At 48.6% G+C, this 101,817-nt stretch overlaps 3 protein-coding genes across 11 annotated transcripts; 1 reads left to right on the top strand and 2 right to left on the bottom strand.

Moving 5' to 3' along the window:
• Positions 1–3,584: 3,584 nt before the first annotated feature.
• LOC125739572 (uncharacterized) lies at positions 3,585–8,736 on the bottom strand. 4 transcript variants are annotated; one of them, XM_049009830.1, is made up of 5 exons: positions 8,570–8,736; positions 7,713–7,854; positions 5,460–5,540; positions 4,589–4,765; positions 3,585–4,465 (listed from the first exon to the last, which is right to left on the bottom strand). In XM_049009830.1, the coding sequence occupies exons 2-5, from the start codon at positions 7,831–7,833 to the stop codon at positions 4,332–4,334; spliced, it is 513 nt and encodes a 170-aa protein (XP_048865787.1). In that variant the 5' UTR covers positions 7,834–7,854; positions 8,570–8,736; the 3' UTR covers positions 3,585–4,331. The 4 variants fall into 4 exon arrangements, with proteins under 4 accessions (XP_048865787.1, XP_048865785.1, XP_048865786.1 ...); XM_049009828.1 differs by having other exon boundaries at positions 7,713–7,838; XM_049009829.1 differs by having other exon boundaries at positions 7,713–7,835.
• A 2,557-nt stretch (positions 8,737–11,293) lies between these two features.
• Positions 11,294–25,301, bottom strand: znf277 (zinc finger protein 277). Of its 4 annotated transcripts, none has more exons than XM_049007365.1 (14): positions 25,206–25,301; positions 23,095–23,302; positions 21,561–21,649; positions 20,330–20,412; positions 16,601–16,692; positions 16,030–16,140; positions 15,191–15,254; positions 14,865–14,938; positions 14,604–14,736; positions 13,611–13,678; positions 13,435–13,531; positions 13,183–13,225; positions 12,864–13,038; positions 11,294–12,764 (listed from the first exon to the last, which is right to left on the bottom strand). In XM_049007365.1, the coding sequence occupies exons 1-14, from the start codon at positions 25,237–25,239 to the stop codon at positions 12,560–12,562; spliced, it is 1,476 nt and encodes a 491-aa protein (XP_048863322.1). In that variant the 5' UTR covers positions 25,240–25,301; the 3' UTR covers positions 11,294–12,559. The 4 variants fall into 4 exon arrangements, with proteins under 4 accessions (XP_048863322.1, XP_048863323.1, XP_048863325.1 ...); XM_049007366.1 differs by having other exon boundaries at positions 23,095–23,299; positions 25,206–25,261; XM_049007368.1 differs by lacking the exons at positions 14,865–14,938; positions 15,191–15,254 and having other exon boundaries at positions 25,206–25,300.
• A 92-nt stretch (positions 25,302–25,393) lies between these two features.
• On the top strand, positions 25,394–96,937 carry LOC125738439 (dedicator of cytokinesis protein 4-like). 3 transcript variants are annotated; one of them, XM_049007362.1, is made up of 54 exons: positions 25,394–25,592; positions 49,214–49,297; positions 51,094–51,134; positions 52,321–52,376; positions 52,530–52,626; positions 53,113–53,261; positions 53,487–53,571; positions 55,071–55,222; positions 59,708–59,789; positions 60,266–60,326; positions 60,426–60,558; positions 60,775–60,863; positions 62,777–62,902; positions 63,777–63,901; positions 64,372–64,534; positions 65,091–65,197; positions 66,549–66,702; positions 67,396–67,493; positions 68,778–68,861; positions 68,964–69,064; positions 70,055–70,136; positions 70,278–70,448; positions 72,076–72,268; positions 74,001–74,128; positions 74,936–75,070; positions 75,269–75,367; positions 75,916–76,010; positions 76,530–76,605; positions 76,720–76,820; positions 77,018–77,076; positions 77,526–77,674; positions 78,728–78,813; positions 81,030–81,056; positions 81,486–81,581; positions 81,674–81,734; positions 82,196–82,289; positions 82,749–82,897; positions 83,680–83,766; positions 83,883–83,987; positions 84,939–85,080; positions 86,064–86,230; positions 86,530–86,616; positions 87,027–87,203; positions 89,003–89,086; positions 89,298–89,417; positions 89,681–89,802; positions 90,334–90,454; positions 90,708–90,789; positions 91,258–91,335; positions 91,425–91,534; positions 91,702–91,774; positions 92,732–92,851; positions 93,836–93,897; positions 94,790–96,937. In XM_049007362.1, the coding sequence occupies exons 1-54, from the start codon at positions 25,556–25,558 to the stop codon at positions 95,231–95,233; spliced, it is 6,006 nt and encodes a 2,001-aa protein (XP_048863319.1). In that variant the 5' UTR covers positions 25,394–25,555; the 3' UTR covers positions 95,234–96,937. The 3 variants fall into 3 exon arrangements, with proteins under 3 accessions (XP_048863319.1, XP_048863320.1, XP_048863321.1); XM_049007363.1 differs by lacking the exon at positions 81,030–81,056; XM_049007364.1 differs by lacking the exon at positions 92,732–92,851.
• Positions 96,938–101,817: the final 4,880 nt, after the last annotated feature.

Raw genomic sequence — 101,817 nt, 5'->3', positions numbered from 1 at the left:
TCTTGCACGTTTTAACAGTAATGTTTGACACCTTATCTGTTTACACATTTTAATAGTAAATTGGGATCACTGAGGGACTTTTAAAGAGGCTTACGAAAACTACATTTAGATTTTTTTTTATCATCTATAGTTAATCTGCAGTCTGTATTATATGATGGTCTGTGCTCTTACACACACTCATGATTTAAGCCTGGATAGTTTCATTTTTCAGCGTTTGTGAGGCATTTAATTAGAATTATTTCCATAATGCTGTTTATGATGATGAATTATTCATGAAAGCACACACAGTGTATTGTATTGGACTCTGAATGTAATTAAGCCAAATTTACAACTCAAGTGTTGGCAATTCAGTTAATTCTTTAATTTTAATTGTGCATGTAGAAAAGGCATGATATGTATTCTTTAGTACATACTGTCAGGCATTGTTGGGTGTAATTCATTTTGAGCCGTGCACCTCTGAACACTGGTTTGATGGGCAAATGTTTATTAAGGTCTTTATTCATGATCTTACAGTTCACTCCTCGGTTTGCCAGAGAGGGATCTCAGTGAGCACAATGTGATGTGTTTTCCCAGTGAGTCACCATGACAGATTCGGCCGACACAGCCATGAAAGGAAAACGAGCTGAAGATGCGTGACTGAAATGAAGCAGACGAGAAAAACAGTGGCCATCGCATACGGTACCCTGTTCGGCCTCATTGCATACGGTACCTTGTTCGGCCTCATCGCATACGGTACCCTGTTCGGCCTCATTGCATACGGTACCTCGTTCAGCCTCATCGCATTTGGTACCTTGTTCGGCCTCATTGCATACGGTTCTCTGTTCGGCCACATCGCATTTGGTACCGTGTTCGACCTCATCGAATACGGTACCCTGCATGAGTGCATGAGTATAAGTAAAATAAAAACATTTTGAATTCGCATAGTTTATTTTATGTCTAGAAAGGGTTCAGCAAGTTACTCATTGGCTCTCTGCGAGCTACTAGTAGCTGCTAGCTGCTTGTGGGTGGCGCGTTGGCGACCATTGGTCTAGTAGGCCTGCTTTCCTCCCACAGTCCAACGGCAGCCAGTCAGGCGGAGTGCTAGCTCAGAATTGTCCGTTGTGTGCGGACTTGGATGGTTAGTGCCCTGCCTAGGGTGCACGTCCGTCTCATGGCCCGTATTCCAGGCCCCTGCTCGGCCCTCTACTAGATAAGTGGCTGGGAGATGGATGGATAGATGCAGTCGCCCCACCCCCCCGCCTTTCCTATCCCAGCCTCAGGTGTTTCTGTATAAATAGCATGTGCTCTTCACCAGGTTCGTGCGCCGCTTTGTGAGGCCCTGTGAGGAAAGCAAAAATCGGGTGCACGACCCTATTCCGTTCGGCCGGCAACAAGGATAATATACCACTTGTGCTTTTCATCGTGTCCTCTGTGATGTCATATGCATCTGGAGGGGGGTGGGGGTGTGGGGGTGTGGGGGGGGGGTGGGACGTTGTTCCAAAGATGTATATGGGGGAATGTTCATTCACTGTCAGGAACCAATATTCATAAATGATCAATCAAAATGACAACAACAACAATAATATTAAAATAATAAAGAGGAAAACATTATAAATGTCAGAGATCGATAATCTTATTTCTTTTATATGTACAAAGCCTAGCTTTGATAAATACGTAAATTTTAATTAGCATCTTCATTGGAATGAAGATGTTCTCTAAAATCATTTCCCATCACGGCCTGCAGCTAACAGGCTGCTTCCAGTCACTGTATGTAGCTACACCTTAATCCGCCAACATCACAAACTTGCTAAAAGAAGCGGGTTATTTCCCTTTTAAATAATCTAATTTCTGTTGAACTTTCACCACTGAACATTATTATTAATAATAATATAATTGGGAAATACCCAGTGCCTGTTGGTTACTATTCACTTATATGTAATGCAAACATAGACTTTTGCTTAGAAGTCAAAATAAGGTGAAATAAAAACTTTCATGGAAAAGATTAAATTAAAACTACTGTTATTAATAGACTTTTAAATTAATTTATTGCAGTAATATGAACATTTTTTAAGAAATGCAATATAACAGTCTATGCACCAATAATTTGATCAGTTTTATTTAAATTGAAATGAAATGCACCGATCTGTTATCTTTTTGCTGGATACTATTATAGCCTAAAGATGGTCGGTACTGCAAAGATGCGAATGTATTTCCAGACAATAATAAAATATGGCACCTCGATTCAGTTCATAAGCGGGGCATAATCTGAGGCAACCGATAATGACAGAGATGATGAACGAATCACCTTGTCCCAAAATCCAAATTTCAGTGATGACATTCTGCCATCTGCTGGCCATGTGCAAAAATACAGCCACTAAATTTAAGAAACGTGCCTTAGACGAGGCGTATTCCTCTTGCGTTATGCTACACATTCCTTACTGTTGTAAGCTAATATTAGCGCAAAGACAATGCACACAGCTCATAGCAGGCCATGTACTACATTCTAACACTCTAGTGCAGCAAATCAGCTAATATACTGTAAGGTCAATGTACTCACTGTATCGCTGACCATATGACCACGAGAATTGCTTAGTCCAGCGATTAATTGATCCAACCTGCACATCATGCCCCCTCTGCTCTAAGACTCGGGAGGCTGTGTCCAAATTCAGGAGCTGTATCCTTCTAAGACTGCATTGGAATCGGCTGCCTTCCAGCGGGGGGATAAGGTCATCCCGTTCCGAAGGCTCCTTCAATTGCAACCTAAAAATGTATTATTCTTTTGCCGAGATCCTAAGATTCATTGCACGTACCTTTCGAAGGACGCAGCCTACGAAGGCTGCATAGAACTCGTCCTTCAAAGGAAGCAGCCCCCGAATTCAGACGCAGCCGGCATGTTTCTCAATACCAAGGACGCAAAGATCGTACCTGCCATCCTGGCAAAAGCAGTCTTGCTAACTTGCCTTCCAAGAACAAACTTGGGGCGCAATGAATCATGGGATTGGTGTCGTTTGGCAGGGATGCAACCGATGTATCCTTGATATTTGGGGCGAACAAGAACAACGTCGGGGATGTTTACCATCCTCTGTAATTCTGTTCTTAGTATTGGAACTGTATTGGTGGGGGTATTGGTCTTCGGCAACCTGTAATCTGTGAGACACTCATTAGAGGGTGGACCAATGTATTATTTACAGTTTTCTTGGGCTTGATCAAGGGTCTTATCTTAAGACCCACATCAGACTAGTATTTTTTCTGTCCTGCAGTCCTGATCTAGGCCTCAGGTGTGTTGGTGTTATTTTAGGTCTTGAAAATCCTGGCTTAAACTCTGCTACGACAGTGATCTCTTCAGTTAGAAATATGAATTTTTGCTTTGGGTACAACTAGATATAGACGTCAGAGGTCTGATTTTACATATTTCTTTAATTATTAAAATACGATTTACAGTTTAAGGCAAGATTCACCTGTTCATATCATTGGCTGTTTATATCCATGGGCTGGCAGTGGGTTACTTAGGTCACCCCAGCGACACAACGGCAGGTTAACACAACCCTCCTGACTCACTCTGTATGTAGACCCCACACATTTAATGAAACACACAAAATATACAGTCACTCTTCAACAAAATAATGTTTATTTCATTTACGCATGTAGTTTTCTAGAAATATACTTCAGATTTTCCACAGCAGTCACAGAGCAGTGTGTGAGACTGGGAGATGTGCGTGAGACTGGGAGATGTGCGTGAGACTGGGAGGTGTGCGTGAGATTGGGAGGTGTGTGTGAGACTGGGAGATGTTGTGAGACTAAGAGATGTGAGACTAGGAGGTGTGTGTGAGACTAGGAGATGTTGTGAGACTGGGAGATGTGCGTGAGACTGGGAGGTGTGTGTGAGACTGGGAGATGTTTGTGAGACTGGGAGGTGTGTGTGAGACTGGGAGGTGTGTGTGAGACTGGGAGGTGTGTGTGTGAGACTGGGATGGTCATACTGCCATACACACTCCTTTCCCCATCGTAAGGCGATGCAGTGCGTACTAAGCAACGTATGTAGCTCTACTGAGTCCTGCCCCCTGAAATTTATTTTTCAATACATCTATTTCATTCCTTTTTTTTGTTTAAACTTCGGTCGTATGTGCGAGTCCTCGTAAGTCATATTTCCTGTAAGTCTCTACTTACAATAAAATATAGTGTATCCTCAACAACCTGACTATCCTCCATATACTGGGCCATTTACTGTGCTGAATAAGCAGAACTCCAATCGCTGTCCTGTGCTGAAATCACCCTCATCTGGTAGAGCATCCGCTCTGTGAAACGGCCACAGGGCGCCACCTGCTCCACCCGGGGGCGCCCCACCTTTTCTGTCATTTGGCGGTACCCTCTGAGATGGAGATATCCAGGTTCTTCTCCAGCAGGGCCTTCCAGCGCCTGAGCTCCTCCAGATGTCTCTCCTCCACACCGTCTCCCCTGAGCTCTCCCAGCACCGCCGAGTTTCGCGCTGTCAATCACGCAAGTGTAGTAAGAGTTTCCTGGCATGGTCTGGAAAACTTTGGATTTCATGAACTAAAAGCAAGTGAGTTAGTTACTGAGCAGATGGCAGGAGAGAAGGTGGTGCAGTTACCTATTAAGTAAATCGCACAGAAAGACAGGAGAAGACCGGTCAGCAACATGGCGGCGAGGAGGAGCCAGGCTCCGCGGACCGGGGCCTGGTGGACACGCCGCAAAGACGTGCGCTCCTCATCCCGACTCCCCACCAGGGAGTCCGGTCTCAGGCGATGCAGGAGAGAGGCCAGGATTCCTACAGATCATGGGTCAGGATTGTTATAGGGCTCAGCCCCTTTCTGTGAAAAATTCTCTGGGTTTTTGTTTTCTAAAGTTTACTTTAATTTACGTAGTTTTCTAGGTGTGCTAGAAAAACCTGTCATGTAATGTAGGTGCATGGATGGATGGACAGTTTATTTGTTGTAGTTTGTTACATTATATTTATGTTTGTCTTCCAGCATACATGCTCCCCAGTCCAACATTAATTTAGCTTCTCCTAGTTTACACTTATAATATCTGCGTTATTGTAACCCCGCGTGGTACTGAAACACCATTTACACAGGCATCTTGCCCCAGGCATCCTGGTGTTGGGGGTGGTCGCTCCATCAACCAGGGGGTGTGGTCTCCGTGAGGGCGGGACTTTGATGTTACAGTCAAACTAGGTCAATGGCTCTGGTGCTATGACCTGAATCCACAGTTTGCTTTTAAATCTTTAAAGAAGCATATAGATGACCTGCTTCTGAACACTTTATTTATATAACGCTGCATGTGGAAGTTGGGAACTGGATGCTGTTCTTTAAACATTCATGTCAAAAGGCTGAAGGTTGCGCTGAGGGTCTGAGTTGCATGTTCTGCAGGGGATACCCTCACTGCGCTGACGAGCTGAGTCTGCAGGAGCTGTCAGCTGGATTTCAGAGGACAGGGGAGGGGGTAGGGCCCTGCACACTCACCTTGATTGGGGGAGCCCAGGCCATCACTCACTGCTTCCTCTAGCCTTTGGGGGGGCCCTTTTGGGGAAATCGGGGGTGGAGCTGAGACAGAAGAGGAGAACGATGTCAACCTGGTGCTCATAAGAATCTCAAGCCATATGAAAGCTGTTTATATGGGCAGCAGGAGTCGACGCTGATGTCAGCTAATCATTGGATGGATGGATGGATGGATGGATGGATGGATGGATGGATAGTACCTCTGAAATAAACAGTATTGCATAGTGGGTTGTACAGTAAATGTGAGTGTTCTGTGAATGTGCCAGTGAGCATCAGGTCCATTCAGATATTTGGTCGCCCCCTCCCCCCCCCCCCACCATATGGCGAGTCATTGTAGAGTCTAATGGTCGAAGGTAGGAATGACCTTATGAAGTGTGTGTAGCTGAAAATGCTCCTTTGTTTAATCAAGATGCACAAATCAACCTGGCGGCCATGAGGGGGTCAAGAAAGGCTGGTTGTAAGGCGTCACAGCTGAGCCGCCACTCTCTCTGCTCAGTGTCATACTTTCGTGCCGTCCAGATTGTAAATGGTTCAGATAAACACTAACGGCGCCCTGCCATAGCCGCCTGCTGTCACGTGAGCCACGTGTCACGCGTGTTAATGGCTGCCAAGGGTGACCTGGCTGTCACACCTCCTCCGGGCGTCACACATAGACCGGCTGCCACACATGAGCCATGCCTGGGCGAAAATTCCCTTGACGACCCCACCCTGGGTGCGACGGGCACGCACGTGGACGACTACGTTTCAGGTCCTTAAAGAAACCACTTGGTTGCTATGGTAATGACTGAGCCATTGAGTGGTGGAGATTAGAATCCCTGTCGGTATTTATTTACGTTCGGTGCTGTCAGTGGTCGTCCAGGGCTGTGAGGCTGTTACAATGGGCTGTTACCCTCCGGAATCCACCCCCCAATAAAGTGATATTTCTGCTGCAGACTCAGCACAGATCATCTATTTTTAATCATGCCGGGACATGTGATGGGTCAGGGAGGCTCTTCGCAGAAATAGGGCGTGAGGTGTTGTGTCTTATTTCAAGGTGATTTTTCAGTCAATAAGCAAATGCCACGTCTGCACACACTGATGTCATCATGTGGTCAGTTTAAACATGGTCCCTGTCACATCTATGTCACATATACTGTGGAGCAGATCAAAGCATCTGGCATTTTTATAGCTTCTGACAGATTCTGTAGACCTTTGACAATCTGCTCGGGGGGGGGGGGGGGGTTCATTGTACATGGGCCTGTTATCGTCACCTCCTGTACGTCGACTTGAGCTGTAGCCCTTAACAAACCTGCATGAAAAAACATGCAAAGTGTGTCAGCTCTCAAATGCCACAGTCGCGTGCTGTGCAGACAGTCGCAGTGAAGCGCTCCAAATATTAGCAAGAGGGCTTAGGATGGCTCATTAAAACGTGTGAAGGTAACATTCTGAAGAGCAGTAAGTGTTTGATTAAGCTGCTGAGTACTTAAGACGTTTCTGTGGAAGAATTTTAATTAAACTAGACATGCTGCTACTTATGCTACTGCTGTGTGCGTTAATATTTTCAAGTCTTCCGTAACAAATACAAAACACGGGGAGAGCTTTCGTCTCTCGAATCATCAGATTTGTATATTTGTTGTTGTATTTCTTGCATACTTAAAATTATTGTCTAGTCATAAAGCAAAACAGCAAAAGCTTCGTTAATGTCATCCATCGTTACGCGGTTTTGCTGGATTTGACGCACACGGTTCAGACCGTCGTAACCTACGTAAGATGTGTTATTCCGTCGAAGCCAGCAGGTTCCCGTGAAAACCGCTGTGTTTATCCATCGATGCCTGCTGGCTCACTTGCAGATTTATCCTGTCTGGCGTCCCTGTCGTGAGAGCGGCTCAAGAAACGTGTGGGAGGACCGAGTCGGGGGATGTGCCAGGCAGGTCGTCGGGCGTGTGCTTGCTCGTCGATGCCCAGGGAATTCAAGCCACGTTTGGGAGGTCCATCTTTTTTTCGGTATTCACATACAGTATGTTAAGTCACATGACTTTGGTTGGTCAATCTGTTTGCCTGCATTTTCTGGGAACAGCTTGGGCTGGGAGATAACATCTGGGCGTTGGTGTATTTTTTTCTCGTTTTTCTGTACTGTTAATTTTTTTTAATATTGTCCAGAAGGTAGATCAGACAGTCCCAGCTGTAGGGCCTTTTGAAATGACCTTAACGTGTTGCGGCTTGATCAGGAAGCCTTACCCCATAACAAATCCCTTGGGTCTGTGCAGATAGTCATCTTGTGCAGGTTGTTTAGTGACTCGGCTGAGTAGAGCTTTCCTTCCTGGTCAGGACTCCCCAGGTCCAGCGGTATCTCACTCATTACTGCTGGAAGCCGAAGGGGCTTTAAACACAGGTCAATGCCGACAAAATCACAAGAAACCACAAGAAAATCAGAGGCGGAAAGTTCAGGTCCAGAAAGTCCAGACCAAGATTTTGTTTCAACCAACCAGTTGAATATAAACAGTCACAGAGTGACTCAATTGGTTGGTTGAAACAAAATCCTGGTCTGGATTTGTACTTTCAGATCTGAGTGAGCATGGGCTCAGCAGAATAGAGCTTTTCTCTCTCTAACCCCTGCCCGGGTCTTTGTCTCCTGTAAGTCAGTTGTGAAGACCAGTTCATCCATCTTAAAACGAAGACAGAGTTATTATCTGCTGCTGGAATTCACAGCTTAAAAACTGACCCAAGACCAGCTGTGGTTTCCGATGCAATGTGTTTGGCTCAGAATGACAATGTTCCGTGACGGGCAGACTAGCACTGGACACAAAGAGCCGGCGGACTGGCAGACAGCCTTGTTTGGAAGGTACAAAATGGACAATGAAGACTCAAACCTGTAATTCACTTGTGAGTCACAGGTAGGATGCCCTGGTTACTTAACATTTAACACAACCTGCTTCTTTGGAAATATCTGGCCAGGAAGAATAACCTGAAAAGCTTCTTCTAGTCATTTATATACATAATATATCCTGCATTATCGTAAAATATGGGTGAAATCTATGCTTTTGATGCTGTCTGGTAAAGTCGGTGACTGGTATCAGATTTTCCATACTACTTACCTACGTTCTGTGTGAACGTTCCTCCTGTCCCTCCATGGGCTGCTGATGATGGTGCACAAAGGTTCACAAGTCTTCTACGTTCAAGGTCAATTAACCACGAAAGCATGGCGTGTTGAACAGAGCGGACACCGCGGCGCAACAGTGCCTTGGTGCTGTGATCCCCTTAACTCCCCTATATTTGGACTAAGACAGGGACCGGATCGGGTTTCTGCAAGCCACGCTAGGGATCAGGGGGCTGTCCTCAGTTGCAATGTTGGCATCCCCAGGTTTTAGTGATGCAGAATGTCACCTGAGGGTCTATTTTAGACAAGAAGCTCGTTTGTGTGACACGGATTTCTTCACTTATGTCACATGACGCATGTCCACCAATGTCAGCGGCCATGAATGACGGTGTGGGGAAATGCATGCATGGAAAAGTGGGGAAGGAATGCAGGACATAATAAACAAAGCCATTTGTGTTTGGTGTCAGTGTGACATTCCTGGATACGGAGATCTTTTAGACTGACTGCAAGCAAGGCAAAATCAGGAGGAGGTTAGGGATTGGTTGTCTCCAGCGGGAGCTGCTGCCAATGTCAGACGTTTTACACCCCGTGCCCAGAATCTAGCGAAGCTTCAGCAGTGGTTTAAAGCTCAGCAGATAGGTGCTTTTGTCTGAGGAACTGAGACAACATCAACATTAAATAAAAACTAATGAAGGAAAAATTAACTCTATGGATTTTAAAAGAATTTCCTGTGAACTTTTTAACCTTTTTTTAATTCTGTAAATGACCCTTATCTCAGTGACATTCACGGTCATTGTGGTACTATCAGGGATACAAAGATGCACTAATGACACATCCAACACTAACACTCCAATAACAGCATCACTTCAATAACACTAACACTCCGATAACACTAACTCTTCAATAACAGAGGATGCTTCACAGTAGTTCAACACTCTGGTATGATACCTGGGCCTCATAATCTTTATTGCTACGAGGCAGTGGTGTACTACCCATTTTTATGGTCACGGGTTCAAATTGAGTAAGGAGTGCTGTACCATGATCTCAAGCTTGCTCTCACCTGTATATTGATCTAGTGAAGAACAAGATAGGAGGAGTAAAGTACCTTTATTCTATTCTATTCTATTCTATTCTATTCTATTCTATTCTAAATAATGAAACTTCATTTCTTCTGTGCTGGCACAACTGAGATTACTGAGCCTTAAAATGAGAGGATATTTTAAAAATCACCACTAGCTTATGCTTCACTCAGTCTTCCATTACAGCTGGCTTTGCAGTTCGTAAAAAAAAATTAACTTTTCCATTCCTGTTCATGTATTACATGGAGCTTAATGACTATGCTATTAAGTCTAAAATATGCAACGTGTGTCTAAGCATGCCACAGTGACATCGGCACATACGATTCAGTCATACGTGTTTCCTGCAGCAGACTGCAGAGAATTCCTGAAAATGGCACCCGAGTCAGTCACTGAAACCACTGAAGTCATTAGACAGTCCCAAGGCTGCATCATTTGAGGCACTCTCAGCATTTTGGAGCATCTTCTGAGAGGCGCTCAGGTGACGAGGAGTGGGTTGGGCTCGTTACTGCAGCAACCTTAAGAACTCCTGAATGAACTAATTATACAATCGATGATGGCACCGTCTTTCTGTACTATTGATGCCAATTGGTCCTTTGATTAAATGTACAGTGCTTCAAGTTTGAAAAGTGGTCAAGGACTCTTACAGTCCCAGAACACTGTAATCGTCTTCCACAGTCACACATTACAACTGTATATTACCTTACCTATTGCTTAGTCAAAAGATATGGGACTTAACTTTATTTTTTCATGTTTTTGAACACTTTTACCCAGACAAATCCAGATTAGAAATGCTGATTACGATGCAACCCACCTCGTTCTCACACATAGACTAATCACAAACCCACCCTGTTTACACACATGCACTAATCACAATCAAGCCCACCCCATTCTCACACACATAATAATCACAAACACACACTGTCCGCTCACATACACTAATCACAATCAAACCCACTCCATTCGCACACATAGACAAATCACAATCAAACCCACTGCTCTGTCACATACACTAATCACAATCAAACCCATCCAACTCACACACATTGGCTAATCACAATCAACCCACCCCCCTTCTCACACAATAACTAATCACAATCAAACCCACCCCATTCTCGCGCAGACTAATCACAATCACGCTCACCCCATTGAAACACATTCCATTCCCTGACATGGACACTAACAACATTGAAACTCATCCCCATTCTTTATGAATACATGAACACTTATGTCTAAGTATACCTTTTGTATTGTCTTAAACATTTATAAAGACCAACCAAAAATATAATATAAAAAACAATGAATGAAATCCATTTTCCCTGCCGCCACTACACACAATCAGGGGGGTCTGACTCATCCCAGATTCGATAAAAGTTTACGTTAAGAATCGTGTCTCCATTCATCCAAGAACAGCATGATTAATACTAGGCATTTCAAGTTACTGGCTAAAATATATGCACAGCTAGCGTGGGCTGGAATTGCCTGGCAGTGGTGCAGTAAGCAGCAGGAAAAGTTTAGTGATCATGCTGTTTAATGTCTCAGTAAATTCAGTAGCTTGTTTGAGGAACTTCTTGAAGGTCGGGTAAAGGCATTGGTATCGCAGCAAAGATAGAGAGCATCAGAACGGCAATTGCTGCAATAAGGAGTATTGCTGGTAAACTGTTTATTGAGTGGGACATTATACAGCACTGCGCAAAAGTCTTCAGCAGTCAATGGAAAACAATGATCTTTATGTTGGCATTAAACTATAACTAGGAAATGTGTTAGCGTAGCCATTCTAACACCTCTAATAAAGTCTCCTAACGTCAGCATTTGCAGCAAGCATCCAAATACAAATGTATTTTTTGACTTGACCACTAGCCCACCTTGTATAGCTAATGAATATCGCTGTTTATTCAGTATGGAGTCACAGAGAGGGGGGAGCTTAACCAAAGAACATAGGAGCACGAAGATGGAATGCCAATGCACTACAGGGTATGATATTATATACATCCACAGATTTATGGGCATTAAAGGCAGGAGCCTTTGCCAGAGGAAGATACCTTATAGGAAAGACTGCTAAAAACAGATCCTTTAGAAGCATCATCTGACTCTCAGATTCGCCAGGGACAACGGGCGGACAGCACAGTGCCTGGACATAAAAAAAAAGGTACCCTGAGAATTGCAATGGAGCATTTTTACATATTATCTCGCAAACAATGACTAGATACTGTTTACAAGAGGGGCCATGTTGGGACCAATTTAAGCTGCATACATCCTCTGTGAAGTCTCACTCATTAGGCCTACCACCCTCCCCCTCCCCCCCCCATGCTGTTAGACGTGTCTGACAGGAGTCTTTAATTAACACGGAACTTGGCTTTCCAGCTTGCTCCCTAAGCCCTGGTCCAGATCGGTTGAGCCCAGCCGATGGGCTGATTTGCCCCCATTAATGTCATTCCCCCATTACTGTTGAGGCCGGTTATAAAATAGGCGCCCACCTCCCTGGCCACAACAGCGGAGGAGCACAAATTGAGGCTTCTTTACTCATTGTATGCGGCGAGTGTGAAAAGCAGGGCAGACATGAGATGATGCTTTCGTGTCCCAAATTGCACATCGGTGCTTTGCCTTGCAGTGGTCTGTGTTGTCCACCATTTAGTGCCGTTCATCACATACATGCTCCTCCTCAAATCACAGCACACAAACCAAATATTTCTGTCATCCTCAGACCACAGTGACAGATTTCTGCCTGAACCGTTTCAACTCGGTTTTATTTATCTACATCACTTCCTGAACAAAGTCCGGACGATATTAAGTTCAATGAGACATTTTAGATGGAGCCAATTTTGGATGCTTCTGCTTTCCAGCTATGACTGTCCCAAAGAGTCCTGCCCCGTCAGCTTTCAAAGGAGAAGTTACAGCCCAGTGGCCCTAGATCACACGGCCCCGGGGCCCATTGGGGGGCTGTCCCTGTCCTCCAGCAGGTGACCGAGCACGCTGTTCTGCCCGAGTGCCTCCAGGGTGGGCACGTCCTCTGAGATCACGGGAACATCCGCGCTCCAGCTGGCAGGGTCCGACTCGCCGTCGCTGTCGGACAGGGCGCACAGCAGTCCGTCGTTTTCGTAAGTGGGAAAGTAGTACCTAGAAGGGGAGTCGGGTTGGAGAGGGAGAGAGGGGCTGGTGTGAACAGCGGCGTCACACTTTAGTAAAGGGAACAAAAAGAGATGGAAGGGGGTTTACTGTGGCTGGTCCCAGGTGGACTGCGGAGGCAACGTCATCGCATGGGCTGCGTCCCGCATGTGTTGCACAACTGCCTCCCTGCTGTCGAACTTCTTCTGGCAGCCATAGCAACGGCACTGGTGAACCTCCCGCCTTATGAAGTTCACCAGTTTCACTTGCTGGTAAAATTTCAGGTCTATAAGACGACACACGCAGAAGACAACCTCAGATATGTTGATGAGTGCCACAAAATGTTAATTACAGACCCCTGCAATCGCATGAGAAAATCGATAGATCTCCTACCAAAAGAGGATATTTTCAAAGTTTGAGCCCTACTTACTGAATTCTGCTTTTAATTTATGAAGATCAAATCCGTGACTGTCCTGAAAACACACACACAGACACACACACACAAACAGTACAGCACAATCAATGCTTCATGAAATAGCACTAGTGTTGCAAGTCTTTTTCTGCAATGTGTAAAAATACAATGAACTTCCTTATATCGATAAAAGAAGATCCTAACTTTCAGAAATGCACACAGGCACCCAAACGTGAACCAAGGTCAGTTTAGGCCAGCAAGGAACCGAACCTGCATGTGGGTGTAGATCTGGTCCATGGTTTCTGATTGGTGCTCACAGAACAGACAAACGGCATACAGGGGGCGGGCCTGCCAGTCTGACCAATCACTAGAGAGAATAAAAATCACATGTGATCGCTTAATTCTAGAGTGCAGATTTTCAGGAGCCTAAGATGGGACAGACTTACTCATCCCTGTCCTCCATCATCTCACGATCGTCCTCTGACTGAACCTCTTCCCACGTCTTTCCCAGTTCCTGATTAATAAAAATGCAATTTTAAAAAACGAAAATTTGAAAAATATCACTTCCATCTCAAATGTGACTAATGGATTAGCTTGTATAGTTAAGAACCTTGCCCATTTACTCAATTGTTTTCCAACTAAAAAAAAATAAAAGGACTCCACTTGGGTCTTTCCAGTATCCCTCCACACCTCTGGTTTATCCATGACCTTGTGAATCTTTGAACCGATGCCAGTTTTATTCATAAACTGCCGGACACTCAACACGCTCAAACAAATCATTCAGAGGAAGAGGCGTTCCAGCTCTGAGACGGAGCTGACAGCACACCCTGAGCACGGGCTTTGAACCGCACCCGATCTGTCGTCCGCATCCCAGGTGAAAGACCCGGCCGCATGACCTCGGTGCTGCCACAGCTGCGCGGTGACTTTACAGAAAGTGATCGTGTGCATCCAGCAGCACGCAATAGCTGCTTAAACGCACAGACGAGCCACAGAAGGGGATGGAGATTCCACCCTCGATGTGTGTGCTGCTGCTCTTGGCAGATGCTGACAAACACACCGTGACGGTGGGGCGGATACCGTCAACTAGGCCACATCTCAGGGGAAAAGTAATATAAATGCCAATTGCACACTGAGCTTCTCCTTTGTACGGCTCTGCCTGTGCTGGGAAGGTCCACACCGACTGTGAGGGAACATGTGTGAGGCTCATTAACTCACCTCCGTCCCACCAATAGGTCATCCCGGTGGGCATAAGAGGAGTCATAATTTATACAGACAGGCCGACCCTATTGTTAGCCAATAATATGTTTGTAATCGGTGAGTGACAGAGGAGGATGCACTCCATGGGCCAATCAGCTTTCAGCTGGGGGCGGTCCCTGTGGCTCCGCCCCCCTCCCCCCAACCATTTTTCGCTGTCAGTGGTTGCATGCGCAGGGCTGTACCAAGTAGTTGATGACGTAGAAGCGGTCATATTCCTTGTTGTTGGAGTTGATCTTACGGTGCAACTTCTTGCGCATATGGTCCTTCAGTGTGTTCTTGTCCCGGAAGGTTCTCTCGCAGTACAGGCACCGCAAGCTGCAGAAGAAATAATAACAGTAATGAAAAACAGAGACGGTCTAAAAATAAAACGACAGAATCATCAGCAACTCAAACTGTGATGGGGAGAGACAGGGGTGCTCAGAGCTGCTAGTGAGGGGACGCGCCAGTAGGGGGAGCCCTGGAGTACAGGAGCGAGAATGCTGCAGGGAACCGGGGAAGGGATTTGGATTGGTGACAGCTGATGGAGGGATGTTCGTAACAAACACGACAGACAGTATTCAGATGAACAGTTTACATTCTACACAAACTGGATCCCAAGTGAAAAGCAGCCACACCGTATAACATACAGTAACAGCGGCTGTAAAAGAAAGAAAGAGAAATAATAACATTCTTTGCTCCATTAGCCAATAACAACATGGTGGAAAAACAGTCCTGCTGCCAAGCGGGGAAAGTGAAGCAGCATTAAAGGCCGTAGCAGCAGCCAGCTTACTCCTCCGACAGGTCGTAAGGGAAACACGAGGGTGGTGTTCTTCAAGGCCTCTTCCATCCTAGCCCTGGCAGGGGGGGGTGTAGCATTAGAAGCAGCCTTCTGTGTGCATCACATCCTGACTGGAAGTCGGAGGACAGCTGGCCACCCGCTCAGACCGTGCCACGCGAACACCGAGAGGGGCCGACACGACCACTAATGGGGAATCCGAGGAGCGGTGAGCCAAGCTGGCTTACAGAGAAACCCCCCCCCCCCCCCCCCCAGCGGGCGTGGACTCTCCTGCCCGCAGGCTCATACTGCAGATCGGCCCACTCGGAGCAGGCTTGTCATGTTCCTGGCTGTGTGGCCCCTGTCGGCGTAGTCCTACACAGACTGTGTCATCAGATCCCGACACTGCTGCCTCCCACACCCAGTCCTCTGCGTTTACAGGCCCCTCTCAATGCGAATATAAACCTTTGCTTTCTCTGCACTACTGTAGCAATGGCATCACACAATCAAGACCACTTACTGATCAATAAAATTGCAGAAAATAAAATCTTTTTAAACTCCAAGGTATTCCGGGGTGGATGGGGGTCATTTCTTTCATTCTATTGTTACGACAATTTCCCTTGCGATAAAAAAAAAAGATTTTTATCGTTATTTTTTAACTTGCATCAGTGAGCAGTGATGATGGAGGAAAATTCATCTCTGAGTGGGAGGAGTTTGTCGTTTCTGGGATCCCACTTGGCCTCCCTGCCCCCGAACAACCCTAGTGTAGTGACTGTCTGTGGTCACTAGGGGGCCCTCAACCCCTGGGGCCCCACACAAATGTGCGGCTTGAGCACTGCCGTCGCTGCGCATACCTATCGAGCTTCGCCTGCAGCGTGTCCAGGAACTCGTCGCAGTGCACGACGTTGTCCGGCAGGCCAACGTTGAAGCCATGCTCTTTCGCCATATGGTTCAGAAGCAAAGCCCTAGAAAGAAGGAAGAAATGCTGCTATGGGATTTCCATGGCAACCATGATTAAACAGCTGTATGGAAAATGCTGCACCCTACCAAACTCCTGGTGTGTGTGTGTGAGTGTGTAATAAAGACACGAGTCTCCGAAACGAACACTGAAGGGAATTTCATGAATCCAGCTTTGGCCTGGCTGCCCTGCTGTGGATATACTACATGTGAACCCAGGGGGAGTTCTACGGAAAACCCAATGTCTGTACACTAGCCCCTCACATAATTGCTGTATGCAGAACGTGGAAACCACGTCACTTGTGGAAACCTTCCTCAGCATCTGTCCACATGTGGATGACGCCTTCGTCCCATGGGTCTTCGGTTCCCCTATTTCCTCGAACCGTAATACCAATATCCCACCAATTTCCAATCTGCTCCACACCTGCTTCCTGGGAGTCAGCGATGGCACTTCCCGCAAGCCTTTACCTGTTTCCCGTGAACTGCTCGGGACAGAACATGCACGTGCGCTGGAAGGTGTGGTCGTCTCTCTCCCTCTGCTGCTGTTCCAGAATCTGCTCCTGCGAGCACACAGGAAGAGGCCCGTTACACGTCACGTGCTTGAGTGTCTTGTTCCAGGTCCGCCTGTCATCCACCATCCGCCTGCTCGCCTCCTTCAGGAAGCGGCCTCGAGTGCGCGCACAAAATGACGACCGGCTTTATGTTCCAAAAATACAAAATGTATGGGGGCTTAGCACTCTGCAGGAATGCTCTCGGGTGGTATGCAAAGAAACCAACCTTTAGAAAGTGGCGTGTGTGGCTCAGTGGGCTAGAACACTACCCCTGTGATGATAAGGTCATGGGTTCAAATCCCAGACTAATTTCACTCTTGGGCCCCTGACCAAGGCCCTTGAACCCTGCGGGGAGCGTCTTTCCCGCAAAAAAAGTATGTTGCTTCGTATAAAAGCCTCTGTTAAACAAATGCAAAGAAAGCTCAGATGGGAAGTGAAACCACCCAGCACATATAATTAGAACCTTGCTTAGCAATCGCATTCTGTCATGACCATGTGATGGGGGGGAAGCGCTCCATCGAAGTCATTTTCAAAAACGCACGTTCACCAAGACAATTGAGGAAACTGGGGAATTTCCATAACCTTTCTATCTCATTTTTTTTCTTTGTCGAACTTCTCCATTCGTCCCACGTAACTCGTGAGTAGGATGGCTGTTTAGGTAAAGAGAGGCAGTGAACTGGACCGATGCTGGTGCCAGAGAGAACTGGAAATCAAAATAAAACACTGTGGCTTTATCTAAAGCCCTTATAACGTGGAAGTCTTATGTAATCTCTGCTGTAAGAGATGGGCAATGTAGGTTGCCTGGCAACGCATTTTCTCCTTAAAGGTTTTTTTCCCCCCTTCCTAGACATGTCACATGACGTCAATCAATGCCGGAATTGCTTGATACTCATCCAAGAAGAACATTACTATTTTTTTTTTTATGTCTATTACCTTTTTTTTTTTTTTTTTAATGCTGATGCTACATTAGGGAGATAAAACACACTTCCTAAAATGTATGAAATTATGAAATGGACTGTTTTGGTTAGAAATCTGCTGACTGAGATGCAGGTGCGCCAATGAGTATGTGAATATTCAGGCATACTTGTCTGATCGTAAGTGCGAATCTGCAGATGGAGCTAGATGCCCCCCCCCGGCAATATGTGTGTGCGGCGGGGGCTTTGGCTTAACTGAGGCTTTGGACTGAATGCTAACCACGTTCGTTAACTCCTAGGAACTAGCACGCAGAGCGGCAACACTGACGACGAAATGTGTAATGTGAAGAAATGACCACCTACGAAGGGTGACTTCGACAAGCAAACTTTTCACACCCGGAGGGGAAAGGGGGCGTGTGTGTTGGCTGTGCAGCCAGCTGCACCTGCAGCCCACCACAATCCCCCCCCCCCCCCCCGGAGCCTCTTAGGCACTTCAAACCCGGGCTCACCAGCAGCACACAGACGCCTTATCACCCGGCGTTGTATGACACAAGCAGACTACACTGCGTGTATGAGTCCACTGTCTGGGGTATTCTTAGTGCTGCAGAGGGTCAGCGTGTCCACAGCAATGAAGGGATGCAACTGATTCCTCCCCCCCAGCTTAAAACAGGTGTCTATTATAGAAGGGGGGGGCTCTGTTACTTGTACAAGATTTGCTACATTTAAAATGGTGCTTTTAAGGGTCGTTGAGGAGGAAAAAAAAAAATCAGGAAGTACATGTGAGACAAGAGAGAGAGAAGGAGAGAGATAAAGATAGACAGATAGAAAGAGAGAGAGAGAGAGAGAGAGATCACTCTGAACAGTGTTTAAATGAAGCTGGCAGCTCAACACAGACTCAGTGCTGAATTAGTACCTCTGTGCGCTTGACAGAGTGTTTACAGACTCGGCCAACAGGAACACTGCGCTGTTTGTAATTGGAAAAGAAATTGAGGATCGGGGGTGGGGGTGGGAGCACAGAGCTCCTTCCTCCTGCCGGCCCCTGGACTGAGACGGAGCAAGCACAGAAGACTGTGTGGCACGATGAGCCTGGTGCTATTTAGCCCCACGCAGAGTCATCATAGTTAACATTAGCAGCTGCATAGTTAACTAAGCCACTTAGTTAGCATTAGCATGGGGAAATACTACTGCGAAGTTTCCAGATGGGAGAATCTGACCGGAGGCAAACCCCCCCCCCACCCACCCCCCCAAACCTGTACTAATTCACATCAGTGAAAGGGAGAGATCGGACAGGCTCGCTGAACATATAAGCGTCTAGTTGACTCCAGACCAATGAGGACCCAAAGGAGTGAGAAGGGGCTCGATGATGGTACACGGGATGCGGAGGCGTTACACAGCACGCCTTCTGGAGCAGTCCTTTCACGTTTATCCAGAAGCAAATCTTAGTCACAGGAAGTGGCTGCCCACGGCCTTCCGGCGGGCCACAGTCAGTAACAAGCCCCCTAAAATGCAGGTCGCTGGCTTTGACATCCCTTGTTTGGCGTTTTTGTTTTGCTGGAGGTTTTTGATCTCAGAGCCAGCCGGATCCCTTTGTTCCCACACAACTGCAGTAGGAAACGAATGTGTAGAATGAGCAGCCCGGTCTCCAGGGGGCTTCCTGCGCTCACCAATAATGCCGTTTGCTTTCCTTAGCGGGTCTTTTTTTAAAACACCAGCATGGTATTAGAACGGACTTCCTCCCACGGCAGGAGCTCGAGTCCCTTCGAGGGGCCCGAGGCACGCAGGTGGTCCGATATAGGATGCCCTTCTGCTTTTAAGTGCTAAAAAAAGACACACTGATATTTGAGAGGGCTTTCTTTTACGGCCAGACCACCATGCAGATCGCCCGAGCTTTCACAGGAAATGCGCCGAGAGGCGGCTCGTGTGTCTCCAGACAGTTTTCATGAGGAACTTCTGCCTGAAGAGGTTTTGGAAGCACATAGACTCTAGTGGATTTCCTGGTTGAGTTTTTGGTCATGGAACCTTCCTCCCAAGTGCCTGGATCTCTGCCAGGACACGAGGTCAGGAATGACGGCAGCGGGAGAGTAGCAGCATCGCAGGTGACAAGCGGCGTGCATGGAGTCTGTAGAGGTGCAGTTAATCAGGCTGACATTCACCACCTCTTGGTAACCAGCATCCAGAAAACCTGTGTTTATCCATCAAGGTTATTTACCCATAAGGAGAGGACCTGTGTGACTGGTCACCCTCACTGCTTGTTAAGGGCACAGTATCTCTCCCTTTGCCTGGGGCAAACTGGCAGCATCCTACTCCCATAACACAGCTCAGAGGACAGGGAGGGGATTCACACACCGGGAAGCAGAGAGACTGGGTGGGAGCCGGGGGCTCACCGTGTGCTGTGACGACTGACTTCCTGTCACACTGGCACACAGTAGCACAGAGGACGCAGCTGGTTTAAATGCAGTGAATAGCTGACTCATAAGTACTGATTTTTCTGTTGGACTATAAGAGGAAATGGAAGCATCCAGAAGGAAACATCACACTATCTCGGGGAGAACAGAGTGGGGATCGAACCCGCGGCCCTGGGGGAGTGTGACTGTAGTGGGACCCACTGAGCCAAAGAGGGGTAACGCCTCCATCATGATGGAATTTCCCCCGTCCCCTGACAATCCCTGGGGTGCAACTACACAGGATCTCCACCAGAGGCGCTGTTCGGAGAATCGTGGGGAGAGACTCACCAGTCGCTCCTGCTGAAGCTGCTCCCTCAGGACGCGGTCTTCCGGAAGGGCGTCACACAGCAGGAAGTACCTCTCTTGCTTCTCTGAAATGACAAGTTGGCGGAGGCTCAGACAGGACACGGGGGCCACGTGGGAACGCGCTGGTGACTGCGGGCGGAATGTGGATCCGGCAGTTTGAAGTCCATCGCATATTGACTCTCACTTCCCTTTAACACCAAACAGACAGCAGTAAAGCCTCTCGCCGCCACGGACCAGAGGGACTGGTGTGCGGATGAAAGGTGCTTTGCACCCCCTCACCCCCTACTGGACAGAAGAGTTGCAGGCTTCTGTCCCCATGAAACCACATTACACCAGGGGTGTATAAAGGGCCACGGGCTCCAGCTAAAAGCTGACCGGCCACCACAGTGCCCCCTCCCCACATCACTGACCAATAATGATAAGGCTGGCCCCTCGGGATGAGTTATTCCTCCATTATGCGCTCCACCTTTAAAATCCTAAAATCTACCCCAGAGGCTCTGTAAGGGGGGGGGGAGTCAGGGCGATTTTATGGGTACCGGAGTTACAGGGGTCCAAAAAAGTCTAAAACGATTCTAAACAATATTTCTCCGAAAAGCGAGCAGCTGCTTGCACGGTCAGTCAGGCTGTTTTGCGATCAGCCCCCGCTGAGGTCGCTGGGTCGCCGGACGTTTCCATGGCAGCGCAGACAAGCCGCCCGACTCCTTTAGTGGTACCTGGAACTCTTTGGCTACATCTGGCAAATGACTAGGCATGCAGTCTGGGTAGAGATTGGGGCAAGGTGTAGAGTGGGACTTGCAGAAAGTCCCCACAGCGACCTAAGCACTATAAGTGTAGCCCATTGTGAGTCACCCCCCCCCCCCCCCCAAAAAAAAAAACAAAATGGTTTCCTGGAAGGAGGACTTATATAGACCTGCACTGCATCAAAACCTTTATTCCGGATGTTCATCCTCCATCTCATGCTTTGTTCTATTCACCAACCCCCCAACCCCCCACCCCCAAACCCCTTTCCTCCACTGACTTGGTCTCATCTCCACTTGGACCTGCAGAGACTGGCTTGTCATAGGAAGTGGGTGACAATCTCACCCAGTGCGTACCTTCGACCAGACTGAACCTTGCAGAATGAGAGACTCAAAAAAGTGGGGACAAGGTAAACGGATGGGTTGGGGGATGAGATGTGGGCCCCCTGAGACAGGGCCGTCTTTGCGACACTCACCGGCAGGCCCATGGGAGTTGGTCTGGATGACGCTGCAGAAGTCAGTGATGGGCAGCTCGCTGAATCTTCTCCTCCAGTACAAGATATACCTGCACCAAACAGGAAGCACATACGCACATCCAGTTACTCGCATCTGCACGGCTTGGGAATCTCCTGGGCGGGGCACTTCGGGGGGGGAGGGGTCTTGTTCTCTGGGTCCCTCAGGTAATATTCTGCCCGCTGACATGCAAGGTGTCCTTCACTCATTCAGGTCCTCAACATCTATTCATTCATAACCGAGGTCATCGAGACGAATCCGGCTTTATGGGAAGCGATCCTGGCCAATAACGGTGACCTTCAGACGTCCGAGGGGGCGGATTCAGGACTGGAGGGGGATCGCGGGGGTGTCATTGCGGCTTTGGGGAGCACAGCATCTCTGAGCGGACATGACGGCTCGGCTAATGACGCCCACTCCCCCGGGTGACATCAGCTCTACAGCAAAAATTCCATAAAGAAACAATGTGGAATTATCTAGATAGTCTGCAGAAAGATGACATTGTCCCTGTTGCTATTCCCCAGGCTGAGCCAGACGCCGCGTCACCCCGGAAACAGGATGGTAATGGATGGTCACTGATGCAGAACGCCCTCCATCCACCGATCAGTGAGGCGAACTCACACCGCCCATCTCTGCCTGTCTCATTACCCTACAGCTGCGGGGGGGGGGGGGGGGGGGGGGGGGGTATTCAGCCGCTCTTTTTCTTAGACCAGGTGTGGCCAATCTAATCCAGAAAGGGTCACAGTGTGTGCGGGTCTTCGCTGCAACTCCCTAATTAGAGGACTGATTGGCCGACTAGTCCTCACACCTGGGTTTGAACAGCTGACCTAAAGGTTACCCCAAAAAGCCGCATATGCACCGGCCCTTTGCGGATAAGATTGGTCACCCCTGCCTTAGACTTTCTAAGGGACTGTGTGTGACGGGCCCTGCAGTACATACAGAATGAGCTCAATCACAGACAGGTACTCCTACAGCATATATTCCCATGAGGCTCAGCAGGATGGGGTGCCATGCCTATGATTGGAAGGTCGTTGGTTCAAGTCCCAAGGTCAGCATTTCAGATACAAGAGTCTGTTATATAAAATAAAATATACACAATGTATAGAAAAGTATACGCGTCCTGCACATGCGCTGCTCACGGTCACGCTGCCCCAGCGATGAGGAAACTGCATGCGCTCAGCCGAGCCCACCCACTTCCTCAACACCCCAGCCCCAGACATGGTGGGGGCTGCCATTCGTTGTGATTTTGTGAAACCTTCAGAATTTCTCTCAATGCTGACATGTCGGCGCGTTTAAACAGAACATGCGGGAATGTGTGGGAGGGTGCATTTTTGGCACGTGGCGACGATCACTCCTCTTTGCCTGCTCTGAGCTGAGCTTCTAAGCAGGCTCAAAGGTTCTGAGAGAACAGGCAGAGGAACGCTCTGGAAAACCCCCCGTCAGCCCGCAGCACCTAAGAGGAACTTCTCCCGCTCTCATGTGTCAGAGCTGTGAGGGTACCTCGGAAAATCAGCCACCAGTCTGACGTCGGCGATGACCAACTTGTGTTCTAGCAGCATGTGCTTCAGGAGCTGCTCCTTCTCCCAGAGCGGAGGCGGGTCGGGGCACAAGGCGCAGGGGATGGTGGCAGCAGTGACACCCGCGATGGGGGCGCCGCTGCCGGGGCCCTCCGGGAAGGACAAGGGCTCCAGGATGCAATCCTGCCCTTCTGGGGAGGGGGACAGATGTGACACAGTGGCATGAGACCAAGCGACTGTGGCCTGTGTGGATCTCATAAGGTGAACGTTGTACATTCGGGCAGGTATCTCAGTTCAAGATTCAACATTCAAAATCTTTGCAACAAAGGGCCGTGTGCAACAAATGCATTGAAATACTTGCTCGTTCAGCCACACTTGCTTACAAAGTGAATAATAACAGTGCAAGACAATACAAGACAGAACAAATAGACTAAATCAGAACAAAAGGGTGCAAAACATACACAATATGGGGATAAAAATTATTGATAAAGTGACTGACAAAGTGCAGTAACAGTGCAGGTGCCATCGATGCGACTGTTACAGTAAATGCAGTTCATTCCCTGCACTGCTTCAAACGGGCCAATGCAGGGCTGCATAAATGCTGCTGTTCTTGCATTTCAAGCAGTGGTTTGAAACACAAGCCCCTGAAGGAGCCACTGTCCTCTGGTCTGATTCACCCACGCTGCTACCACTCAGCTACGGCTGCTAGTCCCCACCCCCCCCGCCGCCGCAACCACTCAACCCCACTGCCCCCCCCCCCCCCCCCCCCCGCTTGGTAGGACCTGCATCTGTCTCGCGGAAACCCCTTCCTGGCTGTGGTTCGACACACCAAAACAGCAGGCGTTCTGTGGCAAATAGGTGCATCTGCTACTCGATGTCTGCATGCGAACAAAAAAAATGGGGTAGTGCATTTAAGGACCGGTTAGACTGAAATAATGGTCTGCAGCCAGTCCCAGGCAGCATAAAGCACAAGGCAGGGATATACCCTGTAGGGATGCCGGTCCATCACAGGGCACATGTACAATTAAGACACTAAAAGCAATCTGGAGGTGCAGACTACCATGTCTCAGAATGCATCTCGGCTGTAGGAGGAACCCCGCATGAAAAAGGAACTCTGCAGACACCAGAGAGGGGGTGGGACTTGAACCCACAACCTGGAGGCTGTATCCAAGCAGCTTCAGTAAATATCAAACACTGAAATTCAATGGAGGCTTTAATTTGAGTGTCTAGTTTTATCACAGTTGCTTACATGTGTTTCATTGGGTTTTTGGTTCTATGCCTGTAATTAGATGGTCCTTAAACAATACCCTTAAGGCTCCAGCGATGTTGGCTGACCGTGCTCTCTATCTCCAAGCCTTCCATACTTACATATAATATAATTCAATACAATACAATATAATATATATTCTCAGTACACCATTCAGCTCAGACTGCATCCTCTATTCAGATCCCGATATTTAGCAGCAAGACATTTTTATCAGAACCCGGCAAATCAGTTTTGGCCATGAGGTAAAACTCACACCGGTTAAAACATCAGATCCGGGACTGGGGTGACACTTCGAAGGCTGAAAGTTCTGGTTTAATGCGTCACCTTAACTCGTAAATTAAAACTGGCCTGTTCGCGTATCTGACATATAAGTAAAAGCACAATTTAATCAACTATATGACTATTCATAAAAATCCGAGCTGCCATTGTTTTGAACAGTTTATTAGAACAATATCATACGAATGAAGTAAGTCAGTAAACGTATGTTGTCTTAGCTCAAATTCGCAGGTGATTAGGAAACGGCTGGCGATTAGCTACATAGCACTGTCATACCGAGGCAGCTACACCCAATATCTGTTTTTATTTCTCCTTTAGAATTGTATATCATAATTAAATCCTCTAAGTTAAAATGTGGAGCACAAGGACACAGCCAATATATTTCGGTAGTTGTTAAACGCACGGGCTGCCAAGTTTAGGCTAGCTATCCGAAATAGCTGGTGAGAACTCTATTACTGGAGTAAGATTTGTAAAATCCCTTTAACTCTAACTTCAACAGCTAACTTTCGACAGTTCATATACTTATGAAAAGTAACTTAAATACTACACACCCCTCATTGCCTTCCCATCGCTGCAGGCAGCCATACTCTCATCCAACGATCACGTGGGACCACATTAAAACAGCAATTGGCCAATCACGTATGTCACCCACGTCGATTTAGGCAGGCGGGCTTATGGGACATGAAGTTCTGAAGGTGCTGGTGACGTAATTTTGACTACATATCCCAGGATGCAGGATCCGGCAGGAGCAGCGCACGGCCGCTGTTTTCTCATCCAGAACAATGAATCCGTGGACAGTGCTTGGGGCTCGCTAGGATGCGTTGTGTTGCACGCAGTTTTTAATGTCGCGGCGCTGCTTTTGCATTTCTTTTAAATGCGCCATACATACAAATCGTAAAATATGTGGATGCCTACAGAACACGAGAAATACGGCGTCGGTAAGTGCATTTTGGACATTGCTGATTTTTTTTTTAAATGGAAATCGAGTTTTAAGATAGGTGATGCATAGACTCGGAGCTGTAATAAGAAATAACGGATACACGGCAATAGTGCAAACAAAGTAAAACAATATATCAAGCTGGGCAAGTAGCAAGCTTTTAAGATTTTTTCATGGTTAAATATTTTATTGGTGCATTTTTAACTTTCGTGTTTATGATTATACGTTAAATTTGTGTAATAGTTTTTCTCCTGGTTGGGTAGACTAGTGTGTCAAGGTGCATTGTTGAGAGGGTCTGGTCTATATTGTGGCAGTATTAATTAACGCAGATGGGCATTTGCGTCTGTTGACAAATATGCTTTTTAAATTAATAAATGAACCGTCCTTTTGCTTCAATTATTATAAATATGTTCGCGCAATATTTTCATGGTATTGATGTCAGTATGACAAGCGTTTTCCTGTAGAAAAGACCTTATAGGTGTTTTTACTGAAAATTGTCAAAACATATTTTTGTCTTAAGGTCACACACAGAACTGGTAATATGGACTCTGACACCGGCATTTTAAAAATAATGTGTGACAATAAGAAAAAACCAACAAGTAATTGATTAGCATCACGCTGTCTATTCAATTCACACCGATAAATGGCGAAACGTGTAAATGTCGTTCATTCATGGAAATACAGATTTGGCTAAAAACCGAATGATCGTCTCATGTTAAAGTTTTCATGTTTACTGCGATTTCTCACCAAAACTGCGTCTGTCTAACTGACACATCCATGATTCATGGTTTCTTTCTTTCCCCCACGTGTTTCCCCTGAATATATAACTTTTTTTCCCTCTCATCTTACAACACCCCTGCAAGAAAGCACCTGAAATTGGATGTTTTCTCGCATTTTTCGAAGCCTTTGAAAGTGACAGTTAATTTGCTTTTTGGTGACAGCTGAGCCGCTTATGAGCCCCGGCCGCTGTGGGTGTGGGGTCTATTTGACACCCTATTCCCCGGACCTGTGCCGGCTCACCTGCCATCTGATGCGGCGGCAGGACCGTCGTTCTCCGTTGCTCCTTCCTGGGCTCTTGTTATCCTTTCATTGTTTTAAATTGCCGGCAGGTTTTTTGTCCCCCCCCCCCCAGAATTCATGCCCCCGCCTGTTGACTGCCGCTTTGTTTCGGAATGGGGGGAAGGTGACGGACAGCAGGCGGGGGGTGACGAGTTTTGCGGGATTGTTGTCGCGCTTAGTTCTGTATTGTTTCTCTGAGCCATTCTTTCAGCCCTCCCGCCTCCACCCCCCATTTTATTTATTTATTTTTTATAGTGTACAGGATATCTACTGTGTCGATTCCCCCCCCCATCCCATTTCTTGTTTTAATCCAGCAGTTTTTTTCTCTTACTGTTTGGTCCTACACTATTCACATGCTGATGCTCAGAGACTTGGGGTTATGTAAGAAGGCTTCACACGTTCCATGGACACGGGTCAGTTATTTGTGCATTTTGCGAAGTAATACAGTGGACTCTCAGAGAAATGTTAGATGATGGGAAGAACTGCAGTCTGTGTAAGCAGACATCCATACCAGAAGTCAGATACCAACAGTAACTCAGCCTCTCGGGACCAGGGGGAAGGGGGATGCAGGTCCTGGGGGGTGGCGGAGACCCGGCTGCAGGCCAAAACCTTTGCGTACGGAGGTAGTTTCCTGGAGCTGTCCTTGCTGGGGCTTTGCAGGTGTTTGACCCACGAAATAAGAAGAGCAATGGTTGGTTGCGTAGCCTGCACGGATCAGTGTGATTACGCTCGACGTGTAGCTCCCGAGGCGATCCTGGCGCTGAGACTTGCTCCGATGGTCCCAGAGATTACGGCGTTTGTTTTCCTTCAGATCGGAATCACATGGAATGAGACTCACCTGTAGCTCCTTGTAGCTTTGATGCTAACCCTCCGGTATCTCAAACATCAAATTTATCTTTATTTTCCTTTCCTGATACTGTTATTTTTCTAAAATATAAAAACAGTATTTCAAATTAAACTCTTCCAGTTTTCCATGTGAAAAATGCTTTATTGTGAAACTGTGAGTGTATGGTTAACTCGTTCTCGAAGAGGTCCTTGAAAAGTCAACCAGGGGGGTTCAATATCGTAGGTGTTTGTTCCTCTCGCACAAAATGATTTCATTTCCAGCTGCCAGATCATAGCAAGAAACCACTCTGCTTTTCCAATGCCTGAATCTGTAAATGCGAATGCGGCTGTATTTGAGTAGGTGAATCGAGCCTCTTTGTGTCTCTCTTTGCTGCTCTGATAAGCTTTTCTTAATTGGGACATTTGGAAGCTTTAAGCGACTGGAAGGGTTTTTTTTTTCTTTTTGGTGAACGCTGAATGTCTTCTGTGATGAGTGTTACACTTTTTCCCATTGTGAGACTCAAACCTAGGTAACCAGTGAATGTGGGGAGAGAGGCAGCTTAGCTCATTCTCAAAGGAGCCTTTCACTGTCCCTTCTGAAGTACAGGACGAAGAGGAGATGTCTTCCCTAACAGCCTGTTGGTCCTTTTTGAGTACAGAGCAGAGAGACCTTGTTTACTGTTTTTTGGAGGTCTGATGTCCTGTATCAGCTGGTTAAAATGCCCCTTTGGGACTTTTGCGCTCTTAGTTGGCAGGCACATTGCCATGAACGCATGGAAATTTAAACACGAGACGTGAACAAGGCCGCACGATGTCCCACGCACGCCGAGAACTCGCTTTGCATCCAACCGAGCCATTCGTGGATTCCCTGACACGTTCAGCATCATCTTCACTTTTTATGTCATAAGAAGCAGCGTTGCGCGTTTACTTTGTCCATGTGAGAGAGATAAATGTGGAATCGACGTAAGCAAGATTTAAGTTTGCTCGCTGCCTTTACCAATGGATGTCTGACGCTTGCAGGAACCCTTATGGGATTTGCTGGTGATTTTGAGTTTATTTCACGCAGGTTTCAAAATTAAGATATGTGAAAGAACTATATTTTCCAATAGATGTACAGGTGTTCAGAATGTCTAGAGTATGACTTTAGATGCAGGATTTGTTAATTTAAATCCAAACCCCATGCTTACAAGATTAGCACAGAGGTAACACGATATGAATGGACATCAATTAAAAAAAGACAATAAAACAGACCTGAGGTCATGATGTCACTACAGAAGGGTCTAACCAACAAGCATGGATTGAATATTGAATTCCACTGTTTGGTGGCATTTAATTACAGGATTAACTGTGTGGGACTAGGGGCAGAAGCTTGAGTCTTATCATTCATGAAATATACATGGAGCCCTGCTGAGTGAGCTTCCGAGTTCTCATTATCCGGCGGCGTGAGCGATTGCGGTCTTATGCTCGGAGCTCGGGAAGGCTGACCTTCACTTTCAAAGATCTCATGATGTTTTTGTGGATTTGCTTAGCTGGAGACGGAGAACTTTCATCAAAGTGTAATGGACGCCCTCTATGAAACCCATACCCAGGCGTGATCTCCAGACCTCCAAATCGATCAAGCACGTCCTCGTTATTCCCAATCCTGTCCGAGATCCAACTGTGTTCTGTCAGGCTTGCAGAATGATGCCCTCTGACTTCAGAGGGGTTCTGTTTGATGAGTGCTCTGTTCAAGTCAAGACCTGATCGGTTTCCTTTTTGTTTTTTTAACAAATGAATCTGTAAAAATCTGTGAGTAAGGCTTTGCTAGGCGAATCGAGCCTCTTTCTCTTTCGGTTATGAACTGACCCTCGGCAGTTCCGGTGAGGAAGCCGCGAACAGACTGAATGTCATGCAGGTTGACGTTTGAGGTTTAGTGTATCTGCCTGCTCTGATACTCGCATGTGAAGCTTGAGATCGAATGAGCTGCTGTGACTTTCTACGACGACCAAGCCCTTACGGCCTTTTAGGTCAGTCACTTGGCGAACCGCGTCCCCGATGTTGCGCAGTATCACGTTTCGGAGTTTTCATGCGCTCCTAGCATTTTTTGGTGTTGGGCTTTAAAAATTAATACACAAATTTTGGTGGTGTTATTTATAAACAATCAAAGAATGTTACAGATATCATATTTTGGATGATTATTACCTGTTGCTCCAGTTACTTATTTAAAGTTCTGTCATCCCTGAAAAATGGAAGTGTTGCTACAATTTTTGCCACTAGTGTATAAGGACAGAGAGAAGCCTGTGTGTTTTTTTTTTTTTTTTACGGTCATGTAAATTAAGGAGGGACCAGGTTCGGGGCACAGGAGATGGGGAAGATGCGATCGCTGACTGAGACAGAGGAACCACACATGACTCTTAGTAAAGCTTCGCTGGCAGGTTAAATATAATCCCCACTCCTTCCCATCGTCACAAGACCAATTACCACTAAAACAAAATCCTAAAATGTGCTAAACAATAGACAACCTTGCAGCTAAGGAGAACTGGAAGGGAAAAAAGCTTCTTGCATAATCTTAGAAGAAATAAGTCTATTCAAGGCAGCGGCGTTTGGAACAAACAGCCAGTGAGTGTTGATGATTAAGGGGAATTGTTGGAAGGAGGCCTCGTTAAATCGGATGCTGATGAATCAAGCCTAGTGTCGCTCAGAATAGTTAATTGGCTAACGTGGATGGTACACGCCCTTAGCACAGGTCGTCTGATGTCTAGTCCTGCATCCCATGTTTTGGGGCGGAAGGTCTTCTCCTTAATCAATGGTTTTGTATTATATGAATAAATAAAAGTGAAATAAAATGATGAAATGAAATGAAATGGGGGGGGGGTGACTTCAGCATTAGTGGATAAGGGTTATGCCCATGGAAATTAATGGAGTGTCCGCATAATGATATGAATACTGGCCTGTGGGTGTGTCTTGCTGTAGAAAATGGCAAGAGTAGCCCGTCTGTTTTTGCTAGTAACATCTCCATGCCCTTTGTCCAGGTGATCCCCCTCATTTTGGGGAAGTCTCTGGAGCCACCATGTTTTATTCTCTTTCAAGCTTCCCTGGGAACTGAAACCTCGATTTCCCCCCACCCCCCAAACTGGAACGCTCTCTCGAAGATCTCACAAGTGGTTTTGTTGTAATTAAGACTGACCACCGATCTGTGGCTTGTTTCCAGAAAGGAAACGGCTCTTGGCTTTCGAGTCGTTACCAGGGAAAGCTCGAAGCAGGGGAGCCGCAGATGGCTCCTGCGTGAGCGCAGCGTGCGTTCCTCGCCGAGGATCATGGGAGCCGCCATCTACGGTCACGCGTGCACGCGGTCATCTTCCCGGTTTCTCAGGATGGACCGTGCAGACGGGTCGGCCATGTACGCCGGCCACCCCACACTCTCTGCCTCTCCACGAGATCTTTAACTTGAAAGCGTTTTCGACTGAAAAGTGCCCTTTGTGATTCTGCTGCACATTATCCAAGTACGAATGTTCAAAGGGCAGCTGTCGATCAACACTGCATAATGCAAGGTTCTGCATACTCATTCGGCCAGTGCTTCTCACGAGGGTCTGCAGGACGGTGTTACCGAAACACAGGAAAAAGGGGGAAGAACCTTGATTTGACTTTCATTAGTAAGAATATACTGTAGCTTGCAAAAGCCCTGACCCCCACCTATGAACAGATTTGCCTGAATGATGCATACAAGCATTCTAAAGTTTTTGGAATAAAATACTCACAGGAAAATATGTGTATATATCATTTCTGATTCACATAAATGAGTGATTATTTTTGGGGCATAATACTTTTGGCGGCCACTGTATACATAATTGGATAGAGTGGCTTTTGTGCCAGGTTTGTATTGAGACTCACTGTCACTCCTGACTGCGTGCGAGGGAGTGGGAATCTCCCTAATGTTAGCGGTCACCCCCTCACACGCCCTCTTGTGCCCTTTGCAGCATCCTCTTTCTGATGCCCCCACTGTGTGACCTTTTGTTAGGACCCCCAATAGCTGCCCGAATTTCTGCCAGAATGCCGTTAAGTACAAACACCGTAATCCGGATCAAAACAAGGTCGATTCAAGCAGTGCGATATTATTGTGTGGCATCATGTTTTTCTTCAGCTTTTCAGGTTGTTTTTTGCGTCTTGCTTCAGAAATACGTATGAAGCTGTTATTACAGTTCTGTCTTACTTCGACACATTTAAAGGAAAAGGTGCAACTGCCGTGAAGGATAATGCTGATTCCCTGCTCTGACGGCTTGGATTTCAGCCCTTTTTTGTTAAAATCCACTTTACTGTGAAACCTCCAGATGTGTTACGGGTTCCTTTGTGGTACAGCGAAATGGCCTCCTCTCCCCTGCCCATTTTTCCAGAAGGTGTCGGGTGTCCTACGTTGCTGCCCTCGCGTGCTTAGTGTTTGCTTTTTGACCTTTGACCTTGAGAGATGCGGGAGCTGCTCTGATTGGTCAGGTACGCCGTACAGGCTGGAATGAAATGACTGATGCCAGGCAGGAGATGCTGGGTACTGCAGAGCTTTACCGGGCATTTGGTGACAAATCAGCCATTGTTTTTATGGTGGGGAGGGATCAGGAAAATTACAATTGGAACATATTTACCCAATAAGATGATTAGTCTTCCAGCGTATCTAGCTATTGTGGTTTTGTGGTATCTGTGTTTGTATGGCAATGCTTTTTCCAAACCTTTAGTTGAATGGGCTTCTCACTCTGCTAACTGACTCGCTTTGTATGCAGAGGATGCACTTTTCTGATCAGGAGCTCGCGTCTCAGCCACCAAGGGCATTTTAGGCGCGAAGACGGAAACCGATTCAGCGGCGCTTCCTAAGGCAGTAAATCACTCCTGAAAGAGTGTGTTTCATGCTGTGTGTGCAGGGAGGTGCCTTCCTGCTCCTTATCACGCCATGTTCAGACAGCGCGGGTAGGGATGGCTCTGAGCGTCACGCTCCCTCTGGCATCTTCCGTGAAACGTTATTGGCTTCTGCTCTCTTGTGGGGTTTTTCTGCCTCTGAATAACGCATCATTAAAGTAACAGGACCCACAAATCTGTGGACCAAAGCTAGAATTTTAATGGCCAGCCCCTTGATGCTGTGCTCTCATGAGGCTCCTGTCGGTACTTAACCCCTTCCATCCCGCTTGCGTCTCTGCGCTCCTCTGCCTCTTCCATCACGGTCCGCCAGGGGAAACCGCGCTGTCCGGAATCCGTCCCTGTTCCTGCATTGATTCCCACAAGCCGCCGCGTTTACGATGCGTACGGAGCGCCATGTCTGCGCGGCCTCGTTAGGGCGGATTATGTATGCCTCTCCCTCTTCGTAAGGCGAGACGCTTTCTGAATAATTTATTAAGAAAGCTTGCGGTCGGCGTTCGGTCGAACCCGCGCTGTAGTTCTGGCTCCGCCGTCATCCGGGAAATGTGACGTCCCTCCTCTCTAGCCTTCTGCGGTCATCTGGAGTGTTTTAAATTGATTTATGTAGTAGTGTCAGGGTGGCAGAGAGCAGGGGAATTCTGCTAGAGTATTTCCTTCCTGTCAGGAAGAGGCAGGATTTTGGCAGAAATGCTCCGTCAGACTCCATCATTGTGTACAGCGATACCCAGGCCTGTGAAGGTGTAAAAGTTTGCGTGTCTTTTGGAGACCGAGCACAGCTTTTGAGTAGTTTGTAAATGAGGCAAACATTTGGCACGCAGTGGATACGGCTGGTCAGTCCGGGTTCGACAGCGAGACAGAACAACCTCTGTTTGTGTTCAGTAAAGGGGGAAGCTTCCAGCCGCGGGTGACAGGCGGGTGAAAACCCAACAAGGGCCGCTTGTGTTAGAAGGGAAGTTTATCGCGAATTAAGCACCATGGTGGATGCAGATGTGTGTATTGGCACTGATTTGTTTTGTCACCCTGGTCTGTTGTTCCTCGCCTGGTGTGACTGTTGCCCTATAGGTTGACATGGGCTGCCCATTGCCCCTTCGGTCCGGGGGGGGGCTGACGAGGCCTTCAGGTATCTGACGCGCTCGACCGAAATGCATGGTGGCCCCCAAGCTCGAGATTCCATCTGGGCTCGTCATTCCCTATAGAAAAATATCACTTTCCTGGATGGGGGGGGCATGAAATTTCTTGCCTCTTTTTACAAATATTTGTGAACAAACAATAGCACCATCGTCTGTATGCGTGTCTGTTGTCGTTTACTTTTTAATTTGTGTTTGTGCATCTCATGAAATTTCATATGAAGCATGGATGTCCAGCCTGAAGCTTTCCCATTCTGGGAATGTTACTGGAGGCGCAGTGAATTCAGGAAGAACTCACTGCTTGGAGAACGTGAAGATAAGAGGAAGCGCAGGAATGAGGTAGGGCCGTACCACCTGCACTTCAGACTGGGTAATCCACCTGAAGCTAAGCAGGTTTGGGCCTGGGCAGTACTTGGATGGGAGCCCAGTTAGAAGAGCTGTGTTGCTGCTGGGAGAGGTTTTGGTGCGGCCAACAGGTTAGTCCATCCTGTGGTCAGTGTGGATCCTAAAGCCCCAGAGCAGTGACTGGGAAACTGTGCTATGAATATTGGAGGAGATGGCAAGAGGCGTAAAACCAAGATCCTGATTCTCGGAAGTCATAAAATTATCCCAGGGCATCTTTGGAAAGAGTAGGTGTGGTACCCCAATGTCCTGCCCCTTCACTGCCACAGCTACTGCGTGATGACCGTACTGGTGCAGGATGGCTGCTGTTCCATCATCCACGTACTGGTGGTGGTTGAAGTGGCTCCTCATTTGTTCTGTAAGGTGCTTTGAGTGTCTTGACCCGCATTATGTAAATGTAACATTTAATCATTCATTCATAGATGGAGTGAATCATCACGGCAGCATGCCTGCATTTGGGATGCGTGTGTGGAAAGAAAGTTGGACATCAGTTGGCCCGGGGAGGGAGGCCGATTGGATCTATTATGTCTTAGGCAAGAAGATATTGTTGTGAATACTGTGTGTTCCTGTCTCATAGCCAGTCTGCACATGGTCAGTGTCATGGGCGCTGAGGCCTTGGAGAGACAGGCAGCAGACAGGGTGGGGGGCGGAGCTCAGGAAGGGATTCGACACTGCCCCGCCTGGCTAAACACAAGGGAGTGCACAGAATGGTGTAGATCTAGAGTGTAGCTGCAGTATGCTATACACAGTATGTTATATGGTTGTGTATCCATAATAGATTAATTAATAATGGAGTTATTCTGAACTGTAGTTCTGTAGTTTCCCTTATGGGCATGTAGTAGGTGAGTCATGGCAGCCATGGACCCTGAAAGGGGGGGCGCACCTTTCGGCGGGCTGGGAGTGGAATTTCCCTGATGCTTACGGTTTTTGTTCTCCTTCCTAGACTGGATGGACAGGATTGTCTGTGGGACTCGTATGAGGCCAAGGGGGATGGGAAACTAGCAGAGGTGGAAATTCCAGGTCCAGAAAGTAAAAATCCAGACCATGATTTTGGTTCAACCAACCAACCAACCGAGTACGAAGAGTCACTGTCACAGAGTACACAGCTGGTTGGTTGAAACGAAATCAAGGTCTGGATTTATACTTTCTGAACCTGAAATTTCCACCTCTGGAAACTAGTTTATCATAAGAGTGTCGAGCAAAGTGGGTGAATGCTGGCTGAGAGGTGGAGAAATACATGTGGAGGACTATGTTTGTTGAATGGTTGAACTTGGTTTGCTGGCGTTTTGTGACCAATCAGGGCTTAGAAGTCCTTGTAGGGGAATTGCGGTTATAGTATATTAATTTACTGCTATTTCGGCGCGGCGCACCGGAGTGTGGATGGAGTGCATGCTGTGCTGCATTGCTTGAATAAAGAAGAAGACTTGGCTCATCAACTGAGAGGTCCGGAGTTTTATTCTAAGCGGCTTGACTAGGAGCTGTTAGAGATGTTGTTGATTTTATTTATCTTACACACATGAAGACCAGGAGATGGAACGTTATAGAGGAATACTGTCTATATTTCACCAGGGATTGACTTAATGGCGTCTAATAATAGTGACGTTTACCTTTATGGAGCGGCATCTTAGCGTGTCGCTCAGGTCTGTTTCATCTTTTGCTTCTCTTGCCTGTAGTCCACTTGTTTTTTTACCAAGTTGCTGGGCTGCCTGTAAGAAAAGCCGCCTGTTCCCTAGGAGCCGTGGTGTAGATGATCTACACGGTGTTCCTCTAAAGCTCTCTGCACCCTCAGAGCTGTGCCGTTTATTATCTACTCCATGTTTCTCTAACCAAAGCTCTCTGTACCCTCAGAGGAAAGCCTTGCACAACATGATAAAAAAAAAGAAAATCAAAACTGACACTGGGTCGGGTTACACAATCCAGAAGGAACCGCCTCCGGTTTACCTCAGGTTGGGGTTTCGCTTCCACGAGCCAAAAGTAACATGTGACGTTCATTCTGATGCTTCCGAGGAATCTTGCCAGGTCCCAAGCTAACCTCCCTCCTCACACTGGGCTCTCACAGTCCTTCTCTTAAATCGCCGTTATTCATTAAGCTGAGGAGCCCGTGAAGCTTAGGAATCATGCCCCCCCCGGCCCAGGATTCAAGGTCGACCCACCGGTCTGACGATGGAGGAATTGAGGGAAATGCAGGAGCCGCGATTTTCTAATTGGGCTTCAGAATTCTTTGGCAGGGGTGGGGAGAGAACAGTAGCGGGTAATCCCGTCTGTGTGACTGCTGACAGGAAACTGTGGCGAGGAGGATGTCTGCTTGTGTTAGATTTCTGCGGCTCACCGACAGGATATGGTGTCTGCTTGTGAATTTTTTTTTTTGTCAAGGATGGAGGGAATCATCCTCCATCAGGGGGTCGGTCTGCCATTCACCTATCCTGCATCCGCTGTGCAGTTACACAGCTGTTTGTCAGCTCGATCTTCTGATGCATTATTGTTTATAAATGGACTTAACGGGAACAAAACGCAGCGTTTTTAAGTGGAAAGGCATAAATCTGATTGGTGAATTAAAGCCTAAGACTAAATCTTCTGCAGAAAAGCCTCCCAGCAGGGGAGCGGACGCCACCTGTCATCGTTACGAGAAGCAGCGGCCAGAGAAGGATTTTGTTTACTATAGATGGTAGTTTTTTTTTTTTCTTTTTCTTTTTTAATCAAAGTTTTCCTGAAGGCAGCCATTGCTGAAAAGGGGGCAGTCAGCTTAGTATGTCAAGTTAACATTCCAATTTGAGGACACAAATCTGGTCCTTGGGGAGGTCATAAGGGTCTGATGAGTTTGCGTTCCTGTTCTCAGTGTGCTCTCAGTTCTGCTTCCCTGTGTATGTTTCTGCTTCCCTGAGATGCTTTAATAACTCCGATTCCGAGCCGCCGTAAACGGCTGACGTTGGCCTCATTCAGGGGGGGAAGTAGGCCATCTCTCTCGGCCTCGTACACTGCCCCCCCTCCATCATATCGATTCGCCCCGTACAGACCCGGCACAAATATATTAGTCGCACGCAGTCGCTAATGGCCATGTTTAAATGACCCCCCCCCACACACACTATCAGGGCCTGGCTGCCTGGAGCAGACCAACACAATCCCAGGGAAAGAAAGCTTTGGGTTATCCATATCCGGCAGGCTATGAAGCAAGCGGAAAAGAGGCAGAGTGTCCTTCCTGGGAGACGGCGAGGCGCTGTCACCAGCCGACGTCCCGGCTCCGGGTGGCTGCCGTCCCCGTCGGATAAGCAGTCATGTAACATTACCAGACATATTGGTCGCACTGATGATCTGACAGCCTTTGAGTATCGTGCCCCGAGCGACACACTAACAGCGAGGTGCTCCCGGTTTCAGCCACATGGGGCCACGCCCACAAGCCACTGCAGCCAATTACCTTTTGCAGAGCCTCCTCTACCTCCCCCCCACCCCCTGTGATCAGCCAATCCCATTCAAGGCCTAAAACATGAGCCACACAGGGCACGTTGGTATGACGCCCAGAGAGGTCCAGGCTGAACTTCGACCTTTGCACTTTGTCCGTTTTTGTGAAAGACTTTTCCAGAATGTAACTGACTGCTTAAAATAAGGTAAAAATTTTAAATTGCCAAAGGTTAAGTATAATAAGTCATTTTATTTTGATACCATACAAGGATAAAAAAAACGTTTTCTTTAATGGGCCTTGAGATATGACTGTCAGCACCCGCCTAATTCCTTTTCTCCTCGGCGTGTTTCTGACGTTGCTTGTGAGATTGTGCAACAAATTTCCCGGTAAAACCTCGTTCTCAGGCTTTATTATTAGTACCTAGTTTAGTGGGGTTTTTTTGTAGAAAATTTAGTTTCAAGTTGACTTTAATTTTTTCCCCCTTGAATTTAAATTTTTTCGCTTTAAGGCATAGGCTGTCAAAAAGAGTAAGAAATATCCTTTATTTTTATGAATGAATTATTTAAATGTGACATTTCTGGACAGAGAAATGGTAAGTTGAATCTGAAGCACTTCTGTGCGCTTCGTACGCTTTCCTCCAGCCAGTGTGCTTACCTGCCGGAACCCAATTAAACTGCAAATTTACAGTTCAGTGCTGACGGAACGTCCATTAGAGGCTCCGAATCATCTGAACGTCACCCGAAATTAACGGAAATCTTAATAATCCTCATGCAAGTCAGGCCTCGCACCTTTTATTGGCTGTTCGTCCGTAACGCACACGGTGACCTTTTTGCTGTCCTTGTTATGGAAAGTATGCTAACCTATGCGAGGGGTTTGGGCAGGAATGCCAGGTCATCTCAGGTCACACTTATATAAAGCTTGGTTTAGAGGCACGGTTACCTTCAAATCCATGTCTATGGGCTGTAGTAACACAAATGAGCTTGATGTGGGAGGATATACCTTTAGGGTGAAGCCACAGTGCCATCCAGGGGGAACCATTACATTTATGCTGCCGTCCATGGAACAGGCATTTGGGTGTGAAACCTGCACTGACCTAAAGCAGTGTTTTCCAACCCAGTCCTTGGGGTTCCCCAGACAGTCCACATTTTTGCTCCCTCCCCGCTCCTGGCGCACCTGTATTCGGTCTTCTTGATTGGCTGAGAGCTGGGAGGGATGCAAAAATGTGGACTGTCTGGGGGTCCCCCAGGACTGTATTGGGAAACGCTGTTCTAAAGGGACATCTGAGGACATCAGCAAAGCATTTCAGGTGAGAGTGAAGCTTCCAGGCACGAATGAGAGTGATTGTGCTTTTGTTTTATATGAGAGGATGTGTTTCAAGAGAAGGAGCTCACCGCAGGTGTTCAGGTTTTAAATCGGAGGGTCCACAAACAGCCCCCCCCCCCCCCTGCACCGCCCCCACCTTCATATAGATTTGGAGTAATGCAGCTGTTTGCACACACTGTTGTGACATTGTGACATTTCCCTTGCCTATTTTTAGTAGATGGATGCACCCAGATCAAATTTAAACCAAGAATAAATGCAGGAGCAGACAGTGGGCAGTTAGAGTAAAAATATTCACCGGTGATGCATGAAGATGGAACAATTAATATGATCTGATGTATGCTGACGCTAGGCTGTAGTTTCCGCTCAGAAGCTAAACAAACAGACTAGAAATAACCGAGGTGCTGCGTGCAGGTCTAACCCAAGCCGAAATACCCTATTGCCATTCTCATCCTCGTAAGTGTGTGGCTTTTAAGATGAACGATCTTAAGTGTTTCTGTCCAGTCACTTACAGAAAGGACACAAGACCTGAATTTTTACCTTTTCTCCCCGTATTGACCAGGCATTCACTGCACAAAGGGTGGGATATGAATACATCATTTTTGAAATTCCTGCGGTTCTTTGAGAAATCTTTCTGTAGAATGTTATGAGACTAGAGGCTTGGATGTTTCACTCCTTGTGACCAGGCCTGTGTGTTTAGTTGTCTGGGTCTTTCCTAGGCACCTCAAAGCTTTTCCCATCTGTTTCAGGGGCAATTTACCGACAGGGCTGTCTCAGGTGGGGCGGGTCGCTCTGGACGGGAATCGCCGAGTGATGAGCGGGGGGGGCTAGTCTGGGTAATCAACTGTCTGGATGAGCCTTGGGTTTGTCCAGTTTAATGCTTAACTAACCTGGTGGATCTACATGCTCTCTCGGCAGATATAGATGTGTATGCAGGTTCAGGTCTAGGAGATGGGACAGTGGTCTTTAAGCGATGCTCCAGTGAGTTTATCCGGCCCTTCCTGCAAGGACCCTGACATGGCATCAGGTCGGGTGCCTGCATGCAGAGCCTACCCCCAAACAGGAAGGCCTCCTAACTCCCTTTGGATCAGCACTCTTTCCTCATATGTCCTCACGTAGACAGATGAGTTTGTTACATGCATTTGTGTTTAGCTAGTCGTAAGTGGCCCGTCAAGCAGAGAATGGAGATGGAGACCCAAACCTGACATAGGTGCCCCACCTGCACATACACTTCATGGTTTTGCAGCTTTTTTGAATCTGGTTTGAGTCTGGTTTGACTTCAGATAAATTTCTTACAAAAGTATTTTGTGCATACATTTAGTCACGTTCCCCATAGCCGCCCGCCAGTGTTGCAGTCATGTGCAGCGATTGGTGGGTAAATCGACGAATGAACCGAGAGCTGTAATGCAATAACACACAAATGTGCTATTGCTCCCGGCCATCTCCGGTGCATCTTAATGCGAGCTGCTGAATGCTCGCTGGCATTTCACAGGAGCGTGTCGTCAGAACAAAGTGTCACTGTTGTTTTTCATTGTCCCCAAAGTTGCCATATGGTCCACAGGGCCCAGCTCGTTCTGGGGGGGGCTCCACTCAACATCTGTTATGTGTCGGAGCTTCAGGTTTCCAGCTGAGAGGGATCTGATTATAAAAAAAGAATGGGGGGGGGGGGGGGGGGAGGTGCTTGTGCGTGTTGGCTAAAAATGCTCCTCATGACCCGGAAATGCGTTTCTGTCGCTCCCGTTAAGCTGCAGATCATAAGGGAAGCTCTTTGTTGAGGAGAGAGATGTGTAAAGCACACCCACACTCTGCCCCGGTTACCCATGACATTCCAGGAGTGTCTAGAAGGGAAGTCTGCCTGGATCGGTTCCTCATCCCCAGAGATGGAAAGGACAAGTGCCCTTAGCTTGGCTCTTCCGTCTCCCTGGCGCCCCCTAGCCCACCTGCTTTGCACACTCTGTCCCTTAATTATGCTTCAGTTCCAGTAGCGGCCATGACACTGATCTGATCTCGGAGGAATATTTCATGTCTGTTTTATAACGTTAAGCCCTTCAAAGGCTGACGAAGCCTTCCGGGGAGGGAAATGAGCGCAGATTTGGAACGCCTCGGCAGTTCGGAATGATGGCCGGCCCGGCTGGCTTTGCATCTGGGAGTGTCATTTGGTTTGCGAAGCAGTTCCCAAAATTTTTCCTTTTAAAAACAACCACTTGGGTGTGAAGAACACCATATTTATGCTGTTTGTATTACCTTCCTTAGTTCATTCATTTACATTTTTATTATTATTTTTTTACGTTTAATAAGAATGTCCATGCTTTTGTCAAGATGAATGCAGCTTGGCACTCTGCAGTGATGTTTGGCAGATTCTAAGAAGGTGGAGAGTGTGGGGGGGGGGGAGGGGGGGTGTGTGCTTAAATTTTTGTGTTTTGCTTCCAGCTTAAAATAAAACGCTTCTTTTCGGTCGCTGGCTGTCTACGTGAGGACATATGAGGAAAGAGTGCTGATCCAAAGGGAGTTAGGAGGCCTTCCTGTTTGGGGGTAGGCTCTGCATGCAGGCACCCGACCTGACGCCATGTCAGGGTCCTTGCAGGAAGGGCCGGATAAACTCACTGGAGCATCGCTTAAAGACCACTGTCCCATCTCCTAAGCCTGAACCCCAAGCTGTCTGAAAACAGACACACTACCCTGTTCACCTCGGTATCGCTGACGCTCAGACGTGGCACAGAGAGGAGACGTCTATACAGGGCGTCCTGACCCATCATGCCTCAGTGCCTGTTTACCCAGCATGCCTCTGGTGTCATTACCCACAATGCTTTGGAAGGCCATGTTCTTGTTGACCTTTCAGGAATAACTTTTTCCATGTGGCTGCACTGGGATCAGCCCAGATGTCCCTGACTGTGTCATTAAAACTGGGCAGACTGGACATGAAGCACACCTGTAGACACATTTTTCCAGTCGGGCCTGAATTGCTGTTTAATCTGTCATGAACACTATATCAAGAATGTTTGTTGTTCTTTTGTAGCAGTATGCATCTACTGTAAATTATAACTGCAATTCAGATCACTGTGTTTAGTCTGATAGAATGGGCATGTATCTAGGGAAGGAATGAGGTTTAATAATTAATGCAAATTAAATATTAATTTGTTGTCCATTGTCAAATGTCAAAAAGTGAAATTTGTACACGCTTGTCTGTTTATGATCCTTGCAGCCTTGTGTAGTTTCCTCACCTGCAACATTAATTAAGAGGAGAGCTGTACTGTTCGGAAGGACTTAAGCACTGACTGAGGGTTCCGGAAAGGCCGAAACACTGGCTGAGGGTTCCGGAGAGGCCGAAACACTGGCTGAGGGTTCCGGAGAGGCCGAAACACTGGCTGAGGGTTCCGGAGAGGCCGAAACACTGGCTGAGGGTTCCGGAGAGGCCGAAACACTGGCTGAGGGTTCCGGAGAGGCCGAAACACTGGCTGAACATTCTTGAAGGGCACAAGCCTCGGATGAGGCTTCCTGCAGGCTGCGTTGTCGCATAACTGCCGGACAATAAAAATAAAGGCAGTAAACGCAGCAGCCAGCCATAAATACCACATAACGGGAGAATTACAGCACCGCCCAAGCGCATTTACACATGCGAGAGGCAGTGTGGAGGTAGGGCCAGGGGAACAAGGCGTCAGGGTGTTCATTGTGGCAGGATTCGCTGGCCAATTACCTTCTGCAAAGGAGCCTGATTGCATGCAGATTGAGAGTCAGCGAATGTTGTGCTATGGATCTAATAGTTGTAGACTGTCTAATGAAAGGGGGCGGGGGCTTGTGCTGTGCAGGGAGAGTCCCACGTGCTGTGCCCCCCCCCCCCCCCCCCCCGGCTCCTGAGGCACTGGGTTATGTATTTATTCTGTGCTCCTGTGAGGTGATCTGCTTCTAGAGGATCGCAGTCTCTGTGCCGAGCATCCGTCTTGCCAAAATGTTACGTAACGGCTGACTGCGCCCCCCTCCCTCCCCCACCCCCCCCCTCACGGGAACCGGGCAGCGCCGCTGGTGGCATGCGGCTCTTCTGCAGGTGTCAGAGCAGAGAAATTGCCGGTGGGCTTTGTGTGTGACTGCTGAGGTGTGAAGGCCAGCCCTCTGCCCGAATGTCACCCCCCCCCCCCCCCCCATGGACTTTGACATGCAGGGGTGCCCCCCCCCCCTTTTCCCTGTTCATTGTGTGGCCCAGAAGTCCCCATGGAGGAAAGTGGGTCAGGGAACCTGAGAAATGTGCATGTTCCCAGCCTGAACTAGGGTGTGACAGAGTCTCAGCGTGTCTGTGGTTCTGATCTGAACCACTGTGCTCACCCCCCCCCCCAAAAGTCTTTATATCTTTTCATATAAAACCTAACTGTTCAAATAGAAGCCTCTGATGTAAAAAAAAAAAAAAAAAAAAAACATGTAAATGGGCATATGATGTCACTGATCACATGGTCACTCATGTTCAACGGGACGGGACTTGTGCCCACATGTGCAACTCTCTCCCCATAATCGTACGACCATAGCCTCCTGGATTTCAACTAGAAATGAGTAGCGCCCCTGTGTGGTGAGTGGGCATGGCGGCACGTACCCCTCCCCGCTGTTTAAATACCTACATGGGCTGGCGGGTCGGCCGCCCCCATCTCAACGTTCCCCAGGGCACCGTGTGGGATGAGCGCATCAGCGCCCGACCCCCCCCCCCCCCCCCCTCCCTGGACCCACGTTGGCACAGCGTGCGCAAAAAAAGCGGGCACTTTATTTATTTTTGTCCTCCAAGCGCCATATGTTTTTAGGTGTGCTGGAGGGAATTGGTCTGGGCAAAATCGTTATGCTGCTTGGGGCGTTGAAATTGCTGCCCCGTCCTTTTCCCCTGTTTTTGTAATTTTAATGCTGGGGTTTTAGGAAATCTGGGCATGTCAAACTGGTTGCCCCTATAGGGGCAATAGTGCAGTGGGTGGGGTTAGTAAACAGAGACGCCTCACTTAAAGTCCATTTGATGTAAAATCCTGAGAGGGGATTTAGTCCGTGTACCTGTTTTTTTGTCGAGGGCTCGATAAACCTTTGCAGTTACAAAAAGGAAATGCACAGTTTTTTATGAGGATTGCGAATCTGCTTTTTAATAAATTTCATCTGGGAAACGCAAGAGACAAAGCAGAGGCGGCAGCAGCAGCAGTGCGCGTGCAGCCTGTGTCCCTGTGCCGGCCCACTTCCTGTGCAGGCCATGTGCACAGCAACACTTCCTTAGCAACAGTCAAAACACCACCTCCTGCAGCAGGTGCGGCCAGGAGCGGGGCCGACCGGACCAGAGCGGTTGAATACGTGCCGCAGTGGCGGATGGCGCATGCGCACGGTCCGCTGCATAACCCCCACCCCCCCACGCAGCCTCCCCAAACTCCAGACTCTACAGTGAGGATACAGCCCAGCAGGGGGCAGGAGCCCTGCCCGGGTCGGCCTCCTGCACCCGGCTGTGTGGGCGCAAGGCAGCCAGGGAGCGTCTGTGATATCATGCTCAAAAACTAGCCCCTTTAAAAAGCCTTATTTTGGGCAAAAATACAAAAAGTGCACATTTAGATTATTATAGGGTGGAGGGTGGAGGGGTTGCTATATTTGACTCGTACCTCTCTGTGTAGAGAATACTGAGATTCAGAGATTCAAAGGTCATATTTTCATTTTGTTGCACAAAACGAGATCATGTTGTTGACTACCAAAGCCGACGCAATACAAATATAAAGTACATTGAGACACTAATATATGAATGATGTAAACATATACAAAAGAGTAAACTATATATAGAACGAAACATATTGAGGTAGTCAAACCTATAAAAAGAGAAACTGGTGCTTTCCCACCGCAGGAACATTTTCCACAACTCTTGTTGCTTTCCCACTGCAGGAACTCGACCGCAATTGTAGTTCTTTAAAAAGGTTCAGGAACTATGACTAAAGTCCCTGCTAGTAGCATGGTACATTTTGCTCACCCTAGAACTAATGGGCGGGGGATTATAATGATAAACTTTCCTGATTGGTTGATTATAAGCATGAGCGCGAACATGGAAGTTCTGCAGAAGGGCAGGGAAAGGAGAAGTAGTGGAGGAAAATGTAAGCAGATGGAATATATTTTTTTTTATCTTGGTTACAGTAAATGCATTAATGAATACCTTTATTTCTTGTGTCTCCATACTTCTGCATCGGAAAGATGTAACTGATGTACTTCTGTCTAATATTACCGGTGCTGGCGGTGAAACTTCCTACCTTCCTTCCTTACTTGTGGAAAAACACTGCATCGTCTCTTTTTTCTGTGGACAGTGAAAATTCTATCTGCCGGTCAGACTGAATAATCAATAATGAATAATCAATTGTAAACATGTTGCGGGCAATATAAATAAATAAAATGCAATTTGTCCTACGATTTCTGACTCTGCAATCGATCCTCCTAATAACTTAACGAAACCACTTGTATGTCCTACATTGTTTTGGAGCGGGGGTGTAGTTTCGTGTGAGATTACGTGTGAAGGTTAATCTATAAGGGTTTTGCGTCTCTTATGCTTATTCAGCACAGAGGTCAGGTTTCCTGTTGTGTGGTATGAATGTGACTCACTAAAGTGGGCAGGAGCTACAAAGGCCCATGATCTGGGTTCCTTAACCGTGGCGCGAAAGTGCTTGATTGTAAAGAGACAGACTATGTAATGATAACATGACAAAATCAGTGAGGATGACCTATAACGGGATCCTGTCCTGTACACAGCCTGTTGCGTTATGATGTCTGCATTATCCCTCTCGGGGCCCCTTCATGTTCAGATGGAGGTGTCTGCATTTTCCCTGCCCCTAGACAGGGGCCATGAGCAAAGCCCCCCCCCCCCCCCCCCCCCCCAACCTGAACGGTGTGAATCCTCCGGAGGAAATATGGCGTCTCTCACAGACGGCTGATCTCCGCTAACGTCCTGTCTGCTATCTGTCTCCTCTGGCCTCTCTTCACTCTGGAGACTCTAAACCTTTTTTTTGGGGGGGGGGGGGGGTTACTGCGTGTGGTCTGGGACTTTTGATCTAATAGATAAATTATTCATGTTTATTTGGCAGCGGGGTCACAATGCCCCCCACATCAAATGCTATGAATTTCCATATTAATGACGGCATGAATAATGTATGGATTCGCAGTCGGGTGATATAGGCACACCTGGATGTCAGAACAAGCAAGGGAACCAAAGTGTAATAAAAAGTGCGATGAAAGGACTCGGACTTCGTTTGCATGCACAGCCGAATGCGGCGGCCACTCTCTCTCACACTCTCTCTCACACTCTCTCTCTTTTTCAAAGTTCCCGTGACTCTCTGTGAATGGTCACTTTCAACGCCGTCAAGAGAAATTTCATTAATATCCATGCTAATCTCGCTTGCACAAATGAAAGTTAAGTGTCAGCGTAACTTATTTACATTTCCGGGGTCTCTCATCGCTGATAACCTGGGATGGCTGTATGGGACCCGACCAGGTACTTACTGATTGGTGCATTTTGTTCCAAAAGTCCACATCTGTAATCTTCGCCTCTCTGCTCTAGCTGGTCTCCAGCAGGGGTCAGTGCGGAGCGCTTTCAGAACGACGTGGGATCTGTGCGTCGACGTTTGCTGGCTGCCCGTGTCGTGCTTGTAAGAAGCGATGACGGCTGGCGCAGAGCCTTGACATGAAATGCTGTTTTGGTTTCCATTTGCACGAATGAGAGTGCAGGTACATTGCTATGCTCCTTTTCACATATCCCATCATGCTCTCCTTTGAGTCAAACACACACATATTGGTGAGAGTGAAACTGGGGGCCGTTTATCGGTTCCCCTGAAGCTTTTCGGGGCTTTGCTCAAGGGCCTACAGCCATGTGGCTGTTCTGTTGAGGATGGTACTTAAACCCTCGCCCTTCCAGTTATAGGCACCAAGGTCCATGTACTGCTCCTCGGGCTCTGCCACCCCCCCACCCCCCATCCAGATGCTGGCTAGATTAGCGATGAGCACCTCAGCTTGGTGGGTGTTGTTATACTGAGGGAGTCGGTGAGGAAATGAGCTTCCAGCTGAATTTCTTTCCCGTTGTTGACTCCCGTGTTTGGTTTCCTTGCTCCCGTGAGTGTAGGTCAAGGACTCGGCGATGCTCTCGCCACCCCCACGTCCCGGGCTGCTGTGTGCGGGTCTCCTGGGCCATGAGGGCAGGGGCAAGGGTTAAGGGCCCCCGACGCCAGCCTGGAGCTTGCGCTATTATGGCCAATTTGCCAAACCACTATGGTATAACCCAGCGTTTCCCAACCCAGTCCTCGGGGAACTCGGGACAGTCCACGTTTTTGCTTCCCCTCAGCTCCAGGTATTCGGTGTTCCTGATTGGCTGGGAGCTCGGAGGGAGCAAAAAAAACGTGGACTGTCCGGGGTTCTCAAGGACTGGGTTGGGAAACACTGGTATAACCCATTGTCTCATGGATTAATGTATCACTATTAGCAGGTACGGCTAACTGGGTTTGCCGTCATTGCTACATCGTGATGAATCACAACCAAGTGCATTTGCAGGCTAAACAGGGATAAATCTGCAAGGATTCATTGATATTTAAATACTGGTTTTAATTTAAAGTGGTGACGCGATTAAATAAACGGATTTGTTTATATGGATTTGTTTATATGGTGCTAATTTATGTTATGCCGTTACACCTAACGCTGCAAAAATGGCAAACGTTACGACGAAAAGCTGAACCAAGTTAAAAAAGTATCATAACCCCCTTCCGTGACTCGAGCTCTGCTGCCAAACTATGAATTTTTAATGAGCAAGTGATATAGCACAGCTACCTAGTAGCGGGTAGGACCAACTTTTGCCTCTGGAGCTGTTTCAAGGGTAGACGGGTTGTGCATTCAGAGGAGCCTCTCTGCACACCTGCTCTGTCGTACTGAGCCGTTATTAATGCCCCGGTGCCCTTTGTTAGCTTTGAGTCTGGCCATTCTCTTCTGACCTCCCTCATTAACAAGCTGTTTTCACCCGCAGAACTGCCACTGACTGGATGTTTTATATACCACTATTCTCTGTAACCTCTAAAGACTGTAGCGTGTGAAATTCCCAGGTGGGTGGCTGTTTGTGAGAGGCTGGAACCTCCACATGCATAATTACCTGGGTCTGGCGATTCTAATTCTCACCCAGACAGCGACTGAACCTGCTGTCCCCTGCCTGCGTTGCTGTATGTATTCGGTTGCAGCCTCGTGATTTGCTGTTTCGGGCAGCAGGCTTTTTCTTTTAACATGTAAGGGTGTCTGATGCACTGGCCACTGAATGTGTAGAGACAAAGACTATTACAGGATCTAGGCCATAAGCAAGCGCTTTTCGTCATAGAGCGAGGGTTCTGTGTTCTTTCTGTCTTGAGAAAAATTCTGTATCTGGCTCTGGTGTTGCAGTAAACCTTCATGCTGTGTGTATAGCGTGCTATATCTTTGGATGTGACAGCCGGGCAGTGACAAGACAAGAAGCCTACAGACGCCTTTAAACGATGCCGCCGGCGAAGACTTGCAAGAATACTTCAGACCGCGAAGAAAAGAGACAAAGATTCTTCATCGAATCGACTTTCTCTTGAAGCACATATCCAGACTCAAGCTCTTAGGTTGGGGTCATTGCAAAAAGACCCAGTGCACTGGGAAGGACCAGGGTGTCAATAAAAGTCAAAGGGAACAGAAGATGAGAACGACCAGCAGCAAGATGGATGGACTCCATCATCACCACAATGACTGTGCGATTGGGATGCCTGAGTTAATTTGACAGCACATAATAATAATAATAATAATAATAATAACAATAGTACGCCATGGTAGGACTCGCCTCTTTAGTAGGGGGTTTGTCATTCCCCATTTGACATCCTGCGCAGTTTAAACACAGTGTGTTGCCCTTGATTGAGAGAAACATCCTGCCCCCCAGCCCCTCGTTGGGCACGTCGGTTGGTACGGCGTGACAAAGCCGCATGCCGGTGGAGGCAGGCTCAGCAGTCCGCCTTGGAGGTCATGAGTCCTTCCGGAACTTTCATAAATGTGCAGCATCAGATCATCACATCTGCTCCCCAGCCATACTGCCTGATGGCACGTTAAACAAAAGAGGTTAAATCCAAATGCCTGCCCTTTGGATTCTGGTGGGGGGGGAGCCTGATGATTAAGGGCTATTTGCAAATACGCTTTTGGGTTCTGTCTGCAGAATGTCTGGTTAATCAAGGACTTAATTCTTGCACCACTTTAACCCGGTTAATCCAGCTGGTTATTTTTATCTTGCCGAATCTAGTTAAGTACCTTGTCTAAACAAACCATGGCTGTTCTCTTTATCGGACTAGAACCTGAAGTCATAGACTGTCATCTGCCATTTCCAGCGTGGTAGGATCTAGTATGTATGAGGAGACACTTAGATTAGGGCAGAGGTGGAAATTTCAGGTCCAGAAATTACAAATCAAGATCAGTATTTTGTTTCAACCAACCAGTTGAGTACACTGTGACTCTTTATACTGAACTGGTTGGTTGAAACGAAATCACGGTCTGGATTTGCACTTTCTGGACCTGAAATGTCCACCTCTGGATTAGGGTAGATGAAGCTGCTTCTCCGGGTAAATTAAAGTCCTGTATGTGTGTCTGTGTGTCTTCCAGTGCTGGCCAGCTTCAGAGGGACCGTGCAGTGTGGCTTGCCGCTGGAGATCGGGGACACGGTGCAGATTCTGGAGAAGTGTGAAGGTAAGATCCTTGTTTTTTCATCACCCCCCCCCATAAAGATTCACACCTGAGAACAAAGCATGCCATTAGTTATGATACATGGAGAGGAGATGATTCTGTGCTGGTGTCATTCTGAAGTGATTCCTGTTAGACAATGTGATCCACCAGGACCTTCGTTTTAACCAAGTGGAGATTGAGGACGTCTTTGTTTTTTTCTCCTCTTAAGGTTAAGGTGTTTCTCCTGTGGTTTTCAGATGTTTTCTAAACAGGCCTCTGTAAAATTTCCTGTTTTTGCAAATTGGCCATTTAGTCCATTCCTGCTCTGTTTGCTCTTTTCCTGTTGAGTGAAGATAAGAAAAATGCATGTGTTTGTGTCTATTCTTCCTCAGCTCATTTACAGATTTTTGAAATTGTAAACCATGAGAGTAGAGGGGAAACGAGGACGTGGAATGATGGAACCGTCGGCCTGAACAAGGCACGGTGTTGCGCGTGTTACAGCGCTCCGTAAACGGCGTCATTAAAACATAAAGGCATTCACTGATGTTTACCATTAACAGTTTTGCGCTATATGTCTGCACAGGCTTTCAGGGGACACAGGGCTGCTGAGGCAAAGCACAGCTCTATTGGTTGAGGAAAGCGAGATAATGTGCTGGGCATTGTCTGCCATTACATGCATCAATTAACACTAGTTAATTACGAAGTGAGAGAAACACTCATACAAACATCCATGTTGTGGATGTATGTTGATATTAAATGCGTAATATTTATCAGACTTCTGAACAAAACAAGTTGCGTTTTTTTGTGAATGCAAGGTCAGTCGGTGCCTGGAGCAATCAGGGGTTAGGGTGAAATCACTCTACCCGGCCTGCGATGTGAACTGGCAACCTTCCTATCACCGGGTAGTAATTACACGGTAGCTCTTTCTGTCATAGAAGACCCAGACTGTGTGTAATGGGATACTGGAGCATTATATATGAAGTAAAGCTTGCATTTCTTTGAGGGCTCAGGAACATGAATGTGTGATAAGCTGCCGGTACCATAAGGGACTTCTCACAATGAATAATGGTTGGAAACAGACATTATGGCTTGAAAGCATCTTTGGTTTGTACCAAATGTGCAAAAACCCATGTGGATGCATCAGTCAGAGGTGCAGCATCTGCTGTCCTTACATTTTAAGAGGCTCCGGTTGACAGTCTTGGTTGGTGGTGCCCTTTGTGGCTGTGGTCCTGTTTGAGGCTATACTTCTCTGTTTTCCAGCTATGCTGTTAAGTGGCCTTCCGGGTTTCTGAAGGAGACTGTTTTGCTGTTTCTGACTGACATACCTGCAGTTTCAGCACTGATCTGGCTGGCAAAACACTTCTGTATACCATTTTACTTTAATATTACCTGAGGCGATTGTGTGTGTGTATGTGTGTGCTGTATATGTCTCTATGTACATGTATGCTTGATTTTTATTTATTTATTTATATTTATATTTTTATATATATATATAATATGTATATGTATATATATATATATATATATATATATATATATATATATATATATATATATATAAAATAAAAAAAACATTTTCCAATACAAATTCAGCAGATAGCCCTATAGGGCCGAAATATCTGCACAAACGTGGTAGTGTTCATCTTTTCCTTCCACTGGTGCTTTGAAATGTGCACGCTAGGGGGCGTAGTGGTTAAGAGTGGAGACTGTGCAAAGTTCTAGGAGTGTCCAGAAATGTCATGACATGGCCAAATGCTAAAAAAGGAATGTGAAGGAAGAAAGATGGGATGGAGGAAAGGTTAATATTTTTGTCTCTCCAGGATGGTACAGAGGGTTTGTTCTGAAGAATCCGAGTGCCAAGGTGAGCGGTGTCTGTGTGTCTGTGTCTGTGTGTGTCTGTGTCTGTGTGCGTGTGTGTCTGTGTGCGTGTGTGTGTGTGCGTGTGCATATGGATTTTTTAATGTGGAGTTTTTTGTGAGAAATGCTGGAATGTGGAACAATGGCTTCCGCATGATTTACTTTGAGCTGGTCCCTGGAGGTTGTCTGATGCATCAAAGTTTTAACAGTTTTTATCTTTATGCAGCCATGGCCATAAACACACACACACACACACACACACACACACACAGAACTGAGAGGTCTGTTTTTGTTCCCTTTCTAGCCCTGAGCTGCTGAGCCTTTTTCTGTATCGTGCGCAAATTGTTACAGATATATTTCACCTGCACTCCAATATTTAATAAAGATGACCCACATAACAAATGTAAAGTATACTATATCCTTATTTATTGCAGAAAGCATGCTTGCATAAATGCAAATCTTTGTTTTCTGTAAGTGCACCTTTTCATCTCAGTAAGCTGTTTTTTTTTTTTTTCTTTTTGGACGTTCTATGCGTTTTTTTTCTTTCTCCTCTCCGCTCTGTGGGATGATTTTGAAGGACGTCCACATGCAGGAGTCACTGCGGTCGAAAGATTTCAGCCATTTGCAGACAGCCCTACAGCATTCTGAATCCCCAAACATTTCACAATAATTTTATAACATTTTCCAGACTGTTGTTCTCTTACTGCCCTCTTACCTGGGCGTATTACACTGACCTGTGCCGGTAAGACCAAAATGACCCGTTTATTTTTTTGCATTTATGTAGAACAGTGTTTCCCAATCCAGTCCTCTGGGACGTGCAGACAGTCCACGTTTTTGCTCCCTCCCTGCTTCCGGTAGCGAAAATGTGGTCTGTTGGGCTGGGAGCTGAGAGGGAGCAAAAATGTGGTCTGTTAGGCTAGGAGCTGAGACGGATCAAAGACGTGGAGTGTGGTCCCTGAGGACCGTATTGGGAAACACTAGTGCAGAAGAAGGCCATCCAGACACCAGCAAACTTATTTCATCCATATTTTGCATGTCCGTAAATAAGAAGTTAATCGTAAAGAGTATTTCTAGCCCGCGTATCGTTCTTCTTTTGACAAACACCAATGCAAATCTAGCAAAAATGTATGTCATTAATATGCAAAGCAAGCTGCATTCGCTAGCTCATGGCTATATTTTTCTTCTCGCAGGGAATATTCCCAGCATGTTACGTTTACCTGAAAAGTGCCCATATTAAGAACAAAGGGTAAGTCGTGTTTTAAAAAGCAAGCTTGCTTATGACTGCATATTCCGTGCTGAAGTGTAGGGGTGATGGGTTAGGCATTCGGGTCTGGGCCGCTGTTGAAGATGCGGCACGGCGTGTGACTTAACCGGGGTAATACTGCCTTCCTGACCCCAGGCAGTTTGAGACGGTCATTCCCAGCGAAGACACGGTCATCACGGAGATGACGTCCACGCTGAGGGACTGGGGCACGATGTGGAAGCAGCTTTATGTGGTACGTGTGTCCTGACCGTGGGAAGGGTCTGGTAGATCTCTTTGATTTACAGATCTATTTTCAGAGACTCGGCGGCCAGCAGCTGACTGAGGCTTATTAAATAATTATAACGCAATTAGCTCTGGTCTAATTAACTGTGTGTTAATTTTGCTGTCAGTGAATCATCTTCACATTACATTATGCAGTGGTATATCGTCAGTCTCCTGCATTTATATATATTTTTAATTACGTTGCTGATCTCCTGAGTCAATATTAATATGCAAAGTGAATTTTCTGTGACCCACCTATGCAGCTATGTGTTAAAGGAAGCAGTTCAGGCTGAGTGTCTCCATCAAGACTAGATAGTTAAGTAGGATTCATTAAAAGGGCTTGGACGAAAGTGAGGTTTCTTAACTACTGCTCCCCCTGCTGGTGATTGCTGTCCGTGGCACGTATGGCTTCATTTTCTGCGGCAAGCTACTAAACGGTGTCTGCTCATGCACACAGAAGAACGAGGGGGACCTCTTCCACCGCCTGTGGCACGTGATGAACGAGGTGTTGGACCTGCGGAGGCAGGTGCTGGTGGGCCACCTGACGCAGGACCGCATGCGGGATGTGAAGCAGCACATCACCGCTCGCCTCGACTGGGGCAACGAGTGAGTCCCACTCTGACCCCATGCAGTCGGAGCCCCATTAAAGCTCATCCCATTGGGCCCCAACCCAGTCCAATCTAATTATGTTGCAAATATTTAGGGCTCCTGTCAATCAGGGGCCTTTAGGACAGTCCTAACCGCCCCCCCCCTTACAGCACCCCTAAAACTAACTAAACAAGAATCTGTGCCAAGTTTGGACAAACGAATGCTCCTTTTCCTTGTGGGCAGGCAGCTCGGTCTGGACCTGGTGCCCCGGAAAGAGTTCGGGATGGTGGACCCGGATGAGATCAGCGTCACGGAGCTCTACAAGCTGGTGGGTACCCCCCCCCACATCGTCCCGGCTTTCTGCCCGCCCAGCTTCCTCACGCCGGGCCCATGTTGCCATGGTAACAGGCTTGGCTTGCTGTTAGTGCGTCTTAAATAGCCATTTTCCATCTATGAAACTGAGACGCTTAATCCCCTTCCAGTAAACAGAGGGGACTGTGAAGCAAGCATATTGTACCTCTATTATAATAATAGTATATACAAGGAAATGGTAGTAATTACGCACTAAGGGAAAGATAAAGTGTGTATAATTAGCCTGCGATTCCTTTGTATGCTAACAAGCCGAGGATAATTAAAATGTTAGTTCGTTCAGAGTCGTTGAGGTTTAGCTGTGATACTGGCGAGCTCTTTAATGGCCACCTGACCGTATTTAATCTGCGCTTTCGTGTCAAAAGGGGAGCCGGGCGGCTGGGTAGGTCGGCTGCATCCAGCGCAGTTCTGCCGTCCCGATTGTTTCCTCCGCTGATGGAGGAGCCTGTCAGCTCCGAGCAGGATGCCAGCACTTTCCGAGTCTCCGGATAATTGGGCCTCAAACAAGATAGAGAGAATAAAAGAGAGAGAGTGACAGAGGCTGGTGGAGGAGGGAGAGAGAGGGAGGGAGAGCACAATGAGCTGTCATTGTCCAAAAGCACCACCGACCTCCATCCAGAAACCTCTGCCCCCCCCCAGCCCGACGCACCCTTGCCAGCATCTTGGACAGGGTTTGTGTTCTCAAAAACACAGAGGAAAACAAGTTGGAGAAGTGAGATGTTGGGCATACTGGGAGGCAGAAAAGGTTGAGGATGGGGAGACGGACAAGGCACAGAGCTACAGCGCTCATCGTACACGCCTGACCCTCAAGGGACACGTTAAGGGCCCGGCACCATGACCAGGCCCCGGGTGCCGCTTCCAGCACATGGGCGGCTGTGTTGTAGAAAAATACCGCTTCACTTTAGCACCACCTGATGAAGGCTCTCTGTGAAACCAGGGCTGGTTGGACCTCGGGATTTGTTTTACAGTGGGGTCTCAGTTCTTGCCCTGATGAGGAACATCGACAGACAGTCCCTGGGATTTGTGTCGACCTTGAAGAACCGAAGAGAATCACAGCATGTGAAATTTAAGCAGAAGTGCCGAAATTCCATGCTGCATGGGACCGTTGGCCTATTATTCACTGTCTAACCTTCTCGCTCACCAAGCTGGTTGCCCATTGGGTTGAATGGGCAACCAGGCTGATTGACGGCACGCAATGCCCCCGCGCACTGTGGGCTTAGACGCTTCAGTTCTCACCCTGCAACTTCTGGAATAAAAAAAAAAAATCGAACTAATTTCTGCGAAAAGAGGCACTTGGGGGAATCATCTGAGCCCTCATTAGAAGTGTACACATTCTTATTTCTCTGATCCAGCCCATTACACCCAGCACGCTTTCTGTAGAAGACCCCCTCCCCCCCCCCCTCCCCACCACCACTAGAGCGTGTCAGCTTAGACTGTTAACATTCTTTGTGCAAACAGATGGAGCATCGGCACAGGAAGAAAGACACCCCCGTCCCCTCGAGCACACATCACCTGTTCGCCCAGGTAAAGAGCCTTGTCAGCTCTAACCTGGGTGAGGAGCTTGAGGTCTTCCTGACCATCTACGACGGCAAGGAGAACCAGCCACTCAGGTGCACCCTTCGCCCCTCCCCTGTCGCAAACCCCCAAAGACACTGGTCAAGGAGTTGAGGAGGAGCCCACTCATGTCTGTGTTTCTTGTAACAAAACTAAAATATTGAGGTCTATTTTTTAATGTTCATTTTAATATTTGCTTAATGGATTTGACCTCATTATAATGGTCAGGGCCAATTAGAAGGGCCAACTTTATTATTGGCCAATGATATGTTTTAGAATAGATGAATGACAAGGGTGGGGGCCAATCATCTTTTAGCTGTGCTCTTGTGGTCCCGCCTCTGAATACGGGAGAAATATTGCATCATGTAGAAGGCGTCATGGCCAGGTTGCCGAAAGACCCGGAGGGATGAATTTGAAGGTACTGGCATTTGAAAGCATTCAGGAAAAATCCCCGGGCATGATGGCTGCACCGTGGACTCATTTCCGGAGTGTTTATTCCGCTCTCAAAGAATTCTGCCATGGCCGAGTTGACCGGCTTCCTGCAGCTCGTCCTGCGCAAACGCCGCTTTCAGAAGCCCGAACCGAGGCTGGTTACTTAGCAACCCCGCTCGGTGTACTCGCAACACTCCAAATGCGCTTGGCTCTGTCGCATGCCTGTCGCATGCTTCGGAATGCTTCCTGGCCCAGGTGCTGCAGGATCTGTTTCTACTGCAACTTCAGTGCCGTTACATGATTTACTGTTGGAATTTTTCCTGATTCCACCACAATTATTATATATAGCACATATATACTTACACAGATACGTCGCAGTCATATGGATTTTGCCTTCGACTGGATTTAAAGGATCCAGAATATGATGTTAGTGTTAATTTCCTGTTAAATTTATGGATGGATGTGGGGGGGGGGGGGGCTGGCACTTGGAGATGAAAGGGAATTCATTAGTTCCACCCATGAGTTCAGACCTCTTTTTCTTTTGGGTGGGGCCTCCATTAAGCCAGCCCCTGCTGTTAAGTCTTGGTCTGGTATCCGGAGATCCCGCTTCCTTTGTGTGCGTTGCATGCCACCTGGATGGCATGCGGCGTGGCGTCAGGCTCCACCACCATGCGCGTGTTGCCCGTAACTTAGAATGAGCCTGAAATACGAGGCGGTGCAAATCAGTTTCCACTGTTATGTTGCATGTGGGAGATGGACCCCCACCTACTGTACTTAAATATTTAATGAATTTATATGAAAATGTTGAAATAGGAATCATTGATATCGTGCCTTAGAGTTAAATGCGTCAACAAATACTATTTATTAGCCTCTTGAACCTATAAAGTGCGAATCGGCACCATCTTGCATGTCCGTCACTTGTCTTGCGTTCCGGCAGCTGCGATCTATTTCCGCTCGTATCTCGTTCCGTCTCGGTGGCCATTTTCCTCGGCCCTGCGTCCCTTAATGTGCCATCAGCGCTTTAACCGCCATCCATCTCTGGCGGCGGATGTCTCCTGCCCTCGTCTGTCAGGACGCCCCGCCTGCTGCGATGCCGTGGCAACGCGCCAACTTTGACTAGCGCCCCGTTCGGCTGCTGCTGGCCGCTTTCCAATCAGTCGCTGTGACTTTTGTCTGTGTTTGAACAATACCAGCTGGGCGCTGGACCTGCTCCTTCTCAGGCCGTCGGAACCTGCAGCTGTCGTGCCATCGGCAAGCCAGTCATGGCGCACGGATCCCACACCCGCATCCAACTTGCTGGCTAAAGTCTGTCCATGGCTTCTTTACATCTTAATTAAGTGGATGGCCTGCTTGGGAAGGTCGAACCTCGCACTGGTTCTGGGCTACCTGTGGTAGTACAGCAATCCCAGCTAGTTTAGCTTAGAGGCATTAAGACTGGTATGAGGGCTAATGTGGCTGTTCTGTCTTCTGTCTGGTCCGGTTTGGTCCAGTTTACTGAACTCTGCTGAACGGGCTCAGATTCTGCTGGGGAATGTTTGTTCCACACCAAAGGCTCCTTGTTTGCACAGCAGAGTATTTGAAGCAAGGAGTGTGCCAGTTTCAGCATCATGTGGATCTGTCGCTTTGAAACTGACCCAGCCTGATCCGTGTTTGTTTTTATAATGACCCTTTCGCATTATATAATGGCAGCCAATCGTGATTGCGCTTTCACAACCCACAACAGGCAATCAGAGCTGGGCTTTCAGTATTCGATCTGTGCACAGAGCAAGCTGCTAACATGTTGTATGCTGTGTCATAAACCCTGTAATTATGGGCTAATATCCAGACCTCTGTACTGCCAGTATGAGGCATTGGCTCCGATTGCCACAAAGTGGCTTTGCGCCCATGCATGTGGTCGGTATCAGCCAATGGCTGCTAATTGAAGGCGGGATTTTGTACAGCAGCACGTTAATTACGGCTCAGCTGACATGGAGCTATCATGCCACGCCGGCTGGGCACCGGCTTCTGCTGGCGTCCCACTGAGCCGGGTGGGGGCAGGCAGGGGGGCTCAGGAGTGCCGATGCTTCAGTGTTTCCTGTATTCCTGCGCTTGTCCTGCCCACCACGGAGGAAGTCTAACTGGATTAGCGCATAGCGATTAGCCATGCGGGGAATGCTGCTCTTGCTGCGTGAACGAAGCACTTCCCGCCTCAGGCCTCCAGACGCGAGCGGCCCCACGCTGGCTGTGCCGCATCGCTGGGCCGCTTCCGCCAAAAACCGCATCTTTCTAGTTCAGCTTATGGAGAGAGAGTGCGAACCTCAGTACATGTTTATTGCATTTTCCAGTAATGAATCTGGCCACAACACATAGGGTACATACCACCACACATACTGCAGCATATAACTGAAATACATATATAATACCCACCATGCACAGACACTATAGAACACGCAGGGTACACGCCACCAGACCCTACAGTACCCACCATGCACAGACACTGTAGAACACGCAGGGTACATGCCACCAGACCCTACAGTACCCACCATGCACAGACACTGTAGAACACGCAGGGTACACGCCACCAGACCAAACAGTACCCACCATGCACGGACACTATAGAACACGCAGGGTACATGCCACCAGACCCTACAGTACCCACCATGCACAGACACTGTAGAACACGCAGGGTACACGCCACCAGACCAAACAGTACCCACCATGCACAGACACTGTAGAACACGCAGGGTACACGCCACCAGACCCTACAGTACCCACCATGCACAGACACTGTAGAACACGCAGGGTACACGCCACCAGACCAAACAGTACCCACCATGCACAGACACTGTAGAACACGCAGGGTACACGCCACCAGACCCTACAGTACCCACCATGCACAGATACTGTAGAACACGCAGGGTACACGCCACCAGACCCTACAGTACCCACCATGCACAGACACTGTAGAACACGCAGGGTACACGCCACCAGACCCTACAGTACCCACCATGCACAGACACTGTAGAACACGCAGGGTACACGCCACCAGACCCTACAGTACCCACCATGCACAGACACTGTAGAACACGCAGGGTACACGCCACCAGACCCTACAGTACCCACCATGCACAGACACTGTAGAACACGCAGGGTACACGCCACCAGACCAAACAGTACCCACCATGCACAGACACTGTAGAACACGCAGGGTACACGCCACCAGACCAAACAGTACCCACCATGCACAGACACTGTAGAACACGCAGGGTACACGCCACCAGACCAAACAGTACCCACCATGCTCACACTGAACTCAACATGAACACAAAGGAGGCCCTCTGGGAATTAGCTCATCGTCTGTTAGATCAGACCTTCTCTAAGTCCATGATACCATTTTTGATGTGACAGAAGGACTCTAACCCCCCCCAACACATACATACAGTGCTGGTGGCTTCTGGCAATCTGTCACTCCCCCCCCCCGAGGCCCCAGGGCTGTCCCAACGCCTCCCAAAGGCACCACCCCCCCGAGCGCGGAGGTAATGGCAGCTTTTGCTTCTCCACACCCCCGCCATCCATCATTCCTGTCTGTGATTTCCCATTCGGGCCTGTCCGCTCCTGGGGGGTGCGGCCGGGGGTGGGACCTCCTCCTATGCCAGTGCTGACTCCATCTCAGACTATATCCCCACATTTTCACCACCTGAACTCCCCTGTCAGGCTCCAGGTCCATATAATAGCAGTTAAACGTTACATAAAGGGGCAAACTGCTCCTAAAGCCCAAATCTGCAGAATCTTCGGAGCAAATAAGATGCCCCTTGTTAGCTTTATGAAAGCCCTCTGTTCGGGGGTCGTCCCTGGAGATGCCCGAGATGTGTGTCTTTGTGGGGCTTTTTAGTGAATAGCCCCCTCGTTGATAATGTAAGGGCTGTGTGCTGCCGTTTATGAGTCATTGTGCTGTTGTGTTGCCCATGCCTGCTTGTCCCTGTAATGTGGGGTGGGGGGGTTTAGCGCTGAATGACGCAGCGGGATGAGGGGCCGTGCGTGTCCGTGTGCGTCGGCGCTTCTGACCCGTGCGATCCTCCTGCCCTACACTCGTGTGAAGTCCCCCCTCCTTGTCCTCTTATCTCTCCCAGTGAAAGGTTCTTTGTGCGACTGAATAAACACGGAGTTCCTAAATCGCCGGAGAAGACGGAGAGACAATGCACCCTCTTTGTGGTGAGTATTCTGGGCTCATTGTGAAAAATGCAGGCCTGCTAATCCTCGTCAGGCCGGAATGAGCTCTGCCCACAGCACCCGGGCTTCACGTTCCTGCGCTCTCTCACGTTCCTGCGCTCTCTCACGTTTAAGCGCGGTTTGGCTGCCGAGCAAGTGAACAGCGTCTTCTGTTCATGCAGATTCGAAATGTAAAGGTAGTGGAATTAACTGCTATTAGTAGAAAATATTCACTATTTAATTTGTTGATTTGTTTGGAGAGAAGGGCTACCTTCTGGGATTTGAACCCATGACCTTCACATTGTCAGCGCAGTGTTCTCTACTTGTTGAGCTGTTGCCGGTGGGCTCTGCTATCCATGTAGATGTAGACATATAAAGAGTCTTGTTTTTAAACCTCTTTGGCCGTTCGGTGTTCTGTGGTCACCATCAAAATTCTGATGAACAGCATATTGAAGTTTTTTTTTTCGTTTTGTTTTAAGGATTTGGGCACCAGCGACCTGAGGAAGGATGTTTATATCGTGGTCCATATCATACGGATAGGTAAGCTGATCTGCTTTACCCTTGAAGGTGGACAGTGTCCATCTGCTGCCCTGTGTGGAGGCCTGAGTATGAGTCGTCCATCCCCCCCCCCCCCCGTAGGGCGCATGGGGGCCGGAGAGAAGAAGAATGTGAACAGTGCGCAGTACCGTAGGCCCTTTGGGTGTGCAGTCGTCAGCGTCGCCGACCTGCTCACTGCCGACATTAAGGACGACCACCTGCTAAAAGTCTACACGTGAGTGGTGGGGCAGGGCCGGGACCGGGGGGGAGGGGGCTACCAGACCATAAAGCCAGTCGCATCTTTCGTGGACTGCGGGGGTAGCTTTCCGTAAGACATACATGGTTCCTGTCATCCTCCTTGATGATGCCAGTGTTCAGCTAGGCGGTAGTGTGATTTTCCTGTAGACTGTAGGGGGCGCTATTTCAGTCTATCCTCTGCACGTTCCTGCAGGTGCAACACAGAGACCGAGTGGTATCAGATCCACGAGAACATCATCCGCAAAGTGAACTCCCGATACAACCTGAGCGGATCCAATGCTGGTGAGCAACTCCGCGTGTCCCTCCACGGCTGTCGGTGACAACCCCGCCCCCAGCAACACGAAGCCGCACGCGCCGTAATCGGGAGAGTGGGTCGAGCACATAAGCGACACGTACACTTGTGCTTTGCTGTTTCCCTTTAAAAATAGGTTTTTTTTGTTATCTCTGTAGTAAGAGAAGTCGTCCTTAACCTCTTAATGGCAGAGAAGTATATTTGGCTGCCCAACGTTTGAGTGAAATGTCAGTGCATCTCCTAGCAACGGGTGCTTTGGTAACATGCCTTCTCAGGTCTGCGAAGGCAGAAGCACAAAGATTTGGGAATAATGACTCGGCGGGTTATGTAAGTGTCCTCCGGTGTGCAGAGCTGGGGGGGGGCGATGACTTTTCCTGTCCTCCCTGCTTTATCCGGGGTGTGGGCAGTGATTGAGTCATTAGATACCCTGCATCCTACTTCCTGTACATAAATATCCATCCATCCGCGCTCCGGAGCTGCTCATCCTGCACCGGGATGGGGTGAGGCTGGAACCCGTCCCAGAATGCAGCGGGCACAAGGCCGGGGCGGAGAGGGGGGGGGGGGAGCTGCGCACTCCACACACTGTGGGCGGTTTACAGATAGCTGCTCACCTCCCTGCATGTTTCTGGACAGTGGTGGGGGTGGGGGTGGGGGTGGGGGCAGAGAGCGCTGCGAGACTCATTTTGATGCGTTTAGACAGGAGTGTGTAGGCCGTGTAACTCCGATATGGTGCCTTGTGCTTATAGTACAGGCATGTTACCCTCAAACATTATGGAAATATACGCTCCGGGGAACGGGCTGTGTCTCTGGGCAGCCACAGGGGGCTGATATGAGAGTGAGAGAAAGGGGAATGGAAACCTTGAGCCGCGAGGAGGAGCAGAATGCAGACGGGTATATAGAGTCATGGTAGAAGGTGTTGGTCGGTCACTGATAGTGTTCCTGGGTCACAGCTTAGTTCGTAGTGGTATGAGCTGTGGTATGAGCTGTGACCCCCCCCACGGAGCCCTGAGTGTGGTATGAGCTGTGACCCCCCCCCACGGAGCCCTGAGTGTGGTATGAGCTGTGACCCCCCCCCACGGAGCCCTGAGTGTGGTATGAGCTGTGACCCCCCCCACGGAGCCCTGAGTGTGGTATGAGCTGTGACCCCCCCCACGGAGCCCTGAGTGTGGTATGAGCTGTGACCCCCCCCCCCCCACGGAGCCCTGAGTGTGGTATGAGCTGTGACCCCCCCCCCCCACGGAGCCCTGAGTGTGGTATGAGCTGTGACCCCCCCCCACGGAGCCCTGAGTGTGGTATGAGCTGTGACCCCCCCCACGGAGCCCTGAGTGTGGTATGAGCTGTGACCCCCCCCCCCCCACGGAGCCCTGAGTGTGGTATGAGCTGTGACCCCCCCCCACGGAGCCCTGAGTGTGGTATGAGCTGTGACCCCCCCCCCACGGAGCCCTGAGTGTGGTATGAGCTGTGACCCCCCCCCCCCCACGGAGCCCTGAGTGTGGTATGAGCTGTGACCCCCCCCCCACGGAGCCCTGAGTGTGGTATGAGCTGTGACCCCCCCCACGGAGCCCTGAGTGTGGTATGAGCTGTGACCCCCCCCCACGGAGCCCTGAGTGTGGTATGAGCTGTGACCCCCCCACGGAGCCCTGAGTGTGGTATGAGCTGTGACCCCCCCCCCCCACGGAGCCCTGAGTGTGGTATGAGCTGTGACCCCCCCCACGGAGCCCTGAGTGTGGTATGAGCTGTGACCCCCCCACGGAGCCCTGAGTGTGGTATGAGCTGTGACCCCCCCACGGAGCCCTGAGTGTGGTATGAGCTGTGACCCCCCCACGGAGCCCTGAGTGTGGTATGAGCTGTGACCCCCCCACGGAGCCCTGAGTGTGGTATGAGGTGTGTCGTCCCCCAACAGGGCTGGCCGTCTCCCTCCAGCTGCTTCACGGCGACATGGAGCAGATCCGCCGCGAGTACATGGCGCTCTTCACCCGCGGCATCGCCATCACCAAGAAGCTGGGCTTCTCTGACATCATCATGCCAGGTGGGCCCCCCCCCCGAAAGAGCTGCAGGCCTTAAGAACACCAGGTTTACAGCCTTGCGTCCTTTTTTGCGTGACTGTAACATTCCGGCGTCTGCTCTCAGCTCCGGGCACCAGCCAGTGTTCCGGCTGCTGTGGGGACAGACGTGAATAGTTCAGGTCCAGAAAGTAACAATCCAGACCAGGGTGTTTTTTCAATCAACCAACCCAGTATAAAGAGTCCCATTCACAGAGTACTCAATTGGTTGGTTGAAACAAAATCTGGATTTTACTTTCTGGATCTGAACTTTCCCCCTTGAAAAGGTGGGATTCTGCACCCCCCCCCCCCTGCTGAGGACATGTCTCTCTGTCACCCCCCAAACATTCACTCTTTCCTCCCTCCTTTGTCCGTCCTGCCTGCTGATCTGTTTAACAACTGCTGTTTCCTCCACACTGACACACTGGGCGATATTAACCTCTAACCTTCATCATGCCTGTGTTTAACACTAGTTTATACCCAACTTGCAATATAGTTGCTCTAAGCATCATTAGGAAAGACATTGTATAAGTGTCCATCCATCCTCAAACCGCTTCTCCTTCTGTGGTCATGGTGGCAGCATGCTGATTGGGTCAGATCTTTCCAGCCCACTGTCAGGGATTCCCCGGCTTTCCCAAGCTAGCTGGGAGATGTGATCCCTGCAGCGTGTCCTGGGTCTGCCCCGGGACCCAGACTAGTGGCACGTACCTGGATAAAAATAGTAACATAATGGAGTCGGCGGAGCGTTTATCGCCGTGGCCTGATAATGATGATGGATGCAGTCTTCCCAGGAGGTAGCGTATCCAGGGCCGCCTGCTCTGCTCTCCCGAGTGGCTGATTTCTCTTCTGATTCCCTCACAGGCGAGATGAGGAACGACCTGTACGTCACCTTGGAAAGAGGAGAGTTTGAGAAGGGGGGGAAGAGCGTGGCCAGGAATGTGGAGATTACTGTGTGCGTGCTGGATGCAGACGGACTCGTCCTGAAGGTAAAACTCTCAGAACTCTCTTGTTCAGATCAGGAACACCAGCGCTGTCATATACAAGGATATAGAGCAGCATGCTGATTTGCATTTTGTCTAGTAAGTCTCTGCTGCCTGTCTGTCTTCTTTAGCTTAGCCTGATTATCTTCTGTCACGTAATATGTAATGTTTCTGTACTTAGGTACTTCCCTTCAGCATGTAAAGCATGGAAAAAGTATTTAAATGTAGTTTTAACAATGTAAGGTATCAAAGCCTTACTAAAGAGTGCCAGATTTCTTAATAAGCTGTTAATACCAATTTAATTAATTAAATTAATTAAAGACCGCGAAAGCAATTTCGGTCGTGGGATTTGAACCTGTCACCTACTGGTCCCATGCTCATTTCCTTAGCTGTCATGTTCCCTACCAGCCCGCTCGCAGCTCATACCTGCGCTCGTTCTTTGGCCGCCCTTCTCACCCTTTCCCCATCTTTCCCAGAATTCTGTGTGGGCGGGGTCCGGGGAGGCCGGCGCTGACGAGTACCGCTCCCTTGTGCTGTACCACAACAACAGCCCCCGCTGGGCAGAGCAGATTAAGCTGCCACTGCCCGTGGACAAGTTCCGGGGCTCCCACGTGCGATTTGAGTTCCGCCACTGCTCCAGTAAGCTCCTCCCCCCCGGTGTGTGCGTGGTGGGACACGTGCGCTGCCGTGTTTCCTTTCAGAGATCGGCGGTAGCTTCCCTCGGCCCTGGGGGAGTGCCATCCTGTAATAGCTGTCTAATTTGGGCCTGTGACGTACCAGCGGCGGGGTGGGGATATTTATATTTGACGGAGAGTTAAAATTTTAAAAGTCTTGGTCTGATGATTTTGGAGGGGGAGGGGTCATAAAGGCTTTCCTTTGATGCCATCAGCAGAGATTTTTTGGTGGGGTGGGGGAGGTTTAGAGGGGTATGTATTAATGGTGAAGATACCTATGCTGAGTTACATACATACGTACATACATACATGCACGCAAGCATACCTCAGCTAGTGTATACCTTGCTATTATACCTGAGACCGAAAAACATTGGAAAGATGGACACTGATTCCAGGATGGCTGATTAGCTGAAACATTTTTTGTTGTCGTCCAATTAAATGAGCTCAGCAGCAGTTGCACGCCCTCCCTGCAGAGGGCGCCATTCTCTGAGCAGCAGTCCAGAATGCGCGTGTTTTTTCAGCTAAAGACAAGGCGGAAAAAAAGCTGTTTGGCTTCTCCTTCATCCCCCTGATGCAAGAAGACGGCCTCACATTGCCCGACGGCACTCACGAGCTCATCGTCCACAAGGTAACCACAGCAACCCGTGGGCGGGGCAGGCGGGGGAGGATGGCTTGAATTTGGGTCTCGCTCGTTTGCCGGGGTCGGCGGTCGCTGGATTTCTGAGGGAGCTGTGAAGAGGCCTGGTCACGATCTCAGGCAGAGGCTGCTGATGCACCTGTTAAAGCGATGATTTCATGTATTTATTTCTGGGGGGGGCCCTTCACCCTTTGGAAATGTTGGTTCCAGCCAAAGAGAGTCGTGTGGGCTCTCCCTGTGAAATGCTCACTTCATTCTCTCTCTCTCCTTTGTATGAACAACGGCCATGAAACTGTCAGTTTAAACTTTCTTTTTTTTTTTTTTTTTTCCTTGGTGGGCGAACCGGGGGTGGAAGGGTGCGGTCTGCAGTGGGCGCCTACGGGCATGAAGGTCTCTTCTGAGATGTGCCCATTCAGGGTACTTTGGGTGATTGGGTCGGAAGGTTTCTCTGACTTTCTCCTGCTGTGAGGCCACACGCCCTTTGGCAAACCCAGACTTTTCCAGCGATATATATAAAAAAAAAAACGTAATGTTTGTCCTGACAATCTTCTTCTGAGGGATCCTCTTTCCCTCAAGATCTCCATCTTGTCCATGGGTCCCTAAGGTGTAGACGAGGCCCCTTCACATCCACTGGATGCAAGACTTTGTCGCAATTCCATCCACTTTCTCTTTTATTCTGCCAATTCAAGATTTACTTCAGTGTCATGAGTTAAGTGGAGGAGCAGATGATCTCGTGTTCCAACTTCGCTTGTAATTTTAAATGCAATCACGTGTTGTGCATGTGGGGCTGTTTTTGGTAACTTTTGTGAAACCGTCTTAAAATGCTGAGAATTGATGAGTTATGGGTTGATATTTCTAAAAAGTATTGGCTGAAGTACGAAGACATTGCAAATTTGGTTTTGTGGCATTGAAAAAGTGAGCTTTCTGAAATTTGTGTGACCCAGTTGTACTCTTCAGAAGTAGGGCAGTTTACCAAAGTATCGTGCTCTTGTACTTTGGAGCAGCGACGGTCTTCGCAGGAACGTTCACTTTTCGGGAATATTATCCCATGCAAAGTGTCAGGCGTGTCCGTAGCTCCGTCTGAATCGCAGAGATGGAAACGGAGTTCCTGGTGCCATTAACGGAGCTTCCACTTTTCCAAAGACGTTTCAAGTTAGCGAACCGTGGCTTCCTAAAACCAAAGCGCCCCTTCACTAATAAGGGCAGACCCTCGCAAATAGCACCATATTGTTTGCTCATGCTGTGTGCGAGGAGGTGTCCCAGGCAGGTGTGGGGGGTCCATGAGGTCTAGGATCTCCCACTGAGGGCCTCCTTGGGTCTTTTTCTTCTCGGCCTCCCGCAGTGTGAGGAGAACGCCAACTTCCAGGACTGCATCCGGTACCTCCACCTGCCCTTCTCCAAGGGGAGCCTCCCAGGGAACAGCCAAGCCGCTAAGGGCATTAAGGAGTCTGTCTGGATCACTTCTTTCCTGTGTTCCACGAAGCTCACGCAGAATGGTACGGACAATCGGAGATTGGCCATCCAAGATACACGGCGCTTCCTCGTATGCGGCGGGTATGGGGGGGGGGGGGGGGGGGGGACGTCTGTTGTCTGGTCTGTCAGTCAAGCAGACCGTCATAGAGAAACAGATCTTTGGTGTAACCTTTTGTTGTGGTTTGACACGGGGCAAATAAATTTCCATCTACCGGCATGCATGCGTGACAAGACTGATCTTACGGAAATAACACAGCACACAGATATATAAATACGCAGGTGGTTATGGGCAGGAGGATGGGGTTATGGCTTATTTCTTTTGTTGACACAATTATTTGTGTAGCAGTCGGTTGAATATACATCCATCTTCCTGCTACTTCTCTTGGTCTCAGTAACAGGCAGTGTGGGGGAGACCCTGGAAAGAGTGCCTGCCTAGCACAGAGCACACATTCATACACCGTAGGCAGTATGGAGACAGCGATTTAGCTTTGCTGCGTCTCTTTGGACAGTGGGGTGGCAGTGAAAGGGCATGACTTCGAGCCAGTGTGTTAGTCGGCCTCATTTTGGTTCATTTTGGCAGATAAAGCTTTTTCATCTTAAACAGATTAGCCCCTGTTGTCCTGCGTCCATTGTCCCCTGCATTACATTGTGTTTTCCCCACATAAACAGATAAAATTCCTGAATGAAATCCCTTCCATCTGTCATCCTGCTTTCAGGGAATATGCTGGACCTGCTGAAATGGAGAGTTCACCCAGAGAAGATCAGCGACAGCCTGTCCAAGCTGAAGGAGATCGACGGCTCAGAAATAGTCAAGGTAGAGAAGGGCGGCGGACTATAAACAACTGTGGGGGCTGTGCTGGACCCATCAGCCTGCTGAGGTCAAAATAAGTGTCACTTTTCTGTCTCACTAAGGCATTTTGCTGAACATCAGAAGTAATGGCAATAGTAATTGTAAATGAATGAAGCTCATCCTGAAGTGTAAAAATTATTGCATCGAGTTAAATATTTTTCAATGGCAGATGCACCAGGTGAGGTGGGGAAAGTACTGACATTGATAAAGCAATTTGATGAGCAAATAAAGAACCATCAGTTTCTGCTGAGAAGATCGGGTGTGGTCTCTCCTGCTTCAGATGCACCTTACTGATGAGGAGATCGCAGCTGATAATTACTTACTTACAGAGATCTCAGGTCACGATCCCTTACTGATGAGGAGATCTCGGGTCACGATCCCTTACTGACGAGGAGATCTCAGGTCACGATCCCTTACTGACAAGGAGATCTCGGGTCATGATCCCTTACTGACGAGGAGATCGCAGCTGATGATTACTTACTTACTTACAGAGATCTCGGGTCATGATTCTTTGCTAACGATCGGATCTCAGGTCACGATTCTTTACTGATGAGGAGATCTCGGATCGCGATCCCTTACTGGTGAAGAGATCTCTGGTCATTATTCCTTGTTGACGAGGAGATCTCGGGTCGTGATCGCTTGCTGACGAGGAGATCTCGGGTCGTGATCGCTTGCTGACGAGGAGATCTCGGGTCGTGATCCCTTGCTCATGAGGAGATCTCGGGTCATGATCGCTTGCTGATGAGATCTCGGGTCGTGATCCCTTACTGGTGAAGAGATCTCTGGTCATTATTCCTTGCTGACGAGGAGATCTCGGGTCGTGATCGCTTGCTGACGAGGAGATCTCGGGTCGTGATCGCTTGCTGACGAGGAGATCTCGGGTCGTGATCCCTTGCTCATGAGGAGATCTCGGGTCATGATTCTTTGCTAACGATCGGATCTCAGGTCACGATTCTTTACTGATGAGGAGATCTCGGATCGCGATCCCTTACTGGTGAAGAGATCTCTGGTCATTATTCCTTGTTGACGAGGAGATCTCGGGTCGTGATCGCTTGCTGACGAGGAGATCTCGGGTCGTGATCGCTTGCTGACGAGGAGATCTCGGGTCGTGATCGCTTGCTGACGAGGAGATCTCGGGTCGTGATCCCTTGCTCATGAGGAGATCTCGGGTCGTGATCGCTTGCTGACGAGGAGATCTCGGGTCGTGATCCCTTAAGTAAAGCTCTTTGCCCTGTCCATCCCCCACAGTTTCTCCAGGACACTCTGGACACCCTGTTTGGAATCTTGGATGAAAATTCTCAGCGATACGGCTTGAAGGTTTTTGACTGCCTCGTAAGTGTCCCGCCGTCCATTTCCTGCACATCCCAGGGGCATCGGGCATCTCCGGCTTTGAGCCGCTGCTCCTCATCTCCGCTGAGCTGCCCTCTCTTCCAGGTCCACATCATTAACTTGCTGCAGGACAGCAAGTTCCAACACTTCAAGCCGGTCATGGACACCTACATCGAAAGTCACTTTGCAGGGGCTCTGTCATACAGGTGAGTGTGAAGCCGCCGTCAGCCCGTCTGTCCCCAGGAGCCGATTAAATTGGGGCAATGGAGAGATTAACCCTTTCTGCCCCAGGCCTCAGTCCCCTCCCTCCCCGTGGTGGAGGTTGTATGTGTGTGCCTGCGTGCTCAGTCTGTGTGTGTCTCTGTCTGTTATGTAAGCATTTTTAAAGTGCCCTCCCTATCGTAACTCATTGTCTAGTTTATTATGCCCGAATCATTGACAGTCCTCTCACCAGGCCGGGGGTGCCGGAGTGGGGGTGGAACAGACTGAAGTGTGAAATAATGGTGTCTGTTGTTTTGTCCACTGACCTCTTTCCAGGTCTAACCACGGGCCCTCCGCTCTGCTCCAGCTCCCCCTCCCACACGCACGCGCACACACACACACACACACACACACACACACACACACACACACACACACACACACATACACAGAAAGAGCCTAATACATCCGGCCCCCCCAGGCCTGCCTGGCTTTGGTTTCTTCCCTCGTCCGCAGCCCAGCTTAACGTTCACGACGATGTCATATTTCTAATGTTTCGACATTCATCACCCGGTCAGATAGTGGCTGCTGGCAGGGTGTAAACGCTCTGGGTCTAACCTCACTGTGTGGTCTTGTTTTGGTTACTTTAAAGCCCCCCCCCCCCCCCCCACTTTCCTTGAAGAGATGAATGCTGATTTCACAGTACCCTCCCCCTCACCCGTCACGCATTGTTCCTCGCGAGTCACCGCATGCGCAGGACGATTTAGGGTAGATGGGTTTGGGGCGCGGGCCCGGGCAGGGAGGACGTGTGTCAGTCTGACTGCCGTGTTATAGTGTGAATCCCTGGTCCGGATCGATTTTGTCCAGAGGTCAAACGTGTTAATAACAGTCAACATGCGGGATGAAAAGTTATTTGAAGGTTTGAATATTAATTCTCCGTCCAAGCCACCCCGACCTCTGCCTGAGCCTGATTCTCTGCCGTTCTTCACTCTCAGAGACCTGATCAAGGTGCTGAAGTGGTACGTGGATCGCATCGTGGACGCCGAGCATCAGGACCACATCCAGCAGGTCCTCAAGGTGACTGGGGTTTATATTCCTCTCGAACGCGAATTTCCTGTGGAAAACCTACAGAATCTTCAGAAAATCTCTTCCTATTCCTGAGCCTAAATGCCCCCGTCCCGCCGCTGACCTCCCCTTCTCGTCCCCCCCCCCGGTCAGGCCACAGAGTACATCTTCAAGTACATCATCCAGTCACGCCGCCTCTTTGCCTTGGCCACCGGGGGGCAGAATGAGGATGAGTTCCGCTGCTGTATCCGGGAGCTCTTCATGTCACTACGCTTCTTCCTGTCCCAGGAGGGTAAAAGCGGCAACTCTGTGACCCAGACGCAGGTGAGGAGGGCAGCCTGGGACGTCCCTCAGTATCGGCACGGACGTTTCAGTCCCGAGCAGCTCGGAGTTTGCCGCCCGGGTTCTCAGGCGTGCTGCGGCTTTTACTGTAGGCGACAGTGTTTAATTAGCGGCTGATTCACACTTTATAAAAGGCGAGTTGGCATCCAAATAATAATTTAGAAAATAATTTGGAAAGCGCTGAGCAAAGGAAAGGCCAGCATTCCCGCAGACTTTGAGTGGAGCTAATTCTGGTCCCCAGTGGCACCTCCTAACTGGAGGATTCGGCCGTGGAGCTCTGCTAGGACTGAGGGGCCACTTGCAGAAGACTGATTCCAGAGTAACTGCATTAGGAGCCTGAGTGTTGAATTAGCTGGAGCTGGTTTTGGTGAGCTGGTGCCTCCATTTGGGGAAAAGAAACTTGCATTCCCCATCTCTGTTTTTCACATTTGGGGGCGGAGATGGATTATCCAGACCAACCTAGGCTGATGTACATGGTGGTCAAGTCCCCCGTTTCCACCGTCAAGCTTCGAACGTTCGTTTGTTTACATCTGAAAGGGTTTGAGATCCGCAGGGTGCATTGAGGTCACATGCTAACAAGGGGACACGCAACAGGCTACATCCTCCCCCCGAAAATACATGTACATTGTTCCGTTTGTGCTCTTTGGATACTGCTACTTCTGATGCTGCCTGTAGAGACTGTTTGCGTAGAATCCCTGATCACATTTTCACTTCAGCCTGCCTCTGTGCCGCCCGACCCCAGAGCGCCCTGCGTTTGATGTCGGTGCTCGCAGCCTCATCACAGACGCCTCTCAGGCAGATGGGACAAGCTGGCATGTTTGTTTTTCTGCTCTGAGGTGGAGAGGTGCTGTCTAAACCCCCTACCCCCCCCCCCCCCCCCAAGGTGTTTATTGTGAGGTGCGTGTGTTCGGAACTCGCTCAGGTGCTCGCAGATTCTTTTGAGCAGCATCACCGTGACACACAGCTGGAGGCAGTCTGTTGAGCCCCCCCCCCACAACCCCTCTCTATAATCCCTCCTGATCTTTCACGAATACCCCCCCCCCCCAAACTTGCTTTTTAGATGCCTTGGAGCAGGCTACCTCTCCCCCCCACTCATTTTTAATATTCTGTTCATCCTGCCTGTACAGAAGCAGACCAGCTGTGGCTTGTGTGTGGATAGGTTTAGTCTCCTGTGAGTGGGGCGTGGCTTCTCCCATGAGTGGGGCGTGGCTTCTCCCATGAGTGGGGCGTGGCTTCTCCCATGAGTGGGGCGTGGCTTCTCCCATGAGTGGGCATTGCTTATTTTGTGAGTGACGTTGCCAGTAACCATTAATGGGCGTTGTTTCTCCTGCAAGTGGGCATCGCTTCTTTCATGAGTGGGTGTCGCCAATAATAATTAGTGGGTGTGGCTTCTCTTGCAAATGGGTGTGGCTTCTCCAACAAGTGGGCGTTGCCAATAACCATTAGTGGGTGTCGCTCCTCTGGCGAGTGGGCCTGGCTTCTCCCGCAAGTGGATGTCACCAGTTCCCTTGAGTAAGCATTTCTTCTCCCATGAGTGGCTGTAGCTTCTCCTGCCACTGGGTGTAGTCGACCCCATGAGTTACCACCTTCCCTGCCCACCCTCCCGCAGGCCGTCTTCCTCAGGACGTTCCCCTGCGTTTACTGTGAGCTGCTGAAGATCTTCAATGTGCGGGAGGTGGCCGGGTTCGTGCGAGAGACCCTCGGGAGCCTGCCCGCCATCTCCCATGCTGACTGCCCCCTGGAGGCTGTCAAGTTGCAGTGCATTGCCAAGACTGTGGAGAGCTCACTGTACACTAACCCAGGTACACCGATGGGGTCGTGAATGTTTCTTGCGGTGACACTTTGGTTATTAATGTCCCAGTGCACCATAAAAGGCATTAAGTGATGATGACACAAATCCTGTTTACAAATGTGATTAGCACAGACCAAGCTTAAGTACACATCTGATAATTAAACTGGGATTAACTCGATACTCAGCAATTGTCACGTGCCATCTGTGGGACATTCGTACACCAGGCATAAACAACAATTTACATTGTGCTTTTGAATATGAAAAAAAGGCTAATTATGCACTGGGAGGATGGGATTTCTTGGGAATCATATCCTTAAAGCTGATTTAATGAATTAAATGTAATTAGGAAGAAATGGATCCATTGTACAGAAATGGGGGGATTAAAAATTAATGTGACATAATTTTTGCAGGGGGGGTTGCATTTGGGGCAGTTAGCGGATTTGCAGTTTGCCTCTTATTAATTGATTAAAATTAGAATTTTAATGTCAACATGTTTGTTTTTCACTCATAAACCGCCGCCGTCTTCAGAGACATGCTTTAGTAAGGTGTAACGAGGCATCGCTTGTTTTTGGCTTCATTCAGACAGGACGACGGGGTGAGGGGCATGGTGGCTCGATGCCTGGTCTCATGCCTCCAGGACTGGGGGTTTGAGTGCTGCCCCTGCCTCTGTCGTGCATGGAGGTGCCGGTTCTCTGTGTCTTTGCATGTTTCTCTTCCGGGGATTTTCTCCTACGGGGCTGAAAATTGCCACCCTGGAGTCGACATTATAGATATATATACCTTTGAGAAGCAGAGGTGCAAACTCACTCTACCGCTCCGCTTTATTTCTGGGTGTAGAGATTATGGTTGGCCTGCTTTTGCTGCCCTCCCCCCCCTCCCCCAAGCTTGGATAAGTAAATACCAGCTGCTTTGTCTGGCTGTTCTGCAGGGGATTAAGGGGAGACACCATCTTAGTGACATTTACCTATCCCCGCTGCTGTTTATAAGAGGCTGAAGCTGGCTACCTTAATCCTTCTCTGTACAGGAAAAGAAAACCCTCAGTTGGTATTTCACACATCCCGTCCACGCACCATCCCATGGTGTCACGATTCTTGTCATCCGTTTTCACATCGCCGTAGCACTGCCAAATCTCCCGCACTTTGGAATCAGCCGTTAAAACTTTGAAACTTAAGATGTGATTTCAGTTCCTGTTTAATGTGGGACTGTTTGTCCTTGCTGCTCTCGTCTGCGCTCCGCTAGCTTAGTTCTCTTCCAGTGTCTGGTTTTTTAAAAAAACATTCATTGAACATTCAGTGCACCTTCGTAGTGCATTTATAATGCAGTCATAGAACATTCAAAGGCAGTATGCAAGCATACCATAACATCCTAACATCCCTTCACAGCTTTAATATTCTTTAATAATAAACATTACATGATTATACAATTATAATGTTTGTCATTATTATATAATGTTTGTTATTAATGTGTATTACACCTGTTAAGGGATGTTAGCATGTAAAAGTATACATGCATGATGTTTATGAATGTTTTATGAATACTTAATGAATACATTATGAAGGTTTACTGAACGTTTTATGAGTGCAATATAAAAGCATTACGAAGCTGCAGTTAATGCAAAGCGTTATCCTTTTTTCTTACATACCTCGGCCTGGCCATGAGATCCTCCTGACATCCGCGTCCACAGGCATGTGGAGGTTCCTGTCCCCACAGGAACCTCATTCGTCTGTTCCTCTTTCCTTCAGAATCCAGGTGTATCCTGCTCCCTGTGGTACTGCACCACCTCCAGGCACACCTGCAGGAGCAGAGAGACCTCGTCATGTGTGCCCAGATCCTCTCCGGAATGTTCTCCCTCATGAAGAAGGATGACACTGTGAGTGCTCATCTGGGCCCACCTATAACTCCGCCTATGACTCCGCCCATGACCCCGCCCCCTATTCACAATCCTAATTTATAAAATCGGGACTTTCTTATTTTGGACTTCCTCTGCCGGCCCCCGGAGGATGGGCTCCCCCTCTGAGTCTGGTCCCTCCCAAGGCTTCTTCCTTCTTGGGAGTTTTTCCTTGCCACTGTCGCCTCTGGCTTACTCTCTGAGGGCATTAGGCAGGGATGATGTAAAGCGCTTTGAGACAATGTAATGTCATGAAAATGCACTATACAAAAATAAATTTAAATGTAAGTTGACTGCAAAACACCTCATTTACTATATAAAGAAAATGCCTGACTATGCCCCCCCCCAGCATGGTGGGAGGGTGGGGCTTCATTTGTTATTGCTAAGTATTCCTGTAGAAAAGGAAAGAGAGCAAGAGCATCTTAAATGTTTGAGGTGAGATGGTGCAGACCAGACCCTAAACTGACCTGGTATACTGAGATCAAACAGACCACACACCATTCCAGTATCCCTGGGGTAAATTACCCATAAATCCCAGCAGGCCTTATAATCTCAGGCCCTGAGAATGAGAAGGTATCGGTACCTCTCCAGAGCCACCATCGAAACTTCTCAGGAAGACCTTGCGTTCCTCCTGAAATAGAACGCTTAATTAGTAAATCACATTAATAACAATTAGGAGGTGTAATCATTTCTGCCCTCTAGAGGGCAGCCAGATCTAAGAAGGATAAAAACGATTGTGTTTCTTGGTCTTGGCTACATTACTGTGTTTGGTTGTATCTGTCTACTCAGGAGGCCCCAGCTTCGGAGGAGGTGGAGATGATGGTGAGGAACCTTCTCAGAGTGCTGCTGAGGACCATCTTGGAGATCACTAACCGGCCGCAGCCTGCCGGCAACTCCATGCGCTTACAGTTCCAGGATGTCACGGTACACGGCGACTCGACCCCTATGCTGTCAACGTTGATGTTTTAATGGGACCAACTAACATATCTCTCCATGGGGGATTCCGGAAGTCTCACACACTGGCATGTGCACGTGTGTGTGTACGCGTGTGCTGCCCTTTTGTACTCCGTGCCCGGCTTTGCCGCATCCGGTCGCTGACACCTCCCGCCGTCTCACCACCAGGGGGAGTTTGTGGCCTGCCTTTTGACCGTGCTCCGGCAGATGACCGACAGTCACTACCAGAAGCTGCTGGAGAGTCTGAAAAGCAAGGACGACCTGAGGGTGAGGTCCCCCTCCATGTGACACTCATCTGTGCATCGTCGAAGGATTTCATCACTGTAGCGATGGTCGGGCCCCGTATCTCAGCAGGGAAGGATGCAGCCTTTGGTGATTGCCATCTAGTGCCATTAGCATGGCTACTGAAAGGGGAGTGAGGCATTTTGGGTAATTGAATTCTGTTTGAGACAGCTCATTACAGGAGGACCACACAGTGTGGAATTGGAATTCATGAATAATATCAGATCCAGGCGGAAAGTAAATTGAGGTCTCGCTGTGACACCGCTAAGGCGCTACTGTCTGTGTGGGCCAGAGCCGTAACTCCCACTTTGAAAGCTGGTTAGTCCCAACAAATGGGATCGACTGACCTATGCCTGTAGGGGCTGAGGAGAAGGATTACTGTCCTCTCAGTCGCTCCCTCTCCACACTCTCGTACGCACACCAACACACGCACGCTCACGATGAGCCACCCACGCATGCAAGCACAGCTTTGACACGCAACTCTTTGTTGAAGCGCATTCTTTGCAAGTGTAACTTCTCTATTTATGTCCAAGGATTTTCTCTTGCAAATCTTCACGGTCTTTCGGATCCTCATCCGGCCAGAGATGTTCCCCAAGGACTGGACAGTCATGCGATTGGTCACCAACAAGTTAGTTCCTTCGTTCATTTGCATGAAACTTTTCAAGATTGTTAGTTTTTCCTGGAATTTCTGCTGCTGTCTGTACCAAACTATATTGTTCACAGAGCTCCACCCCCTCCAAGCTAATTGGTGCGTCCTTATTTGATAAACACCCCCCAAGCCAAGCCCTCTGTTCACACACCGCAGTGTGATTGGCAGACGTCTGCGTCCATCACAGTTAGGTGTCAATCAGGGACCACGCCCATGTGACTTAAATATCATTCCTTACAGGTCTGTGGTTCGGTTTGGCTGAAATTCCTTGGTACACTTTGTACTTAGAAAACCCAATTTTTTAAGGTAGTGGAGGTGTACATATTTTCCTTCCACATTGAAATAGAGTATTGCTCAATTACGTAGTTATTTAAATATGGCTTTCCACCCAGCGTATCCTCTGCCTTATACTTCCTTAGATAAGCTACAGGCACTCGGTAACTTAGTACTCAGTAATGGTTATGGCTTCCCTTCTGCTCTTTGCTTCCTGTTCTTTAGCGTTATCATCACCACGGTCCTATACCTGTCCGACGCCCTGAGGAAGAACTTCCTGAACGAGAAGTTTGATTACAAGGTAAGTGGCTGTGAGTGGCGATGCATGGAGACCTTCAGTCCATGGCTGAATGAAGGACACCCTCCGCATCATCTAGTTGCTCTGCGGCCCATTTGTCCACATCTCCCTTCGAAGGTGTGGGACTCCTATTTCTACCTTTCCGTGATCTTCATCAACCAGCCGTGTCTGCAGCTGGAGACCTTCTCGCCCTCCAAGAGGAAGAAGATTCTGGAAAAGTGAGTGACTTCCGTACGCAGGGATCAGCACAGTGATATTCGGCCACCTGAGCCTGTCTTCGCATAACCTGTGTGGTTGGGGTGTGTGTGTGTGTGTGTGTGTGTGTGTGTGTGTGTGTGTGTGTGTGTGTGTGTGTGTGTGTGTGTGTGTGTGTGTGTGTGTGTGTGTGTGTGTGTGTGTGTGTCCACGGTTGAAGGTACGGCGACATGCGGGTGATGATGGGCTGCGAGATCTTCAGCATGTGGCAGAATTTAGGTGAGAAATTTCGTTCCATAGTTCAATTTTAGATTTGACCTATTGATGTAGCTGTGGATTTTACTGTCTTAAAATGTTGATCTTCAGGTTATGAATCCATGTCTTTAACCATAACAACAGTACTGTGAGGTGGTCTGTGGCTCAGTGGCTTAGGACCCTGTGTCTGCAATCAGAAGGTCACCAGTTCAAATCCCAGGGTCGGGAGAGTGATTTTACTGTTGAGCCCCTGAGCAAGACCCTTAACCCCCAGTTGCTTCAGATGTCCATCATCGAGACACCATGTGTCTCACCATGAGTAATGCCATGTCTCTGCAGGATATACAAATGGGTTCTGTGCTGTAGTGGTGCATAGCTGTGATTTAAAAAAAAAAAAATAAAAAAATTTACATGCTCTGATATATCAGGTGCACAAGGTTGCATTTAACCCAGGTACTTATTGGCCTCCCTAGGGGAGCACAAGCTGAACTTCATTCCGGCCATGATCGGCCCCTTCCTGGAGGTGACACTGGTGCCCCAGCAGGACCTCCGCAACGTCATGATCCCCATCTTCCACGACATGATGGACTGGGAGCAGAGGAGGAGCGGAAACTTCAAACAGGTGCGGCAGACACACGAGGTCTTGGTGTGCCTGCAGAACATGGCCGCCTGACTGTAGGCTGAGGACTTACAGGTTCTGCTGCCTGCGGTTCTGCTGCCTGCGGACGTTTCATGGGGTTCCTTCACCACGGTCGATCCAGCCTCCCTTCTGGGTTTGGCTCAGAACCACCTCGTCAAAATAGACGAAGCTCTTTTGACTGTGACGTTATGGTTTGACTCGGATTCAGGTACATTTTTCTGCCGTACAAAAGCTCAACTGATGCTACGCTGACACTGAGTAAAGGGACTTCTGAGTTGTTTGGCTGTGGGTCACGGTCCGGTGAGCCCACCGTAAGCCAAAAATGTAGTAAGTCAAATATAAATATGATAAATAATTAACTTATTTAGTAACAGTAGTAATTTACTTATTACAGAAATAATTGCCTTCGATCTGGGCAATTATTTAAAATTTCACCTACAAAGTAATTGCTGTCCTCTTTTTCTTCTCAGAAGAACACGAGACACGTTTGGGTCTTTAGTAGAAATAATGGGCTTGGGAAGAATTTGGTTAAACACAGAAAAAAGCACAGTAACATACATTACACACTGTACCAGACGCACTGTACGAGACGCACTGTACGAGACGCTGGCGATAATTACAGAGACTGGAGGCCGGGCTGAATGGATGCTGCCATCACCTGGCATCAGTAGAAAGTATCGTACGACATATTGCTAGTCCAGGAGCAGATCGAAATCCTAAGTTTAATGACTACTGAACATGTATCGCTATCGCAGCATCATCAAGTCATAATGTTGTCAATCAAACCATTTTAAAGCAAAGAACGTCTGTATTTGAAAAAAATCTGAGCATAGTTGAACTATGATGTTTTGCCACGAGATAAAACTGAGCATAAGAGTCCCAATTTTGGTCAAATATGCAGTGAAGGTGTTTTGCCTTTGAGCTGCAGTGTAGTGTAGGTGTGCGTTGCTCATTTCCATGCGTTTTCCAGTGCGCTCATGCTTAGGTGGTCCAGCATGTGTGCGAGACACTCACCAGTGGCTATGGTGTCTGCAGGTGGAAGCCAAGCTGATCGACAAGCTGGACAGTTTGATGTCGGAGGGCAAGGGGGACGAGACCTACAGGGAACTATTCAACAGCATGTGAGTCGCCTCCTGCCTGCCCCCCACCCCACACGTACTGAGGACTTTCACACAATCACACTGAATCACTGAAGACTACTCTTTGGGTACATCCATACTGCTGCCTATTCAAACAAATGATCTCCATTCACACAGGCGTTCTCACATCGCTCCCAAACACATTAGACTTAGCTATTAGCGTACATTGGACATGCATGCACCCATCGACAAAATGACCAGTGAATTCGTTTCTTTTTACGCACATATGCAGAGTCACGCTGTATAACATGCTGCTTACCTGTTAGTGACTCTGCTGTCACTATAGGATCAGAGTCAACCGTGGATTTGAGTCACACATGCGCTGTCAACCATTATAAACTATTAAAGTATTAAACTATTCAAGTTATAAAGGACTTTGGATCATCTGCCAAACCTGTAACCTTAACAATTATAGAGAGTTAAGGGCCATGTCATGCATTTGCATAAATTTCCATGAAATGGCCGATTACCTTTAATTGTCTCTCTCGACACTGGCGAAGCCCCTCACAGGAAATGGACATGTACGGTTTTTTTGTGTTTTGCTTGCTTTTGGTTAGTGTTCGTTTAAGTTAGTTTGTAGTTGCTTTTGCATTTGGCTTTTCCCCAGTGCATTCGGATGCTGCATTGATGAGCACCATAGGTAACAGCTTCCATGTATCTGCCATATTGGGGACCCTGTTTACTTCTGTGTAAGGTGGCCAGTCAGACAATGAGAGGTTTTGAGTAGCCGGATCAAATCAGGGGAAGGTCATGTGATGAGTTGGGACCAATCAGGGAGCTTTTAAAGTTTGCTTTTTCATAAGTCTCCTCTTTCACTCACCCACACTGCAACGCTTCATACGTATTCAGCTCTGGGAGCTTTTAAAAAGGTGAAAATGGTAGCTAATGTCTGTGTTTTTAAATGAAAATGTAGCAGTTTGGATCTAACCTTTGATGGGTAATATTTAATTTTATTCCATTTTTGGTGCCTTGGTGTTACGTGCTATATAAAATGTTCATTGTGGGCAAACTATACTGCCTTCATACCATACTGGTGTCCTAAACAGTGTGATGTTACATCACCAGACCACATCCTCCTCCGTGTCTCACAATTGTTCCTGCACCGATGTGCAATGCATGCATAAGGACCAAGGCTGACCTCTGCTTGTGCATTAATGTGAAAACTGAGAGCAGATTTGTGTCACTGAATTCACACTTGGCTCTCATGGTCATCGTGAGTGGTTTCTGTGTGACTGGTGGCTGTAGGAATTAGGTGGGGGGGGGGGGGATGGAGGGGCAGTGGGACGTGGTCATTTAATAGCTCAGGTGAACGTCCACCCCTCCCCCCTGCTGTGTGAGTGGTCATGTGGTCATCTGTCACACTGACCTGTCAATATACTAATGTATATTTATAGCATGACGGCTTAACTGTTTTTATGACCATAGTTATTTTAATTGATTACACATTTGTTGGTTTTATGATTTTTTTATGTTGTTTTAACGTGATTTTTATGGATAATTGCATGGTTTTATCATTAATAAAGTGTGTTCTGCCGGGATGACAACAGGACGGATACCGTTGTGATATTTAATATAGTTGAGCTGTACTGCTCAGAGCGGGATCATAATAATTATAATAGTTATAATTATTATTATATATAATTATCATATTTTCTATATATATATATATATATATATATATATATGTGTGTATGTGTGTGTATAGAAAATATGATCTTCAATAATAGCATTGAGTTTTGTAGCTGGCTGCCACCCCCACCCCCCCCCCCCCCCAGCCTACACACATGCATGCGGGTAACAGCGACAAACATTTCAAGCGTATTCTCTCTGTTCCCCTCCTGCACGCTGCACACTGCGCCCCCTGCAGTGCTGCTTCACTGTCATCCACTGTTTTGTCTTCATCACCCATTCCAGTGACTTCCTGTGCAAACCCTGACCTGCATTCTGTTAGCTGTAAGGCCGTTTGGCTGATACCCTCAAGGCGTTTGAATGTTGCCGCGGTGACACCGCCGTCAGCCCCGCATTCATTGTGAACCATGACAACAGATTACTTCCTCTTCCTTCTTAAAGATTCCATTATCTTTCCTTGCTTTTGTTGCTCTACAACTAACAATACTAACACTGTACTAACGTGCGTGAGTGTGTGTTGATATTAATATATTAAAATGAATCTGTCCTACCAATGCTTCCTGGATTAGAATCCCCCTGTTTGGGCCCTACCCTAGGTAAGATGCCACCCTGCTCGCTGCCTGCTATAGAATTGGATGTGACAGATGGATTGACATGGTGCCCCCTACTGGTTGGGAGGTGTTGGCACTTGCCCAGGGTCGCTGATGGCCCAGATGGTGATGTGTGTTTACATATGTGAGCATTTGTTGAGGGCATTTAGCAATGAGCAGTGAGTGAGTATCTCTGGATGTTTGTGCATGCTCGGAGTAGTGCAACCCCTATGTGTGTGTGTGTCTGTGTGTGTCTGTGTATATATACTCATCTGTTAAGGACAGTTTTGTCTGTGCCCTCATGGACCTGACAGCCTTCTTTTCGCACGTGTGTGTGTGTGTGTGTGTATCTGTACGTGCATGTGTGTGGGTTTTTGTGTGTATGTGCATGTCTGTGTGTGCGTGTCTGGGTGTGTGTGTGTGCGTCTCTTGCAGCCTTCTGAAGAAGATCGAGCGAGAGACGTGGAGGGAGAGCGGCGTCTCTCTGATCGCCACCGTGACGCGTCTCATGGAGCGGCTCCTGGACTACAGGTCTACTCCATTGCCCGCCGCCCGCACGCCTCCATCACCCTCCTGCCCCTTTTCCCTCTGAGTGCTTGACTGTGTCCCTGCCTCACGAACAGGGACTGCATGAAGTCAGGCGAGGTGGACGGGAAGAAGATCGGCTGCACCGTCAGCCTCCTGGTCAGTTGCCGGCCCTCCTCGCCGTTAATCTCGCTGCCTGCCTCTATTTCTGTGGTTCTGTTGGCTTTCAGAAAGGGAGCCTTTTATAAAGCTCTGTTACTTTAACACCCGTCCTGGGTCCTGTGGCGGTGGCTGGAGGGGGGTTTAAATGTCACAGCAAGCAGAGTTTGCCATCTGTGAGGACCCAGCCTTTTTAGAGGGCCGTCATTACCTCAGCTATCTGTGATTGGGGGCCTCCATTCAGCGTGGGCCCAGGGTCTGCTCTGAGCTCCCTGCCCCCGCCCGTGCCAGCTGCCTCCCACATGCTAATATCACTTGTTGAGTCACTTGTGCTCCCGTAACGCAACTGTTCAGCTCCCGCGCATGTGGGTGGCTTGAGTGTTGCTCTGTGGAGAAGATCACATGACCATCTCTGCGTTTTATTCCCCCCCCCCCCCCCCCTCCAATCCCACCACTTCTAGAACTTCTACAAAACTGAGCTGAACAAAGAGGAGATGTACATCCGCTACATCCACAAGCTGTACGACCTCCATCTGAAAGCACAGAACTATACAGGTAGTGAACACTGCCCCCTGCTGGTGGAAACTCTCCCATTAGCTGATTAATCAGACAGCAATCTATGTTTTTCTGCATTGGGAAACAAAAGAAAAAAGAAAAAAATGAGGAAAAAATAATATTATATTTTTATTTAAAATGAACATTTTTAAACAACCAATAAGAAACCCCTTAATATTCTTGTCTGTAATAAGGGCATGTGTAATTTTGTATTATAGATGACATTTTGTATGTATTTTACGCATTTATTTGATGCTTTTATCCAGTTTACAGTAAAGAGAGTTTTTGTGTGCTCCTTAGGATTCCAACCCAGTACCTTTGTATTGGTAGCACAATACTCTACTTGTTAAGCTACAATCCACTGGTGTTGCCACGGATTATGAATGGGCTGGGCAGGCGGGTGGGCGTGGCCAAGCGGTAGAGGTGACACTGATGGGGGAGGGGGGTGTGTGTTCCCAGAGGCCTCCTACACGCTGCTTCTGTACGACGAGCTGCTCGAATGGTCGGAGCGTCCTCTGCGTGAGTTCCTCAGCTACCCCATGCAGACCGAGTGGCAGCGCAAGGAGACCCTACACCTCACCATCATCCAGAACTTCGACCGCGGCAAGGTGGGGCACGCGTCCGACCACTGGACCCGTGGATGTCAGGATGGTCGGTAGACGCGGGTACGGTTGTTTTGACCGTGGGAGTCGGGCACGGGAGTGGTCTGGATGCGCGACTTGGTCACATGGTCTGCCGAGCAGATGCTTGGTTTGCGGGTGACTCGCCTATCTTCAGAATTAGTGGGAGTCATCTAAGGTGACTTCTGACTCAGTGATCCTTTCCAGTGAGGGCTGGACGTCATCCTTCTTGGCACTGAGAACCCATCTTTTGATCAGAAGGACCCTTTGCGGATTCAGGTCGATTTATATCCTTAAACATAAGAGGCGAACATGCCGACCTCAGCCCTCTGTCTCTGAAACGGACAGGCCCTGTGTTCCCTCCCTCCCCAGGTGCGGGAGACTCAAATGACCTTGAGCATCCCAAGATGAGAAACGCACTGCGTGAGTCGTGTGTCTGCACCTCCAATTAGAGGCGTTTCTGTCAGTTTGCAGCTCTCATTTCTCCGGTGAACACATCATTAGGGCCATCTGCAAGCGCCGCTGCTCCGGGGGTAGAGCAGCAGGATAGAAAATCCTCCATTTAATTAGCGAGATTGCAAGGGAGCGTGCGAGGGAAAGGGCTTTCTCGCAGCCCGTGGCCTAAATTACGTTGTCGGCTACTGCCACCAAGTGGCAGGAATTGGCAGTGCTGTATAGCTAGGCGAAAAACCGGCCAGTGAATGACATCACAGTGTGTGGTTTGTGCTTTTGGCTTATTTGCATGCTAATGTTTTTGAAAACACTTCCAGTGCTGGGAGAACGCCATCATACTGTGCCGGGAACTGGCAGACCAGTACGAGGCTTATTATGACTACAGGAACTTAAGCAAGATGAGGGTAAGTGCGTTTTCTGAGGCATGAGAGCAGAACCTTCCGATAAGTCGCTGCATCCCCAGCTGGCACCAACATGGCCTCTGACAAGCGATACCTCCCCTTTGTTTTGACATTGGCAGATGATGGAGGCCTCCTTGTATGATAAAATCATGGACCAGCAGAGGTTGGAGCCAGAGTTTTTCAGAGTTGGCTTCTACGGCAAGAAGTTTCCCTTCTTTTTAAGGGTGAGTGAAGACATAGCAGTATATGTATGGTTACAACTAGACGCGAACCACCGTCGCAAAGTAAAACCTGTTTTTTTAATACTATCGCAAAAATGGTGCTATACCCACTATGTCCTGCAGGTGGCTCTTTGGAGCAGCTGTGTGAAATTTAACTCTCATCCCGATCTTTTATTAAACGGTAGCTTTCATTTTGGTTTAGGCAGGCAAACTGAATTGAAAGCCCTCTGCCCCCCTCCCCACCCCAGCACCACCTTAAGGTCACGCCTGTTTAATATTAAACAAGAAATTTCAAGGGCTGCAGAATCCGCCGTTCGCATTCTACTACTTCATACGCACTCACTGCCTGAGCAGTTCCACGAGTGACCATCGTGTGGCGCCAGCAGCAAAGACAGTGAGGGCAGCAGCAGAAATGATCACACATTTTGCAACAAGCTGCACTATTAACAGATGGACTGATGATATGAAGCTACATGTAGCATCAGTGCAGCCGGTCATTCTGCCAGTGCCCTTAACAAGGGTCTGGACGTCAACCAAAGCTAAAGTACTGCTGTTGGACGAGTCATTGATTAATGAGGATATTAGGGTGGTGGGAGGGGCCTTCTATCTGAACCACAGAAAGCCTGATGGGAGGAGGAGTCTGTAGGCAATAGTAGGCAGACAAACGGCACTAGATGAAGTTGTCCTGCCTTGGACACTTAGCTGCCCTGGCCGGGTACAGACCTCAGAGGATCCTGGTCACAGTGACTTCAGGTGGTGGAGTCTCACTAGTTGGACTTTGGTGGTGAAGGTTTGGCAGATGTTTCACCTGCAGATATCTCAGTGTCACTTGTGGTTGTTGTCTCCATGCATATCGTTCATCTGTCTGAGGATGATTATTGAGAGGCCCAGGTTGACTGGAACTGAGTGTAGGCCTCAGATTGAAGCCTGGGTCTCTTCTTTTCCTCTCACAAGAACAAGGAGTTTGTCTGCCGGGGCCACGACTATGAGCGCCTGGAGGCCTTCCAGCAGCGCATGCTGAATGAGTTCCCCCAGGCCATCGCCATGCAGCACGTCAACCAACCCGACGAGACCATCTCCCAGGCCGAGGCGCAGTGCATCCTCCCGGCTGAGTGCCCGAGGCCTCTTGATGCCCCAGATGGCGCAACACACCCCAAAACACCACAGCGCATGAATTGAAACCCACCAGAAATCCTACAGGACGCAATGCGCTCTACGTACAAGAATGATATTAATGCGATTCACGCCAAAATGCCAAGCACGTCTTAAAACACTGTGGCCTTTAACAAAGACCGCAGGAGAGCGCGTAACCGCGGCAGCAAAACCACTGCGTATGTACCTACGTGGGTGTGTACTGCAGGCACATAGCAACCATCATTGTATTCATAATAGAACAAACCTATATATTTCATACTTGCGAGGCTGTCGGACTATCGGGGCGGTAATCTGACATTTGTATTCCTGCGATGAGGGTCGCTCCCAGCAGTGCCGACGGGCAGAGATAAATCGATGGCTGCTTCAAATTTGCCGGCGTGTTTTATGACGAGGTCCGTTATGCTAATGCGGGCCAACGGATCGGACAGCTGTTTGAAAGAGTCGCGCTCCAGAGATGCGTCTTCCTCCAGGGTGCAATTATACCGGAGGAGGCCAGTCAGACTGCATTAGTGTGGCGTTTTGTTATCTTTGTTTACGATTAATCACGTGTCTGCAGTGTTTGGCGTCCTGTGGGCCCCTGCTGGTCACACTACTGCCCCCCTTCACTGGCACTGCATCTTACCTGCGGGGGGTGGGGCCATTGTTTGTGGCAAAGCGGGCTAGGATGCTGTGTCTATAATCAGAAGGTCACTGGTTTAAATCCCGGGTCAGCATAGTGATGTCACCATTGGGCCCCAGAGTGAGGCTCTTAATCCCCAGTCTGACTCTGCTCTCTCAAAAATGTATGTCACCTTTGGATTAAGGCATTTGCTGGGTAAATACAATGTAAATGTCTGGGCCTGGAAACTCAAGCTTCTCCTGGGGGGTGGAATTTTCATAGGCAGAGTCAGGTGGGTGTTTTTTCCTTGACTGCGGCAACTCTAGACCTGCAGATCTACGCCGTGAGCCCTATCCCCGAGGCCCAGGACGTGCTTCAGAGAGAGGGCGTGGCAGACAATATCAAGAGCTTCTACAAGGTTAACCACATCTGGCGCTTCCGCTACGACCGGCCCTTCCACAAGGGCACCAAGGACAAGGAAAATGAATTCAAGGTGTGTAGCGGGAGACCTCCTCCATCCGTCTACAATCCATCCATCCATCTATCTATCTAGGGTCCATCCATCTACCCATTCAGATTGACTGCTGGTGAGCCCCCTATCCTGACCTCATCCTGTTCCCCAGTGGTTATACTGTTAGACATAAAGTGCTTTGATCAGCATTTGTCTCTTTGTGGCCTTGGATATAAATTTAATTATACATAATAGTGTAGTGATAGGTTGTGGATGGAATCTCAGGAGTATTAGTGGTACATGGAAAGGCTCTCAGTAACTGTGTGTGTGTGTGTGTGTAGAGCCTGTGGGTGGAGAGGACAACTCTAACGTTGGTGCAGAGCTTGCCGGGCATTTCTCGCTGGTTCGAGGTAGACAAGAGGGACCTGGTGAGTATCTGCCTCTGATGAGAACATCCAAAGGGCCCTACTTAATGTACCCTGTGTTTGACGACTCTTGAAGCTCCAACTTCTCTCATGCTAGAATGTTCTGGTGGAGATCGTTTTGTAACCGTTTTCCTTAATTATTTTGACTCTAGGCCAATATATAACCGGTCCTCAGGGACCTGCAGACAGTCCACATTTTTGCTCCCTCCCAGCTCCTAGTAGGAGCGAAAATGTGGATTGACCGGCAGGGAGCTGGGAGGGAGCAAAAAACGTGGAAAGTCTGCGGGGCCCCAGGGACTGGATTGGGAACCCCTACTCTAGGCGATTAATTCCCCTTTACAAATAACCAAAAAGCAAAGTGGATGGAGAGTGGAGGCTGTAGCGAGAGCGCTGAGGCATTGTGGGTGTTCTAGATGGAGGTGAGCCCGCTGGAGAACGCCATCGAGGTGATGGAGAACAAGAACCTGCAGCTGCGCACTCTGATTGCACAGTGCCAGGCGCGTCAAGGCCAGAGTGTCAGCCCTCTCACAATGTGCCTCAACGGCGTCATCGACGCTGCCGTCAACGGGGGCCTCGCCCGCTACCAGGAGGTAAGCGCCTCAGGTGCCCGAGAACATCTCTTCGTGATCCGGTCCTCAGCCCCGGAGAACCTTTCTCGTACCTGCAGCCTCTTTGTAGCACAGAAACGGCGTTCCTTTGTATGCACAGCATCTCTTCACTGACCCCCCCCCCCCCCCGGCAGAGGTTGTCTCTAACTGTCAGTATTGGGTGGAGCCTGCCCTTTGACCCCAGCCACCCGGCCAATCCCACGGAAGCTTCACGGTGCTTCTTTTTGGTGCGAGAATGTTAGCATCCTACCTGCTGATCCCCAGTTAACCTGTGGGGAGCGCCATCCCGCTCTCCCCATCCACTGACGGCAGCTTCGGTGCACCAGCTGACATCTCCGCGGGCAGGAGTGTCACCGCGCCTCCTTTCCACCACGAATTGATGTGATTCCACTTGATCGGCACGATGGGGCAGGTCCCAAATGATGAGCGCCTGGTGTAGTGCCGGGTTTAGGGGGCAAACGTGGGGCCCTGAATCTCACGCCGGTCCTCTTTATCTCAAGATCGCGGTGTCGCCGTCTTATAACGGATTACAGCTCTGCATTTTGACTCTATTTTTTGATTGGCCAGTTAATTGAGCCTCAAACACCAGTGCTGACTTTTGAGTTGAATCTCTGTTTTCTGGAAAAGTCTTCGAGGCCTACGCTTTTGCTGCTGGTGGCATGAAGAGCGAAAAGGACCAGTAGTCATTCCACCAGCAGCCCTGTCTGGTACAGACCAAAACATCCACTCATAAGTCACATGATTAGGGTAAAATGTATGACATAATGTTGGGTGAGTTATCCTGCGTTCGATTATCTCTCAGAACTCAACTGAGCTTAATATCTCAGCAGATTTGGAGTGAGATTCTTTTTTCTGAGAGACAAACAAACAAGAAACACGAACTAGTCAAACCATATTAAAAGATTAAAAAAATATTTTAGTACATTCATAGTGATATTCTTTCTTCGAGAGGCAAACAAACTACAAACAAACCAAAAACACTAACAGGTCTGGTAAAAATCTGATGCATGTTAGGATACTGTTTACGGTCGCGATATGGTATTCTCGAAATCGAACACGTTCAATTACATTTATAACTATTAATACATTTAACAAAATAAACATTTTTAAAGATTTATAAAATAGAATTACTGTTGAGTGTGTAAGCCGCCATGTTGAAATTACGTCACGGGGCAACTCGGACAAGAAAATTCTGTCCGACATCAACATCATAAAAGAGGCGTGTTTCTGACGGGAACTGACATTTTTTCGTGACGTTTCGTGACATTTTCATCGGAGTTCTGACTCGGAGAGAAATAATTGAACGCAGGATTATCTCAACACTCAGGTCCATTCCTTTGAACAGCAGGAACAGGGAGATATCTCCTTCAGATTTGGGATGGTCCTTCCACCACATTCTTCTGATGCGTTCAACATCAAATCGAATCAAAGTTTATTCGTGAAATGCGTGACATCACGGCAAATGGTGGCAGACGCAGGTAATGAAAGGAGTCCTGTCCGCAATTCTGACGAACCCCCAGCATGTGGCGTTAGCGTTCACCACGCAAGAATGAAGCTCTGGTTTTGTGTGGGCGGTAAAAAGCCTGTCGGCGCTCATTAAACGTCCCGCCGGGTGAGGCCTGAGCCGGATTTAGCGGTAAGCCACGGCTGGCAGGGAGCGTGTGAGAGCCCTCCACCGCGCTGTCGACACGTCCTTGAGTTCCCAGTGCCACCCGTGTATGGGGGGGGGTGTCACGGCAGGGGGTGGGCATGGCTGAGAGAGTCTGATCGTCTCCCCACAGGCGTTCTTTGGGAAGGACTACGTGGCGAGCCACCCGGAAGATGGCGAGAAGATCACGCGGCTGAGGGAGCTGATGTTCGAGCAGGTGGGCCCGACACGTCTCCACTGTCGCGTCACACACCCGTCTGTAGGGGGCGGTCATTAGTCTTGCAGTTTCTGTAGAGTTAACCACTTTCCCCAGCCTGGTCAGGTAGGTTTTAAGGGGCACCTGTGTCTCATGTGGAACTCCGGGTTCAAGTTGAGTTCCTTAACTACTGTTTCCCCCTGCTGACCGTTCGGCCCTGTTTGTCTCTCAGGCACACATCCTGGAATACGGTCTGGCGGTGCACGAGAAAGTCGTTCCCCAGGACATGCGGCCACTGCACAAGAAGCTGGTGGATCAGTTCCATGTGATGAAGACGAGTTTGGGAATCCAGGTGGGTCTGTGTTCTTGTCCCACCCCCCAAACACCCATGTGATCTTACATTATATGTGAGACTCTGCTTGACGTCTCAGCACACAGCTACATGCGAACCTCCAGTTCAGCCCTTGAGTTTCATAACAGCCCATCGCCTGCAGTCGTTCCCGCCTCCCCGTAACTACAGAAACTGCTGCTATGCAACGGCAGGCTTTCAGAGTGAGCGCTGGCACCTCCTCTCTCCTGCTCGCTCTCATCTCCTCCCTCCTCCTTCTCCGGCAGGAGTTCCCAGCCTACGTGCATGCCAACCCCCTGCCCTTTATCAACGGGAGCCCGCGTGGCTGCAGAAGCTCCCTTCCCAGCGCCATCAGCCCGGACGGCGGCCGTGTGGTGGCTCGACGCAGGTGGAGGCCCATCTCCCGTCCTCGCCAGCTATTAGCTCCTCCTATACCTGTTTCACTGATTGCTTGGACCACTGTGCCTATTACACTTGATCGCCACAAGGGGTTCAGCTCCTGATGCTCGTTAATGAATATTGAGGCAGTTTGCGGCATAAGCGCTGTGATCGGAAAGTTGCTGGTTCAAATCCCGCGGCCAGCTGAGTGAATTCACTGTCGGGCCCTTGAGCCGAGACCCTAAATCCCAGTTGCTCCAGGGGCTGGTTGATGCCAGCTCTTTCAATTATACTTTCTTTTGGGAAAGAGCATCTGTATAAAACAAACGTAATGGGTTTGGGCTCTTTCTGTATCGTGGCATGTGGGAGGCCTTTTAGCTTAAAAGAAAAAAGCCCTATTAAAACATAAATCAAGAAGTATCCATTTTTGGTGTTATGCCTTAAAGATTACAGATACTCGGTTGGTTTTTTTCCACCCCCCGAGCTCTGCGCGCTCTGAATACGCCTGTATCCTTGTGTTCCTCTGTTGCCATGCCGACAGTCCCCTCAGCTACCCAGCTGGCAACCGGTACTCGTCGTCCTCGCTGTCATCGCAGGCCTCCAATGAAGTGAGCAACATCACGGGCCAGTCGGAGAGCTCGGACGAGGTCTTCAACATGCAGGTCTGCTCTCTTGCCGGTCACCCCCCCCCAAGCCCCCCCCCCCCCCCCCCCCCCACTAGAGGGCTCTCTGCTGGCCTGTGCTCCGGGTCGCCTTGGCCCAAACAGAGGTCACCCATCATCTTTGGAGTTTTTTTGCTTGTCTTCAGATTAATGCTAGTGCAGACCAGTTCTCACACATCAGCTGTGTAAAAGTCAGGGCCTCTGATATGATGTATTAATGTCAAGTATGCCTTGCCCCCCCCTGCAACTGTAGCCAAGTCCGTCTACCTCAAGCCTGAGCTCCAGCCACTCGGCCTCCCCCAACGTGACCGGCGCCGCACCATCCAATGCCCGAGGTCAGCGCTTCCCCCTCCTGCCTCCCACACTTGCTTCTGAACTGAAGCCATTTTCGCTGACCTGCCTTTAACTCAGACTTACCCTCCTGGTGTAAGGATCCAACCCCTCACATTCCTCAAAAGCCCTACTTCGCTACACTGAAGCTGCTAATTTGCTTTTAAAATCAGTTATAATTCTAACTGTAATTCTGCCACCAGTTCTGATTGTCCACTCTAAGATGAGTAGTGCGCAAGGCATGATGGGAAATGGTTTTTGTGCGAACGTCTGTTAAGCAAGTGGTTGACATCTGATCTCACTTAGCAAGTCCTTCAATTTGAAGTAGCTCTGGACATCTAGGAGGGCTTGAGCACCTATACTGAGTATAAAGCGTTTGTTATGAGCTGAACACTGAGCTAATCCATAAATTTTCCACCTGGTGGACTCTGTGTCGGAATGAAAAACCTGCCAACGGTCATTTGGCCTTGAAGGAGCCCCCAGCGACCAGGCGTCAGTGTGTAATCGGCCCTCTTCGGTCACCGACAGCGTTTCCGAGACACCTGTTGAAGGTACGCCGGCGTGCGTGTTTGCCTCGTGTCCCTGTGCCGTATGGCAAGTGTCGTGTGTCACGCGTCACCATCTGAAACTCTCTCTCCAGACTCCCCGCTGCTGTCTGACAAAAGTAAGCATTCCAGGGAAAACTCCTGCTTCTTTCCCCGGGATAGACCCTGCAGCACTGCCTTCCCGATGCCCCTGGACCCAGGACAGGTGAGCCTGTGTCCCACATGGCTGGTACAGAGGAGTGTGCCTGAAAGCCCATAAACTCACATACCCAACAGAAGAAAGCCTAAAGTAGGACATCCGGATCCCACGTCACCCCACCACAGGTGGCAGAAGGTTGTATGATTTAACCACAATTCTTTTTCCCCCCCCAGAGGTCACTCCCACAACTTATAAGCAATTCTTCATTGCCTCGGAGTGACACGAGCCAACCAGCATCCGAGAAAGGTAAGGCTGTCCAGCGTCACCTTCGTCATCTTCATCATCATCAGGGAATAAATAAACATGGGATTCTGGGTGCAGTTTGTAAATGCAAGTCGATATTCTCCCTTTTAATTGATTTGCTAGCAATGAATGAGTTTGTTAATTTGAGGGAGTGCATTGTGGGAAATTAACGGAATCTTTTGGCCTGCATCACTGGAACATTTATACGGTCCCTCACTGGCCCTGCCGACCAGAGGGTTCATTGCTTACTGTGGACTGTCGCTGTAAAAATGGCCTTGGGGACCTTTTAGACGTGTTAAGATATTCCCTATTAAATTGCGTTTTTGTGAGACTTTCTGGCCGAAGCCGGATATTACTGTCGTTTATAAGTGCGTAAATCTGTCCCTTTTCTTGAGCTGAAGGTTTTCACAAATGCACAGTGCCGACAGGTCTTAATTTTCACCAGTGGCAGAGGAACCGCCCCACTGAGAATTTCAGAACCGCACAGCGCGTTGGAGAACTCGTCTATGTAAAATGCACACACACACACACACACACACCCGCACACTCCACAGATGATGGCTAATTCTTATTTTTTTTAGCTGCTCTCTACTCATTGGAGAGCTTTGTTAGGGGGGTGGGGCAGGGTGGAGGGACTGGCTGTAATAGGGTTCCCCCCCCCCCCCCCCCATTGACCTTTGCTATTTTACCTCAAAAATCGCCTTGCTGAATAATGGCGCAGATGGCTTACCTTCAGAAGGTAGCACATGTCTTAGGGGTGAGAGCTCAAGCAGAGAACCCGCACTGATCCCCCTCGGAGGTGTCGTCTTAAAATGTACCTGCGAGGGTTGGTCAGGCATCACTTAGAGCCATAATCGTGTCCCCTATGGCTATGCGTCGTTTGGGTAAAGTGATAATTCTTCCAGGTTGCTGGTGACTATCCGTAACTGACAGCACTCTCCTCGTGTGTCTTTTGTGAAGTCCTGAGCCCTACCACGTGCACCTGGAATCTAGACAGTCCAAAAGAGGCTAACACGCAGTATTCAGATGCGCTCGGGAAATTGGTATCGCCCCCTGTCCCTCCTAGACCACCGTACACAGGTAAACACCGACGGAGAGCTTTCCAGCCGCTGCTAACATTTCCCCGCCCTTGCCGGCTGACTTGCACCCATTGGCTGGGATCATCTGCTGCTTCTTCGCTGTGCTTGGCTTCCCCTGCTGCTGTCTCGTGCTTTTACACGTCCCTCCCGCTTTCCCCGAAGTCATCGGTTCAGCCACTAGGCACTCGTACGCAGGGCCGGTCCAGGGCATAAGCAAGCTAAGCGGCTGCTTAAAGCCCAGGGGCCACCGGGGTTCCTCACATCCGATCATCCTGTCAGAATTGGAAGGAAGATGACAAATGACGCGGTTGATCAAATTTTGCTAAGGGTCCCGAAAAGGGTTGGGCCGGCCCTACTTGTACGCAGACCTGGAACTCCCTTATCGATTGCCGCTGTCTTAAGTTCCGCCTCACCTTCAGCTGCAGTAAAAACACAGGAGTTTCTTGCCAGTCACAAACTCCGCAGAAACACAGCCTTCCTTGTTGAGGGTGGCCCGGTTCATCCAACTGGGTTGGGCTGTGGACAGCATGCTAAAAGTAATAGGATATTAGCATGAAGGACGTAGCATGTAAACCGCCGGTGTAAGTTCTCATTCATCCACAGGCCTTAATCCCACCGCTGTTCTGCGGATCAGTGTTCTTAGACTCTTTTACACATGTATCTCCAGGCCACCTCAAGGCTCCATTAAATCCACGATCAAGGAAAGGGAGGCCTCATTGTATCCCCCCCCCCCCCCCCCCCCCCGAGTATAACGGCTTTGCTGTTAGAGCTAAACCAATCTGTACCAACATTTAAGAGTACAGCGCCCCCACCCACCATGTGACGGACTTTGCGATGCATGTTGCCTGCTAACATGCTAATGCTAAAGGGCACGGTGCAGGACTGAAGCGTTGACACGCGCCTCCTCCTGCACTTGGGTCTCAATCATGACGTCAGCCTTCGTCAGTCATTTTCACGTCCTTCTCTCCCTCTTCCCTGTGAACAGGTTCACCTGCCAGGAACTTGAGGTCCCTGTCCCCTGTCCCCATTCCCAGGTCTCCGCAAAAGGTATGCCCCGCTCCGTCTCGGGATCCCCCGGTGGATTGTGGGATATGGGCAGCCAGGCCCCAGCTGCGCGCGCGGTGCAGTGCTCCCTGTCGTTTCCACGTGCTTATGAATCCAAACGCTTAATGGTAATGGGAGCATGTGGCGGCCATGTGCCGCAGAGCGAGGCTAGCCAGGCCCATCTGCTCGCAGAGAAGCCACCCCAATAGGCAGCCCGAGAGCAGGTACTGGGCCCCTTGTTAGTGTCAGGGCTGATGGGTAACAGCCAACACCGTCACCGAGCAATGAGAAAGGATCTCAGTCCCTGTTGTCAGGCCACGCTAAATCTGGGCCTAATCGCCTGTATTGGGATTCTTTCACTGTCCTTGTCTGCCTGCAAACATCGATTGCTTGTGCCCCCCCCCCCCCTTTTATTTTGCCCCCTGTGAGATATGGATAATTGTCCATTTACTCGGCTAAAACACTAGAGGGCGGAAAAGGTCACGACAGTCTGGCCCAGAGGCTTTAAAGTGGCAGCGCCAGGGGGAGCAGAAACGCCCCCCCCCCCGGGAGGTGGCAGCTGGGCTCTCTGGGCACGTAACGAAACGTTGGACGCACCGCGGCTAGAGCCGTGTTCCCAGTAGTGAGGTGTTACGGGATGTACAGATCTGGCAGAAGCAGATCGACAGGATCGGGCGATCTTTCTTCCCGCTCTGGTATTATAATTGTCTGCGCCGTTCTCTGTGGATGCTTCTCTTACGAATTCTCAGTAGCAGACTGCTCATCTCTTCGTCTCGTCCAGAACCCGTTCATCTGTCCGTGGTGACACTGTTATTGGGATGTGCTCAGCGTGAGAGTTGGCTGCCGCTGTGTAGTTCAGCCCTTATGGCCCACTCTCTTGTCCTCCCCCCTCCAGAGCTCAGTGCCCCCTTACACTCCCTCTCCGACCGAGTGCCATTCAGGGGGGCTGGTGTCCAATTCGCCGGTGCTGTCGGGCAGCTACAGCAGCGGGATCTCCTCGCTGAGTCGCTGCAGCGTGTCCGACACCTCGGGCCTGGAGGCCCCACCCCCCGGCGAGCCTGCCCCCACCGGCACGCTCAGCACCTCCGTGTCCGGCGGGTCCGACGAGCTCTTGCGGCCTGGGAACAAGACTCCGCCGCCGTACAGCGTGTACGAGCGCACCAACTCGCGCCGGCCAGTACCGCTCCCCCAGAACCTCTCCATCCCTCCCCCCATCGCCCCGCCTGCCCTACCTCCCAAGCCCCACCAATTCCGTGGCACCAAACTGGACTCAGAGCCCCGGAGACCAGAACCCATCCAGCGGCCTAGGCCCCTACCGAGGAAGGTGTCTCAGCTATAGCGCCGCCCTTGTGGTGGCAACCAACGGCACGCTATGCACTTTCTGGTTGGGTAATCCCAAGGTTCTAGGACAGGACAGATTTAGACATAGAAGTAGAAGTGTTTTTTTTAAGAGGGCTGTAAATATATTTACTGCACCTCTTAGTGCATCTCGGATTAACACACTCTTACACAGTAGTACAGGATTGGTGATCAATGAAATGTTCAAATACATGTATATATGAGTTGGAAAAATAAGAGGTTTTTGCCTTATTAGAGTCTCATTATTTTTGAAGGTTTCCAGTAAACCCTGAAACACATCGGAAAAGCTACTATACTGTCCTCAATGGCTAAAAGGTGCTAGAGGTTTCTTCTGTGTCTTTCATCAAAGCCTAGAATCTACCAGCCCCCTTTCCCCGTGGTCCCGCACTGCAGATCCGCCTGGTTTTCACCAAGTATTGTGCCAAAGGAACATTTTTGCGTTTCTGTAACGGGACCCGCAGATTTCCAGCAGACAGGCACGCTCTCCTGAGCCGATCTTCTAATAACGCACAATCCCCCCCTGACCCTAACCCCCTCCATCTGTGCGCGACACGGAATACGAGCAGTCGGCTAGCCGCCGTGCAGGACCTTCGCAAAAGCAATAGCCGGGACGCAGCCGCGTCGGACAAAAGCACAAACTGGGACCACCTCTGACGGCGCGCCCCCCCCGCTCTCCCCCCAGCCAATAAAAAGCGGCACCGGTCACACGTGTCGTCAGACTGCCAATTCCTCACGCATACATTCCTTTAACGCAAAGTGAACACGCAGCTTGCAGAACTCCGATTGCCCTTTTCACTAATACGGTGATTAGCTACGTGATTGTACGGGTGTCCTCTCCCCCCACTCCTCCCCTTGTACGTTTTACTTAATCGAAAAAAATACTGACTGAACAGACTTTAGTTCGGATTTTTTTTTAACAGTACTCTGATTGTTCCGGGTCACGGGCCTGTTGTTTGAAAGTATTTCATTGTGCACAAACATAGTTTTGTAACACGTCAGTGGACAATATCGACTGCTTAACTCAGTGAAAATTCAGTATTAACTGCAGTACTTTTGGGACTGTTTTGGTTCGGTCTCCCAGTTTTGCTTTTCTCTGCATAAATTTAGTTTTTTTTTTTTTGTGTGAAATTGTAAATGACATGAGATTGTTGTAAGTATGCCAAATACTTTGTGTATTGCAATTATTGTAAATAATGTGTTTTTAACAAAATGTAGCCATATTGGATTTACAGCATTGAATGTTGCAAGGACAGAATTATAAATCTCAAATATTTATATGTCTTAGTGAGTGTAGACGATGGAAGCAATGGGTATTGCATCTAACATTCACATGCTTAAATAACATTGTTTAATAAAACATTTTGAACAAGGCTAATTTGTATAAATTAGAATTTCATTCTATTCTTTGCATTAAGAAAAGCGTGTTTAAATTCTAAAATATTTACTTGAGGTTGTATTGAATTGTTTGATACTGGTTTAATGCAGTTTTTTACTTGTATTTTGAGACCGAGAGAGTTTGTGTGACTCACTGTCCTCTTACCATTAAAAGCCAGGTTTTAAACTGGTTATTTATCACAATAGGAACGACATCTATTTAATCTAATTTAAATGTCTGGAACATTGATTGGTTTTGGTATAAAATGGATTTTACAGATCAAATAAAATGACGTCTTCTAATCAAAAAGTATATAATTGAAGCTGTGTGTTATGTAATTGGATTGAAGGGGGTAAAAGAAAAGTTAGTAAAGGTGGATCTGTTTTTGTAAGACGATTGTACGAAAAAAAATGCTGGTTACACCTGCTTGAAGGACAGGATGATATTTTGCCTTAAAGACCTCGATAAGCAGTGGACTCTGTTCACAGTGCAGTGGTGCTAACTTTGGTCTGCTGACTGGAGTGAGATTTTCCAATTCCAGACAAGTCTGCACACGCAATTACATGCATGTAACATGTAACATGTTTTACTGCCCTGAAAATAGTCCGTAGGGTTTACAAACTACCCACCTGCTTTTGATGGCCCTGATTTGAGGTTTATAATGGAGTAATATAGATTTGCTGTAAGATTTCTTGCGTGAGAGTCTGAAAGCGTGAGAGCTGGTAACCCTGAGAATGACCTGACAACGTTCAGCTGGATACGATATTGGGAGCTACACCGCGATCCAGGGTATGAACCGTAAAGCCTTGGGTCGCCGGATCAAGCCTGGCACCCCAGGTGTTGCCTGAGCGAATGAGATGTGGCGGCTGATGATTCCCACCTCCCCCCCCCATCCCCCAGTGGTTTAGCTGACATCTCTAAATCTCTAAGAGCCCCCTCTCTCGTCCAATTACTGCTACCTTGTCATTTTTTCTCCAGTCCCATTTTTTAAGCTGTCAAGTGTGGCCTAATATCAGGATGAACAAATATTATATTTTCGAGAGCAATCTCCCTGAAAACGTGCTCACTCAAAGTCGCGGGACGAGAAGTGCGGTAACCCGCAGATGTAGCGTGTTCCTCCTCAGAGAAGGTGCCGCAGTCGATTTTCAGCTTCAGATTCTGAATAACGACGCTTCAGAACCTCCGAAACAGTTCATAACCTTCAAAGTCATTTATAGACAATAAGGAAAACCTGTCTTAGAGAGCGAAGCCGCCTGATGCTGTACAGGAGAAGCACAGCGCTGAAATCCGAAAGGTCTGATTGCATAATACGCTTTCCTGTTCCTCACTCTCTCAGCTAAAGCTGTGACCTTTCACCCTGATTGCAACATGCAATAATATACATCAAGAAGAAGCAGAAATCGATAGACATTTTGTCTGCCTCAGCATCAAATATTTATCGCAAATCTCCTTTTGAAGTGGTCACCTTTGAAGGACCCCACCCCCACCCGTCAAGCTCAAACTGCATTGCTGTTAAATAACCGTCAAACTATTTTTCTGTTCTAACAGCTCTTCATCTCTGATTCTCCTCTTCCTCGGTGGACAGACCGGCGGCCTTGTTCCTCTCTCTTTTGTGCAGACTGCACAGATCACTCCTCTTCAGGATATAGAAAAAAATCACAGGATGCGCCTATCCGTCTGCCAGCCCGGCCGTAGACGTTTCAGACAGCGGACGTAACTAAAGCTGATCGTTGTGGTCCATTTTGCGTGTGCGATGACCGCAAAATCCCAGCTGCATTGTTCAGAGATCTGTTTCATTCACACTGACCAGAGAGGGACAGTGGCACTCGACCGATGATTCACCAGCAGCATAGAAATCGTGAGCTATTCTAAACGACTCCTCAGTGCTCTGCTTGGCTTGTGGGACTTATGAAGAGACGGGAACCGATCTGATGAAATCCACAATTAATCCCTAGACTCTCTCCTCTCCCTCAAGAGTGTTAATGAGTTGTAGAGAGAGGTTTGTTTGTTGTTGGCCAAGCATAAAGCATCCTGTGTTTGTCTGCTTGTTAGAAGAAGATTTTATTTGGGGTAGCTGTTCACATGTTTTTTTTGTTTTTTTCCCCTCTATGATCAGCTAGCTTAAATGGTCTGTGCTCCATTTTATATTTTGACATTGAACATGTAACTGGTGGTGTACAGGGACAGCAGAGAGCTTCACACAGATAGACAAGAGTTACTGGCTGCTATTATATGTATCTAGTGATGGACGATACAACGCTACATGAACCATTTGCTGTAGTTTTTGACCCCACTAGATGGCGATCTCTGTTCAAAAAAGGGCAGAAAGCATGCATCAAAGCCAACAAAGAGCACCATCTAGTGGGGCGAAAAAAATACTGCAAATGGTTCATGAAGCGTCATTTTGTCTAGCACTACATAAAACCAAAGAGGAAAGCTCTCTCAAATCTAGTGTGGAGTGCATACTCCTGCAGTTTAATCTGAATATCTAAAGCTGTGCATGAGCATGTGGAGATGATCATTTTTTTATTTTAAAAAGCGTGCTCACTTATAGTAGCCATCGTTTGGATTTTTCTCCCCCCACATATCCGCCACTAAAATGACAGCAAGACAGCAAACAGTGATGCCCCCAGTCCATGAATGAAAACAGCAGTATAGCTGAACCCCAGCATCTCAGAGAAAACACAGGCCTGACTGCTGCAGAAGTGGCACAGAGGTCATATCACAATACAGAGCACCAGGCCTGATTCCTCTGCTACAAATCACTTTATGGCTTTAGAAAAAATCCTGAAGTTGTCTGCTTTTTGTGCAATCTATCACCCTCTGGTTTCTGCCTTCCTTGCTGGTAATGGCTAGAGTCTGTCCATCCATCTATACAGTGAGGCGTTGCAATGATCCTGGGTTTCAAAGCAGGGGTACCATGGACAAGATGCCAGACTATCACCTGGCCTGCATGCACAGGCGATCACACATTGAGTGCAGTTCAGAGCCACCCGGAGTGCATATTTTTGGACAGTAGGGGGAAATCTGTGTCCTGCCTTGAATGGTTTGATTGTTTTGGTTTTTTTTTGTTTATCGGGCGAATTTAAAAAGCAGCATCACTGCTGTGTGATATTTGTAGGCTTGTCACGCCTGCTTTGACTCACTTTTGCATTTCGCATGCTTTGTTGAGTTTTGTTTGAGTGAGAATTGTTGCGTTTACTGTTTGTCTTTGTGTATATTCATGTTGATTTACGTTCAAGACATGGTGGCAGGCTCGGGTAGTACATATGTGCAGCATGCGTGTGAATTCGCGATGCCGTGTGTTTTCTCGTGTGCCGTTCCCAAGTGACGCACACGGCATGGGCTCCCATCTTTACAGGCAGGATCCTTAACAACACTCCCGTGGATTGGTTAATAACCTTCAAACTGACCGAGCCATACGGAGGAGCAGGGGTGACCTTTCTTCCGGCGCACGGCGTACACCCCGCTGGGTAGGCTGGAGTAATTGTTACCTTCTGTGTAATTTGACAGTGTTAATCGGCACTGCATAATCCCCTCTCAATCCAAATCCTTCTCGCGAGAGAGGACAAGGGCCGATCGAGACGGCGCCTGGATATTAGGTCAAATCCTGTTCATTACAGCAAAGTGGCGCATATTCGGTTAAATGTGGCTTACCGAAAGTAGCCTGCCGAGTTCAGCGTGAGAGACTCGTCCTTCTCCGAGCGCTCAAGAGGTGAGATTGTTCATGCTTATCTTTTAATTGACAGTTCCAATTTGGTAAGGCCCAGTTCCCACTGAATTTTTACGACCTGGGGACCACTGGGACATACTGGTCACAGTAGCTACCCAGACACTGAAGGAAGCATGCGGAGTTCGAACCCTGACACAGCACAAAGTCGAATTGCTTTTGATGAGCAACCCGACTGCAGATGAGAGGATGAGTTTGGTGCGTCATCGCGGATGAGCATGTGACCTACGGACACCAGACGCAAATGCAGCATGACACTATCATCTTGTTTCATTTACCAAAAGAGTACAGCTCAAATCTCTTTTGTGTTTTGAACGGAAACGGCAGATAAAATGGGTATGGTGAGTCTGGCAGTGCACAGGGTGTTTTTGAACCAAAACACACGTGCGGTATGGCTGGAGTGCAGCCTGGTTGCAGCCCAGGGGCTTTGCAGTGTGCTCGCTCTCACTCCCTGGGACCTATTTTGTGTGTTTCTCTGCTTCTGTTTTTGAGGACGCACAGCCTAGGAGAAGCCTGGGGTGTTTTTCTCTGCACAGGGCCCCCGTGGAATTCGAAAGACGACGTGGCACTTTAGGGAATTAGTGCGCAGGAGTGGGAGGCTGAGGAGCCTAGTGTTTCAAAGGGGACTTGTAAGTTTCCCTCCTCTCCCCCCCCCCCCCCCCCCCCACTCTTCCAGCTTTTTCTCCTTTTCATGACAGACCCGTATTTCCCTGAATTCTGTTTGGCCCCATGACTGTTTTTCGTCGCTGTTCACGTTTTGGGTTGGCTTTCAAATTTAAAGTCCTACTATCTTCTCTTCATAACCAAGGTTAGACATGTTTTAATTGTTCTGCATACGCTTGTTTACCTGAGGGAAGTACCAATAAGGCCAAACTTCAGTTTATTAAGCTTTACCATCACTGCATGGATAAATCTATTAGCATTAGCATGACAGTATGGATAAGTCCTTTAGTATTAGCATCACTGCATGGATAACTCTATTAGCATTAGCATCCCTTTATGGATCCCTCTTTTAGTATTAGCGCCACGGAATAAATATCAGTAGTAGCATTGCAATGGTTGAAGTGGTATTTCTGTTAGCATTAGCATCCTTCTATGGATGCCTCTATTCGCAACCTAAATCGTTTATCACTTAGTCTGATAAAGCGTCCACCTTCCTCTCCCACTCGCCACCCCCCCCCCACCCCCCCAAAAAAAAAGTCCTTAAAGGGATGATATTATGTTCTTTGCCCATTCGCCCAAAGAACATCTGAAGTCATTAAGGTCCTGAATTTGTTTACTGGAATAATTGTCTCCGGCACAGTGACACTTAGACCCCGCCCGGCGTTCCATTAGTGGATCTGTCACACTGCTGGCTCATGGTTCAAGCAAAGCTGAGAGCGATCGTGTAACCCGCGCCGTGTCCTGGATTCAGTGAAGAAACACGCAGAGATTCGTAGGTGAGGCAGCTCGGTACAGT

Source organism: Brienomyrus brachyistius, chromosome 3 (assembly GCF_023856365.1).
Source record: "Brienomyrus brachyistius isolate T26 chromosome 3, BBRACH_0.4, whole genome shotgun sequence".
NCBI lineage: Eukaryota > Metazoa > Chordata > Actinopteri > Osteoglossiformes > Mormyridae > Brienomyrus > Brienomyrus brachyistius.
This window is presented reverse-complemented; position numbering and strand designations above follow the sequence as displayed.

Excerpts from the sequence above, each read along its gene's own strand:
- LOC125739572 (XM_049009828.1), bottom strand. The coding sequence starts at position 8,675 with ATGCTTTCGTGGTTAATTGACCTTGAACGTAGAAGACTTGTGAACCTT. Across the intron at positions 7,839-8,569 it reads AACGTTCACACAGAACGTAG|CAGTAATGAGTGAGATACCG; the intron begins GTAAGTAGTATG and ends TTCGGCTTCCAG. Across the intron at positions 4,466-4,588 it reads CTGTGCGATTTACTTAATAG|CGCGAAACTCGGCGGTGCTG; the intron begins GTAACTGCACCA and ends CGTGATTGACAG.
- znf277 (XM_049007365.1), bottom strand. The coding sequence starts at position 25,239 with ATGGCTGCCTGCAGCGATGGGAAGGCAATGAGGG. Across the intron at positions 23,303-25,205 it reads CGATGGGAAGGCAATGAGGG|AAGGGCAGGATTGCATCCTG; the intron begins GTGTGTAGTATT and ends CCCCCTCCCCAG. Across the intron at positions 13,226-13,434 it reads AGATCTACACCCACATGCAG|GACAGTCACGGATTTGATCT; the intron begins GTTCGGTTCCTT and ends GTGTGTTTTCAG.
- LOC125738439 (XM_049007362.1), top strand. The coding sequence starts at position 25,556 with ATGTGGATGCCTACAGAACACGAGAAATACGGCGTCG. Across the intron at positions 59,790-60,265 it reads GACAATGCACCCTCTTTGTG|GATTTGGGCACCAGCGACCT; the intron begins GTGAGTATTCTG and ends TTTTGTTTTAAG. Across the intron at positions 76,606-76,719 it reads ACGAGAAGTTTGATTACAAG|GTGTGGGACTCCTATTTCTA; the intron begins GTAAGTGGCTGT and ends CTCCCTTCGAAG.